General features: G+C 37.0%; 8 protein-coding genes, 1 long non-coding RNA gene and 2 pseudogenes across 9 annotated transcripts; all 11 read right to left on the bottom strand.

Moving 5' to 3' along the window:
* Positions 1-11563: 11563 nt before the first annotated feature.
* LOC131798285 (microfibril-associated glycoprotein 4-like) lies at positions 11564-13437 on the bottom strand. The gene is made up of 5 exons (XM_066163856.1): positions 13228-13437; positions 12985-13102; positions 12830-12832; positions 12287-12667; positions 11564-11829 (listed from the first exon to the last, which is right to left on the bottom strand). Exons 1-5 carry the CDS (start codon positions 13435-13437, stop codon positions 11564-11566), a joined length of 978 nt encoding a protein of 325 aa, XP_066019953.1.
* Positions 13438-20096: 6659 nt separating this feature from the next.
* LOC131794487 (microfibril-associated glycoprotein 4-like) lies at positions 20097-23173 on the bottom strand. The gene is made up of 4 exons (XM_066163623.1): positions 22961-23173; positions 22706-22826; positions 20821-21204; positions 20097-20362 (listed from the first exon to the last, which is right to left on the bottom strand). The coding sequence occupies exons 1-4, from the start codon at positions 23171-23173 to the stop codon at positions 20097-20099; spliced, it is 984 nt and encodes a 327-aa protein (XP_066019720.1).
* A 6612-nt stretch (positions 23174-29785) lies between these two features.
* On the bottom strand, positions 29786-34604 carry LOC136279763 (microfibril-associated glycoprotein 4-like). Its single transcript, XM_066163855.1, has 5 exons — positions 34552-34604; positions 32686-32942; positions 32432-32552; positions 30506-30889; positions 29786-30051 (listed from the first exon to the last, which is right to left on the bottom strand). Exons 2-5 carry the CDS (start codon positions 32896-32898, stop codon positions 29786-29788), a joined length of 984 nt encoding a protein of 327 aa, XP_066019952.1. The 5' UTR covers positions 32899-32942; positions 34552-34604.
* Positions 34605-48905: 14301 nt separating this feature from the next.
* On the bottom strand, positions 48906-50812 carry LOC131800252 (microfibril-associated glycoprotein 4-like). Its single transcript, XM_066164440.1, has 4 exons — positions 50564-50812; positions 50337-50454; positions 49641-50024; positions 48906-49171 (listed from the first exon to the last, which is right to left on the bottom strand). The coding sequence occupies exons 1-4, from the start codon at positions 50774-50776 to the stop codon at positions 48906-48908; spliced, it is 981 nt and encodes a 326-aa protein (XP_066020537.1). The 5' UTR covers positions 50777-50812.
* A 6550-nt stretch (positions 50813-57362) lies between these two features.
* On the bottom strand, positions 57363-59423 carry LOC131773867 (microfibril-associated glycoprotein 4-like). The gene is made up of 5 exons (XM_066164203.1): positions 59211-59423; positions 58968-59085; positions 58813-58815; positions 58266-58649; positions 57363-57927 (listed from the first exon to the last, which is right to left on the bottom strand). Exons 1-5 carry the CDS (start codon positions 59421-59423, stop codon positions 57662-57664), a joined length of 984 nt encoding a protein of 327 aa, XP_066020300.1. The 3' UTR covers positions 57363-57661.
* Positions 59424-77845: 18422 nt separating this feature from the next.
* Positions 77846-79773, bottom strand: LOC131782994 (microfibril-associated glycoprotein 4-like; annotated as a pseudogene).
* Positions 79774-86030: 6257 nt separating this feature from the next.
* On the bottom strand, positions 86031-90766 carry LOC131782997 (microfibril-associated glycoprotein 4-like). The gene is made up of 5 exons (XM_059099737.2): positions 90731-90766; positions 89647-89903; positions 89391-89511; positions 87464-87847; positions 86031-87027 (listed from the first exon to the last, which is right to left on the bottom strand). Exons 1-5 carry the CDS (start codon positions 90735-90737, stop codon positions 86762-86764), a joined length of 1035 nt encoding a protein of 344 aa, XP_058955720.2. The 5' UTR covers positions 90738-90766; the 3' UTR covers positions 86031-86761.
* A 5985-nt stretch (positions 90767-96751) lies between these two features.
* On the bottom strand, positions 96752-98898 carry LOC136279686 (ficolin-2-like). Its single transcript, XM_066163622.1, has 4 exons — positions 98886-98898; positions 98672-98722; positions 98339-98590; positions 96752-97890 (listed from the first exon to the last, which is right to left on the bottom strand). Exons 1-4 carry the CDS (start codon positions 98896-98898, stop codon positions 97625-97627), a joined length of 582 nt encoding a protein of 193 aa, XP_066019719.1. The 3' UTR covers positions 96752-97624.
* Positions 98899-100271: 1373 nt separating this feature from the next.
* On the bottom strand, positions 100272-102663 carry LOC131782995 (uncharacterized). The gene is made up of 3 exons (XR_010717085.1): positions 102453-102663; positions 101305-101394; positions 100272-100768 (listed from the first exon to the last, which is right to left on the bottom strand). It is a non-coding gene; the product is annotated as an uncharacterized lncRNA (long non-coding RNA).
* A 4973-nt stretch (positions 102664-107636) lies between these two features.
* On the bottom strand, positions 107637-115661 carry LOC131782998 (ficolin-2 pseudogene; annotated as a pseudogene).
* A 4547-nt stretch (positions 115662-120208) lies between these two features.
* Positions 120209-123046, bottom strand: LOC136279852 (microfibril-associated glycoprotein 4-like). The gene is made up of 5 exons (XM_066164201.1): positions 122979-123046; positions 122186-122442; positions 121943-122060; positions 120931-121314; positions 120209-120474 (listed from the first exon to the last, which is right to left on the bottom strand). Exons 2-5 carry the CDS (start codon positions 122396-122398, stop codon positions 120209-120211), a joined length of 981 nt encoding a protein of 326 aa, XP_066020298.1. The 5' UTR covers positions 122399-122442; positions 122979-123046.
* Positions 123047-141105: the final 18059 nt, after the last annotated feature.

Genomic DNA, 141105 nt, shown 5'->3' with positions numbered 1-141105 from the left:
GGACTAAATTTTTTATGGCTCGTTTTGCTCATGGTAGTTGAACAGGGTAGTTAGCATTAAACATCACCCAAACATCATTATCTTAGTTAGACAGGTCACAAGCACTCTATGACTTTCGGATGGTATTTGAGAACTTCAACCTAAAAACTTTTAAATTTGTAACAACTTTAACCAGAAGGGTGTGACAGAATGTGAAATATCGTGAGGCTGAATTGACAGAATTTAACACAAAATTTTTCTCGATCATTTCTGAAATCAACGTAATTGGTCTGAACAAGACAGGCTTCGTCTAGGAAATATGGATAAGTAGCTCACAAAGATATGCTTCTTACCCTCTGAGCGAAAAAAGTGTTTTTTGCACTTGATTTTGTTCTTGGGGGTATCAATAGAAAAAACTTTATGGTGTCGTGCTTTCCTTTAATTAATAGACCTGTTTGAACCTCTGTAACTATGGATACAAAACAAAACCTCTGTTTTATACGCCACAGTCCTTCGTCCTGTCCAGCTGTTCTAATTGTTGTTAGTCATCAGGTCAAAGCTTTTGTGTTTAAACCTAAATGAATGCGGAGTCTCATCTTAGTACCACTGGATATGACAGCCAATTAATATTTCTATGAAAATCCAGTATGTTTTGAAAAACATATATCGCAAGTCTAACTCTTAAACAAAGCTGTAAATTACTTGGTTAAAACACTATCAGCGGGACATGTAAGAAGTCTTAGAATTATACAACGTGGTCCTATTTTCCTTGGTGATATGTGTTATGAGAGGTTCACGTTTTTTAAATAAAAAATTTATGAAAATATGAATTTTTAGAACTACACAACGTGTCGCATTTTCCTCCGGAGATAACCACAGTATTATATATAAGGTTATGGTTTTCCGATTTAGAAAGTATCTTGCAAAAAAGGTTCTCCTCAAAATTACTCTTATTTTCCTGGGCAACCAGGATTAAGAAATAATATCATGAAACTAAGATCCGAAACTAAAACCAAAAACAGCAAAATGATAGGAAATAAGCGACATGCAAAACCACCGAAATGACCAACACAAAAAGATTGAAACGAAATGGACCTAACGACCAAAACGAAACGACCGAAACGACCAAAATGGTAGACAAAAAAAATTGATAAAAATAAATGAATCCCAGGGGTGTCAGGCTTCAGTTGTCATATTCATCTCATTTAGATTATGATCTACTCCTAATCTGCCTCACGGGAGTTATCTCTCTATTACCATCAGCTTGGCGTGAGGCGTCGAGGAAACCATATTGAGAAAAAAAATCAATAAAAAACTCACGTACATAGATGTTGTCAATGAATACCGTTATCTGTTTTTTCTTCTCCTTATGCTTTGGTATTCAATTTGGCCGGCGTTTCGTCCTAAAAACTACAAAAAAAACTAAAGTGTTTCGTCCTAAAAACTAAAGTGTCTAATTTAGTTTTAGCTGCTCGCGTGGTGGAGAAAACATAAAGTTTCGTGAGACGGCCATAATAATTTAAAAGCCTTAAATGCGAAAGAATATCTGAAGTGAAATCTACATTTTCTGCGGTCGTTTCGTTTTGGTCGTTTTGCTTATTTCGTTTTGGTCGTTTCGTTTTGGTGTTTCGGGTCTAAGTTCATGCCGAAATTGTAAACGATATCACCATAAATTAAGCATTTTGACTCAATATCTCTCCCCTGACAAGAGTGATCTTACTCGAAAGTGCCTAGAAACTCAGGAAAAATGGCGATAAAATTCAAGGGGTACATGTCGGCTCTAATTTAATATTTTTTTCACCCAGGAAGCCATGGGCCTAAGTAATGATAAAATATACAATGTTAAAGAGGATGTGATATACTGTTACAAGTAAGCGTTGTACGATACTGTACTTCTCATCATGCGCGAAAATCCTTTTTGTGGTAGGGTACTCTTGTTAAAAGAGGCTGTTATTAACGACAAGGTAACTTAGGTCTATCAGCTTAGTTGATAATGCAAATGTCCCCGTTAAGGGTTCCTAACGCTACCATTTCGAACGCCCCTCAACAGAGCTTTATTAATAACATTATTTTCATCGTCGCTCGACATAATTCCTGTGAATACCTTGACCCTCGTGCAAAAAATGGAAAGTAGCTTACAAATATATTTTCTTACCTTCTGACTGACAAAATGTTTGTTGTACTTGATATTGTGTTTGTGTGTGTCAGAAGTGAAAGTCGTGTCTTGTTACCCTCTAAAGAAGTGTTTAAAGTGCTGTAACTATGGTTACAAAACAAAACGGTTTAATGAGAGGTGAAAATAAACGCCACAGACCTTCTTCCTGTTCAGCTGTTCTACTTATTTGTAGTCATCAGATCGTTTCTTTAGTGTTAACTGTGAGTGACTGATTTTCTATATGTAGCATTGGACAAGTATAATAGTCAATGAAATACCTCAATAAAAGTCCAGCAGATGAGTTTTGAAAAAGTCAGCAAATCTAACTCTAAAACAAAGCTGCAAATGATGAAATGTGATCAGCAATTGTAGGAACCTAAACACAGTGAGACAAAGTCTCGAGCGAAATTTGAAACAAGCCTATAACGTCATAGTCAACTCATTAATTTTCACGTAATTACATTGGCTACTTTACAAAAAACATTCTTTTTGTAAAGTCTGGTAAAATATTAAAAGGTGGTCGCAACTGCGCATCCGCATCAGATAAGTATTTGCTTTTTACGAGCGGTTTCGCGTGATATGAAAATTAAGAGGAGGGTATGTTACAAAATAAATAAACCCCTTTCTGACTTGTTGGTATTTCGGCTGATAAGGCTTAAAGACTGTCCTAAAAACTTCACATTTTCCCTCGAAGTTTTGCTTCTGGGCCAAATGTTTCTAATTTTTGGACAACATTTCAGCGGTGGACATCATGAGCCGATTTACCAGCCGCCCGAATGCGTTTATTTACAAATCAATTGTATCTCAAAACAAGCGGAATGTCAGAGCCGTTCAAAAATCTTCAAACGATTATAGTTGTATAGAAATCGGCTATCAAAGGATACGGTCATGTTCTAAACATTTAAACCACAAAAAATACCATATAAGGGGTCTTTCTTTTTCTAATAGATTAAAGTGAGGGTTTTAAATACCCCTGAAAATATCAATGGCTAAAAAAGTGGTGTCGTGCCATCGTTAATAAAACTATTTTAAGTGCTGTAACCATGGTTACAAAACAGAAAACGTTTAATAAGCGATGAACAGAAGCGCTTTAGTTTTTCTTCCTAATCAGTCATTCAAATTGTTGTTATTCATCAGCTCATGGTTTCGGTCTTTTAAATAGTGCCGGAAAGTCAAACTTTATGAAAAAGCCACAACTGATTAGATTTGGATGATAATTGTTGAAACACAAACACAGTAGAATTGACAATAGAAAACCTTAATATATTCAGTTCAAGATCGTGCTTGCTTAGAATTTTTTAGCTTTTTTAGCAGTTGGCTTGCATCGAAGTATTTGAGGAATTTTCAAAAATTTACCTTCGATTGGTTTTTCAAATTGATCGTGGAAGTACAATTAAGAGAATATTGATATTCTCTTGTAGAAGTATTATGAATAGTAGTGGTAGAAGTAGTAATTAATGGTATTAGTACAGGTAGTATCTCAAAAAGTCTTATTTGAACAACTAAAAAAAAAATGATCTTATGGTGGACAGCAGTACAATTACATCCACCCACGCTCCTTCATACAAAGACAGACAAAAATTTGAAATTCAAATTCTAATCCCCTGCCAAATTTTTGATCAACGGTGTGGTTGACTAAAGTGCAAAAATGAAAATAATTATGAAAAGTTTTCAGATTCTTGGTAAGTAATCTTGCAAGTAGCTTTATATATTTCCTTGGACGAGAGCAGGGTAGTTAGCATTAAACATCACCCGATTTTATCTTAGTTAGACTGGTCGCAAGCATTCTATGATTTTCGAATGGCAATTGAGAACTTCAAATTAGAAAAAAAAGTTTGTAACAACTCTGAGCAGAAGGATGTGACAAAATGTGAAATATTGTGCGGCTTCATTTCTGCAATCAGCGCCATTGGTCTGGTCTAGCTGCCTAACATTTCCTTGTAAATTAGTTGTAAGAATTTGGTGTTAGATCAAGATAAAAACTTCTACCTGATACAACTGAATATTCTCATTACCTGTTTTCTGGATAGTAAATGGATATTGTAGGGAGAAATTACATGTGAATCACTTCCGTGAGTTAAAGGGTTAAGTCCTCTGGTTTGTATGTTACGTAATATGCAGGTTTTTATCATTTCCTTGTTGTTGCATATTATGTTCAGAAGGGAGGTGAAACCCCAACCAATTGACACACCTATTTGTTTGTTTGAGGTTTTGCAGAGGTTTTTTTTTTCAGCCTTTTTGAACTGTATATTTTTTCTTCTTTTATTGCACACTGAAGAAGGACTTTTTGTTTAAAGTGCTATAGATACACTTTCATTTCTGTTATCAGTAGGTAAAGCACTGGTCAGAGAAACTCGGTTGGTATAATGAGTTACTGGTATAAATTTTGACTCTATATTATTAATAACTGTAGTTTGTCATGATTTTATAATCATATATTGGTAACACATTCTAAATAATAATAATGAAATAAAAAATTGTTACGGCTTTTTTTCAAATCATTCAGTTGTGTACTTGACATAACTGTTAATAGCTGAAAATTTCCTATCTAAATTATCCATTTCTTTTTAGCAAACCGTTTTCTTGCTTATTTTTTTCAACATTTTCTAATAAAGTATAATAATAAGAAAATATTTTGATAATCTATCATAAAATGACGTCACTTCCGACGTGAACCATGACATAGCAGCTGCATGAAGCAATTCTTGTTCAGGTGAGGAATTTGGAAGCAGGCTGGTAACAGAACACCAGAGGAAGAGTATTGCAGTATTCTGGTTCATAAGGAAACCAGTTTACTGTCTGGGCTTCATCAACTGAATAAGACTAGCAGTACGCGGTCAAAAAAATTGTGATTCGCATCAGATGTGACAACATCCTGTGATAAACAGATATTTTGTTATCAACATTGAAGCATCAAAATTTTGCAAGACTTTTACTTCACAGGTCAGCCAATTTTTTTTTGTTTTTTTTAAACTGATGTATATGACTTTCTCATTGAACAACAGCATTTTAAAAACAGACTGAGGAAAAAGAAATTTTCAACTTTCAATTCCTGCCGGATACTCTTTATTTTACTGATTTTTATATCATAAAAGGGCAATACCTTAATACCCAACCCGACTGTCACATCAAGAGAATGGAGCAGGAGCCTTGCACTTACCCCATGCCCATTCTGATTTCCTTAGCTTTTTTAATTGGCTATTAAAATAAAGACTGATAAGGGACCTTTTTTCCAGCTGGGTCCAGAAAAACCCTCAAATCTGTAAATATTAAAGCTGAAAAATTTTCTTGCTACACCATGTTAGAATAATAGATATTTCAGAACTTTAATTTTCAACTGAATAAATATTTATATTATTTTCTTTACGCTGCGGTGCCAATCTATGTAAAGTCTTCTTCCCAGCTATTCTTTAAGATGTCACGCGAGGCTCCCTGGGTGTTGCATGACATTCCAAACCACTGCAAAGGAGATTAACCCAGACATGAACTAAGGTGCCTCTTCACTTCCTTCAAAAAATGCACCTAACACTGAGAATCTCTTGCAAGTGCAAGCACCTTGCAAGTGCAAGCACCTCCTGCAAGTGTAAGCAGCGGTGAAAGTCTTCTCCACATCTTCATCATTCAAATCCTCATTACTTTCATAATTCAGTTCTTGGGAATTTTCTATTAGCATATCTCTAGTTCTAAATAATTCTTCAGGTATATATGTCAGTCTTAAAGGTGAGCTACAATGAATTTCTCCAATATCAATTGGATGAGCTTCTGTGTTGAATATGTAACCTGCAGAGCCAGGATTACATGAAGGTGATTGTTTTGCTTTGATTTGTTGATCCACAGAGCCATTGCTCTGGTGAATGAAATTGTGTTCATCAAATAAAAGATATAAGTAATTGGTTGTCTCAGCTAAGAAAAAAGACTCCACTCTCTCCTCTTGCTCAAGCGTTTTCACATCTTTTATCTAAAAAAATTAGTATGAAACCCAATTAGCAGGGAGAAATCCTTTGATAAAGTATCCTCTTTAACACTTTACACATAAAAATCACTGTAGCCATACTCTATAATTCCTTCCATTTTTCCTGGAAGTAAAATAAAATTCTCAAAAATATTATATTATACCTAGTATATGCTAATAAGTAAAACCTAAACTATCTTTGAAATGTAGCCCTTAAGAACGTCAAACTCTTGCACAAAATTGCAAATAACTTAGCTTGGTAATTGGGCGATCAAAACATCACAACGCGTGAGCAACTGTTTAAGCGAAATATGTAATGTCCAATTAACTACAAATAGTTGCATCTTTAAACACAGAGTTGAGAGAAACAAAATAAGAATACTATTTGATTATTTTCTGTTCGAATATACTCATTCTTACATTTTGTATATTAACGAAGTAATATAGCATAATGCACTATATGAGCCCTTTTGTCTACTTAAGTGACGTTTAGTATTCATGAATAACAGAGCGATACGTAATCGTAGGTAATCATATAATACGCAGAAATTATACAACATTGATTGCAAATGAGGGGAAGTCTTCGAAGCTACAGAGCCTTTGGGGGGGATAGACAAATTCAAAATCCTTTGATCCCTCCCTCCTGCGATAAATAATGACGACCCCTTACTCTTCTTAAAGTCTTCTTGAAAGAATAACAGCTGTGTACTAACTAAATCGTTTAGTGTTTCGTGAAGCTGGTGAAAATATAAAACAAATCTTTCAAAGACTAAAATTTTATTTTTTAGGTGTATAGCAAGGGGGATTCATCCATGCCTCAATATAAAAAAATATACAAGATAAAAATCCCATCGAAACAAAAAGAGAACAATCTACACAGCCTTAGAAAGTTCAACTAACGTTCACTAAGCCGGCAAACCCATCAATGTTTATTTTAGCGCGGAACAAGCTTGATCAAGTCATTAGTTTTTGCTAAGTAGGTACTTAATCACAATTGTGACATAAATATGACAGTTCAGAACTCCATAATCTTTCTAGCCTTTCCAGTTTACACCATCAGCATAGGAGGACTGATTGCTGTGACGATACCATCCATTGAGATTTGACGCATGACACGCGCTGTACCACCAGGCTCCTTTGAACATTTCTGTGATGACCATTATCATGATCTCTAGTGGTGACTGGCCGATCATGAGGGAGAGAGGAACTAGTGTTTCCTAAAAAACAAACTTGGAATTAACGGTAATAAAAATAATAATAAATTTAAATTCTCTTAACCCTTATCAAATCATTTGCCGAGATATTTATCGCACTTGAATTGTTCCGTCGGGCTAACAGGACAAGATCCGTCGGCGAACACTTTCAGATTTAATCAATGTCTAGTCTGCGCTGTCTAAGGTTATTGTATTTCGGTAGGCTTAGCTTATCATTTTTTTTTTCCATCTTTGGAACCTATTGCTGTAAAAGAATTGAAGCTTCTTTACTTTAATTTACGCTCTCCTTCCCCGTAATAATAAAAAGGAAAAGTACCGTTATCAGCCTGCACTTGTCATTCTCACTCTTGACATCAAACGTGTTATACTCAGCATAAGCTGTGTTCTCTTCAAAGTCTTCCAAATCCACACGCAGCATGTTCTTACTTTCTGAGATCACTCGATGATTCTTGTCCAGTCTCAACCAAAATTCACTTTTCAGGTCATCGAAGCCAAAAGCTACTTATGGAAGCTACAGCAAAGAATGGTTTACCATCTGCAGCAGGAATCATTGAATTCAAGGTCACTGCTACTAAACTAAGGTAAGTCTCCTTTAAACTTAATAGGTAAATATAGTAAGGAGATAGGTGATGAGGAAAAAGAAGATTCTGTTATTTATTTTAATCAATCGGTAAGAGACACAATGGCATAAATTATTTTTACCCTGGACTCTGGATCAAAAGGACAGTGGCCTAATCAAGTCAGTGCGCTGGACTCCAGTGAACTGATCGCATGACTTTATAGTGTTATGACCGGTTTTAATGTCTTTCAAATTAAAATTTCATGAAAATATGAATTTTTGAACGACGCAATGTGTCGCATTTTTCCTCCGGAGTTAGCAACGGTGATATATATAAGGTTATGGCTTTCCATTTTAGAATGTATCATGCAAAAAATGTTCCCCGCAAAATTACTCAATAAGTTAGACAGAAGCACAGGAATGTAAAATAATTTTTCCCTGAAGATTTCGAGCGGCTTTTCGCAGTGTTGAAAAGGGTCATTTCATTCACGCTGAATTTTGAGGCCGGAAACCTTTTTTTCTCTAGGAACACTGCGTGAAATAATCCGAATACGGTCCCTTATGTAGTTCTTATACAGTCAGTACACAAAGTCGGGTACGGAATCTATAAGGAGGTGTCGTGATGAATAAGGTACTGTTTAAGGATCAGTATACGTCAGGCTATGCCAAGAAAATAGCAGGATCTTATACACTTGTAGCAGGATTTCTTATACGCTAGTACTCGTTTCAGTATACATGTTGTATACTGAAGGAGTTATGAGGTATACTGATGTTGTGTGGAACCCGTTCTTTTCGTAGATCTTTCTTATTTTTCAATTTTATTTCATCCGTTATTTTTCCAAGGGCAGTCCTCCGTAAGTGCTCGTGATACTTTTTGGCAGTTCCTGAACAAAACAAAAAAGGCTTTAATTTCAAAATTGCGTGATTGGGGCCTGATTATCTGTTATGGACAATAAATCTTGCTTGCAGTGGTGTCCTCTAGTTTTAAATTGCTCATATAGTAAAGTTACGTTGTACAGCAGCTTTATCAAATCCACCTCGGTGGCCTTGGCGGCAAAGTTCATCAACAATCAGCTGAGTTACCTTTGTGTTGTGAGGGCTGGTGACCCTGATATTTGTTAATTCACGCAGTGGAAAGCAGTTTCTAGGCTCTGTCTCCATCGTGGACTGCATTACCTCTCGTCTTTACTGTGTTACCTGAAAACCTCATTTCTCTCAGGCAACCAGGATGAAGAAATGATACAGCAAAACGAAACGAAACGTGCGAAACTACCGAAATGAGAAAGCAAAACGATCGAAACAAAACGAACCTAACGACCAAAACGAACGACCGATATGACCCAAAAATATACATAAAATAACACGGGGGCGGATCTAGGGGAGGCCACATAAAGAACAGTAGTCTATGGTCAAAGGTGAAGACAATCTTTGAATCGTACGTCCTCGATGTGAGAATAACGTAATTTTGTTTTCCAAATAACTGGCAAATTCTTCCCAGTGCTATCACCTGGGGTAAGATTTCTTGTCGTTCTCATCATATAATACATAGAATTTTTGTGCTTCGCAGAACGAGTTTTATTTAATGGGTAGTCCGCCAGTTCGAACGACATTTCAACCTTCCCTGTCCTTAAAGTGTTCTGACTTCCGGCTCTCTATTACGACTCTACTTCCAGTTATAGTACTTCCAATTTTGGATGATACTGCTACATCACGTCCAACCATACGTTTTACGACTGGCATCTGATAGTTTTTAAACAAACTCAAACAAAAGAGCCAGCTCTTAGGCTAAACAAACAGTAGTAAGAGGTCTTATACGCGAAGAGACGCCGCCGCCAAGCGGCTTTCACTGAATCCGTGCTGACACTTAAGAATGACAACCATTTCATTTCTCCTTACATTTTTATCCCTGAATCAAACATTAAAGTCATGAGAAGAAAGGAAATGACTACCAGCTGAAGAAGCTCTTGATCGTAAAACAAATTCTCCCTGCCATCAGCATAGGAAATGTTTCGAGAGCAGTATGGGGAATAATCATCCTCATGTTAGGGTGTAAAGGGTGAAACGAAGGTGAATCGTTTGAGCCTGCCACTGACAAATTTCAAGTTGTTTTCACCAGAGACATGAATTTCAGAGAGTGAATGATGGAAACCCACCTGCAGATTCCTCAGTAGTTGGGGCGTGCACGTAAAGATATGGACTAACTAACGTCTAAGTTAAAAACTTTACACGAGTTGGGCGCCATAGCCGCAGAGTGAGGCAAAAGAACGGTTTCGGTTTCTTGATTTCGTTTCCCCAGCGCATTGAAATTGTGAAAAACCGAAAACTTTTATGTATCATAGATTTTAATCATTTATAAGTAAACAAAGCTGTAAGGAGTCCTCCTTCAGCCTGCAAACCAATGATCACAAGCGATCCAATGGGCCACTTTCGATACATCAAAATTCTAAAATGGCTCCGAGGCTCGGGGGAATAGAACAAAACAAATTTAACCTACTCATCCTTACATTTGGTATTCCTACAAACTCAGTTTGTTACATAATCACCTGATGAGCCATATCTTTGGCGTGACAATGTGTTCTTATGATTAAAAGTGCAATATGTTTATCAATAGCAGTGCAGGGTATTTACTCTAACAAAAGCTAACAAAATACAAATAAAAGCAATAAACAAAGCATTTTAGACGTGAATGAAAGTGATCCTCGCAGCGGTATCGCAGAGGTCATGGGTTCAAATCCCGTACAGGCCTGAATTTTTTTCAGGCCTTATTTTCACTACTGCCTAAGTAGTGCACATCACTGCGAGGATCACTTTTATTCACGTCTTTATCCGCAGTTCAAATATATGACTTTCATATATTCTTAACCGTCCAAAGCATTTTAGAATCATCCACATTACGTTACCGCATTCCAGTGTACACTAGAGCTTGAAATATTTGTTTTCCTGATAGCATTCTTCAGAGTCAAAACATTGGGTATTTGTTTGGGATTTCGTTACAGAAATCAAAGAGAACTAGAACTGAATTAGCGACTGGGTTTGCTCTTCTAATCTTGGCTTGGAAAAAATGAATGCTGGGTGATAGCTTTGTGTTCCGTCAACTGAAAATACGAGTCAAAAATTTAAACAATCAAAACTTGTATAACCCAGATTGTAGGAGCATAGGAAGCGTGATGGCCATGATCATACAAGCCATTGAGATTCGAGGATGACTCTTGTGAGTACCTCAGACCCACCTAAAATTTATGGAGACAGGGTCTTTTCAGCCGCTGCCCCCAGGCTATAAAATGTCTCACCCATAAACATTCAATTGAGTCCATTAGTTTAAGTTTTTTGAGAAAAGATTAAAGACGCATTTTTTCAGAGCTATTTATGATTAACTGTCAATTTCCAACTATGAAAAGGAGCTTTTACATGTATCATTATGTAGATTAAGTCATTATTACTATTATGATTATGATAATGATTATGATTGTGATTATTATTATTATTATTATTATTATAATTATCGGTTAACTGGCCGATTCTACAGAATCAACTATTCCTATTTTCAAAAACACGTAGAAAGATTAAGCAAGAAAAACCTGAACAACATTTCGCTAAGCTTCAATTTAAGAGTGATTATTACATGCTGAATAGACTTGATCGAGACACTGGTGTTTTTTATTAAAGTTGGTACTGTATCACTGTTGTGCCATAAACATGACAGTTCAGAAATCTACTGGTCTTATTTTCATCTCGGTTCTCTTGAGGGAGTAATAATATCCTTTCCAGTGAAACCAGTTCACTCCATTAGCAAAGGAGGAGTGATTGCCACGAAGATATAAACCATTGAGATTTGATCGGTGACAATCATCGTACCACCAGGCTCCTTCGTACTGAATGGCACAGTTGTGATCTCCCTTATTGTCATTATCTTGATCTTTAGTGGTGAATGGCATACCGCGATGATAAGCAAGAGAGCCACCAGAATTTCCTGACAAAACGAGCCGCTTTATGAGTAATACGTTTGACCAACAACGAGCTGTTCGTAATTCAAAAGAAATCTTGAAATATCGGATAAGTATAATTCGACAATAACAAAATGGAGTAAAAGTATTCTTAGTAATATCTATGATTCATGTCGAAGATTCTAGGGATTGAATCGCTAACTGTGATAATGCTAATAAATATTTTACCGAGGCATTCATCAGAGTTAAACTTGTCCGTCAGGTTAACTGCGCATGATCCACCGGCGAATACCTTTGGACTTATCAACGTCCGGTTTGCGCTGTCCAGGATCGCACATCGATGAGCTGAGCTTACGCACTCTTTCGTTCTCCAAAATAAAAAATACGCTAAGCATATTTACATTACTCAGCACTCTCCTCCCCCTCCCCCCACCCCCCCCTCTTAGAATGACTAGAATAGAAGCGACGGAATAACAGTTCTACCTGAATAAGAACCAAGGAGCAGTTTGTACTTGTCTTTCTCACTCATAACACCAAACATGTTATACTCAGCATATCGAGTGTTCCCTTCAAAGTCTTCCAAGTCCACACGCAGCATGCTGTTATTATCTGAGATCAGCCGGTGAATCTTGTCTAGTCCCAACCAAAATTCACTTTTCAGGTCACCAAAACCACGTTTGTAGTCATTCCAGTAGCGGTAGAAATCAACCGAGCCGTTCAGTCTTTTCTGGAACACCGCCCACCCACCACCGGCTGTTGTTTGGTCACAGAATACATCAAAGGCAGGCAAATTATCAGGTTTGATGGTGTACACGCCGTCCCTTCGTTTACCCGAATTGTAGATTTCTGCACAGTTCCTTTTGACTAAAAATCAGAAAATAGAAATAAACAAAAAAACAAACAAAACGCCCACTTCAAATTGATTGGATGTTGAGTGCTTTTTGTTGCTTTCCTGACTGTTGCTCTGACTGATAAAACTTAATTCTGTACATTAACTAGTACCATTTCTTTTTCCTTAATATTTACCAGCTACATTAATGTAAAGTAACAATAATAGGATTTTCTTTTTTAGCTTTACTTCAGAGGTTAATATTTTGTTCATGAAGTCAAGTTTGGGGCTCAAGTGAGTAACTCCTCGCGTACTAAACGAGAGACTAGCCTACACAATCCAGCAATTTCACCTTCAACTTGGCAGGTTTCTCCAGTGAATCTTTCCCGAAAGACACAATGAAAACCTTTGTAGGTGAATCCAGCTTGACAGGTGCCACTGTTTACGCATGGGCTGCTGCTGCATGGATTCTGTTGACAAAACAAGGTAAACTATTGTGCAGATCTTCCTTATGTCAAGAATAAGATCACTTTAGCCTGATAAAATGAAACAATCTCTTCTACCACCTAAAATTCGTAAGAATGTGAAATGTTACCTCGATTGCAAGATATGTGTAACTCAGATTGTTCACGAGAAGAAATGGAGCATTTTCCTCCGTGGCGTTATTCAACTCGCATTTTTGGTTTCCTCCTACAACAGGTCCAACATTGATGGACACACAATTAGGCTCCATCAAACATATTATTTTGCAGCTCCCTTCGTTTGGCACCTCTGAAATTTTGATCGCGTGATTTTTCATGGCCATATTCGGTATTGGGTCCTTGAATTTGATGTGTCGCCTATTGTCGTCTGTGGTAGGCAAAACAAATACATCATTTAGTTTCCACTCACTCCAGATAATTTCTTATTTTCATCGATGAAAAAGGCACATTAAACAACTTTATTTCAAAACTTTACAGCATGAGAACCCTGACGAGTTTTCCCTAAAAGTGATTCTCATCTCTTGAAAATTCAACGTAACTGGGAGGCTTTCATTACCAAAAATTAATCTTTGATTGTGAATTCATGAGCGGAAAGAAAATGTTAAAAAAATATGAAGAATAATTTCATAGCGTTCATTAACGCACCACTATATCTATGAATTGTTTGTTCTAATTCATCATTTGAGCCTTTTTTAAGAATTTTACTTTTTTGTATCTCTATTCCATATTAAAATAAAGTTCGGATATAACGCGCGCTGTCATTGGTTAAAAGAGTGTGCTCTATGAGAGTATAGAGCATAGAGCTGAGCTTAAGCTGTCGCACCATCTGCCAAATTGGACAATGTCCGACCTTTTCCAGGACTTTTCTCTAGCCTTTTTTTTTTTGTTAACTGAAAGTGATATTTCGAAACAAGCGAGCCGGCATGTAGCAACAGAACAAACAAACAAAGGTTTATAAACATGTTAGGCGCCGTAATTGACGTTATTATAACGTGAGCAGAGACGAAAATCCTCAAAGTGAAAACGAAATGAACAGTCCGAGTTTTGAAGGTTTTCACACTTAGTTAGATTGCAAGCGAATAGTAATAAAAATCAAACACAGCTAACACTCGTATAGTATATAAAGTTCGAGTTTAAAAGCAAAACAGAACAAAACAGGAATGATAAAAAATATAACCAAAGTGGCATAACTGTTATAATTCATACCGTAGTAATCATGACGGTGTCAGAGAGACTGCGAGCGAGCGACTGCGCTAACGTGGCTAGCTCGGAGATCGCAAGTGAAGCAAGCCTCAGAAATTACATCGACCGCCCTTCGCGTTAACAGTGAGCTTGCTCTGACGTCCTTTCCGGTGTGTTGAGTGGTGAAGGCCACATCAGTCACTGCAACCGAGTTTTGCGGCTCAGTCGATCATCTCGAGCAATCTTCCAGTTCCGGTGAATTCGTCTCTCGTTCATTCATAAAATTCGCCAGTTTGTTTACTATTTATCATGTGAAAAAACGTGCGTGTTTTTGTGAGCCACAATTCAGCCGGATTTCACGGAACATTTCACCTCCACTTAGAGACTAAAACACTTCTGGCAAAAGTGTGAGATTCGACCTGCCAAACTATTTAAGTTTGTAAACAATTGTAGAATGTGAACTTTGATGGTTTGACATTTCTGACAGCTTTAGTCTTGTACAGCCAATCAGATATTTGAACTGTTATAACAACGATTCTAATTGGTTTATTGTACTACGTCTCGTGTTTCTCCCTACACTTCTTTTTCGTGCTCGAACCGCTTCGTGTGTGCTTTACAACAGAACAGGGCACAGAAAAGGCAAACATGCGAAACATGCAAAACCACCAGAGTGACCAAAACAGAACGATCGAATTGAAGCGAACCTAACGACCAAAACGAAACGACCGAAACGACCAAAGTAGTATACAAAAAAAAATAATAAAACTAAAATGAATGCCCAGGGGTTTCAGGCGTCAGGCGCCATATTCATCTCGTTTAGATTATGGTCTACTCCTAATCTATCTCACGGGGAAATTCAGTTATCTCTCTATTACCATCAGCTGGGCGTGAGGCGTCGAGAAAACCATATTGAAAAAAAAATCACCAAAAAAACTCAAGTACATAGATGTTGTCATTGAAACCGTTATCTGTTTCTTCCTCTCCTTATGCTTTGGTATTCAATTTGGCCGGCGTTTCTTCCTGAAAACTACATATAAGTGTCAAATTTTATTTTCAGCTGCTCGTGTGGTGGAGAAAAAAATAAAGTTTCGTGAGACGGCCATAACATTTAAAATTATTACATGCGAGAGATTATCCGAAGTAAAATCTACATTTTCTACGGTCGTTTCGTTTCACTTGTTTCGTTTTGGTCGTTTCGTTTCACTTGTTTCGTTTTGGTCGTTTCGTTTTGCAGTTTCGGGTCTCAGTACATGCCGAAATTATAAACGATATTACCACAAATTAAACATTTTTACTTAATATCTGTCCGCTGACAAAACTGGTCTTACTAGAAAGTGCCCAGAAACTTAGGAAAAATGGCGATAAAATGCAATGGTTACATGTCGACTTTGAGGTTTTTTTTACCCAGTAAGCCATAGGCCTGCGTAATGAGAAAATGTACAATGTTACAGAGAATGTGATATACTGTTACAAGTAAGTGTTGTACGATACTTCTCATCGTGCGCAAAAACCTTTTATAACATAGCTAGTAAATTTGTGTAATCAAATTCAATTGCGCGAGCGTGCTTCATATTCCTATTGTGCACGCTCATGACGTCAGCAAAAAAACCCTCGCGGAAAAAAAATTTTCCATCGGGTTGAAAATGTTATAAAACAATTGGTTCATACATCAGCTGTGCGTTCATCGAGATATGAAGCACTTGGGAAGTTTGGAGAGCACGAAAGATGCGTAAGATTTGCTCGAGGCGTAGCCGAGAGCAACTCTAGCTTCTTGAGCCAATTGAACTAATTGTTAAATTTGCAATAGGGTACTCTTGTTAAAAGGAGTTGTTATTAACCACAAGATAACTTAGTTCTACTAACTGAGTTGACTAAGGCTAACGTTTCGAACACCCCTCAACAGAGCTTTATAAATAACATTATTTTCATCGACGCTCGACTTAAATCCTGTGAATACTTTGACTCTCGTGCAAACAATGGAAAGTAGCTTACAAATATATTTTCTTACCTTCTGACTGACAAAATGTTTGTCGTACTTGATATTGTGTTTGGGTGTGTCAGAAGGGAAAGTCGTGTCTTGTTGCCCTCTAGAGAAGTATTTGAAGTGCTGTAACTATGGTTGCAAAACAGAACGGTTTAATGAGTGGTGAACATAAACACCACAGACCTTCTTCCTGTTCAGCTGTTCTTCTTATTTGTAGTCATCAGATCATTGCTTTTGTGTTAACTGTGGGTGACTGGTTTTCTCCAAGTAATATTGGACAAGTATAATAGTCAATGAAATACCTCAATAAAAGTCCAGCATAGGACTTTTGAAAACTGAGTCAGCAAGTCTAACTCTAAAACAAAGCTGCAAATGATGAAATGTGATCAGAAATTGGAAGAACCCGAACACAATGAGACAAAGTCTCGAGCAAAAATTATAAACAAGCCTATAACGTTATACTCAACCCATTAAGTGGCGATCTCTGTAAGAGCGGTCCAAGGTATTTCGCATCGGAAAAAAGTTTTCCCTCAAACTTTGCCTGATAAACTATCTTTGGTTGCAGGTAAATAAAACCACAGCAGTTTCTGGAAATACGTCAAAATAAAATTTTTAGAGCTCTAAAAAGTCAAAGCTGCTAAAGGCCCTTTTTTGACCTCTTGCGACATCGAAAATTTCAAAAGTTGAATACCCTGGTCTTCGTATCACACGCCATGCAGCAAAAAATGTTTTGTATTTTTAAACTGTGTGATATTTTACGTGAATAAAAAGTATATCAATTTTGATATTTGTTTATTCAGGGTTCGTCATAATTACTGGGATACCTGTGGTAGCCCAGTCATAAAATGCCTTTGTTTTTTTATCGTCTTTTTTTTTTGTTTTTTTTTGTTTTTTGTTTTTTTCCTCCGCCACAAAATGGAAAAATTGCGCAATAGTACCCAGAGGTCATTGGGCCCTCAACACTATGACAACTAACTGTGATCCAATGAGGTGTTCACATGCTGATCACGCGTGCTATCTTGATGATGATTGACGTTGTCATTCACGGACAGGGCCGGGTCACATGACGAACACGAGATTTTTGCCCATAAAACTATTTTGTCAGTCGTTTTGTATTTCAACGTAATTGGATTACGATCATCTGGAGCATTATGGGGCAAACGCTCAAAATACTTATAGACGCATACACAAGTCGTATTGTTCGCGGCCAATCCACACAAAAAGATGTTATTGAGCGGTAATTTTGGATCGGACAGAATCGCGAACGCTTGAAAGCCATGAAAGTATTGAATGCCTTGTATGTCTTGTATGCCAAGTACGCCAATGTCTTCGTTGAAAACGTAAACTCGTTGTAAAAAGCAAAATCTGAAATCTGAAATCTGAAACCAAACTGCATATACTCTATGCAATCTATTGAATAACACTACTACCGTGAGACTAAAGAACAAAATTCAAATGGATGCAAACTGCTAGTGAAGAAAGACGCCATGTTGGATTCACTTGATGCCAGGGAACGAAGCTACGATAACGTTGCGAATGGTATTAATTTCACGATCAGAAAGGTGAATCTTATGTTTGTTTTTATTGTAGTTGTATGGATATTCTTTTTTAATAAATACATGATCCAAAATCCCGTGTTTTTTGTGTATAATGTTATTATGTCAACTATTGTTTACGCAATTGTCTTGTCACAGGCGACCCAAGGTCACGTCTCGAGAAAGAGCCAACGATTAATTCACGAACGCGTTACGCGTTGTGTGACTCAGAGTAAGTTATGCTAGGAAACGTTGAAAATTTGAACACGTTATTAGGAATAGTATAGGGAACGAAATATGGTCGATTTACAACGATAAATATTTCGAAATGTGAAGATTTTTCTCGAAAAATCAATAAAACTTACTCATACCCTGTGTGTCCGTTGTAGTTTCTGGCGATTGTTGCCCTTTTAAGCTTGCTTTACCATCACTATCATTCACGTCATCTACTTTTATTACATTGGTAAAATCTGTACAGACATCACACCAACCATGTTGAAGGCTTGAAATTATATTACGATCGATTTTCATCAAGAAATGGGCCAGGAATTTTCCACAATAGTGCAAATAATCGTGAAGGCTGATCGCGGAAAAGCGATTACGTGACGCTCGGTAAGCTGTAAGATGACATGTTATTATATACCAGACGTAAAAACTCTTCAGATTCTCAGTCTGCATTTTTTACCCACTCTGCAGTCTATATTTTGTATCCGGTCTGCAGTCTGCTGTCTACATTTTGTACTAACAGGTATCCGTGGCACCAATACAGTTTATCTTTGGTTACATTTATTCGCACAACACACATAATCTACCACAAAATACCTGTGTGTGAGGTAATTCGACATTTTCATTCTTTCCCGAGTTAATAATCTTCTTTCCTTTTGTAAGAATGTAGACCACTTACAATGTTTCAAGTAATCCACCCACCCTACAAAAAATTACTCTTGCATGCATAGCATGCCTATGTTTTGAGACAGGTGTATGCCCTTGGCCAGACTTGAGCTCACTATTTCAGTATACTAGTCCGACACGCGTAGTATCACTACACTTGATTCCAAGGATCCAGTACCATCCAGGTATCCCAGTTACCCTGCTCACAGGGTCTAGTTTATTTAAAAACACTCGTTAGACAGCTTTCTGAAATTGGTCAAAAGTACTCTTTCCTTCTTGGTTGATATTGCTCAAGTCCAGACCAGACCATTGAAAACTCCGCTTGATTTCTTCTAATAAGATGTTTGGCTGCAGAAAAATATAAAAAAATCTTGCACTTATTAATTTTGTTCGCTGCGGTGACATCAAACTTTCAGCGATTTTGCTAGCGTGACAGCCGATTATGCAAATTATTTCATTGAACAAACTCCAACCGTTTTATATAAGTAGCTCAATAAATCTTAGATTTTAACCATTTTAAGTTGAAAAGATAGTAGGACAGAGCTTTTAGACTACACCGATTGATACTCTACACATTTCAGAAGGCCAGAATTTGACAAATTTTACCCTTTCGTGACGAAAGACGTCAACAACAATGCATCGAATATCATAATTTGATTAGCGCTCGCTTAACATTTTAATGGTAAACTCTTTCTTAAAAATTTGGCTTTCTGACAGCTTACGCTATTCAAACCTGTATGCATATTTCAGAACCAAACAACAGGATTCTATTTAGTGTAACCGGCGATAACAGCACACACTGCAATACACCTTGATAGTTTAAGATAGTTTATTGGTCAAAGTTTGAGGGGAAACTTTTTTCCGATGAAATAAATGATCAAAACTTGTATAACCGAGATTGTAGGAGCATAGGAGGCGTGATGGCCATGATGATACAAGCCATTGAGATTCGAGCATAACTTTTGCTAATACCTCAGACCCACCTAAAATTTTATGGAGACAGGGTCTTTTCAGCCTCTGCCCCCAGGATATAGAATGTCTCACCCATAAACCTTAAACTGAGGTTTTTACTTTCCGTTTTCTGAGGAAATATTAAAGACGCATTTTTAAGAGCTACTTATGATTAGCTGTCAATTTCCTACTACGATAAGGAGCTTTTTGAATGTACCGCTACATAGATTAATAGATTAAGTCATTATTATTATGATTATTATTATCACTGTTTAATTGGCTGATTCTACAGGATCAACTATTCTTCTCTAAGCAAGAAAAACCTGAAGAACATTTCGCTTAGCTCCAGTTTTAGAGTGACTATTACATGCTAAATCAAGACACTCGTTTCCTTTGTTAAGTTGGTACTGTATCATTGTTGTGCCATAAACATGACGGTTCAGAAATCCACTGGTCTTATTTTCATCTCGGTTCTCTTGAGGGAGCAATTATATCCTTTCCAGTGAAACCAGTTTACTCCATCAGCATAGGAGGGGTGATTGCCACGATGATATAAACCATTAAGATTTGAGTAGTGACACCTCTCGTACCACCAGGCTCCTTTGAACCTAATGGCGCAGTTGACACCTCCATAAATGTCATTATCTTGATCTTTAGTGGTGAACGGCATACCGCCATGCAGAGCAAGAGAGTCACCAGAATTTCCTGAAAAAAACGATCCGCACTATGAGCATTACGTTCGACCGACAATGAGCAGTTCGTAATTCAAAAGAAACCTTGAAATATCAGGTAAGTATAATTTAACAATAATGATATGGAATAAAAGTATTGTTAGTAATATCTATGATTCATGTCGAAGACTCTAGGGATTGAATCACTCAATATGATAATGCAGATGAATGTGTTTGCCGAGGCACTCATAAGAGTTGGATTAGTTCGTCAGGTTAGCTGCATATGATCCACCGGCAAATACCTTTGGACTAATCAACGTCCAGTATGCGCTGTTCAGGATTGCATATCGATGAGCTGACATTACTTTTCTGTCTTTCAAAGCTATTGATGTAAAAGATGTTAACCATATTTACATTACTCAGCACTCTCCTCCCCCCCCCCCTCCCCCTCCTAGAATGGCAAGAATAGAAGCGACGAAATGACAGTTCTACCTGAATAGGAACCAAGGATCAGCTTGTACTTGTCTTTCTCACTCATAACACCAAACAAGTTATACTCGGCATAAGCTGTGTTCCCTTCAAAGTCCTCCAAGTCCACACGCAGCATGCCGTTATTATCTGAGGTCAGCCGGTGAATCTTGTCCAGTCCCAACCAAAACTCACTTTTCAGGTCACCAAAGCCATGTTTGTAGTCGTTCCAGGAGCGGTAGAAATCAACCGAGCCGTTCAGTCTTTTCTGGAACACTATCCAACTACCACCGGCTGTTGTTTGGTCACAGAATACATCAAAAGCAGGCAAATTATCAGGTTTAATGGTGTACACACCGTCAGCTGGTTTACCTGCGGACTTGTAGATTTCTGCGCAGTTTCTTTTGACTGAAAATCAGTAAAAACAAACAAAAGTCAAAATAACACAAAACGCCCACTTTAAATGGTTTGGATGTTGGCTGCTTTTTGTTTGCTACCTGACTACTGCTCTGGCTGATAAAACGTAATTCTGAACATTAACTAGTACCATTTCTTTTTCCTTAATGTCTACCAGCTATATTCACGTAAAGTTACAGTAATAGACTTTTCCTTTTTAACTCGTGAATTGCGTGCATGCGCAAGAGCGAGTTGTAGATATGAAGTGGAGAATGGCACTCGCTCGCTCGCTCGATTGGTCGATTCCCGTAAACATTTTTTCAATTTCAGGCTTTTGAGTGCATTTGATAGTATTTGGCAAATAATAAACAAACGAAATGGCGACCTTTGTTGCTAAGAGTAGTGGTGGGGTGAGAAAGAAGCCAATGATAATCTTGAAAGAGTTTATTTTTTTTCGTTTAAGTTTCAACAAGCGGCGCCAGAGACTGGCAGGCGTGCGAGGATTCACACTGAAATAAGAGAACAACCTTCGTTTATAAAATTGTAATTTACAATCCTTGAACTTGAGAACAATCCGAAGATTCATTAAAAATATCACTTACTCCGAAGCGGAGTTTACAGGTGTTCAAAAGCTTTTTCTGTTATGGCGTGAGATTGGGGACAAAATCGATCATTACATTTCGTATCGTGTGCTTTTTCTGCGACTGACGAAATTACAGACTCAAATAACACCTAAAGAAACAATTTTAGCTACCGATTTTCAGCAAATTTTTAAAGAACGATTTTCTTTTAAGTTTCAAGACAATTTGAAGATTCAAAACAAATATTACGCACTAAAATGCGAAAGTTATACACCACAAAATCGATAAATAGGCCTGAAATGGAATTCTATCTTGTTTTTGATTATACGTTGCCTAGCACGTGACCAAAATCTACCCAGGCGGAAATCCAAAATGACGGTGGCAGTCTGGGCTTAGTTATACCACTCAAAACTCGTTCCTGTATGTCTCATTTGATAAAGAGGGAATCATTAATGTTTTCATTAAGGCAGAGTTGCCTTGATTTTCCAATATTTACAATGATAGACAATAAATTTCACTTTTCACCCTCATTCACTTCCAACCTTTTCTTTTGAACCAGAAACAAAAATGATATATATTTAAAACACGTGACATCATCCACCCTTCTCAAATGTAATAGCATGATCATTTCAATTGTAATGCCTCCTTATCCCAACGTTACTTTGTTTCTTTGCTACATTAGCGAACACTGAACTACTGCTCGTACTCTCAATATGACAATCAACCACAAAATTCCCAAAACCAGATAACATTAAACATAATCCAAAAAATCATGCAAGTCATCTGTCAATTCACGAGTTTGCTCACGGACCACTTTGATTAGCTTTACTTCAGTGGTTACTATTTTGTTCTTGAATTCAAGTTTGGGACTGAAGTGAGTAACTCCTCTCGTACTAAACGAGAGACTTGCCCACACAATCCTCTCATTTCACCTTCACTGATTTGGCAGGTTTCTCCAGTGAATCTTTCCCAACAGACACAACGAAAACCTTTATAGGTGAATCCAGCCTGACAGGTGCCACTGTTTAAGCATGGGCTGCTGCTGCATGGATTCTGTTAAAAAAAAACAAAATTAACTTTTGACTTTGGAACTAATCTTCCTTATGTCAAGAATAAGATCACTTTAGCCTAAGAAAATTAAACAATCTCTTCAACCATCTCAGTTTCGTAAGAATGTGAAATGTTACCTCGATTGCAAGATAAGCGTAGCCTGGATTGTTCACGAGAAGAAATGAAGCATGGTTTTCCTCCGTGGCGTTATTCAAATCGCATTTTTGGCTTCCTCCTGTAACAGGTCCAACATTGATGGACACACAATTAGGCTCCATATAACACATTACTCTGCAGCTCCCCTCGTTTGGCACCTCTACACTTTTGATCAAGTGATTTTTCAAGGCCATGTTCGGTATTGGGTCTTTGAACTTGATGTGTCGACTGTCGTCGTCTGTGGTAGGCAAAATAAATACATCATTTAGTTTCCACTTACTCGAGATAATTTCTTATTTTCATCGATGAAAAAGACATATTAAACAACTTTATTTCAAAACTGTACAGCATGAGAACCCTGACGAGTTTTCCCTAAAGGTGATTCTCATCTCTTGGAAATTCAACGTAAATGGGAGGCTTTCATTATCAAAAATTAATTTTTGATTGTGAATTAATAAGCGGAAATAAAATATTAAAAAAACATCAAGAATATTTTCATAGCGTTCATCAACGCACCACCATATCTGTGAATCGTTTGTTTTAATTCATCATTTTGAGCCTTTTTTAAAAATTTACTTTTTTTTGTATCTCTATTCCATATTAAAATAAAGTTCGGATATAACGCGCGCTGTCATTGGTTAAAAGAGCGTGCTCTATGAGAGTATAGAGCATAGAGCTGAGCTTAAGCTGTCGCACCATCTGCCAAATTGGATTATGTCCGATCTTTTCCAGGACTTTTCTTTAGCCTTTTTTTTTTAATTGAAAGTGATATTTCGAAACAAGTGAGCCGGCATGTAGCAACAGAACAAACAAACAAAGGTTTATAAACATGTTAGGCGCCGTAATTGACGTTATTATAACGTGAGCAGAGACGAAAATCCTCAAAGTGAAAACGAAATGAACAGTCCGAGTTTTGAAGGTTTTCACGCTTAGTTAGATTGCAAGCGAATAGTAATAAAAATCAAACACAGCTAACACTCGTATAGTATATAAAGTTCGAGTTCAAAAGCAAAACAGAACAAAACAGGAATGATAAAAAAATAAAGCCAAAGTGGCATAACTGTTATAATTCATACTAATCATGACGGTGTCAGAGCGACTGCGAGCGAGCGACTGCGCTAACGTGGCTAGCTCGGAGATCGCAAGTGAAGCAAGCCTCAGAAATTACATCGACCGCCCTTCGCGTTAACGGTGAGCTTGCTCTGACGTCCTTTCCGATGTGTTGAGTGGTGAAGGCCACATCAGTCACTGCAACCGAGTTTTGCGGCTCAGTCATCTCGAGCAATCTTCCAGTTCCGGTGAATTCGTCTCTCGTTCATTCATGAAATTCGCCTTGAGCAGTTTGTTTACTATTTATCATGTGAAAAAACGTGCGTGTTTTTGTGAGCCACAATTCGGCCGGATTTCACGGAACATTTCACTTCCACTTAGAGACTAATAAAATTCTGGCAAAAGTGTGAGATTTGACCTGCCAAACTATTTAAGTTTGTAAACAATTGCAGAATGTGAACTTTGATGGCTTGACATTTCTGACAGCTTTACTCTTGTACAGCCAATCAGATATTTGAACTGTTATAACAACGATTCTGATTGACTTATTGTACTACGTCTCGTATTTCTCCCTACACTTCTTTCGTGCTCGAACCGTCTCGTGCGTGCTTTACAACAGAACAGGGCACAGTCAAGGCTTCTGTATTTGTTAAATAGAAGACATTTTGAGTTAGATAAAGCGGATTGTCTGCTTTAAGGTTGTTTACTTTGATCAGCAGATAGCGTATGTAGTTCGTGTGATTGTTTTGAGGAAGCGACACCAGAAAGAGGAAACGCAAAAATTTAAAAAGGGATTTATACTCACCGGTGCAACAGAAGCATGATGGGAGAATAATTCCAAGGCAGATATAGAGAATACTAATGATCGGTTGAAGAGAAAACTTGAACTGCATCGCTATAAATAAATAATTAAATTCAAGGTAATCGGTATAATAGTGAGCGTCCCAAAATATAACCTTCCTGTTTTCCTGTAAATTTGAATGTTGTCAAATGTTAGGCAGCTGTCTGCACTGGAGTATTTTTAAATTCTTACTCTATCTTGTAAATTTCATCTTATTCTTATAAGACCTAATATTTTATAAAGCTTCGAAGAAGAACGAAATGGAGCACATCACCCTTATCGGAGGTGACAGGAGTTTATCAATATGACTATTTTCAGCCTGTTTAACTTTGAGCTTGCGGCAGTTAAGTTAAAAGCAAGAAACAAATTTTTGCGGACTTCCTACCGACAAAGATGTCAGATCACCTCTGAAAATACAAAATGTGAACAATTTATCCTGATGACTTGCGGCAATCAAGTTAAGAGCAAGAAACAAATTTTTGTAGACTTGCTACCGACAAAGATTTCAGATCACTTCTGAAATACAAAATGTTAACAATTTATCCTTTTTTATCTCAAAATGTTCTTCACTACGATAGAACAGCATTGCACATTATTAACATGAAGATTAACTTTGAAGCAACTTTAAATTGAACAATGCGATAGAATGTATGTAAAGTACAGAGGCCTAAGTTTTTTATGTCTCGTTTTGTTCATGGTAGTTGAACAGGGTAGTTAGCATTAAACATCACCCGATTTTATCTTGGTTAGACAGGTCGCAAGCATTCTATGACTTTCGGATGATATTTGAGAACTTCAACCTAAAAACTTTCAAATTTGCAACAACTTTGACCAGAAGGGTGTGACAGAATGTGAAATATCGTGTGGCTGAATTGACAGAAATTTACTCAAAATTTTTCTTAATCAATTCTGCAATCAACGCAATTGGTCTGAGCAAGAAAGGCTTGGTCTAAGAAATGTAGATAAGTAGCTCACAGATCTCTTACCTTCTGAGCGAAAAAGTGTTTTTCCGTACTTAGTTTTGTTCTTGAGGGTATCAATAATGAAAACTTTATGGTGTCGTGCTTTTCTTCAATTTATAGAACTGTTTGAACTTCTGTAACTATGGTAACAAAACAAAACCTCTGTTTTATACGCCACAGTCCTTCTTCCTGTTCAGCTGTTCTAATTGCTGTTAATAATCAGGTCAAAGCTTTTGCGTTTTAATCTAAATTACTGCGGAGTCTCATCTTAGTACCACTGGATATGACAGTCATTGAAATATTTCTATGAAAATCCAGTAGTATGTTCCGAAATACATATATAGCAAGTCTAACTCTTAAACAAAGCTGCAAATTATTTGGTCAAGACACTTTCAGCGAGACATGTAAGAATATTTAGAATTACACAACGTGGTCCTATTTTCCTTAGTGATATGTGTTATGACAGGTTATGACAGGTTATGACAGGTCTACGTTTTTCAAGTTAAAATTTATGAAAATATGTCGGAATTTTTAGAACTACACAACGTGTCGCATTTTCCTCACTAAAAAACTCACGTACGTAGATGTTGTCAATGGAACCGTTATCTGTTTCTTCCACTCCTTACGCTTTGGTATTCAATTTGGCTGGCGTTTCGTCCTGAAAACTGTATATGAGTGTCAAATTTAAGTTTCAGCTGCTCGTGTGGTGGAGAAAAAATAAAGTTTCGTGAGACGGCCATAATATTTAAAAGCATTATATGCGAGAGATTATCTGAAGTGAAATCTACATTATCTGGGGTCGTTACGTTTCAGTCGTTTCACTTGTTTCGTTTAGGTCGTTTCGTTTCGTTTTGCTGTTTCGGGTCTTGGTACATGCCGAAATTATAAACGATATCACCACAAACTAAACATTTCGACTTAATATCTGTCTGCTGAAAAAACTGATGTTACTAGAAAGTGCCCAGAAACTTGGAAAAAATGGCGATAAAATGCAAGGGGTACATGACGCCTTTGAGGTTTCTTTTTTTCACCCAGGAAGCCATAGGCCTGCTTAATGATAAAATATACAGTGTTACAGAGAATGTGATATACTGTTACAAGTAAGCGTTGTACGATACTGTAATTCTCATCGTGCGCGAAAACCTTATTTGCACTAGGGTACTCTTGTTAAAAGAGGTTGTTATTGACCACAAGGTAACTTAGTTCTGATAACTGAGTTGACAATGCAAATGATCTCCATAAAGGGTTTCTAAGGCTACCATTTCGAACGCCCCTCAACAGAGCTTTATTAATAACATCATTTTCATCGTAGCTCGACATAATTCCTGTGAATACGTTGACCCTCGTGCAAAAAATGGAAAGTAGCTTACAAATATATTTCTTACCTTCTGACTGACAAAATGTTTGTTGTACTTGATATTGTGTTTGGGTATGTTATGAGTGGTGAACATAAACGCCACAGGCCTTGTAAATGCTAGGTGTCCTGTGCACTAGGCCCAGTCTGCGCCGAGGTGTTGTCATTCGACACTAGGTCAAACCTCGGCATATATGTGCTTTTATCGCTTGTTATTTTCGCCTTTATTTCTCGGATAAGGATCGTTTAACTAGTCTCACATCGAAGGAATAGAACATTACGGAAGCATTACGGATATTTCAGCAGTTTTCAAGGTTACGGATAGAGACAATTGCTTGTTTGTAAGGATTTCTTGTACGGTATTGTATTCGAACGGTGTGCTGAGCGTAGTTGATCGGATCGAATAAAACGTGGAATTGACATCGAATTGACGGCTGTTACAGGCCTTCTTCCTTTTCAGCTGTTCTACTTATTTGTAGTCATCAGATCACTGCTTTTGTGTTAACTGTGGGTGACTGGTTTTCTCTAAATAACATTGTAGAAGTATAATACTCAATGAAATACCTCAATAAGAGTCCTGCAAACAAAGCTACAAATGATGAGATGAGATCAATAATTGTAGGAACCCAAACACAGTGAGACAAAGTCTCGAGGGAAATTTGAAACAAGCCTAGGACGTTATAATCAACCATTAATTTTCGCGCCCATATACTGGCTACTTTACAAAAAACACTCTTTTTGTAGAGTCTAGTAAAATATTAAAAAGCTGGTCGCAACTGCGCATCCGCATCAGATAAGCACTTGTTTTTTACGAGCGGTCTCGCGTGATATGAGAATTAAGAGGAGGGTACGTTTTAAAATAGATAAACCTCCTTCTGGCTTGCGGGTATTTCGGCTGATATTGTCCTTGGCTGAAAGATTGTCATAAAAACGTCACATTTTCCCTCGAAGCTTTGCTACTCGGCCAAATATTTTTTAAAATTTTTGGACAATATCTCAGCCGTGGACATTATCAGCCGATTTACCAGCCGCCCGAATGGCTTTATTTACGGCCGTCAAAGGATACGGTCATTGTTCCAAACATTTAAACCACGAAAATACCGTAGAAGGGGTCTTTCTTTTTCTATTAGATTAAAGTGAGGGTCTTAAATACCCCAGAGAATATCAATCGCTAAAAAAGTGGTGTCGTGCCATCGTTAATAAAACTATTTTAAGTGCTGTAATCATGGTTACAAAACAAAATATGTTTAATAAGCGATGAACGGACGCGCTTTAGTTTTTATTCCTAATCATATGTTCTAATTGTAGGTATTCATCAGTTCATGGTTTTGGTCTTTTATATTTTTGATAATCCAGTACAAGGTTTTTGAAAAGTGCCGGAAAGTCAAATTCTATGAAAAAGCCGCAAATGATTAGATGTGAATGATAATTGTTGGAACACAAACGCAGTAGAATTGACAATAAAAAACATAAATATTTCTAGTTTAAGATCGTGTTTGCCTAAAATCTTTTGCTTTTTTAGCTGGTGGCTTTCTCTCAGGCAACCAGGATGAAGAAATGATACAGCAAAACGAAACGAAACGTGCGAAACCACCGAAATGACCAAAGCAAAACGATCGAAACAAAACGAACCTAGCGACCAAAACGAACGACCGATATGACCCAAAAATATACATAAAATAACACGGGGTGGATCTAGGGGAGGCCACATAAAGCACAGTAGTCTATGGTCAAAGGTAGGGACCATCTTTGCATCGTACGTCCTCGACGTCAGAATAGGGTAATTCTGTTTTCCAAATAAGTGAGAAGTTCTTCTCAGTGCTTTAGCAAAAGCTAAGAAAATTCAAATAAAAGCAACATATGAAGCATTTTCGAATCATCGACATTACAGTGCTGCATTCCAGTGTACACTAGAGCTTGAAATATTTGTTTTTCTGATAGCGTTCTTTAGATTCAAATTATTGGGTAATTGTTTGGAGTTTCGTTATAGAAATCAAAGGGAACTAGAACTGAATTAGCAACTGGGTTTATTCTTCTGATCTTGACTTTAAAAAAATGAAGGCTGTGTGATAACTTTGCGTCCCGTCAACTGAAAATACGAGTCAAAATTGTAAAGAATCAAAACTTGTAGAACCGAGATAGAAGGAGCGTAGGAAGCCTGATGGCTATGATGATACAAGCCATTTAGATTCGAGGATGACTCTTGTGAATACCTCAGACCCGCCTAAAATTTTGTGAAGGCAGGGTCTATTCAGCCGCTGCCCCTAGGCTATAGAATGTCTCACGCATAAACCTTAAATTGAGTCCATTAGTTTCTGTTTTTTGAGAACAAATTAAAGACGCATTTTTCCACAGCTACTGATGATGAACTGTCAATTTACAACTATGATCAGGAGCTTTTTGCATCTACTGCTATACAGATTAAGTTATTATTGCTATTATGATGATTATTATTATCGGGAAGTAAGAAAAACCTGAACAACATTTCGCTAAGCTCCAATTTAAGAGTGATTATTACATGCTGAATAGACTTGATCGAGACACTCGTTTTTTTGGTTAAGTTGGTACTGTATCATTGTTGTGCCATAAACATGACAGTTCAGAAATCCACTGGTCTTATTTTCATCTCGGTTCTCTTGAGGGAGTAATAATATCCTTTCCAGTCTTTCCAGTTCACTCCATTAGCATAGGAGGAGTGATTGCCACTAAGATATAAACCATTGAGATTTGATTGGTGACAATTCTTGTACCACCAGGCTCCTTTGAACTTATTGGCGCAGTTTTTACCTCCATGATGGTCATTATCTTGATCTTTAGTGGTGAATGGCATACCGCGATGTATAGCAAGAGAGTCACCAGAAGTTCCTAACAAAACGAGCAGCAATATGAGTGTTACGTTTCACCAACAACGAGCCGTTCGTAATTCAAAAGAAATCATGAAATATCAGATAAGTATAATTTAACCATGATGAAATGGAGTAAAAGTATTTTATTAATATCTATGATTTATGTCAAAGATTCTTGAGATTAATCACTCAATATGGTAATGCCAATAAATATGTTTACCGAGACACTCATCATAGTTGGATTAGATTGTCAGGTTAACTGCGCATGATCCACCGGCGAATACATTTGGACTAATCAATGTCTGGTATTCACTGTTCAGGATTTCATATCGATGAGATTACTTTTTTTGTCTTCCAAAGCTATCAGTGTAAAATATGTTAAGCATATTTACATTACTCAGCACTCTCCTCCCCAACCCCCCCCCCCCCCTCTTAGAATGACTAGAATAGAAGCGACGAAATAACAGTTCTACCTGAATAGGAACCAAGGATCAGCTTGTACTTGTCTTTCTCACTCATAACACCAAACAAGTTATACTCGGCATATGCTGTGTTCCCTTCAAAGTCCTCCAAGTCCACACGCAACATGCTGTTATTATCTGAGGTCAGCCGGTGAATCTTGTCCAGTCCCAACCAAAACTCACTTTTCAGGTCACCAAAGCCACGTTTGTAGTCGTTCCAGTAGCGGTAGAAATTAACCGAGTTGTCCAGTCTCTTCTGGAACACTGTCCAACCACCACCGGCTGTTGTTTGGTCACAGAATACATCAAAGGCAGGCAAATTATCAGGTTTAATGGTGTACACACCGTCAGTTGGTTTACCTGCGGACTTGTAGATTTCTGAGCAGTTTCTTTTGACTGAAAATCAGTAAAAACAAACAAAAAACAAAATAAAACAAAAGGCCCACTTTAAATGGTTTGGATGCTGACTGGTTTTTGTTTGCTTCCTGACTACTGCTCTGGCTGATAAAACGTAATTCTGAACATTAACTAGTACCATTTCCTTTTCCTTAATATCTACCAGCTATATTCATGCAAAGTTACAGTAATAGGCTTTTCCTTTTTAACTCATCAATTGCATGCATGCGCAAGAGCGAGTTGTAGATATGATGTGGAGAATGGCACTCGCTCGCTCGCTCGCTCGATTGGTCGATTCCTGTAAACTTTTTTTCAATTTTAGGCTTTTGAGTGCATTTGATAGTATTTGGCGAGTAATGAACAAAAGAAATGGCGACCTTTGTTCCTAAGAATAGTGGTGGGGTGAAAAAGAAGCCAATGATAATCTTAAAAGAGTTTTTTTTTTTTCGTTTAAGTTTCAACGAGCGGCGCCAGCGACTGGCACGCGTGCCAGGATTCACACTGAAATAATAGAACAACCTTCGTTTGTCATAAAATTGTAATTTACAATCCTTGAACTTAAAAACAATCCGAAGATTCATTAAAAATATCACTTACTCCGAAGCGGAGTTTACAGGTGTTCAAAAGCTTTTTCTGTTATGGCGTGAGATTGGGGACAAAATCGATCATTACATTACGTATCGTGTGTTTTTTCTGTGTGAAGCAACAAAAGGTGCCGGCGACTGACGAAATTACAGGTTAACACGAAACTCAGATAACACCTAAACAAACAATTTTAGCAACCGATTTTCCGCGAATTTTTAAAGAACGATTTTCTTTTAAGTTTCAAGACAATTTGAAGATTCAAAACAAATATTACGTACTAAAATGCGAAAGTTATACACCACAAAATTGATAAATAGGCCTGAAATGAAATTCTATCTTGTTTTTGATTATACGTTGCCTAGCACGTGACCAAAATCTACCCAGGCTGAAATCCAAAACGACGGTGGCAGTCTGGGCTTAGTTATATCACTCAAAACTCGTTCATGTATGTCTCATTTGATAAAGAGGGAATCATTCGTGTTTTCATTAAGGCAGTATTGCCTTGATTTTCCAATATTTACAATGATAGACAATAAATTTCACTTTTCACCTACATTTACCTCTAACCTTTTCTTTTGAACCAGAAACAAAAATTATATATATTTAAAACACATGACATCATTCACCCTTGTCAAATGTAATAGCATGATCATTTCAATTGCAATGCCTTCTTATCCCAACGTTACCTTTGTTTCTTTGCTACATTAGCGAACACTGAACTACTGCTCTTACTCTAAATATGACAATCAACCACAAAATCCCTAAACCAGATAACATTAAACATAATCGAAAAAATTATGAAAATCATCTGTCAATTCACGAGTTTGCTCACAGACCACTTTGATTAGCTTAACTTCAGTGGTTACTATTTTGTTCTTGAATTCAAGTTTGGGACTGAAGTGAGTAACTCCTCTCGTACTAAACGAGAGACTTGCCCACACAATCCTCTCATTTCACCTTCACTGATTTGGCAGGTTTCTCCAGTGAATCTTTCCCAACAGACACAACGAAAACCTTTATAGGTGAATCCAGCCTGACAGGTGCCACTGTTTAAGCATGGGCTGCTGCTGCATGGATTCTGTTAAAAAAAACAAAATTAACTTTTGACTTTGGAACTAATTTTCCTTATGTCAAGAATAAGATCACTTTAGCCTAAGAAAATCAAACAATCTCTTCAACCATCTCAGTTTCGTAAGAATGTGAAATGTTACCTCGATTGCAAGATAAGCGTAGCCTGGATTGTTCACGAGAAGAAATGAAGCATGGTTTTCCTCCGTGGCGTTATTCAAATCGCATTTTTGGCTTCCTCCTGTAACAGGTCCAACATTGATGGACACACAATTAGGCTCCATATAACACATTACTCTGCAGCTCCCCTCGTTTGGCACCTCTACACTTTTGATCACGTGATTTTTCATGGCCATGTTCGGTATTGGGTCTTTGAATTTGATGTGTCGACTGTCGTCGTCTGTGGTAGGCAAAATAAATACATCATTTAGTTTCCACTCACTCGAGATAATTTCTTATTTTCATCGATGAAAAAGGCACATTAAACAACTTTATTTCAAAACTTTACAGCATGAGAACCCTGACGAGTTTTCCCTAAAGGTGATTCTCATCTCTTGAAAATTCAACGTAAATGGGAGGCTTTCATCACCAAAAATTAATCTTTGATTGTGAATTAATAAGCGGAAAGAAAATATCAAAAAAAACATCAAGAATATTTTCATAGCGTTCATCAACGCACCACCATATCTGTGAATCGTTTGTTTTAATTCGTCATTTTGAGCCTTTTTTAAAAATTTTACTTTTTTTGTATCTTTATTTCATATCAAAATAAAGTTCGGATATAACGCGCGCTGTCATTGGTTAAAAGAGCGTGCTCTATGAGAGTATAGAGCATAGAGCTGAGCTTAACTGTCGCACCATCTGCCAAATTGGATTATGTCCGATCTTTTCAAGGACTTTTCTTTAGCCTTTTTTTTTTAATTGAAAGTGATATTTCGAAACAAGTGAGCCGGCATGTAGCAACAGAACAACCAAACAAAGGTTTATAAACATGTTAGGCGCCGTAATTGACGTTCTTATAACGTGAGCAGAGACGAAAATCCTCAAAGTGAAAACGAAATGAACAGTCCGAGTTTTGAAGGTTTTCACGCTTAGTTAGATTGCAAGCGAATAGTAATAGAAATCAAACACCCGTATAGTATATAAAGTTCGAGTTCAAAAGCAAAACAGAACAAAACAGGAATGATAAAAAATAAAGCCAAAGTGGCATAACTGTTATAATTCATACTAATCATGACGGTGTCAGAGCGACTGCGAGCGAGCGACTGCGCTAACGTGGCTAGCTCGGAGATCGCCAGTGAAGCAAGCCTCAGAAATTACATCGACCGCCCTTCGTGTTAACAGTGAGCTTGCTCTGACGTCCTTTCCGATGTGCTGAGTGGTGAAGGCCACATCAGTCACTGCAACCGAGTTTTGCGGCTCAGTCATCTCGAGCAATCTTCCAGTTCTGGTGAATTCGTCTCTCGTTCATTCATGAAATTCGCCTTGAGCAGTTTGTTTACTATTTATCATGTGAAAAAACGTGCGTGTTTTTGTGAGCCACAATTCGGCCGGATCTCACGGAACATTTCACTTCCACTTAGAGACTAATAAAATTCTGGCAAAAGTGTGAGATTCGACCTGCCAAACTATTTAAGTTTGTAAACAATTGCAGAATGTGAACTTTGATGGCTTGACATTTCTGACAGCTTTACTCTTGTACAGCCAATCAGATATTTGAACTGTTATAACTACGATTCTGATTGGCTTATTGTACTACGTCTCGTGTTTCTCCTTACACTTCTTTTTCGTGCTCGAACCGCTTCGTGCGTGCTTTACAACAGAACAGGGCACAGTCAAGGCTTCTGTATTTGTTAAATAGAAGAAATTTTGAGTTAGATAGAGCGGATTGTCTGCTTTAAGGTTATTTACTTTGATCAGCAGGTAGCATATGTAGTTCATGTTATTGTTTTGAGGAAGCGACACCAGAAAGAGGAAACACAAAAATTTAAAAAGGGATTTATACTCACCGGTGCAACAGAAGCATGGTGGGAGAATAATTCCAAGGAAGATATAGAGAATACTAATGATCGCTTGAAGAGAAAACTTGAACTGCATCGCTATAAATAAATAATTGTAAATTCAAGGTAATCAGTATAATAGTGAGCGTCCCAAAATATAACCTTCCTGTTTTCCTGTAAATTTGAATGTTGACAAATGTTAGGCAGCTGTCTGCACTGGAGTATTTTTAAATTCTTACTCTATCTTGTAAATTTCATCTTATTCTTATAAGACCTAATATTTTATAAAGCTTCGAAGAAGAACGAAATGGAGCACATCACCCTTATCGGAGGTGACAGGAGTTTATCAATATGTTTATTTTCAGCCTGTTTAACTTTGAGCTTGCGGCAGTTAAGTTAAGAGCAAGAAACAAATTTTTGCAGACTTGCTACCGACAAAGATGTCAGATCACTTCTGAAAATACAAAATGTGAACGATTTATCCTGATGACTTACGGCAATCAAGTTAAGAGCAAGAAACAAATTTTTGTAGACTTGCTACCGACAAAGATGTCAGATCACTTCTGAAATACAAAATGTTAACAATTTATCCTTATAACTTGCGGCAATCAAGTTAAGAGCAAGAAACAAATTTTTGTAGACTTGCTACCGACAAAGATTTCAGATCACTTCTGAAATACAAAATGTTAACAATTTATCCTTTTTTATCTCAAAATGTTCTTCACTACGATAGAACAGCATTGCACATTATTAATATGAAGATTAACCTTGTAGCAACTTTAAATTGAACAATGCGATAGAATGTATGTAAAGTACAGAGGCCTAAGTTTTTTGTGTCTCGTTTTGCTCATGGTAGTTAAACATGGTAGTTAGAGAAGAAGGATGAGACAGAATGTGAAATATCGTGTGGCTGAATTGACAGAATTTAACACAAAATGTTTCTGGATCATGTCTGAAATCAGCGCAATTGGTCTGAGCAAGGAAGGCTTGGTCTAAGAAATATGGATAACTAGCTAACAGAGATATGCTTCTTACCTTTTGAGCGAAAAAGTGTTTTTCGTACTTGGTTTTGTTCTTGTGGGATATCAATAGTGAAAACTTTATGGTGTCGTGCTTTCCATTAATTAATAGACCTGTTTGAACCTCTGTAACTATGGTTACAAAACAAAACCTCCGTTTTATACGCCACAGTCCTTCTTCCTGTCCAGCTGTTCTAGTTGGTGTTACTCATCAGGTTAAAGCTTTTGTGTTTAAATCTAAATGACTGCGGAGTCTCATCTTAGTACCACAGGATATGACAGTCAATTAATATTTCTATGAAAATCCAGTAGAATGTTTTGAAAAACATATATCGCTAGTCTAACTCTTAAACAAAGCTGCAAACTTCTTGGTTAAAACACTATCAGCGGGACATGTGAGAAGTTTTAGAGTTACACAACGTGGTCCTATTTTCCTTTGTGACATGTGTTATGACAGGTTCACGTTTTTCAAATTGAAAATTTATGAAAATATGAATTTTTAGAACTATACAACATGTCGTATTTTCCCCCGGAGTTAACCACAGTGTTACATAGAAGGTTCTGATTTTCCAATTTAGAAAGTATCTTGCAAAAAATGTTCTCGTCAAAATTACTCTTATTTTCCTAGGCAACCAGGATGAAGAAATAATATCATAAAACTAAGGCCCGAAACTAAAACTAAACTAAAACCCAAAACAGCATAACAATACGAAATAAGTGAAACATGCAAAACCACCGAAATGACCAAAACAAAAAGATTGAAACGAAACGACCGAAACGACCAGAATAGTATACAAAAAAAATTGATAAAAATAAAATGAATGCCCAAGGGTGTCAGGCGTCAGTCGTCATATTCATCTCGTTTAGATTATGGTCTACTCCTAATCTATCTCACGGGGAAATTCAGTTATCTCTCTATTAACATCAGCTTGGCGTGAGGCGTCGAGGAAACCATATTGAAAAAAAAAATCACTAGAAAACTTACGTACATAGATGTTTTCATTGAATACCGTTATCTGTTTCTTCCTCTCCTTGCGTTTTGGTATTCAATTTGGCTGGCGTTTCGTCCTGAAACTGTATACAAGTGTCTAATTTAGTTTTAGCTGCTCGCGTGGTGGAGAAAAAATAAAGTTTCGTGAGACGGCCATAATAATTTAAAAGCCTTAAATGCGAGAGAATGTCTGAAGTGAAATTTACATTTTCTGCGGTCGTTTCGTTTTGGTCTTTTCGCTTGTTTCGTTTTGGTGTTTCGGGTCTTAGTACATGCCGAAATTATAAACGATATCGCCACAAGTTAAACACTTTGACTCAATATCTGTCTGCTGAAAAAAGTGATCTTATTCGGAAGTGCCTAGAAACTCAGGAAAAATGGCGATAAAATGCAAGGGGTACATGTCGACTCTAATTTTTTTTTCACCCTGGAAGCCATAGGCCTAAGTACTGATAAAATATACAATGTTAAAAAGAATGTGATATACTGTTACAAGTAAGCGTTGTATGATACTGTACCTCTCATCGTGCGCGAAAATCTTAGTTGTGGTAGGGTACTCTTGTTCAAAGAGGCTGTTATTAGCGACAAGGTAACTTACATCTATCAGCTGAGTTGATAATGCAAATGGTCCCCGTAAAGGGTTCCTAAGGCTACCATTTCGAATGCCCCTCAACGGAGCTTTATTAATAACATCATTTTCACCGTCGCTTGACATAATTCCTGTGACTACGTTGACCCTCGTGCAAAAAATGGAAAGAAGCTTACAAATATATTTTCTTACCTTCTGACTGACAAAATGTTTGTCGCACTTGATATTGTGTCTGGGTGTGTCAGAAGTGAAAGTCGTGTCTTGTTACCCTTTAGAGAAGTGTTTGAAGTGCTGTAACTATGGTTACAAAACAGAACGGTTTAATGAGTGGTGAACATAAACGCCACAGACCTTCTTCCTGTTCAGCTGTTCTACTTATTTGTGGTCATCAGATCATTGCTTTTGTGTTAACTGTGAGTGACTGGTTTTCTCTATGTAGCATTGGATAAGTATAATCACGGTCAATGATATACCTCAATAAAAGTCCAGCAGATGAGTTTTGAAAAAGTCAGAAAATCTAACTCTAAAACAAAGCTGCAAATGATGAAAATGTGATCAGAAATTGTAGGAACCTAAACACAGTGAGACAAAGACTCGAACGAAATTTGAAACAAGCCTATAACGTCATAATCAACCCATTAATTTTCGCGTAATTATATTGGCTACTTTACAAAAAACATTCTTTTTTTAGAGTCTAGTAAAATATTAAAAGGTGGTCGCAACTGCGCATCCGCATCCGCATCCGCATCAGATAAGTATTTGTTTTTTACGAGCGGTTTCGCGTGATATGAAAATTAAGAGGAGGGTACGTTACAAAATAGATAAACCCTTTTTCTGACTTGTAGGTATTTCGGCTGATAAGGTCCTTGGCTTATAGACTGTCCTAAAAACTTCATATTTTCTCTCGAAGTTTTGCTTCTGGGTCAAATGTTTCTAATTTTTGGACAATATTTCAGCGGTGGACATCATGAGCCGATTTACCAGCCGCCCGAATGCGTTTATTTACAAATCAGTTGTATCTCAAAACAAGCAGAATGTCAGTGTCGTCGAAAAATCTTCAAACGATTACAGTCGTATAGAAATCGGCTATCAAAGGATACGGTCACGTTCCAAACATTTAAACCACAAAAATACCATATAAGGGGTCTTTCTTTTTCTAATAGATTAAAGTGAGGGTTTTAAATACCCCTGAAAATATCAATGGCTAAAAAAGTGGTGTCGTGCCATGGTTAATAAAACTATTTTAAGTGCTGTAACCATGGTTACAAAACAGAAAACGTTTAATAAGCGATGAACAGAAGTGCTTTAGCTTTTCTTCCTAATCAGTCATTCAAATTGTTGTTATTCATCAGCTTATGGTTTCGGTCTTTTAAATAGTGCCGGAAAGTCAAACTTTATGAAAAAGCCACAACTGATTAGATTTGGATGATAATTGTTGAAACACAAACACAGTAGAATTGAAAATAAAAAACGTTAATATTTTCAGTTCAAGATCGTGCTTGCCTAGAATTTTTTTGCTTTTTTAGCAGTTGGCTTGCATCGAAGTATTTGAGGAATTTTCAAAAGTTTACCTTCGATTGGTTTTTCAAATTGATCGTGGAAGTACAATTAAGAGAATATTGATATTCTCTTGTAGAAGTATTATAAATAGTAGTGGTAGAAGTAGTAATTAATGGTATTAGTACAGGTAGTATCTCAAAAAGTCTGATTTGAACAACTAAAAAAAAAATGATCTCATGGTGGACAGCAGTACAATTACATCCACCCACGCTCCTTCATACAAAGACAGACAATAATTTGAAATTCTAATTCTAATCCCCTGCCAAATTTTTGATCAACGGTGTGGTTGACTAAAGTGCAAAAATGAAAATAATTATGAAAGGTTTTCAGATTCTTGGTAAGTAATCTTGCAAGTAGCTCTATATATTTCCTTGGACGAGAGCATGGTAGTTAGCATTAAACATCACCCGATTTTATCTTAGTTAGACTGGTCGCAAGCATTCTATGACTTTCGGATGGCAATTGAGAACTTCAAATTAGAAAAAAAAGTTTGTAACAACTCTGAGCAGAAGGATGTGACAAAATATGAAATATTGTGCGGCTTTATTTCTGCAATCAGCGCCATTGGTCTGGTCTAGCTGCCTAACATTTCCTTGTAAATTAGTTGTAAGAAGTTGGTGTTAGATCAAGATAAAAACTTCTACCTGATACAACTGAATATTCTCATTACCTGTTTGCTGGATAGTAAATGGATATTGTAGGGAGAAATTACATGTGAATCACTTCCGTGAGTTAAAGGGTTAAGTCCTCTGGTTTGTATGTTAAGTAATATGCAGGTTTTTATCATTTCCTTGTTGTTGCATATTATGTTCAGAAGGGAGGTGAAACCCCAACCAATTGACACACCTATTTGTTTGTTTGAGGTTTTGCAGAGGTTTTTTTTTTTCAGCCTTTTTGAACTGTATATTTTTTCTTCTTTTATTGCACACTGAAGAAGGTACTTTTTGTTTAAAGTGCTATAGATACACTTTCATTTCTGTTATCAGTAGGTAAAGCACTGGTCAGAGAAACTCGGTTGGTATAATGAGTTACTGGTATAAATTTTGACTCTATATTATTAATAACTGTAGTTTGTCATGATTTTATAATCATATATTGGTAACACATTCTAAATAATAATAATGAAATAAAAAATTGTTACGGCTTTTTTTCAAATCATTCAGTTCTGTACTTCACATAACTGTTAATAGCTGAAAATTTCCTATCTAAATTATCCATTTCTTTTTAGCAAACCGTTTTCTTGCTTATTTTTTTCAACATTTTCTAATAAAGTATAATAATAAGAAAATATTTTGATAATATATCATAAAATGACGTCACTTCCGACGTGAACCATGACATAGCAGCTGCATGAAGCAATTCTTGTTCAGGTGAGGAATTTGGAAGCAGGCTGGTAACAGAACACCAGATGAAGAGTATTGCAGTATTCTGGTTCATAAGGAAACCAGTTTACTGTCTGGGCTTCATCAACTGAATAAGACTAGCAGTACGCGGTCAAAAAAATTGTGATTCGCATCAGATGTGACAACATCCTGAGATAAACAATAATATTTTGTTATCAACATTGAAGCATCAAAATTTTGCAAGACTTTTACTTCACAGGTCAGCCAATTTTTTTTTGTTTTTTTGAAACTGATGTTTATGACTTTCTCATTGCACAACAGCATTTTAAAAACAGACTGAGGAAAAAGAAATTCTCAACTTTCAATTCCTGCCGGATACTCTTTATTTTACTGATTTTTATATCATAAAAGGGCAATACCTTAATACCCAACCCGACTGTCACATCAAGAGAATGGAGCAGGAGCCTTGCACTTACCCCATGCCCATTCTGATTTCCTTAGCTTTTTTAATTGGCTATTAAAGTAAAGACTGATAAGGGACCTTTTTTCCAGCTGGGTCCAGAAAAACCCTCAAATCTGTAAATATTAAAGCTGAAATTTTTTCTTCCTACACTATGTTAGAAAAATAGATATTTCAGAACTTTAATTTTCAACTGAATAAATATTTATATTATTTTCTTTACGCTGTGGTGCCAATCTATGTAAAGTCTTCTTCCCAGCTATTCTTTAAGATGTCACGCGAGGCTCCCTGGGTGTTGCATGACATTCCAAAACCACTGCAAAGGAGATTAACCCAGACATGAACTAAGGTGCCTCTTCACTTCCTTCAAAAAATTCACCTAACACTGAGAATCACTTGCAAGTGCAAGCACCTTGCAAGTGCAAGCACCTCTTGCAAGTGTCAGCAGCGGTGAAAGTCTTCTCCACATCTTCATCATTCAAATCCTCATTACTTTCATAATTCAGTTCTTGGGAATTTTCTATTAGCATATCTCTAGTTCTAAATAATTCTTCAGGTATATATGTCAGTCTCAAAGGTGAGCTACAATGAATTTCTCCAATATCAATTGGATGAGCTTCTGTGTTGAATGTGTAACCTGCAGAGCCAGGATTACATGAAGGTGATTGTGTTGCTTTGATTTGTTGATCCACAGAGCCATTGCTCTGGTGAATGAAATTGTATTCATCAAATAAAAGATATAAGTAATTGGTTGTCTCAGCTAAGAAAAAAGACTCCACTCTCTCCTCTTGCTCAAGCGTTTTCACATCTTTTATCTAAAAAAATTAGTATGAAACCCAATTAGCAGGGAGAAATCCTTTGATAAAGTATCCTCTTTAACACTTTACACATAAAAATCACTGTAGCCATATTCTATAATTCCTTCAATTTTTCCTGGAAGTAAAATAAAATTCTCAAAAATATTATATTATACCTAGTATATGCTAATAAGTAAAAGCTAAACTATCTTTGAAATGTAGCCCTTAAGAAGAGAGAACGTCGCACAAGGGGCCTTTGAAAAACGTGGAACGTCAAACTCTTTCACAAAATTGCAAATAACTTAGCTTGGTAATTGGGCGATCAAAACATCACAACGCGTGAGCAACTGTTTAAGCGAAATATGTAATGTCCAATTAACTACAAATAGTTGCATCTTTAAACACAGAGTTGAGAGAAACAAAATAAGAATACCTTTTGATTATTTTCTGTTCGAATATACTCATTCTTACATTATGTATATTAACGAAGTAATGTAGCATAATGCACTACGCAAGTGACGTTTAGTATTCATGAATAACAGAGCGATACGTAATCGTGGGTAATCATATAATACGCAGAAATTATACAACATTGATTGCAAATGAGGGGAAGTCTTCGAAGCTACAGAGCCTTTGGGGGGGATAGACAAATTCAAAATCCTTTGATCCCTCCCTCCTGCGATAAATAATGACGACCCCTTACTCTTCTTAAGTCTTCTTGAAAGAATAATAGCGGTGTACTAACTAAATCGTTTGGTGTTTCGTGAAGCTTGTGAAAATATAAAACAAATCTTTCAAAGACTAAAATTTTATTTTTTAGGTGTATAGCAAGGGGGATTCATCCATGCCTCGATATCAAAAAATATACAAGATAAAAATCCCATCGAAACAAAAAGAGAACAATCTACACAGCCTTAGAAAGTTCAACGAACGTTCACTAAGCCGGCAAACCCATCAATGTTTATTTTAGCGCGGAACAAGCTTGATCAAGTCATTAGTTTTTGTTAAGTAGGTACTTAATCACAATTGTGACATAAATATGACAATTCAGAAATCCACTGGTCTTATTTTCATCTCGGCGCTTGAGGGGGTAGCGATAATCTTTCCAGCCTTTCCAGTTTACACCATCAGCATAGGAGGACTGATTGCCGTGACGATACCATCCATTAAGATTTGACGCATGACACGCGCTGTACCACCAGGCTCCTTTGAACGTTTCTGTGATGACCATTATCATGATCTCTAGTGGTGACTGGCCGATCATGAGGGAGAGAGGAACTAATGTTTCCTAAAAAAACAAACTTGGAATTAACGGTAATAAAAATAATAATAAATTAAAATTCTCATAACCCTTATCAAATCATTTGCCGAGATATTTATCACACTTGAATTGTTCCGTCGGGCTAACAGGACAAGATCCGTCGGCGAACACTTTCAGATTTAATCAATGTCTAGTCTGCGCTGTCTAAGATTATTGTATTTCGGTAGGCTTAGCTTATCATTTTTTTTTCCATCTTTGGAACCTATTGCTGTAAAAGAATTGAAGCTTCTTTACTTTAATTTACGCTCTCCTTCCCCGTAATAATAAAAAGGAAAAGTACCGTTACACCTCAATAGGAATCACGAATCAGCCTGCATTTGTCATTCTCACTCTTGACATCAAAAGTGTTATACTCAGCATAAGCTGTGTTCCCTTCAAAGTCTTCCAAATCCACACGCAGCATGTTCTTACTTTCTGAGATCACTCGATGATTCTTGTCCAGTCTCAACCAAAATTCACTTTTCAGGTCATCGAAGCCAAAAGCTACTTATGGAAGCTACAGCAAAGAATGGTTTACCATCTGCAGCAGTAATCATTGAATTCAAGGTCACTGCTACTAAACTAAGGTAAGTCTCCTTTAAATTTAATAGGTAAATATAGTAAGGAGATAGGTAATGAGGAAAAAGAAGATTTTGTTATTTATTTTAAACAATCTGTAAGAGACACAGTGACATAAATTATTTTTACCCTGGACTCTGGATCAAAAGCACAGGAGACACAGTGGCCTTATCAAGTCAGTGCGCTGGACTCCAGTGAACTGACTTTATAGTGTTATGCTTTCCTTTAGAGAACTGTTTGAACTTCTGTAACTCTTGTTACAAAACAAAACTACTGTTTTATACGCCACAGTCCTTCTTCCTGTCCAGCTGTTTTAATTTTTCTAAGTCATCAGATCATAGCTTTTGTGTTTAAATCTAAAGGACTGATCTCATCTTGGTACCACTGAATATGAACGTCAATAAAATACTTGATCAATGAAAATCCAGTAGAATGGTTTGAAAAAGTTATGTAGCAAGTCTAACTCTAAAACAAAGCTGCAAGATATTTGGCCAAAACACTTCAGCGGGACATATAAAAAGTTTTAGACCTAAACAGTGTTGCTCTATTTTCCCTGGAGATAATCAAAGTGTTATGACCGGTTTTAATGTCTTTCAAATTAAAATTTCATGAAAATAAGAATTTTTGAACGACGCAATGTGTCACATTTTTCCTCCGGAGTTAGCAACGGTGATATATATATATAAGGTTATGGCTTTCCAGTTTAGAATGTATCATGCAAGAAATGTTCTCCACAAAATTACTCGATAAGTTAGACAGAAGCAACAGAAATGTAAAATAATTTTTCCCTGAAGATTTCGAGCGGCTTTTCGCAGTGTTGAAAAGGGTCATTTCATTCACGCTGAATTTTGAAGCTAGAAAACTTTCACTGCGTGAAATAATCCGAATACGGTCCCTTATGTAGGTCTTATACAGTCAGTACACAAAGTCGGGTACGGAATCTATAAGGAGGTGTCGTGATGAATAAGGTACTGTTTAAGGATCAGTATACGTCAGGCTACGCCAAGAAAATAGCATGATCTTATACACTTGTAGCAGGATTTCTTATACGCTAGTACTCGTTTCAGTATACATGTTGTATACTGAAGGAGTTATGAGGTATACTGATGTTGTGTGGAAGGCACGTATACAGTCGTTGCAGGATTTCTTATTCATTATTACACAAGTCCGTATATATGATGTGTACTGCATGAAGCAGGAAGGGTACTTATATGTTCCGAAGAAGTATAGATTCTTACACTCGTGAAAGAATTACCTTTATGTCATTACAGAGGTCTGTATACTTCACGTATATTGTAGGAAGTATGAGATATAGATACTACTGTTGTTTCAAGGTAGGTATACGGATTCTCATTAGATTCATGACCATATTTCAGGCCAAATACCAGTGTACACATTAATACTGTATAAAGACAGTTGTGTGCGTATTGTGGGGGCTTTAACGAGCCTTTTTTGAGCAATCTTAATGATAAAATTCACCATTCTCGAGTATTCTACAAATAGCTGTTAATTTATTTCAGTATTTCCTCAGTCACGTGTTGTTTTTTCGCAGTACATATACATGAAAAACTTAATCTAACATTTGTGTTTCTCAAAAATAGTATTGCTAATAATAATGCGAAGAATGAAAGTTGAAAGCCTAATTCACGAAAAGGTATAATCCAATGATTAAAAGTTGTAATTTATGTACAAACACACTATTCCTTTAACACACACACCCACACAGAAAAACTAACTATTCGTTCTCAAAATCGCAATCGTTACCTGAGGAGCTGTCATTATCACTTTCTTCTCCTTCTCTTTCTTCCGTTCTGGTTTCGTCAGTGGTCTCTTCATCCTCAAAGTTCTCTCTTGAACCAAAAAAATGTTAGGTAAACAATGTAACCACATTGCATAAAGGAAACAAGCATATTACCAAATTTTTCATAGCATGCAATATATAGAGACAGTGAATTTTACACCGGTTTACATAGTTTGCATATTGTTCTGTGCTTCACTTTCATAGTTGTTAAACTAAAAGTAAAAGCGACAGCATCCAATAAGGAATGTAAAGGTTAAGCAGTATTCTTACATTTCCGTTTGTTCCTGCTCTCTCCTTTGCATGATTTCCCTCCATTCATCGGACAGCGCCCATTTAGGAGAACCTGTGGGTGGCTCTCTTTCTACAGGCTCCCCTTTACGAGCCTTTGTTCGTTTCCACCTTTTGTTTGTTGCGTTTTCTGTCTTTTCGCTGCGCTTCTCAAGCCTAAGACAATAACAATATGATAATATTGTTAATAAATAACAATATGCCGTTGACTTGATTGAAACCGTTAGGTAAATCCAACCCTTAAAAAAATCGGGCAAAAAAGCGCTAATAGGTGGCTAACAAATAAACTGACTTTAAAGCCTACCTGACATTTACAGTCCATCATTGCCAATAACAAGGAACAGCCTGGCAATACTGGACAGTAATATTGGCAGTTTTTAAGGATAAAATCATTTCCATCTTTTTTGCTATTAAAAATATCAGTAAAGAACTAAGCCTTTAGTATACTTCTTACTTGTTTATGAAAGCTTCAAGAGTTTTGCTCCTGTATTTTGGGGGCCTAGACACCCATCCTCCTTCGCCTTCATCAGTATCTGTGTCATCATCGTCACTACACATGTGCTCTTTACTAAACTTTGCGAAGGCACGGGACTCAGTCTCATCCTTGACATGAGCTTTTCTTCTCTCGTATTTCTATGGGATAAAGAAAAATTTTCTTTTTAGTACTTTTCAACTAACTTTCATTGTATCATTCAAAATGTATCATTTAAGTTATTTTAACACATATTAACTGTATACTTACCCGTTCTTTTCGAAGATCTTTCTTATTTTTCAATTTTATTTCATCCGTTATTTTTCCAAGGGCAGTCCTCCGTAAGTGCTCATGACACTTTTTGGCAGTTCCTGAACAAAACAAAAAAGGCTTTAATTTCAAAATTGCGTGATTGGGGCCTGATTATCTATTATGGACAATAAATCTTGCTTGCAGTGGTGTCCTCTAGTTTTAAATTGCTCAAATAGTAAAGTTACGTTGTACGTTGTGGCGGCAAAGTTCATCAACAATCAGCCGAGTTACCTTTGTGTTGTGAGGGCTGGTTACCCTGATATTTGTTAATTCACGCAGTGGAAAGCAGTTTCTAGGCTCTGTCTCCATCGTGGACTGCATTACCTCTCGTCTTTACTGTGTTACCTGAAAACCTCATTTCTCTCAGGCAACCAGGATGAAGAAATGATACAGCAAAACGAAACGAAACGTGCGAAACTACCGAAATGAGAAAGCAAAACGATCGAAACAAAACGAACCTAACTACCAAAACAAACGACCGATATGACCCAAAAATATACATAAAATAACACGGGGGCGGATCTAGGGGAGGCCACATAAAGAACAGTAGTCTATGGTCAAAGGTGAAGTGAACAATCTTTGAATCGTACGTCCTCGATGTGAGAATAACGTAATTTTGTTTTCCAAATAAGTGGCAAATTCTTCCCAGTGCTATCACCTGGGGTAAGATTTCTTGTCGTTCTCATCATATAATACATAGAATTTTTTTGCTTCGCAGAACGAGTTTTATTTAATGGGTAGTCCGCCAGTTCGAACGACATTTCAACCTTCCCTGTCCTTAAAGTGTTCTGACTTCCGGCTCTCTGTTACGACTCTACTTCCAGTTATAGTACTTCCAATTTTGGATGATACTGCTACATCACGTCCAACCATACGTTTTACGACTGGCATCTGATAGTCTTTAAACAAACTCAAACAAAAGAGCCGGCTCTTAGGCTAAACAAACAGTAGTAAGAGGTCTTATACGCGAAGAGACACCGCCGCCAATCGGCTTTCATTGAATCCGTGCTGACACTTAAGGATGACAACCATTTCATTTCTTCTTACATTATTATCCCTGAATCAAACATTAAAGTCATGAGAAGAAAGGAAATGACTACCAGCTGAAGAAGCTCTTGATCGTAAAACAAATTCTCCCTGCCATCAGTATAGGAAATGTTTAGAGAGCAGTATGGGGAATAATCATCCTGATGTTAGGGTGTAAAGGGTGAAACGAAGGTGAATCGTTTGAGCCTGCCACTGACAAATTTCAGTTGTTTTCACCAGAGACATGAATTTCAGAGAGTGAATGGTGGAAACCCACCTGCAGATTCCTCAGTAGTTGGGGCGTTCACGAAAAGATATGGACTAACTAACGCCTAAGTTAAAAACTTTACACGAGTTGGGCGCCATAGCCGCAGAGTGAGCCAAAAGAACGGTCTCGGTTTCTTGATTTCATTTCCCCAGCGCATTGAAATTGTGAAAAACCGAAAACTTTTATGTATCATAGATTTTAATCATTTATAAGTAAACAAAGCTTGAAGGAGTCCTCCTTCAGCCTGCAAACCAATGATCACAAGCGATCCAATGCGCCACTTTCGATATATTAAAATTCTAAAATGGCTCCGAGGCTCGGGGGAATAGAACAAAACAAATTTAACCTACTCATCCTTACATTTGGTATTCCTACAAACTCAGTTTGTTACATAATCACCTGATGAGCCATATCTTTGGCGTGACAATGTGTTCTTATGATTAAAAGTGCAATATGTTTATCAATAGCAATGCAGGGTATTTACTCTAACAAAAGCTAACAAAATACAAATAAAAGCAATAAACAAAGCATTTTAGACGTGAATGAAAGTGATCCTCGCAGCGGTATCGCAGAGGTCATGGGTTCAAATCCCGTACAGGCCTGAATTTTTTTCAGGCCTTATTTTCACTACTGCCTAAGTAGTGCACATCACTGCGAGGATCACTTTTATTCACGTCTTTATCCGCAGTTCAAATATATGACTTTCATATATTCTTAACCGTCCAAAGCATTTTAGAATCATCCACATTACGTTACCGCATTCCAGTGTACACTAGAGCTTGAAATATTTGTTTTCCTGATAGCATTCTTCAGAGTCAAAACATTGGGTATTTGTTTGGGATTTCGTTACAGAAATCAAAGGGAACTAGAACTGAATTAGCGACTGGGTTTGCTCTTCTAATCTTGGCTTGGAAAAAATGAATGCTGGGTGATAGCTTTGTGTTCCGTCAACTGAAAATACGAGTCAAAAATTTAAACAATCAAAACTTGTATAACCCAGATTGTAGGAGCGTAGGAAGCGTGATGGCCATGATCATACAAGCCATTGAGATTCGAGGATGACTCTTGTGAGTACCTCAGACCCACCTAAAATTTATGGAGACAGGGTCTTTTCAGCCGCTGCCCCCAGGCTATAGAATGTCTCACCCATAAAAATTCAATTGAGTCTATTAGTTTAAGTTTTTTGAGAAAATATTAAAGACACATTTTTTCAGAGCTATTTATGATTAACTGTCAATTTCCAACTATGAAAAGGAGCTTTTACATGTATCATTATGTAGATTAAGTCATTATTACTATTATGATTATGATAATGATTATGATTGTGATTATTATTATTATTATTATTATAATTATCGGTTAACTGGTCGATTCTACAGAATCAACTATTCCTATTTTGAAAAACACGTAGAAAGATTAAGCATGAAAAACCTGAACAACATTTCGCTAAGCTTCAATTTAAGAGTGATTATTACATGCTGAATAGACTTGATCCAGACACTGGTGTTTTTTTATTAAAGTTGGTGCTGTATCATTGTTGTGCCATAAACATGACAGTTCAGAAATCCACTGGTCTTATTTTCATCTCAGTTCTCTTTAGAGAGTAACGATATCCTTTCCAGTCAATCCAGTGCACTCCAGAAGAATCGGAGGCGTGACTGCCGGGAAAATAAAAACCATTGAGATTCGCTTTGTGACAAGTGTTGTACCACCAGGCTCCTTTGAACTGAATGGCGCAGTTTTGACCTCCCTTATTGTCATTATCTTGATCTCTAGTGGTGAATGGCAAACCGCGATGATAAGCAAGAGAGTCACCAGAATTTCCTGAAAAAACGAGCCGCTTTATGAGTATTACGTTTGACCAACAATGAGCCGTTTGTAATTCAAAAGAAATCTTGAAATATCGGATAAGTATAATTCAACAATAACAAAATAAAGTAAAAGTATTCTTAGTAATATCTATGATTCATGCCGAAGATTCTAGGGATTGAATCGCTAACTGTGATAACGCTAATAAATATTTTACCGAGGCATTCATCAGAGTTAAACTAGTCCGTCAGGTTAACTGCGCATGATCCACCGGCGAATACCTTTGGACTTATCAACGTCCGGTATGCCCTGTCCAGGATCGCACATCGATGAGCTGAGCTTACGCACTCTTTTGTTCTCCAAAGCTATTGATTTAAAATACGCTAAGCATATTTACATTACTCAGCACTCTCCTCCTCCCCCTCCCCCTTCCCTTCTCCCTCTTAGAATGACTAGAATAGAAGCGACGGAATGACAGTTCTACCTGAATAAGAACCAAGGAGCAGCTTGTACTTGTCTTTCTCACTCATAACACCAAACATGTTATATTCAGCATATCGAGTATTCCCTTCAAAGTCTTCCAAGTCCACACGCAGCATGCTGTTATTATCTGAGGTCAGCCGGTGAATCTTGTCCAGTCCCAACCAAAATTCACTTTTCAGGTCACCAAAGCCATGTTTGTAGTCATTCCAGTAGCGGTAGAAATCAACCGAGCCGTTCAGTCTTTTCTGGAACACTGCCCACCCACCACCGGCTGTTGTTTGGTCACAGAATACATCAAAGGCAGGCAGATTATCAGGTTTGATGGTGTACACGCCGTCAATTGGTTTACCCGCGGATTTGTAGATTTCTGCGCAGTTCCTTTTGACTAAAAATCAGAAAATAGAAATAAACAAAAAAACAAACAAAACGCACACTTCAAATTGATTAGATGTTGAGTGCTTTTTGTTGCTTTCCTGACTGTTGCTCTGACTGATAAAATTCTGTACATTAACTAGTACCGTTTCTTTTTCCTTAATATCTACCAGTTATATTCATGTAAAGTTACAATAATAGGATTTTCTTTTTTAGCTTTACTTAAGAGGTTAATATTTTGTTCTTGAAGTCAAGTTTGGGGCTCAAGTGAGTAACTCCTCGCGTACTAAACGAGAGACTAGCCCACACAATCCAGCCATTTCACCTTCAACTTGGCAGGTTTCTCCGGTGAATCTTTCCCGACAGACACAACGGAAACCTTTGTAGGTGAATCCAGCTTGACAGGTGCCACTGTTTAAGCATGGGCTGCTGCTGCATGGATTCTGTTGACAAAACAAGGTAAATTATGATGCAGATCTTCCTTATGTCAAAAATAAGATCACTTTAGCCTAAGAAAATGAGCCAATCTCTTCTACCACCTAAAATTCGTACCTCGATTGCAAGATATGTGTAACTCAGATTGTTCACGAGAAGAAATGGAGCATGGTTTTCCTCCGTGGCGTTATTCAACTCGCATTTTTGGTTTCCTCCTACAACAGGTCCAACATTGATGGACACACAATTAGGCTCCATCAAACACATTGTTTTGCAGCTCCCTTCGTTTGGCACCTCTGCAATTTTGATCGCGTGATTTTTCATGGCCATGTTCGGTATTGGGTCCTTGAATTTGATGAGTCGCCTATCATCGTCTGTGGCAGGCAAAACAAATACATCATTTAGTTTCCACTTACTCGAGATAATTTCTTATTTTCATCGATGAAAAAGGCACATTAAACAACTTTATTTCAAAACTTTACAGCATGAGAACCCTGACGAATTTTCCCTAAAGGTGATTCTCATCTCTTGAAAATTCAACGTAACTGGGAGGCTTTCATTACCAAAAATTAATCTTTGATTGTGAATTCATGAGCCAAAAGAAAATATTAAAAAAATATCAAGAATATTTTCATAGCGTTCATTAACGCACCGCTATATCTGTGAATCGTTTGTTTTAATTCATCATTTTAAGCTTTTTTTAAAAATTTTACCTTTTTTTGTATCTCTATTCCATACTATAATAAAGTTCGGATATAACGCGCGCTGTCATTGGTTGAAAGAGTGTGCTCTATGAGAGTATAGAGCATAGAGCTGAGCTTAAGCTGTCGCGCCATCTGCGAAATTGGACTATGTCCGACCTTTTTCAGGACTTTTCCTTAGCTTTTTTTTTTTTTTTGTTAATTAAAAGCGATATTTTGAAACAAGCGAGCCGGCAAGTAGCAACAGAACAACCAAACAAAGGTTTATAAACATGCCAGGCGCCGTAATTGACGTTTTTGTAAGGTGAGCAGAGACGAAAATCCTCAAAGAGAAAACGAAATGGACAGTCCGAGTTTTGAAGGTTTTCACGCTCAGTTAGATTGCAAGCGAATAGTAATAAAAATCAAACACAGCTAACACTCGTATAGTATATAAAGTTCGAGTTCAAAAGCAAAACGGAACAAAACAGGAATGATTAAAAATATAGCCAAAGTGGCATAACTGTTATAATTCATGCTAATCATGACGGTGTCAGAGCGACTGCGATTATGCTAAGGTCCAACGTGGCTAGCTCGGAGATCGCCAGTGAAGCAAGCCTCAGAAATTACATCGACCGCTCTGACGTCCTTTCCGATGTGTTGAGTGGTGAAGGCCACATTAGTTACTGCAACCGAGTTTTGCGGCTCAGTCATCTCGAGCAATCTTCCAGTTCCGGTGAATTCGTCTCTCATTCATTCATGAAATTCGCCTTGAGCAGTTTGTTTACTATTTATCATGTGAAAAAACGTGCGTGTTTTTGTGAGCCACAATTCGGCCAGATTTCACGGAACATTTCACCTCCACTTAGAGACTAAAAAACTTCTGGCAAAAGTGTGAGATTCGACCTGCCAAACTATTTAAGTTTGTAAACAATTGCAGAATGTGAACTTTGATGGTTTGACATTTCTGAAAGCTTTAGTCTTGTACAGCCAATCAGATATTTGAACTGTTATAACAACGATTCTGATTGACTTATTGTACTACGTCTCGTGTTTCTCCCTACACTTCTTTCGTGCTCGAACCGCTTCGTGCGTGCTTTACAACAGAACAGAAAATACAGTCAAGTCTTCTGTATTTGTTAAATAGAAGAAATTTTGAGTTAGATAAAGCGGATTGTCTGCTTTAAGGTTATTTACTTTGATCAGCAGGTAGCATATGTAGTTCATGTAATTGTTTTGAGGAAACAACACCAGAAAGATGAGACACAAGAAATTTAAAAAGGGATTTATACTCACCGGTGCAACAGAAGCATGGTGGGAGAATAATTTCAAGGAAGATATAGAGAATAACAATGATCTGCTGAAGAGAAATCTTGAACTGCATCGCTATAAATAAATAATTGTAAATTCAAGGTAATCAGTATAATAGTGAGCGTCCCAAAATATAACCTTCCTGTTTTCCTGTAAATTTGAATGTTGACAAATGTTACGCAGTTGTCTGCACTAGAGTATTTTTAAATTCTTACTCTATCTTGTAAATTTCATCTTATTCTTATAGGACCTAATATTTCATAAAGCTTCGAAGATGAATGAGCTTGCGGCAGTTAAGTTAAGAGCAAGAAACAAATTTTTGCAGACTTGCTACCGACAAAGATGTCAGATCACTTCTGAAAATACAAAATGTGAACAATTTATTATGATAACTTGCGGCAATCAAGTTAAGAGCAAGAAACAAATTTTTGTAGACTTGCTACCGACAAAGATGTCAGATCACTTCTGAAATACAAAATGTCAACAATTTATCCTTTTTTATCTCAAAATGTTCTTCACTACGATAGAACAGCATTGCACATTATTAATATGAAGATTAACTTTGACCAGAAGGGTGTGACAGAATGTGAAATATCGTGTGGCTGAATTGACAGAAATTTACTCAAAATTTTTCTTAATCAATTCTACAATCAACGCATTTGGTCTGAGCAAGAAAGGCTTGGTCTAAGAAATATAGACAAGTAGCTCATTGAGATGTTTCTTACCTTCTGAGCGAAAAAGTATTTTTCCGTACTTGGTTTTGTTCTTGAGGGTATCAATAATGAAAACTTTATGGTGTCGTGCTTTTCTTCAATTTATAGAACTGTTTGAACCTCTGTAACTATGGTTACAAAACAAAACCGCTGTTTTAGTGATATGTGTTATTACAGGTTATGACAGGTCTACGTTTTTCAGTTAAAAATTTATGAAAATATGTCAGAATTTTTAGAACTACACAACGTGTGGCATTTTCCTCACAAAAAACTCACGTACATAGATGTTGTCAGTGGAACCGTTATCTGTTTCTTCCTCTCCCTACGCTTTGGTATTCAATTTGGCTGGCGTTTCGTCCTGAAAACTGCATATGAGTGTCAAATTTAAGTTTCAGCTGCTCGTGTGGCGGAGAAAAAATAAAGTTTCGTAAGACGGCCATAATATTTAAAAGCAATATATGCGATAGATTATCTGAAGTGAAAGTCTACATTTTCTGGGGTCGTTTCGTTTCAGTCGTTTTACTTGTTTCGTTTAGGTCGTTTCGTTTTGCTGTTTCGGGTCTTGGTACATGCCGAAATTATAAACGATATCACCACAAACTAAACATTTCGACTTAATATCTGTCTGCTGAAAAAACTGATCTTACTAGAAAGTGCCCAGAAACTTAGGAAAAAATGGCGATAAAATGCAAGGGGTACATGACGACTTTGAGGTTTCTTTTTTTCACTCAAGAAGCCATAGGCCTGCTTAACGATAAAATATACAGTGTTACAGAGAATGTGATATACTGTTACAAGTAAGCGTTGTACGATACTGTAATTCTCATCGTGCGCGAAAACCTCATTTGCAGTAGGGGACTCTTGTTAAAAGAGGTTGTTATTAACCACAAGGTACCTTAGTTCTAATAACTGAGTTGACAATGCAAATGATCTCCATAAAGGGTTTCTAAGGCTACCATTTCGAACGCCCCTCAACAGAGCTTTATTAATAACATCATTTTCATCGTCGCTCGACATAATTCCTGTGAATACGTTGACCCTCGTGCAAAAAATGGAAAGTAGCTAACAAATATATTTCTTACCTTCTGACTGACAAAATGTTTGTTGTACTTGATATTGTGTTTGGGTATGTCATGAGTGGTGAACATAAACGCCACAGGCCTTCTTCCTGTTCAGCTGTTCTACTTATTTGTAGTCATCAGATCACTGCTTTTGTGTTAACTGTGGATGACTGGTTTTCTCTAAATAACATTGTAGAAGTATAATACTCAATGAAATACCTCAATAAGAGTCCTGCAAACAAAGCTACAAATGATGAGATGAGATCAATAATTGTAGGAACCCAAACACAGTGAGACAAAGTCTCGAAGGAAATCTGAAAGAAGACGTTGACGTTGGCTGCTTTACAAAAAACACTCTTTTTGTAGAGTCTAGTAAAATATTAAAAAAGGGGTCGCAATTGCGCATCTGCATCAGATAAGCACTCGTTTTTTACGAGCGGTCTCGCGTGATATGAGAATTAAGAGGAGGGTACGTTTTAAAATAGATAAACCTCCTTCTGGCTTGCTGGTATTTCGGCTGATATTGTCCTTGGCTGAAAGACTGTCATAAAAACGTCACATTTTCCCTCGAAGCTTTGCTTCTCGGCCAAATATTTTTTTTAATTTTTGGACAATATATCAGCCGTGGACATTATCAGCCGATTTACCAGCCGCCCGAATGGGTTTATTTACTAATTACTTGTATCTCAAAAACAAGCAGAATGTTAAGGCCGTCGGAAAAATCTTCAAACGGCCGTCAAAGGATACGGTCATTGTTCCAAACATTTAAACCACGAAAATACCGTATAAGGGGTCTTTCTTTTTCTATTAAATTAAAGTGAGGGTCTAAAATACCCCAGAAAATATCAGTGGCTAAAAAAGTGGTGTCGTGCCATCGTTAATAAAACTATTTTAAGTGCTGTAATCATGGTTACAAAACAAAATATGTTTAATAAGCGATGAACGGAAGCGCTTTAGTTTTTCTTCCTAATCATACGTTCCAAGTGTAGGCATTCATCAGTTCATGGTTTTCGTCTTTTATATTTTTGATAATCCAGCACAAGGTTTTTGAAAAGTGCCCGAAAGTCAAATCCTATGAAAAAGCCGTAAATGATTAGATGTGAATGATAATTGTTGGAACACAAACGCAGTAGAATTGACAATAGGAAACATAAATATTTCTAGTTTAAGATCGTGTTTGCCTAAAATCTTTTGCTTTTTTAGCTGGTGGCTTTCTCTCAGGCAACCAGGATGAAGAAATGATACAGCAAAACGAAACATGCGAAACCACCCGAAATGACCAAAGCAAAACGATCGAAACAAAACGAACCTAACGACCAAAACGAACGACCGATATGACCCAAAAATATACATAAAATAACACGGGGGGGGGATCTAGGGAAGGCCACATAAAGCACAGTAGTCTATGGTCAAAGGTAGGGACCATCTTTGAATTGTACGTCCTCGATGTCAGAATAGGGTAATTTTGTTTTCCAAATAAGTGAGAAGTTCTTCTCAGTGCCATCGCCTGAGATAATATTTCTTGTCGTTCTCATCATATATTCCATGTAGAATTTTTGTGCTTCTCAGAACAAGTTTTATTGCGTGGGGAGCCCGCCAGTTCGAACGACATTTCAACCTTACCTGTTCTTAAAGTGTTCTGACTTCCGGTTCTCTGTTACGACTCTACTTCCGGTTATTATACTTTCAATTATCGGATGATACTCCAACATCACGTCTGACCATACGTTTTATGACTGGCATCCTATTTTATACAAACCCAAACACAAGAGCCAGCTCGTAGGCTAAACAGACGGCGGTAAGAGGTCTTATATCCTGAGAGACACCGCCGGTAATCGGCTTTCATTGAATCCGTGCTGACCCTTAAGAATGACTACTACTTAATTTCTCCTTACATTGTTACCCCTGAATCAAACATTAAGGTCATGAGAAAAAAAGAAATGACCAACAACTAAAGAAGCTCTTGATCGTTAAACAAATTCTCCCTGTCATCAGCTGAGGAAATGTATAGAGCGCAGTATGGAGAATATGCATCCTGATGTTAGGGTGTAAAGGGTGAAACGGGGGTGAATCGTTTGAAAAATTTCTTGCTTTCACCAGAGACATGAATTTCAGAGCGTGGATGGTGGCAACCTACCTGCAGATTCCTCGGTACTTGGGACGTGCACCTAAAGATGTGGACAAACTCACGTCTAAATTCAAAACTTTACACGAGTTGGACGCCATAGCCGCAGAACGAGCCAAAAGAACGGTCTCCGTTTCTTGATTACGTTCCCCATCGCATTGAAATTGTCAAAAAGCGAAAACTTTTATGTATCATAGATTTTAATCATTTATACGTAAACAAAGCTGTAAGGAGTTCTCCTTCAGCCTGCAAACCAATGATCACAAGCGATCCAATGGGCTCGATATATTAAAATTCTAAAATGGCTTCGAGGCTAGGGGGAATAAAACAAAACATATTTCACCTACTCATCCTTACATTTATTATTTCTACAAACTCACTTTGTAACATAATCACCTGATGAGCCGTATCTACAAACTGGACCTTGGGCGTGACAATGTGTACTTATGATTAAAATTGCAATATGTTTATCAATAGCAGTGCAAGGTATTTACTTTAACAAAAGCTAAGGAAATACAAATAAAAGCAATATATGAAGCAATTTAGAATCATCGACATTACGTTACTGCATTCCAGTGTACACTAGAACTTGAAATATTTGTTTTTCTGATAGCGTTCTTCAGAGTCAAAACATTGGGTAATTGTTTGGAGTTTCGTTATAGAAATCAAAGGGAACTAGAACTGAATCAGCGACTGGGTTTATTCTTGATATTGACTTTGAAAAATGAAGGCTGTGTGATCGCTTTGTGTTCCGTTAAGTGAAAAGACGAGTAAAAAATTTAAAGAATCAAAACTTGTATAACCGAGATTGTAGGAGCATAGCAGGCGTGATGGCCATGATGATACAAGCCATTGAGATTCGAGCATAACTCTTGAGAATACCTCAGACCCACCTAATATTTTATGGAGACAGGGTCTTTGCAGCCGCTGCCTCCAGGCTATAGAATGTCTCACCCATAAACCTTAAACTGAGTCTATCAGTTTCTGTTTTTTGAAGAAGAATTGAAGACGCATTTTTTTCTGAGCTACTTATGATTCACTGTCAATTTCCAACTATGATAAGGAGCTTTTTGCATGTTCCGTTATATAGATCAAGTCATTATTACTATTATGATTATTATTATCATCGATTAACTGGCCAATTTTACAGAATCAGCTATTCCTATTTTAAAAAACACGCACAAAGAAGCAAGAAAAACCTGAACAGCATTTCGCTAAGCTCCAATTTAAGAGTGATTATTAAATGCTAAATAGACTTGATCGAGACACTGGTGTCTTTTGTTAAAGTTGGTGCTGTATCATTGCTGTGCCATAAACATGACAGTTCAAAAATCTGCTGGTCTTATTTTCATCTCGGTTTTCTTTAGAGAGTAATGATATCCTTTCCAGTGATACCAGTTCACTCCATCAGCAAAGGAGGAGTGATTGCCACGAAGATATAAACCATTGAGATTTGAGTAGTGACAATGCTCGTACCACCAGGCTCCTTTGAACTTAATGGCGCAGTTGTATTCTCCCTGATTGTCATTATCTTCATCTTTAGTGGTGAACGGCCAACCGCGTTGCCTAGCAAGAGAGTCACCAGAATTTCCTGACAAAATGAGCCGCACTATGAGTATTACGTTTGACCAACATGCAGCAATGAGTAGTTCGTAATTCAAAAGAAATCTTGAAATATCAGATAAGTATAATTTAACGATAATGATACCACTAAACGTGATAATGCTAATAAATATGTTTGCCGAGACAAAGCGACGAAATGACAGTTCTTATCAACGTCCGGAATGCATTATTCAGGATTGCATATCGATGAGCTGAGATTATTGACGTAAAAGACGTTAACCATATTTACATTACTCAGCACTCTCCTCCCCCCCCCCCCCCCATCTTTGAATGACTAGAATAGAAGGGACGAAACGACAGTTCTACCTGAATAAGAACCAAGGATCAGCTTGTATTTGTCTTTCTCACTCATAACACCAAACAAGTTATACTCGGCATAAGCTGTGTTCCCTTCAAAGTCCTCCAAGTCCACACGCAGCATGCTGTTATTATCTGAGGTCAGCCGGTGAATCTTGTCCAGTCCCAACCAAAATTCACTTTTCAGGTCACCAAAGCCATGTTTGTAGTCGTTCCAGTAGCGGTAGAAATCAACTGAGCCGTTCAGTCTTTTCTGGAACACTGTCCAACCACCACCGGCTGTTGTTTGGTCACAGAATACATCAAAGGCAGGCAAATTATCAGGTTTAATGGTGTACGCACCGTCAGTTGGTTTACCCGCGGATTTGTAGATTTCTGCGCAATTCCTTTTGACTGAAAATCAGAAAAAACAAACAAACAAAAAAATAAACAAAACGCCCACTTTAAATGCTTTGGATGTTGAGTGCTTTTTGTTTGCTTTTCTGACTGTTGCTCTGACTGATAAAACTTGATTCTAAACATTAACTAGGACCATTTCTTTTTCCTTAATATCTACCAGCTATATTCATGTAAAGTTACAGTAATAGGCTTTTCCTTTTTAGCTTTACTTCAATGGTTAATATTTTGTTCTTGAAGTCAATTTTAGGACTTGAGTGAGCAACTCCTCGCGTACTACACGCGTGAGTGGCCCACACAATCCACTCATTTCACCTTCAACTTGGCAGGTTTCTCCAGTGAATCTTTCCCGACAGACACAACGAAAACCTTTATAGGTGAATCCAGCTTGACAGATGCCTTTGTTTAAGCATGGGCTACTGCTGCATGGATTCTGTTGACAAAACAAAGAAAGCTTTTTTTCAGACCTTCCTTATGTCAAGAATAAGATCGCTTTAGCCTTAGAAAATGAAACAATCTCTTCTACCATCTTAGTTTCGTGAGAATGTGAAATGTTACCTCGATTGCAAGATATGTGTAACTCGGAGTTTTCACGAGAAGAAATGGAGCATAGTTTTCCTCCGTGGCGTTATTCAACTCGCATTTTTGGTTCCCTCCTTCAACAGATCCAATATTGATGGATACACAATTAGGCTCCATCAAACACATTACTTTGCAGCTCCCTTCGTTTGGCACCTCTGCAATTTTGATCGCGTGACTTTTCATGGCCATGTTCGGTATTGGGTCCTTGAATTTGATGTGTCGACTATCGTCGTCTGTGGTTGGCAAAACAAATACATCATTTAGTTTCCGCTTACTCAAGATGATTTCCTTTTTCCACGAATGAAAAGGCACATTAATCCCCTTTATTTTAAAAATTTACGGCATGAGAACCCTGACGAGTTTTCCCTAAAGGTGATTCCCATCTCTTGAAATTCAACGCAACTGACATGGGAGGCTTTCATTACCAAAAATTAATCTTTGATTTTGAATTCATGAGCGGAAAGAAAATATTTTAAAAAATATCTAGAATATTTTCATAGCTTTCATTACCACACCATCGTTGTGAACCATTGATGCGTATGTGGTGAGGTCTTTTTTTAATTTGACTTTTTTGTATCTTTTATTCCATAATAGAAGACATTTTGAGTTAGATAAAGCGGATTGTCTGCTGAAAGATTATTTGCTTTGATCAGCAGGTAGCATATGTAGTTCGTGTAATGGTTTTGAGGAAACGACATCAGAAAGACGAAACGAAAGAAATTTAAAAAGGGATTTATACTCACCGGTGCAACAGAAACATGGTGGGAGAATAATTCCAAGGAAGATATAGAGAATACTAATGATCGGTTGAAGAGAAAACTTGAACTGTATCGCTATAAATAAATGATTGTAAATTCATGGTAAAAAATTTAATGGTGAGCGTCCCAAAATATACACCTACCTGTTTTCCTGTAAATTTGAATGTTGTTGACAAATGTTAGGCAGGTGCTCGGCATTATTTGCTAGCTTTGTCTACTTAAAGGGACTCTTAATTAGCATAACATTTCGAAGGCAAATACTTCGTTCGGTTTTGTCATTGGTCTAAAACACGTTGTAATGCTAACAGACTTGTGTCATTCCTTGCACACAAAAAAAAAGCATAGTATGAGTTACTTCATATTACATATTCATTTTCGAAAGTGAGTGACAGCTGCAAAAGGCGAAAAAAGAGGAAAATAATAGACCGTTGTTGTTTGTCTGCATTGGAGTATTTTTAAAATTTTTACTCCACCTTGTAAATTTCATCTTATTCTGATAAGCCATAATATTCTACAAAGTTTCGGGAAGAACGAAATAGAGCACATCATCCTTACCGGAGGTAACAGGAGGTTATCAATATGTTTATTTTCAGCCTGTTTAACTTTGAACTTGCGAAAGTTAAGTTAAGAGCAAGAAACAAATTTTTGCAGAATTGCTACCGACAAAGATGTCAGATCACTTCTGAAATACAAAATTTTAGCAATTTATCTTTTTTTTATCTCAAACAATTCTCCAGCACGATAGAACAGCATTGCACATTATTAACATGAAGATTAACTTTGTAGCAATTTTAAATCGAAGAATGCGATAAAATGTATGTAAAGTACAGAGGCCTAAGTTTTTTATGGCTCGTTTTGCTCGTGGTAGTTGAGCATGGTGATTAGCACTAAACATCACCCGATATTATCTTAGTAAGACAGGTCGCAAGTATTCTATGACTTACGGATGGCATTTGAGAAGTTCAACCTAATAAATTTCAAATTTGTAACAACTTTGACTAGAAGAATATGACAGAATGTGAAATATCGTGTGGCTGAATTGACAGAACTTTACACAAAATTTTTCTCGATCATTTCTGGAATCAGCGCAATTGGTCTGAGCAAGAAAGGCTTGGTCTAAGAAATATAGATAAGTAGCTCACAGAGATATTTCTTACCTTCTGAGCGAAAAAGCGTTTTTCGTATTTGGTTTTGTTCCTGGGGATATCAATAGTGAAAACTTTATGGTGTCGAGCTTTCCTTTAATTTATAGAACTGTTTGAACTTCTGTGACCATGGTTAAAAAAGAAAACCGCTGTTTTATACGCCACAGTCCTTGTTCCTGTTCAGCTGTTCTTATTGTTGTTAGTCATCTGGTCAAAGCTTTTGTGTTTAAATCTAAATGACCGCGGAGTCTCATCTTACTACAACTTGATATGTCAGTCAATGAATTACTTCAATGAAAATCCAGTAGAATGTTTTGAAAAACTTATATGGCAAGTCTAACTCTTAAACAAAGCTACAAATTATTTGGTCAAAACACCTTCGGCGGGACATGTAAGAAGTTTTAGAACTACACAATGTTTTCCTATTTTCCCTGGAGATGATTAAAGTGCTATGACCGGTTTTGTGTCTTTCAAATTGAAAATTTATGAAAATATGAATTTTTAGAATTACACAACGTGTCGCATTTTCCTCCGGAGTTAACCACGGTGTTACATATAAGGTTATGATTTTCCAATTCAGAATGCATCTTGCTTAAAATGCTCTCGTCGAAATTACTCTTATTTTCCCAAGCAACCAGGATGAAGAAATGATATCATGAAAATTAATGACATTTACTAAAACCCGAAACAGCGAAACGAAACGAAACGAAACGAGCGAAACATGCAAAACCACCGAAATGACCAAAACAGAACGATCGAATTGAAGCGAACCTAACGACCAAAACGAAACGACCGAAACGACCAAAATAGTAAAAAAAAAAATTAATAAAAATAAAATGAATGCCCAGAGGTTTCAGGCGTCAGTCGTCATATTCATCTCGTTTAGATTATGGTCTACTCCTGATCTACCTCACGGAACAATTAAGTTATCTCTCTATTACCATCAGCTTGACGTGTGGCGTTGAGGGAACCTGTTGTTCTCCAAAAGCGAGTATTACGTCTAATCTACTTTGTTGATAGAAAAGAACATGCAATCCCCTTATCTGTAAAAGCGAAAATTCTGCCTATCACCTACTTATATTATGAGCTGCTCGATGTTCATAACGACAGTGAACCTTCTAACATCAAGAGACTTTTTACGAGAACTTCAAACATCCCTACATATACTACTCGCTCATCAACGTCACAACTCTTTCGCGTTAAGCACTCTAAGCTTAAAATGCAAAAAAAAGCCTTTTCGCGTGTTGGTGTCAAAGTCTGAAATAAGATGCCTAATGAATACAAAAATTTGTCAAAGAAATCCTTCGAAAAGGAAACAAAAAGAGTTCTTCTCAATATTCTAGATTCTTAGAAGATTCTTATGTGGAGCCTGATGAGATAATGCTAAAATTCAAACAGCAAAATTGAATCAAATTGAACCAGTTCTACAATATTTTTCGTGCACTTAAAAACGCTAAGACTTTTTCTACTTTACAATGAACATCTGCCATTTTCCTTTTTTTCTTTTTTTGCGTATCTTTTCGTCCTTTTATGTTATATTTCTTCATTTCCGTTTTATTTCCAGTGTGATTAAATTAAGTCAGTAAAGAAAATAATTAATTAATCAATAAATAACCAAATTTGACCCGCCTCGATTAGCATTTGCTATCTGCGGGTCAAAGGAATATCTTGTAAAGATGAAAGAAAATGAAAAATAAAAGTGAAGTGAAGTGAAGTGAAGTGAAGTGAACCTTCTTGAAAAAAAAATCAATAAAAAGGTCACGTACAAAGATGTTGTCAATGAAACTGTTATCTGTTTCTTCCTCTCCTCACGCTTTGGTATTCAATTTGGCTGACGTTTCGTCCTGAAAACTACATATAAATGTCAGATTTTACTTTCAGCTACTCGCGTGGTGGATAATATTACGGCCATAATATTTAAAAACCTTAAATGCGAGAGAATATCTGAAGTGAAATCTACATTTTCTACGGTCGTTTTAGTTTTGCTGTTTGGGGTCTTAGTACATGCCGAAATTATCAACGATATCAGTCACAAACCAAACATTTTGACTCAATATCTGTCCGCTGACAAAACTGATGTCACTAGAAAGTGCCCAGAAACTGAGGAAAAATGGCGATAAAGTGCAAAGGGTACATGTCGACCTTGAGGTTTTTTTTTCCCAGGAAGCCATAGGCCTTAGTAATGATAAAATATACAGCGCTGTACGATACTGTACTTCTCATCTTGCGCGAAAACCTTATTTGTAGTAGGGTACTCTTCTTAAAAGAGGCTGTTATTAACCACAAGATAAATTAGTTCTAATAACTGAGTTGAAAACGCAAATGATCCCCATAAAGGGTTTCTAAGGCTACCATTTCGAACGCCCCTCAACAGAGCTTTATTAATAACATCATTTTCATCGTCGCTCGACATAATTCCTGTGAATACATTGACCCTCGTGCAAAAAATGGAAAGTAGCTTACAAATATATTTTCTTACCTTCTGACTGACAATATGTTTGTTGCACTTGATATTGTGTTTGGGTGTGTCAGAAGTGAAAGTCGTGTCTTGTTACCCTCCAGAGAAGTGTTTGAAGTGCTGTAACTATAGTTACAAAACAGAATGATTTAATGAGTGTTGAACATAAATGCTACAGACCTTCTTCCTGTTTAGCTGTTCTACTTATTTGTAGTCATCAGATCACTGCTTTTGTGTTAACTGTGGGTGACTGGTTTTTCTCTAAGTAACACTGGACAAGTATAATAGTCAATGAAATTCATCAATAAGAGTCCTGCAGAGTAGTTTTGAAAAAAGCCGGCAAGTCTAACTCTAAAACAAAGCTGCAAATTATGAAATGAGATCAGTAATTGTAGGAACCCAAACACAGTGGGACAAAGTCTCGAGCGAAATTTGAAACAAGCCTATGACGTTATAATCAACCATTAATTTTCGCGCCAGTATATTGGCTACTTTACAAAAAACACTCTTTTTGCAGAGTCTAGTAAAATATTAAAAAGCTGGTCGCAACCACGCATCCGCATCAGATAAGCACTTGTTTTTTTACAAGCGGTCTCGCATGATATGAGAATTAAGAGGAAGGTACGTTTTAAAATAGATAAACCCCTTTCTGGCTTGCTGGTATTTCGGCTGATAAGGTCCTTGGCTGAAAGATTGTCATAAAAACTTCACATTTTCCCCCGAAGCTTTGCTTCTCGGCCAAATATTTTTTTAAATTTTTGGACAATATCTCAGCCGTGGACATTATCAGCCGATTTACCAGCCGCCCGAATGGGTTTATTTACTTATTAGTTGTATCTCAAAACAAGCAGATGTTAAGGCCGTCGGAAAAATCTTCAAACGGCTGTCAAAGGATATGGTCATTGTTCCAAACATTTAAAGCACGAAGATACCATATAAGGGGTCTTTCCTTTTCTATTAGATTAAAGTGAGGGTCTTAAATACCCCAGAAAATATCGGTGGCTAAAAAAGTGGTGTCGTGCCATCGTTAATAAAACTATTTGAAGTGTTATAACCATGGTTACAAAACAAAATATGTTTAATAAGCGATGATTGGGTGGTTGTATAACTGCTATTTTAGATTTGACACATAAATAAAGGTTGTTGTTGTTGAACAGAAGCGCTTTAGTTTTTCTTCCTAATCATACGTTCCAATTGTAGGTATTCATCACTTCATGGTTTTGATCTTTTATATTTTTGATAATCCAATACAAGGTTTTTGAAAAGTGCCCGAAAGTCAAATTCTATGAAAAAGCCGCAAATGATTAGATGTGAATGATAATTGTTGGAACACAAACGCAGTAGAATTGACAATAGAAAACATAAATATTTCTAGTTTAAGATCGTGTTTGCCTAAAATCTTTTGCTTTTTTAGCTGGTGGCTTGCATCGGAGTATTTGTGGCATTTGCGAAAATTTACCTTTGATTGGTTTTTTTCAAATCGATCGTGGAAGTACAAGAGCATATTGATATTCTCTTGTAGAAGTAGTGGTAGAAGTAGTAATTAATGGTATTAGTACTGGTAGTACCTATAAAAGTCTGATTTGAACAATTTAAAAAAAAATTGATCTTATGGTGGACAGCAGTACAATTACATCCTGTTACGCTCCTTTATACAAAGACAGACAAAGTAAATGGATATTGTAGGGAGAAGTTACATGTGAATCACTTCCGGGAGTTAAAGGGTTAAGTCCTCTGGTTTGTATGTTAAGTAATATGCAGGTTTATATCATTTCCTTGTTGTTGTTTATTATGTTCAGAAGGGAGGTGAAACCCCAAGCAATTGACGCACTTAGCCCTACATTGCACCTTGTTTGCAGAGGTTTTTTTTTTCAGCCTTTTTGAACTGCATATTTTTTCTTCTTTTACTGCACACTAAAGAAGGACTTTTTGTTTAAAGTGCTATAGATACACCTTTATTTCTGTTATCAGTAGGTAAAACACTGGTCAGAGAAACTCGGTTGGTATAATGAGTGACTGGTAAAATTTTGACTCTATTTTATTTATAACTATAGTTTGTCATGATTACATAATCATATATTGCTAACATATTCTAAATAATAATAATGAAATAAAAACTGTCACGACTTTTTTTCAAATCATTCAGTTGTGTACTTCACATAACTGTTAATAGCTGAAAATTTCCTATCTAAATCATCCATTTCTTTTCAGCAAACCGTTTTCTTGCTAAGTTTTTTCAACTTTTTCTAATTAAGTATAATAATAAGAAAATATTTTGATAATCTGTCATAAAAAAACGTCACTTCCGATGTCAACCACGACATAGCAGCTGCATGTAGCAATTCTTGTTCAGGTGAGGAATTTGCAAGCAGGCTAATAACAGAACACCAGATGAAGAGTATTGCAGTACCGTGGTTTGTAAGGAAACCAGTTTACTGTCTGGGCTTCATCATCTGAACAAGACTAGCAGTATGCAGTCAAAACATTGTGATTCGCATCAGATGTGACTGCATCCTGATATAAACAATAATATTTTGTTATTAACATTGAAGCATCAAAATTTTGCAAGACTTTTACTTCACAGGTCAGCCAATTTTTTTCGTTTTGGTAAGCTGATGGTTAAGATTTTCTCATCGAGCAACAGTACTTTAACGACAGACTGAGGAAACAGAAATTTTCAACTTTCAATTCCTGCAGGATACTCTCTATATCAGGCCATTTTACTTATTTTTTTTATCATAAAAGGGCAATACCTTAATGCCCAAAAGGACTGTCACACCAAGAGAATGGAGCAAGGGCCTTGCACTTACCCCATGCCCATTCCGATCTCCTTAGTTCTTTTAATGGACTGTTAAGGTAAAGACTGATAAGGGACCTATTTTCCAGCTGGGTCCAAAAAAACCCTCAAATCTGTAAATATTAAAGCTGAAAAATTTTCATGCTACACCATGTTAGAAAAATAGATATTTTAGAACTTTAATTTTCAACTGAATAAATATTTATATTATTTTCTTTACGCTGTGGAGCCAATCTATGTAAATTCCTCTTCCCAGCCATTCTTTAAGATGTCACGCAAGGCTCCCTGAGTGTTGCATGACATTCCAAAACCACTGCAAAGGAGATTGAACCAGACATAAACTAAGGTGCCTCTTCACTTCCTTCCAAAAATGTACCTAACGCTGAGAATCTCTCGTGGAAAGGCCTTTCCTTGCAAGTGTTAGCACCTTTTTTTCAACATTTTCTAATAAAGTATAATAATAAGAAAATGTTTTGATAATCTATCATAAAATGACGTCACTTCCGACGTGAACCATGACATAGCAGCTGCATGAAGCAATTCTTGTTCAGGTGAGGAATTTGGAAGCAGGCTGGTAACAGAACACCAGATGAAGAGTATTGCAGTATTCTGGTTCATAAGGAAACCAGTTTACTGTCTGGGCTTCATCAACTGAATAAGACTAGCAGTACGCGGTCAAAAAAATTGTGATTCGCATTAGATGTGACCACATCTGATAATAATATTTTGTTATCAACATTGAAGCATCAAAATTTTGCAAGACTTTTACTTCACAGGTCAGCCAATTTTTTTTTTGTTTTTTTTAAACTGATGTTTATTACTTTCTCATTGAACAACAGCATTTTAAAAACAGACTGAGGAAAAATAAATTTTCAACTTTCAATTCCTGCCGGATACTCTTTATTTTACTGATTTTTTATATCATAAAAGGGCAATACCTTAATACCCAACCCGACTGTCACATCAAGAGAATGGAGCAGGAGCCTTGCACTTACCCCATGCCCATTCTGATTTCCTTAGCTTTTTTAATGGGCTATTAAAGTAAAGACTAATAAGGGACCTTTTTTTCCAGCTGGTTCCAGAAAAACCCTCAAATCTGTAAATATTAAAGCTGAAAAATTTTCTTGCTACACCATGTTAGAAAAATAGATATTTTAGAACTTTAATTTTCAACTGAATAAATATTTATATTATTTTCTTTACACTGTGGTGCCAATCTATGTAAAGTCTTCTTCCCAGCTATTCTTTAAGATGTCACGCGAGGCTCCCTGAGTGTTGCATGACATTCCAAAACCACTGCAAAGGAGATTAACCCAGACATGAACTAAGGTGCCTCTTCACTTCCTTCAAAAAATGCACCTAACACTGAGAATCTCTAGCAAGTGCAAGCACCTCTTCCAAGTGTAAGCAGCGGTGAAAGTCTTCTCCACATCTTCTTCATCATTCAAATCCTCATTACTTTCATAATTCAGTTCTTGGGAGTTTTCTATTAGCATATCTCTAGTTCTAAATAATTCTTCAGGTATATATGTCAGTATTAAAGGTGAGCAACAATGAATTTCTCCAATATCAATTGGATGAGCTTCTGTGTTGAATATGTAACCTGCAGAGCCAGGATTACATGAAGGTGATTGTGTTGCTTTGATTTGTTGATCCACAGAGCCATTGCTCTGGTGAATGTAATTGTGTTCATCAAATAAAAGATATAAGTAATTGGTTGTCTCAGCTAAGAAAAAAGACTCCACTCTCTCCTCTTGCTCATGCGTTTTCACATCTTTTATCTAAAAAAATTAGTATGAAACCCAATTAGCAGGGAGAAATCCTTTTGATAAAGTATCCTCTTTAACACTTTACACATAAAAATCACTGTAGCCATATTCTATAATTCCTTCAATTTTTCCTGGAAGTAAAATAAAATTCTCAAAAATATTATATTATACCTAATATATGCTAATAAGTAAAAGCTAAACTATCTTTTAAATGTAGCCCTTAAGAAGAGAGAACGTCGCACAAGGGCCCTTTGAAAAACGTGGAACGTCAAACTCTTTCACAAAATTGCAAATAACTTAGCTTGGTAATTGGACGATCAAAAAATCACAGCGCGTGAGCAATTGTTTAAGCGAAATATGTAATGTCCAACTAACTACAAATAGTTGCATCTTTAAACACAGAGTTGAGAGAAACAAAATAAGAATACCATTGGATTATTTTCTGTTCGAATATACTCATTCTTACATTTTGTATATTAACGAAGTAATGTAGCATAATGCACTATATGAGCCCTTTTGTCTACTTAAGTGACGTTTAGTATTCATGAATAACAGAGCGATACGTAATCGTAGGTAATCATATAATACGCAGAAATTATACAACATTGATTGCAAATGAGGGGAAGTCTTCGAAGCTACAGAGCCTTTGGGGGGGATAGACAAATTCAAAATCCTTTGATCCTGCGATAAATAATGACGACCCCTGACTCTTCTTAAAGTCTTCTTGAAAGAATAACAGCGGTGTACTAACTAAATCGTTTAGTGTTTCGTGAAGCTGGTGAAAATATAAAACAAATCTTTCAAAGACTAAAATTTTATTTTTTAGGTGTATAGCAAGGGGGATTCATCCATGCCTCAATATAAAAAAATATGCAAGATAAAAATCCCATCGAAACAAAAATAGAACAATCTACACAGCCTTAGAAAGTTCAACGAACGTTCACCAAGCCGACAAACCAATCAATGTTTATTTTAGCGCGGAACAAGCTTGATCAAGTCATTAGTTTTTGCTAAGTAGGTACTTAATCACAATTATGACATAAAAATGACAGTTCAGAAATCCATAATCTTTCTAGCCTTTCCAGTTTACACAATCAGCATAGGAGGACTGATTGCTGTGACGATACTATCCATTGAGATTTAACGCATGACACGCGCTGTACCACCAGGCTCCTTTGAACGTTTCTGTGATGACCATTATCATGATCTCTAGTGGTGACTGGCCGATCATGAGGAAGAGAGGAACTAGTGTTTCCTAAGAAAACAAACTTGGAATTAACGGTAATAAAAATAATAATGAATTAAAATTCTCATAACCCTTATCAAATCATTTGCCGAGATATTTATCTCACTTGAATTGTTCCGTCGGGCTAACAGGACAAGATCCGTCGGCGAACACTTTCAGATTTAATCAACATCTAGTCTGCTCTGTCTAAGATTATTGTATTTCGGTAGGCTTAGCTTATCATTTTTTTTCCATCTTTGGAACCTATTGCTGTAAAAGAATTGAAGCTTCTTTACTTTAATTTACGCTCTCCTTCCCCGTAATAATAAAAAGGAAAAGTACCGTTATACCTCAATAGGAATCACGAATCAGCCTGCACTTCTCATTCTCACTCTTGACATCAAACGTGTTATACTCAGCATAAGCTGTGTTCTCTTCAAAGTCTTCCAAATCCACACGCAGCATGTTCTTACTTTCTGAGATCACTCGAGGATTCTTGTCCAGTCTCAACCAAAATTCACTTTTCAGGTCATCGAAGCCAAAAGCTATTTATGGAAGCTACAGCAAAGAATGGTTTACCATCTGCAGCAGTAATCATTGAATTCAAGGTCACTGCTACTAAACTAAGGTAAGTCTCCTTTAAACTTAATTGGTAAATATAGTAAGGAGATAGGTAATAAGGAAAAAGAAGATTTTGTTATTTATTTTAAACAATCGGTAAGAGACACAGTGGCATAAATTATTTTTACCCTGGACTCTGGATCAAAAGCACAGGAGACACAGTGGCCTTATCAAGTCAGTGCGCTGGACTCCAGTGAACTGATCTGACTTTATAGTGTTATGCTTTCCTTTAGAGAACTGTTTGAACTTCTGTAACTCTGGTTACAAAACAAAACCACTGTTTTATACGCCACAGTCCTTCTTCCTATCCAGCTGTTTTAATTTTTCTAAGTCATCAGATCATAGCTTTTGTGTTTAAATCTAAAGGACTGATCTCATCTTGGTACCACTGAATATGAACGTCAATAAAATACTTGATCAATGAAAATCCAGTAGAATGGTTTGAAAAAGTTATGTAGCAAGTCTAACTCTAAAACAAAGCTGCAAGATATTTGGTCAAAACACTTCAGCGGGACATGTAAAACGTTTTAGACCTAAACAGTGTTGCTCTATTTGCCCTGGAGATAATCAAAGTGTTATGACCGGTTTTAATGTCTTTCAAATTAAAATTTCATGAAAATATGAATTTTTAGAACGACGCAATGTGTCGCATTTTTCCTCCGGAGTTAGCAACGGTGATATATATATATATGTTATTTGCCGGCTGGGAGGTCCGTATGGTGAAAAACTGTGACCGAGGTCTTGAAAATGCTGCCCGAGGCCGTAGGCCGAGGGCAGCATTTTCAAGGCCGAGGTCACAGTTTTTCACCATACGGACCGACCCTTAGCCGGTAAATAACATATTTATTGTTTTTAAACTTGACAAAATTCTTTCCGAAAGAACCCGAATGATTTATGGCCGTAAATACGGCAAGATCTTCCATAGACTGAACAATTTTTGAGTGAGTAAATGGTAGTTAAAATACAGGTGATGCAAATTTAAGAGAGATGCCTCAGCGAAACATTTTCATTTCCGTAACGATAAAGGTGATTTAAAAGGCTTCCAAACAAACTTTGAAACATTATTTTTACAAGTATCTGTCACAATCTGACACCTGTCAATTAGAGAGCGCGCAAGAAAAAAAAAAGCGAAGGAACATTTGAAAACAAACAGAACTAGTTTGGCAAGGACTGTCACGACAATGTTTTCTTCAAAATCAGTTAATGATCTAACGGAAAGTATTATTCACTCTCATCGACCATTCATTCATGTACGAAGATTTACCTCTGTTCATTAAGTAAACGGCGAGGAAAGTAATTGTGAGCAAATTCAATTTTTTTATTTTGAAGTTGTGAGAGTTTGCTCGTTTGTTTGCTGTAATGGCGTGTTTAACTCTGATCTTTCCTTCACAAAAACTTAATTCGAACGGCACACTCCAACGAGACACAAGGGAATGTAATGCGGCCTTTTCTCAAAAAATTCCTTCAATTTCTGTTGTGCAATTTAAGGTACAAATTTCCAAATTGAACGGAATTGGAAAGACTCACCAGGAGCGTATATTTGTTGTAGAACTTAAATTAAAACTTCGCTCGCTCTTTCACTATGAACAAATTGCTCGAGAAAATTCAGATATTAAATGAATGAAAGTTCCATCGTTCAGTTTAACTGTAACCAAATACCTCACGTTCCAACTTTCTGGGTACTTTTTGTGAACGATTAAAATTAATTGCAGAAGGTTTTTAGGCCGCTTATCAACCAACGTAATTACACTATTGTTTATACAAATTCATTCTGAAACCAATATTTTTCTGTCAACCAAAGTGATTTGATAGAGAGAAAAGAGAGGATTCATAAGTTATTTATCGGCTTGAGGTAGTGACCGACGTGTTTGCTTAAAAATACTGCCCAGCCGGAAAACGAGGTATATTTATGAAGAATGACAACGAAAGTTGGGATGTCTCGGCGACTCACGAAAGCGTTACCGTGGCCCGTGGGCAGAGATAGGAAAATACTGACCGGGTAAAGAACCAATCAGATTGCAAGATTCGTTACCGTGCCCTCTAAAAAAACAATAAATATATGTTATTTGCCGGCTGGGAGGTCCGTATGGTGAAAAACTGTGACCGAGGTCTTGAAAATACTGCCCGAGGCCGTAGGCCGAGGGCAGCATTTTCAAGACCGAGGTCACAGTTTTTCACCATACGGACCGACCCTTAGCCGGTAAATAACATATTTATTGTTTTTAAACTTGACGAAATTCTTTCCGAAAGAACCCGAATGATTTATGGCCGTAAATACGGCAAGATCTTCCATAAACTGAACAATTTTTGAGTGGGTAAATGGTAGTTAAAATAGAGGTGATGCAAATTTAAGAGAGATGCCTCAGCGAAACATTTTCATTTCCGTAACGATAAAGGTGATTTAAAAGGCTTCCAAACAAACTTTGAAACATTATTTTTACAAGTATCTGTCACAATCTGACACCTGTCAATTAGAGAGCGCGCAAGAAAAAAAAAAGCGAAGGAACATTTGAAAACCAACAGAACTAGTTTGGCAAGGACTGTCACGACAGTGTTTTCTTCAAAATCAGTTAATGATCTAACGGAAAGTATTATTCACTCTCATCGACGATTCATTCATGTGAGAAGATTTACCTCTGTTCATTAAGTAAACGGCGAGGAAAGTAATTGTGAGTAAATTCAATCTTTTTATTTTGAAGTTGTGAGAGTTTGCTCGTTTGTTTGCTGTAATGGCGTGTTTAACTCTGATCTTTCCTTCACAAAAACTAAATTCGAACGGCATACTCCAACGAGACACAAGGGAATGTAATGCGGCCTTTTCTCAAAAAATTCCTTCAATTTCTGTTGTGCAATTTAAGGTACAAATGTCCAAATTGAACGGAATTGAAAAGACTCACCAGGAGCGTATATTTGTTGGAGAACTTAAATTAAAACTTCGCTCGCTCTTTCACTATGAACAAATTGCTCGAGAAAATTCAGATATTAAATGAATGAAAGTTCCATCGTTCAGTTTAACTGTAACCAAATACCTCACGTTCCAACTTTCTGGGTACTTTTTGTGAACGATTAAAATTAATTGCAGAAGGTTTTTAGGCCGCTTGTCAACCAACGTAATGACACTATTGTTTATACAAATTCATTCTGAAACCAATATTTTTCTGTCAACCAAAGTGATTTGATAGAGAGAAAAGAGAGGATTCATAAGTTATTTATCGGCTTGAGGTAGTGACCGACGTGTTTGCTTAAAAATACTGCCCAGCCGGAAAACGAGGTATATTTATGAAAAATGACAACGAAAGTTGGGATGTACTCGGCGACTCACGAAAGCGTTACCGTGGCCCGTGGGCAGAGATAGGAAAATACTGACTGGGTAAAGAACCAATCAGATTGCAAGATTCGTTACCGTGCCCTCTAAAAAAACAATAAATAAGGTTATGGCTTTCCAGTTTAGAATGTATCATGCAAGAAATGTTCTCATCCAGAAATGGTATACTGATGTTGTGTGGAAGGCACGTATACAGTCGTTGCAAGATTTCTTATTCATTATTACACGAGTCCGTATATATGATGTATACTGCATGAAGCAGGAAGGGTACTGATATGTTCCGTAGAAGGTTCGTGTATAGATTCTTACACTCGTGAAAGAATTATCTTTATGTCATTACAGAGGTCTGTATACTTCCTGTATATTGTAGGAAGTATGAGATGTAGATACTACTGTTGTTTCAAGGTAGGTATACGGATTCTCATTAGATTCATGACGAGATTTCAGGCCAAATACCAGTGTACACATGAATACTGTATGAAGACAGTTGTGTGCGTATTGTGGGGGCCTTAACGAGCCTTTTTTGAGCAATCTTAATGGGAAAATTCACCATTCTCGAGTATTCCTACGGGGTACGTTCAGCGTTAAAGATTTTTGCATTGATTAGGTGTGATCTAGGTGGAATCATAAAATCGTGAATTATCTCATGCTTCAATTACAAATAGCTGTTAATTCATTTCAGTATTTCCTCAGTCACGTGTTGTTTTTTCGCAGTACATGTACATGAAAAAAAACTTAATCTAACATTTGTGTTTCTCAAAAACAGTATTGCTAATAATAATGCGAAGAATGAAAGTTGAAATTCTAATTCACGAAAAGGTATAATCCAATGATTAAAAGTTGTGATTTATGTACAATTACACTATTCCTTTAACAGACACACCCACACAGAAAAGCAAACTATTCGTTCTCAAAATCACAATCGCTTCCTGAGGAGCTGTCATTATCACTTTCTTCTCCTTCTCTTTCTTCCGCTCTGGTTTCGTCAGTGGTCTCTTCATCCTCAAGTTCTCTGTTGAACCAAAAAAATGTTAGGTAAACAATGTAACAACCTTGTATAAAGGAAACAAGCATATTACGAAATTCTTCATAGCATGCAATATATAGAGACAGTGAATTTTTACACCGGTTTACATAGTTTGTACATTGTTCCGTGCTTCACTTTCATAGTTGGTACACTAAAAGTAAAAGCGACAGCATCCAATAAGGAATGTAAAGGCTAAGCAGTATTCTTACATTTCCGGAGAACCTGTGGGTGGCTCTCTTTCTACAGGCTCCCTTTTACGAGCCTTTGTTCGTTTCCACCTTTTGTTTGTTGCGTTTTCTGTCTTTTCGCTGCGCTTGTCAAGCCTAAGACAATAACAATATTATAATTAGAAAATGCCGTTGACTTGATTGAAACCGTGAAGTAAATCCAACCCTTAAAAAAAATCGGGCAAAAAAGCGCTAATAGGTGGCTAACAAATAAACTGACTTTAAAGCCTACCTGACATTTACAGTCCATCATTGCCAATAACAAGGAACAGTCTGACAATACTGGACAGTAATATTGGCAATTTGTAAGGATAAAATCATTTCCATCTTTTTTGCTATTAAAAATATCAGTAAAGAACTAAGCCTTTAGTATACTTCTTACTTGTTTATGAAAGCTTCAAGAGTTTTGCTCCTGTATTTTGGGGGCCTAGACACCCATCCTCCTTCGCCTTCATCAGTATCTGTGTCATCATCGTCACTACACATGTGCTCTTTACTAAACTTTGCGAAGGCACGGGACCCAGTCTCATCCTTCACATGAGCTTTTCTTCTCTCATATTTCTATGAGATAAAGAAAAATTTTCTTTTTAGTACTTTTCAACTAACTTTCATTGCATCATTCAAAATGTATCATTTAAGTTATTTTAACGCATATTAACTGTATACTTACCCGTTCTTTTCCAAGATCTTTCTTATTTTTCAATAAATCCTCCGTTAGTGCTCATGATACTTTTTGGCAGTTCCTGAACAAAACAAAAAAGGCTTTAATTTCAAAATTGCGCGATTGGGGCCTGATTATCTATTATGGACAATAAATCTTGCTTGCAGTGGTGTCCTCTAGTTTTAAATTGCTCATATAGTAAAGTTACGTTGTACAGCAGCTTTATCAAATCCACCTCGGTGGCCTTGGTTCATCAACAATCAGCTGAGTTACCTTTGTGTTGTGAGGGCTGGTGACCCTGATATTTGTTAATTCACGCAGTGGAAAGCAGTTTCTAGGCTCTGTCTCCATCGTGGACTGCATTACCTCTCGTCTTTACTGTGTTACCTGAAAACCTCATTTCTCTCAGGCAACCAGGATGAAGAAATGATACAGCAAAACGAAACGAAACGTGCGAAACCACAGAAATGAGAAAGCAAAACGATCGAAACAAAACGAACCTAAGGACCAAAACGAACGACCGATAAGACCCAAAAATATACATAAAATAACACGGGGGCGGATCTAGGGGAGGCCACATAAAGAATAGTAGTCTATGGTCAAAGGTGAAGTGAACAATCTTTGAATCATACGTCCTCGATGTGAGAATAACGTAATTTTGTTTTCCAAATAACTGGCAAATTCTTCCCAGTGCTATCACCTGGGGTAAGATTTCTTGTCGTTCTCATCATATAATACATAGAATTTTTGTGCTTCGCAGAACGAGTTTTATTTAATGGGTAGTCCGCCAGTTCGAACGACATTTCAACCTTCCCTGTCCTTAAAGTGTTCTGTCTTCCGGCTCTCTGTTACGACTCTACTTCCAGTTATAGTACTTCCAATTTTGGATGATACTGCTACATCACGTCCAAACATACGTTTTACGACTGGCATCTGATAGTTTTTAAACAAAATCAAACAAAAGAGCCAGCTCTTAGGCTAAACAAACAGTAGTAAGAGGTCTTATACGCGAAGAGACACCGCTGCCAATCGGCTTTCATTGAATCCGTGCTGACACTTCAGAATGACTACCATTTCATTTCTCCTTACATTATTATCCCTGAATCAAACATTAAAGTCATGAGAAGAAAGGAAATGACTACCAGCTGAAGAAGCTCTTGATCGTAAAACAAATTCTCCCTGCCATCAGCATAGGAAATGTTTAGAGAGCAGTATGGGGAATAATCATCCTGATGTTAGGGTGTAAAGGGTGAAACGAAGGTGAATCGTTTGAGCCTGCCACTGACAAATTTCAAGTTGTTTTCACCAGAGACATGAATTTCAGAGAGTGAAGTAAAGATATGGACTAACTAACGCCTAAGTTAAAAACTTTACACGAGTTGGGCGCCATAGCCGCAGAGTGAGCCAAAAGAACGGTCTCGGTTTCTTGATTTCGTTTCCCCAGCGCATTGAAATTGTGAAAAACCGAAAACTTTTATGTATCATAGATTTTAATCATTTATAAGTAAACAAAGCTGTAAGGAGTCCTCCTTCAGCCTGCAAACCAATGATCACAAGCGATCCAATGGGCCACTTTCGATATATCAAAATTCTAAAATGGCTCCGAGGCTCGGGGAAATAGAACAAAACAAATTTAACCTACTCATCCTTACATTTGGTATTCCTACAAACTCACTTTGTAACATAATCACCTGATGAGCCATATCTTTGGCGTGACAATGTGTTCTTATGATTAAAAGTGCAATATGTTTATCAATAGCAGTGCAGGGTATTTACTCTAACAAAAGCTGACAAAATACAAATAAAAGCAATAAACAAAGCATTTTAGAATCATCCACATTACGTTACCGCATTCCAGTGTACACTAGAGCTTGAAATATTTGTTTTCCTGATAGCATTCTTCAGAGTCAAAATATTGGGTAATTGCTTGGGGTTTCGTTATAGAAATCAAAGGGAACTAGAACTGAATTAGCGACTGGGTTTGCTCTTCTAATCTTGGCTTGGAAAAAATGAATGCTGGGTGATAGCTTTGTGTTCCGTCAACTGAAAATACGAGTCAAAAATTTAAACAATCAATACTTGTATGACCCAGATTGTAGGAGCGTAGGAAGCGTGATGGCCATGATCATACAAGCCATTGAGATTCGAGGATGACTCTTGTGAGTACCTCAGACCCACCTAAAATTTATGGAGACAGGGTCTTTTCAGCCGCTGCCCCCAGGCTATAGAATGTCTCACCCATAAACATTCAATTGAGTCCATTAGTTTAAGTTTTTTGAGAAAAGATTAAAGACGCATTTTTTCAGAGCTATTTATGATTAACTGTCAATTTCCAACTATGATAAGGAGCTTTTTCATGTATCGCTATGTAGATAAGTCATTATTACTATTATGATTATGATTATGATTATGATTATGATTATTATTACTATTATAATTATCGGTTAACTGGCCAATTCTACAGAATCAACTATTCCTATTTTCAAAAACACGTACAAAGATTAAGCTAGAAAAACCTGAACAACATTTCGCCAAGCTTCAATTTAAGAGTGATTATTACATGCTGAATAGACTTGATCGAGACACTGATGTTTTTTATTAAAGTTGGTACTGTATCACTGTTGTGCCATAAAAATGACAGTTCAGAAATCCACTGGTCTTATTTTCATCTCGGTTCTCTTTAGAGAGTAATGATATCCTTTACAGTGAAACCAGTTCACTCCATCAGCATGGGAGGAGTGATGGCCACGATGATATAAACCATTGAGATTCGCTTTGTGACAAGTGTTGTACCACCAGGCTCCTCTGTACTGAATGGCGCAGTTGTGACCTCCCCAATTGTCATTATCTTGATCTCTAGTGGTGAATGGCAAACCGCGATGATAAGCAAGAGAGTCACCAGAAGTTCCTGACAAAACGAGCAGCAATATGAGTATTACGTTTCACCAACAACGAGCCGTTCGTAATTCAAAAGAAATCATGAAATATCAGATAAGTATAATTCAACAATAACAAAATGGAGTAAAAGTATTCTTAGTAATATCTATGATTCATGTCGAAGATTCTAGGGATTGAATCGCTAACTGTGATAATGCTAATAAATATGTTTGCCGAGGCATTCATCAGAGTTAAACTAGTCCGTCAGGTTAACTGCGCATGATCCACCGGCGAATACCTTTGGACTTATCAACGTCCGGTTTGCCCTGTCCAGGATCGCACATCGATGAGCTGAGCTTACGCACTCTTTTGTTCTCCAAAACTATGGATTTAAAATACGCTAAGCATATTTACACTACTCAGCACTCTCCTCCTCCCCCTCCCCCCCCTTCTCCCTCTTAGAATGACTAGAATAGAAGCGACGGAATGACAGTTCTACCTGAATAGGAACCAAGGAGCAGCTTGTATTTGTCTTTCTCACTCATAACACCAAACATGTTATATTCAGCATATCTAGTGTTCCCTTCAAAGTCTTCCAAGTCCACACGCAGCATGCTGTTATTATCTGAGGTCAGCCGGTGAATCTTGTCCAGTCCCAACCAAAATTCACTTTTCAGGTCACCAAAACCATGTTTGTAGTCATTCCAGTAGCGGTAGAAATCAACTGAGCCGTTCAGTCTTTTCTGGAACACTGCCCACCCACCACCGGCTGTTGTTTGGTCACAGAATACATCAAAGGCAGGCAAATTATCAGGTTGATGGTGTACACGCCGTCAATTCGTTTACCCGATTTGTAGATTTCTGCGCAGTTCCTTCTGACTAACAATCAGAAAATAGAAATAAACAAAAAAACAAACAAAACGCCCACTTCAAATTGATTAGATGTTGAGTGCTTTTTGTTGCTTTCCTGACTGTTGCTCTGACTGATAAAACTTAATTCTATACATTAACTAGTACCATTTCTTTTTCCTTAATATCTACCAGCTATATTCATGTAAAGTTACAATAATAGGATTTTCTTTTTTAGCTTTACTTCAGAGGTTAATATTTTGTTCTTGAAGTCAAGTTTGGGGCTCAAGTGAGTAACTCCTCGCGTACTAAATGAGAGACTAGCCCACACAATCCAGCCATTTCACCTTCAACTTGGCAGGTTTCTCCAGTGAATCTTTCCCGACAGACACAACGAAAACCTTTATAGGTGAATCCAGCTTGACAGGTGCCACTGTTTAAGCATGGGCTGCTGCTGCATGGATTCTGTTGACAAAACAAGGTAAACTATGGTGCAGATCTTCCTTATGTCAAGAATAAGATCACTTTAGCCTAAGAAAATGAACCAATCTCTTCTACCACCTAAAATTCGTAAGAATGTGAAATGTTACCTCGATTGCAAGATATGTGTAACTCAGATTGTTCACGAGAAGAAATGGAGCATTTTCCTCCGTGGCGTTATTCAACTCGCATTTTTGGTTTCCTCCTACAACAGGTCCAACATTGATGGACACACAATTAGGCTCCATCAAACACATTACTTTGCAGCTCCCTTCGTTCGGCACCTCTGCAATTTTGATCACATGACTTTTCATGGCCATGTTCGGTATTGGGTCCTTGAATTTGATGTGTCGACTATCGTCGTCTGTGGTAGTCAAAACAAATACATCATTTAGTTTCCACTCACTCCAGATAATTTCTTATTTTCATCGATGAAAAAGGCACATTAAACAACTTTATTTCAAAACTTTACAGCAGGAGAACCCTGACGAATTTTCCCTAAAAGTGATTCTCATCTCTCTTTCATTACCAAACATTAATCTTTGATTGTGAATTCATGAGCGGAAAGAAAATGTTAAAAAAATATGAAGAATAATTTCATAGCGTTCATTAACGCACCACTAGTTCGAGTTTAAAAGCAAAACAGAACAAAACAGGAATGATAAAAAATATAGCCAAAGTGGCATAACTGTTATAATTCATCCTAATCATGACGGTGTCAGAGCGACTGCGAGCGAGCGACTGAGCTAACTTGGCTAGCTCGGAGATCGCCAGTGAAGCAAGCCTCAGAAATTACATCGACCGCCCTTCGCGTTAACAGTGAGCTTGCTCTGACGTCCTTTCCGATGTGTTGAGTGGTGAAGGCCACATCAGTCACTGCAACCGAGTTTTGCGGCTCAGTCGATCATCTCGAGTAATCTTCCAGTTCCGGTGAATTCGTCTCTCGTTCATTCATAAAATTCGCCTTGAGCAGTTTGTTTACTATTTATCATGTGAAAAAACGTGCGTGTTTTTGTGAGCCACAATTCAGCCGGATTTCACGGAACATTTCACCTCCACTTAGAGACTAAAAAACTTCTGGCAAAAGTGTGAGATTCGACCTGCCAAACTATTTAAGTTTGTAAACAATTGCAGAATGTGACCTTTGATGATTTGACATTTCTGACAGCTTTAGTCTTGTACAGCCAATCAGATATTTGAACTGTTATAAAAACGATTCGGATTGGCTTATTGTACTACGTCTCGCGTTTCTCCCTACACTTCTTTCGTGCTCGAACCGCTTCGTGCGTGCGTGCTTTACAACAGAACAGGGCACAGTCAAGGCTTCTGTATTTGTTAAATAGAAGAAATTTTGAGTTAGATAAAGCGGATTGTCTGCTTTAAGGTTATTTACTTTGATCAGCAGGTAGCATATGTAGTTCGTGTAATTGTTTTGAGGAAACGACACCAAAAAGAGGAAACACAAAAAATTTAAAAAGGGATTTATACTCACCAGTGCAACAGAAGCATGATGGGAGAATAATTCCAAGGAAGATATAGAGAATACTAATGATCGCTTGAAGAGAAAACTTGAACTGCATCGCTATAAATAAATAACTGTAAATTCAGGGTAATCAGTATGATAGTGCATGAGCGTTCCAAAATATAAAACTTCCTGTTTTCCTATAAATTTGAATGTTGACAAATGTTAGGCAGTTGTCTGTACTGGAGTATTTTTAAATTCTTACTCTATCTTGTAAATTACATCTTATTCTTATAAGACGTAATATTTTATAAAGCTTCGAAGAAGAACGAAATGGAGCACATCACCGTTATCGGAGGTGACAGGAGTTTATCAATATGTTTATTTTCAGCCTGTTTAACTTTGAGCTTGCGGCAGTTAAGTTAAGAGCAAGAAACAAATTTTTGCAGACTTGCTACCGACAAAGATGTCAGATCACTTCTGAAAATACAAAATGTGAACAATTTATCCTGATGACTTGCGGCAATCAAGTTAAGAGCAAGAAACAAATTTTTGTAGACTTGCTACCGACAAAGATGTCAGATCACTTCTGAAATACAAAATGTTAACAATTTATCCTTTTTTATCTCAAAATGTTCTTCACTTCGATAGAACAGCATTGCACATTATTAACATGAAGATTAACTTTGAAGCAACTTTATATTGAACAATGCGATAGAATGTATGTAAAGTACAGAGGCCTAAGTTTTTTATGTCTCGTTTTGCTCATGGTAGTTGAACATGGCAGTTAGCATTGAACATCACCCGATTTTATCTTAGTTAGACAGGTCGCAAGCATTCTATGACTTTCGGATGATATTTGAGAACTTCAACCTAAAAACTTTCAAATTTGTAACAACTTTGATCAGAAGGGTGTGACAGAATGTGAAATATTGTGTGGCTGAATTGACAGAAATTTACTCAAAATTTTTCGTAATCAATTCTGCAATCAACGCAATTGGTCTGAGCAAGAAAGGCTTGGTCTAAGAAATATAGATAAGTAGCTCACAGATCTCTTACCTTCTGAGCGAAAAAGTGTTTTTCCGTACTTGGTTTTGTTCATGAGGGTATCAATAATGAAAACTTTATGGTGTCGTGCTTTTCTTCAATTTATAGAACTGTTTGAACTTCTGTAACTATGGTTACAAAACAAAACCTCTGTTTTATACGCCACACTCCTTCGTCCTGTCGAGCTGTTCTAATTGTTGTTAGTCATCAGGTCAAAGCTTTTGCGTTTTAATCTAAATGACTGCGGAGTCTCATCTTAGTACCACTGGATATGACAGTCAATGAAATATTTCTATGAAAATCCAGTAGTATGTTCCGAAATACATATATCGCAAGTCTAACTCTTAAACAAAGCTGCAAATTATTTGGTCAAGACACTTTCAGCGAGACATGTAAGAAGTTTTAGAATTACACAACGTGGTCCTGTTTTCCTTGGTGATATGTGTTATGACAGGTTATGACAGGTCTACGTTTTTCAGTTAAAAATTTATGAAAATATGTCGGAATTTTTAGAACTACACAACGAGTGGCATTTTCCTCACTAAAAACTCACGTACATAGATGTTGTCAGTGGAACCGTTATCTGTTTCTTCCTCTCCCCACGCTTTGGTATTCAATTTGGCTGGTGTTTCGTCCTGAAAACTGCATATGAGTGTCAAATTTAAGTTTCAGCTGCTCGTGTGGCGGAGAAAAAATAAAGTTTCGTGAGACGGCCATAATATTTAAAAGCAATATATGCGAGAGATTATCTGAAGTGAAAGTCTACATTTTCTGGGGTCGTTTCGTTTCAGTCGTTTTACTTGTTTCGTTTAGGTCGTTTCGTTTTGCTGTTTCGGGTCTTGGTACATGCCGAAATTATAAACGATATCACCACAAACTAAACATTTCGACTTAATATCTGTCTGCTGAAAAAACTGATCTTACTAGAAAGTGCCCAGAAACTTGGAAAAAATGGCAATAAAATGCAAGGGGTACATGACGACCTTGAGGTTTCTTTTTTTCACTCAAGAAGCCATAGGCCTGCTTAATGATAAAATATACAGTGTTACAGAGAATGTGATATACTGTTACAAGTAAGCGTTGTACGATACTGTAATTCTCATTGTGCGCGAAAACCTCATTTGCAGTAGGGTACTCTTGTTAAAAGAGGTTGTTATTAACCACAAGGTAACTTAGTTCTAATAACTGAGTTGACAATGCAAATGATCTCCATAAAGGGTTTCTAAGGCTACCATTTCGAACGCCCCTCAACAGAGCTTTATTAATAACATCATTTTCATCGTAGCTCGACATAATTCCTGTGAATACGTTGACCCTCGTGCAAAAAATGGAAAGTAGCTTACAAATATATTTCTTACCTTCTGACTGACAAAATGTTTGTTGTACTTGATATTGTGTTTGGGTATGTTATGAGTGGTGAACATAAACGCCACAGGCCTTCTTCCTGTTCAGCTGTTCTACTTATTTGTAGTCATCAGATCACTGCTTTTGTGTTAACTGTGGGTGACTGGTTTTCTCTAAATAACATTGTAGAAGTATAATACTCAATGAAATACCTCAATAAGAGTCCTGCAAACAAAGCTTCAAATGATGAAATGAGATCAATAGTTGTAGGAACCCAAACACAGTGAGACAAAGTCTCGAAGGAAATCTGAAAGAAGCCGTTGACGTTGGCTTCTTTACAAAAAACACTCTTTTTGTAGAGTCTAGTAAAATATTAAAAAAGGGGTCGCAACTGCGCATCCGCATCAGATAAGCACTCGTTTTTTACGAGCGGTCTCGCGTGATATGAGAATTAAGAGGAGGGTGCGTTTTAAAATAGATAAACCTCCTTCTGGCTTGCTGGTATTTCGGCTGATATTGTCCTTGGCTGAAAGACTGTCATAAAAACGTCACATTTTCCCTCGAAGCTTTGCTTCTCGGCCAAATATTTTTTTTAATTTTTGGACAATATATCAGCCGTGGACATTATCAGCCGATTTACCAGCCGCCCGAATGGGTTTATTTACTAATTACTTGTATCTCAAAAACAAGCAGAATGTTAAGGCCGTCGGAAAAATCTTCAAACAGCCGTCAAAGGATACGGTCATTGTTCCAAACATTTAAACCACGAAAATACCGTATAAGGGGTCTTTCTTTTTCTATTAAATTAAAGTGAGGGTCTAAAATACCCCAGAAAATATCAGTGGCTAAAAAAGTGGTGTTGTGCCATCGTTAATAAAACTATTTTAAGTGCTGTAATCATGGTTACAAAACAAAATATGTTTAATAAGCGATGAACGGAAGCGCTTTAGTTTTTCTTCCTAATCATACGTTCCAAGTGTAGGCATTCATCAGTTCATGGTTTTCGTCTTTTATATTTTTGATAATCCAGCACAAGGTTTTTGAAAAGTGCCCGAAAGTCAAATTCTATGAAAAAGCCGCAAATGATTAGATGTGAATGATAATTGTTGGAACACAAACGTAGTAGAATTGACAACAGAAAACATAAATATTTCTAGTTTAAGATCGTGTTTGCCTAAAATCTTTTGCTTTTTTTAGCTGGTGGCTTTCTCTCAGGCAACCAGGATGAAGAAATGATACAGCAAAACGAAACATGCGAAACCACAGAAATGACCAAAGCAAAACGATCGAAACAAAACGAACCTAACGACCAAAACGAACGACCGATATGACCCAAAAATTTACATAAAATAACACGGGGGCGGATCTAGGGAAGGCCAAATAAAGCACAGTAGTATATGGTTAAAGGTAGGGACCATCTTTGAATCGTACGTCCTCGATGTCAGAATAGGGTAATTCTGTTTTCCAAATAAGTGAGAAGTTCTTCTCAGTGCCATCGCCTGAGATAAGATTTCTTGTCGTTCTCATCATATATTCCATGTAGAATTTTTGTGCTTCTCAGAACAAGTTTTATTGCGTGGGGAGCCCGCCAGTTCGAACGACATTTCAACCTTACCTGTTCTTAAAGTGTTCTGACTTCCGGTTCTCTGTTACGACTCTACTTCCGGTTATTGTACTTTCAATTATCGGATGATACTCCAACATCACGTCTGACCATACGTTTTATGACTTGCATCCTATTTTATACAAACCCAAACACAAGAGCCAGCTCGTAGGCTAAACAGACGGCGGTAAGAGGTCTTATATCCTGAGAGACACCGCCGGTAATCGGCTTTCATTGAATCCGTGCTGACCCTTAAGAATGACTACTACTTAATTTCTCCTTACATTGTTACCCCTGAATCAAACATTAAGGTCATGAGAAAAAAAGAAATGACCAACAACTGAAGAAGCTCTTGATCGTTAAACAAATTCTCCCTGTCATCAGCTGAGAAAATGTATAGAGCGCAGTATGGAGAATATGCATCCTGATGTTAGGGTGTAAAGGGTGAAACGTGGGTGAATCGTTTGAGCCTGCCACTAACAAATTTCTTGTTTTCACCAGAGACATGAATTTCAGAGCGTGGATGGTGGAAACCTTCCTGCAGATTCCTCGGTACCTGGGACGTGCACCTAAAGATGTGGACAAACTCACGTTTAAATTCAAAACTTTACACGAGTTGGACGCCATAGCCGCAGAACGAGCTGAAAGAAAGGTCTCCGTTTCTTGATTTCGTTCACCATCGCATTGAAATTGTGAAAAACAGAAAACTTTTGTGTATCATAGATTTTAATCATTTATAAGTAACTAAAGCTGTAAGGAGTCCTCTTTCAGCCTGCAAAGATCACAATCGATCCAATAGGCCACTTTCGATACATCAAAATTCTAAAGTGGCTCCGAGGCTAGGGGGAATAAAACAAAACATATTTCACCTACTCATCCTTACATTTGTTATTTCTACAAACTCACTTTGTAACATAATCACCTGATGAGCCGTATCTACAAAATGGACCTTGTGCGTGACAATGTGTTCTTATGATTAAAATTGCAATATGTTTATCAATAGGAGTGCAAGGTATTTACTTTAGCAAAAGCTAAGAAAATTCAAATAAAAGCAACATATGAAGCATTTTAGAATCATCGACATTATAGTACTGCATTCCAGTGTACACAAGAACTTGAAATATTTGTTTTTTTGATAGCGTTCTTTAGATTCAAATTATTGGGTGATTGTTTGGAGTTTCGTTATAGAAATCAAAGGGAACTAGAACTGAATTAGCGACTGGGTTTATTCTTCTGATCTTGACTTTAAAAAAACGAAGGCTGTGTGATTGCTTTGCGTCCCGTCAACTGAAAATACGAGTCAAAATTGTAAAGAATCAAAACTTGTAGAACCGAGATAGAAGGAGCGTAGGACGCCTGATGGCTATGATGATACAAGCCATTTAGATTCGAGGATGACTCTTGTGAATACCTCAGACCCGCCTAAAATTTTATGAAGACAGGGTCTTTTCAGCCGCTGCCCCCAGGCTATAGAATGTCTCACCCATAAACCTTAAATTGAGTCCATTAGTTTCTGTTTTTTGAGAACAAATTAAAGACGCATTTTTCCACAGCTACTGATGATGAACTGTCAATTTACAACTATGATCAGGAGCTTTTTGCATCTACTGCTATATAGATTAAGTTATTATTGCTATTATGATGATTATTATTATCGGTTAACTGGCCCATTCTACAGAATCAACTATTCCTATTTTGAAAAACACGCACAAAGAAGCAAGAAAAACCTGAACAACATTTCGCTAAGCTCCAATTTAAGAGTGATTATTAAATGCTAAATAGACTTGATCGAGACACTCGTTTTTTTGGTGAAGTTGGTACTGTATCACTGTTGTGCCATAAACATGACAGTTCAGAAATCCACTGGTCTTATTTTCATCTCGGTTCTCTTTAGAGAGTAATAATGTCCTTTCCATTCTTTCCAGTTCACTCCATTAGCATAGGAGGAGTGATTGCCACGAAGATATAAACCATTAAGATTTGAGGAGTGACAACTCCTGTACCACCAGGCTCCTTTGTACATAATGGCGCAGTTTTTACCTCCCCTATTGTCATTATCTTGATCTCTAGTGGTGAACGGCATACCGCGATGATAAGCAAGAGAGTCACCAGAATTTCCTGACAAAATGAGCCGCAGTATGAGTGTTACGTTTGACCAACTATTAGCCGTTCGTAATTCAAAAGAAATCTTGAAATATCATATAAGTATAATTTAACCATGATGAAATGGAGTAAAAGTATTTTATTAATATCTATGATTTATGTCAAAGATTCTTGAGATTAATCATTCAATATGATAATGCCAATAAATATGTTTACCGAGACACTCATCATAGGTTAACTGCGCATGATCCACCGGCGAATACATTTGGACTAATTAATGTCTGGTATTCACTGTTCAGGATTGCATATCGATGAGATTACTTTTTTTGTCTTCCGAAGCTATCAGTGTAAAATATGTTAAGCATATTTACATCACTCAGCACTCTCCTCCCCCCCCCCCCTCCCCCCTCTTAGAATGATTAGAATAGAAGCGACGAAATGACAGTTCTACCTGAATAAGAACCAAGGATCAGCTTGTATTTGTCTTTCTCACTCATAACACCAAACAAGTAATACTCGGCATATGCTGTGTTCCCTTCAAAGTCCTCCAAGTCCACACGCAACATGTTGTTATTATCTGAGGTCAGCCGGTGAATCTTGTCCAGTCCCAACCAAAACTCACTTTTCAGGTCACCAAAGCCATGTTTGTAGTCGTTCCAGTAGCGGTAGAAATCAACTGAGCCGTTCAGTCTTTTCTGGAACACTGTCCAGCCACCACCGGCTGTTGTTTGGTCACAGAATACATCAAAGGCAGGCAAATTATCAGGTTTAATGGTGTACACACCGTCAGTTGGTTTACCTGCGGACTTGTAGATTTCTGAGCAGTTTCTTTTGACTGAAAATCAGTAAAAACAAATAAAAAACAAAATAAAACAAAACGCCCACTTTAAATGGTTTGGATGTTGACTGGTTTTTGTTTGCTTCCTGACTACTGCTCTGGCTGATAAAACGTAATTCTGAACATTAACTAGTACCATTTCCTTTTCCTTAATATCTACCAGCTATATTCATGTAAAGTTACAGTAATAGGCTTTTCCTTTTTAACTCGTGTATTGCATGCATGCGCAAGAGCGAGTTGTAGATATGTGGAGAGTGGCACTCGCTCGCTCGCTCGCTCGCTCGATTGGTCGATTCCTGTAAACTTTTTTTCAATTTTAGGCTTTTGAGTGCATTTGATAGTATTTGGCGAGTAATGAACGAACGAAATGGCGACCTTTGTTCCTAAGAATTTTGGTGGGGTGAAAAAGAAGCCAATGATAATCTTAAAAGAGTTTATCTTTTTTCGTTTAAGTTTCAACAAGCGGCGCCAGCGACTGGCACGCGTGCCAGGATTCACACTGAAATAATAGAACAACCTTCGTTTGTCATAAAATTGTAATTTACAATCCTTGAACTTAAAAACAATCCGAAGATTCATTAAAAATATCACTTACTCCGAAGCGGAGTTTACAGGTGTTCAAAAGCTTTTTCTGTTATGGCGTGAGATTGGGGACAAAATCGATCATTACATTACGTATCGTGTGTTTTTTCTGTGTGAAGCAACAAAAGGTGCCGGCGACTGACGAAATTACAGGTTAACACGAAACTCAGATAACACCTAAACAAACAATTTTAGCTACTGATTTTCAGCGAATTTTTAAAGAACGATTTTCTTTTAAGTTTCAAGACAATTTGAAGATTCAAAACAAATATTACGTACTAAAATGCGAAAGTTATACACCACAAAATTGATAAATAGGCCTGAAATGAAATTCTATCTTGTTTTTGATTATACGTTGCCTAGCACGTGACCAAAATCTACCCAGGCTGAAATCCAAAACGACGGTGGCAGTCTGGGCTTAGTTATATCACTCAAAACTCGTTCCTGTATGTCTCATTTGATAAAGAGGGAATCATTCGTGTTTTCATTAAGGCAGTATTGCCTTGATTTTCCAATATTTACAATGATAGACAATAAATTTCACTTTTCACCTACATTTACTTCCAACCTTTTCTTTTGAACCAGAAACAAAAATTATATATATTTAAAACACATGACATCATTCACCCTTGTCAAATGTAATAGCATGATCATTTCAATTGTAATGCCTTCTTATCCCAACGTTACTTTGTTTCTTTGCTACATTAGCGAACACTGAACTACTGCTCTTACTCTAAATATGACAATCAACCACAAAATTCCCTAAACCAGATAACATTAAACATAATCCAAAAAATCATGCAAGTCATCTGTCAATTCACGAGTTTGCTCACAGACCACTTTGATTAGCTTTACTTCAGTGGTTACTATTTTGTTCTTGAATTCAAGTTTGGGACTGAAGTGAGTAACTCCTCTCGTACTAAACGAGAGACTTGCCCACACAATCCTCTCATTTCACCTTCACTGATTTGGCAGGTTTCTCCAGTGAATCTTTCCCAACAGACACAACGAAAACCTTTATAGGTGAATCCAGCCTGACAGGTGCCACTGTTTAAGCATGGGCTGCTGCTGCATGGATTCTGTTTAAAAAAAAACAAAATTAACTTTTGGCTTTGAAACTAATCTTCCTTATGTCAAGAATAAGATCACTTTAGCCTAAGAAAATTAAACAATCTCTTCAACCATCTCAGTTTCGTAAGAATGTGAAATGTTACCTCGATTGCAAGATAAACGTAGCCTGGATTGTTCACGAGAAGAAATGAAGCATGCTTTTCCTCCGTGGCGTTATTCAAATCGCATTTTTGGCTTCCTCCTGTAACAGGTCCAACATTGATGGACACACAATTAGGCTCCATATAACACATTACTCTGCAGCTCCCCTCGTTTGGCACCTCTACACTTTTGATCACGTGATTTTTCATGGCCATGTTCGGTATTGGGTCTTTGAATTTGATGTGTCGACTGTCGTCGTCTGTGGTAGGCAAAATAAATACATCATTTAGTTTCCACTCACTCGAGATAATTTCTTATTTTCATCGATGAAAAAGGCACATTAAACAACTTTACTTCAAAACTTTACAGCATGAGAACCCTGACGAGTTTTCCCTAAAGGTGATTCTCATCTCTTGAAAATTCAACGTAAATGGGAGGCTTTCATTACCAAAAATTAATCTTTGATTGTGAATTAATAAGCGGAAAGAAAATATTAAAAAAACATCAAGAATATTTTCATAGCGTTCATCAACGCACCACCATACCTGTGAATCGTTTGTTTTAATTCATCATTTTGAGCCTTTTTTAAAAATTTTACTTTTTTTGTATCTCTATTCCATATTAAAATAAAGTTCGGATATAACACGCGCTGTCATTGGTTAAAAGAGCGTGCTCTATGAGAGTATAGAGCATAGAGCTGAGCTTAAGCTGTCGCACCATCTGCCAAATTGGATTATGTCCGATCTTTTCCAGGACTTTTCTTTAGCCTTTTTTTTTTAATTGAAAGTGATATTTCGAAACAAGTGAGCCGGCATGTAGCAACAGAACAACCAAGCAAAGGTTTATAAACATGTTAGGCGCCGTAATTGACGTTATTATAACGTGAGCAGAGACGAAAATCCTCAAAGTGAAAACGAAATGAACAGTCCGAGTTTTGAAGGTTTTCACGCTTAGTTAGATTGCAAGCGAATAGTAATAAAAATCAAACACAGCTAACACTCGTATAGTATATAAAGTTCGAGTTCAAAAGCAAAACAGGAATGATAAAAAATATAGCCAAAGTGGCATAATTGTTATAATTCATACTAATCATGACGGTGTCAGAGCGACTGCGAGCGAGCGACTGCACTAACGTGGCTAGCTCGGAGATCGCCAGTGAAGCAAGCCTCAGAAATCACATCGACCGCCCTTCGCGTTAACAGTGAGCTTGCTCTGACGTCCTTTCCGATGTGTTGAGTGGTGAAGGCCACATCAGTCACTGCAACCGAGTTTTGCGGCTCAGTCGATCATCTCGAGCAATCTTCCAGTTCCGGTGAATTCGTCTCTCGTTCATTCATAAAATTCGCCTTGAGCAGTTTGTTTACTATTTATCATGTGAAAAAACGTGCGTGTTTTTGTGAGCCACAATTCAGCCGGATTTCACGGAACATTTCACCTCCACTTAGAGACTAAAAAAATTCTGGCAAAAGTGTGAGATTCGACCTGCCAAACTATTTAAGTTTGTAAACAATTGCAGAATGTGACCTTCGATGGTTTGACATTTCTGACAGCTTTAGTCTTGTACAGCCAATCAGATATTTGAACTGTTATAACAACGATTCTGATCGGCTTATTGTACTACGTCTCGTGTTTCTCCCTACACTTCTTTTTCGTGTTCGAACCGCTTCGTGTGTGCTTTACAACAGAACAGGGCACAGTCAAGGCTTCTGTATTTGTTAAATAGAAGAAATTTTGAGTTAGATAAAGCGGATTGTCTGTTTTAAGGTTATTTACTTTGATCAGCAGGTAGCATATGTAGTTCGTGTAATTGTTTTGAGGAAACGACACCAAAAAGAGGAAACACAAAAAATTTAAAAAGGGATTTATACTCACCAGTGCAACAGAAGCATAATGAGAGAATAATTCCAAGGAAGATATAGAGAATACTAATGATCGCTTGAAGAGAAAACTTGAACTGCATCGCTATAAATAAATAACTGTAAATTCAAGGTAATCAGTATGATAGTGCATGAGCGTTCCAAAATATAAAACTTCCTGTTTTCCTGTAAATTTGAATGTTGACAAATGTTAGGCAGCTGTCTGCACTGGAGTATTTTTAAATTCTTACTCTATCTTGTAAATTTCATCTTATTTTGATAAGTCATAATATTTTATAAAGCTTCGAAGAAGAACGAAATAGAGAACATCACCGTTATCGGAGGTGACAGGAGTTTATCAATATGTTTATTTTCAGCCTGTTTAACTTTGAGCTTGCGGCAGTTAAGTTAAGAGCAAGAAATGAATTTTTGCAGACTTGCTACCGACAAAGATGTCAGATCACTTCTGAAATACAAAATGTGAACAATTTATCCTGATGACTTGCGGCAATCAAATTAAGAGCAAGAAACAAATTTTTGATTTGACTTGCTGCCGACAAAGATGTCAGATCACTTCTGAAATACAAAATGTTAACAATTTATCCTTTTTTATCTCAAAATGTTCTTCACCACGATAGAACAGCATTGCACATTATTAACATGAAGATAAATTTTGTAGCAACTTTAAATTGAACAATGCAATAAATGTATGTAAAGTACAAAGGCCTAAGTTTTTAATGTTTCGTTTTGCTCATGGTAGTTGAACAGGGTAGTTAGCATTAAACATCACCCAAACATCATTATCTTAGACAGGTCGCACGCATTCTATGACTTTCGGATGATATTTGAGAACTTCAACCTAAAAACTTTCAAATTTGTAACAACTTTGACCAGAAGGGTGTGACAGAATGTGAAATATCGTGTGGCTGAATTGACAGAAATTTACTCAAAATTTTTCTTGATCATTTCTGCAATCAACGCAATTGGTCTGAGCAAGAAAGGCTTGGTCTAAGAAATATAGATGAGTAACCCACAGATCTCTTACCTTCTGAGCGAAAAAGTGTTTTTCGTACTTGGTTTTGTTCTTGAGGGTATCAATAATGAAAACTTTATGGTGTCGTGCTTTTCTTCAATTTATAGAACTGTTTGAACTTCTGTAACTATGGTTACAAAACAAAACCGCTGTTTTATACGCCACAGTCCTTCTTCCTGTTCAGCTGTTCTAATTTCTAAAGGGGTAAGTTTCTAAAGAAACTGTGGTGCTGCGTCAGTGGGAGAGTAGAGCAGGTAATTTAGTGTTAACAACTGGGTTGAAAACGTAAATTAGCCACCGTAAAGGGTAAAAAAGCTGACGTTTCGAGCGTTAGCCCTTCGTCAGAGCGATTGACGAAGGGCTAACGCTCGAAACGTCAGCTTTTTTACCCTTTACGGTGGCTAATTTACGTTTTCAACCCAGTTGTTAACACTAAATTACCTGCTGTTCTAATTTTTGTTAATCATCAGGTCAAAGCTTTTGCGTTTTAATCTAAATGACTGCGGAGTCTCATCTTAGTACCACTGGATATGACAGTCAATGAAATATTTCTATGAAAATCTAGTAGTATGTTCCGAAATACATATATCGCAAGTCTAACTCTTAAACAAAGCTGCAAATTATTTGGTCAAGACACTTTCAGCGAGACATGTAAGAAGTTTTAGAATTACACAACGTGGTCCTATTTTCCTTGGTGATATGTGTTATGACAGGTTATGACAGGTCTTCAAGTTAAAAATTTATGAAAATATGTCGGAATTTTTAGAACTACACAACGTGTCGCATTTTCCTCACTAAAAAACTCACGTACATAGATGTTGTCAATGGAACCGTTATCTGTTTCTTCCTCTCCCTACGCTTTGGTATTCAATTTGGCTGGCGTTTCGTCCTGAAAACTGCATATGAGTGTCAAATTTAAGTTTCAGCTGCTCGTGTGGTGGAGAAAAAATAAAGTCTCGTGAGACGGCCATAATATTTAAAAGCATTATATGCGAGAGATTATCTGAAGTGAAATCTACATTTTCTGGGTCGTTCCGCTTCAGTCGTTTCACTTGATTCGTTTTGGTCGTTTCGTTTTGCTGTTTCGGGTCTTGGTACATGCCGAAATTATAAACGATATCACCACAAACTAAACATTTCGACTTAATATCTGCCCGCTGCAAAAACTAATCTTACTAGAAAGTGCCCAGAAACTTGGAAAAAATGGCGATGAAATGCAAGGGGTACATGACGACTTTGAGGTTTCTTTTTTTTTTTCACCCAGGAAGCCATAGGCCTGCTTAATGATAAAATATACAGTGTTACAGAGAATGTGATATACTGTTACAAGTAAGCGTTGTACGATACTGTACTTCTCATCGTGCGCGAAAACCTTATTTGCACTAGGGTACTCTTGTTAAAAGAGGTTGTTATTGACCACAAGGTAACTTAGTTCTAATAACTGAGTTGACAATGCAAATGGTCCCCATAAAGGGTTTCTAAGGCTACCATTTCGAACGCCCCTCAACAGAGCTTTATTAATAACATCATTTTCATCGTCGCTCGACATAATTCCTGTGAATACGTTGACCCTCGTGCAAAAAATGGAAAGTAGCTTACAAATATATTTCTTACCTTCTGACTGACAAAATGTTTGTTGTACTTGATATTGTGTTTGGGTATGTTATGAGTGGTGAACATAAACGCCACAGGCCTTCTTCCTGTTCAGCTGTTCTACTTATTTGTAGTCATCAGATCACTGCTTTTGTGTAAACTGTGGGTGACTGGTTTTCTCTAAATAACATTGTAGAAGTATAATACTCAATGAAATACCTCAATAAGAGTCCTGCAAACAAAGCTACAAATGATGAGATGAGATCAATAATTGTAGGAACCCAAACACAGTGAGACAAAGTCTCGAGGGAAATTTGAAACAAGCCTAGGACGTTATAATTAACCATTAATTTTCGCGCCCATATACTGGCTACTTTACAAAAAACACTCTTTTTGCAGAGTCTAGTAAACTATCAAAAAGCTGGTCGCAACTGCGCATCCGCATCAGATAAGCAGTTGTTTTTTACGAGCGGTCTCGGATGATATGAGAATTAAGAGGAGAGTACGTTTTAAAATAGATAAACCTCCTTCTGGCTTGCTGGTATTTCAGCTGATAATGTCCTTGGCTGAAAGACTGTCATAAAAACGTCACATTTTCCCTCGAAGCTTTGCTACTCGGCAAAATATTTTTTTAAAATTTTTGGACAATATCCCAGCCGTGGACATTATCAGCCGATTTACCAGCCGCCCAAATGGATTTATTTACTAATTAGTTGTATCTCAAAAACAAGCAGAATGTTAAGGCCGTCGGAAAAATCTTCAAACGGCCGTCAAAAGATACGGTCATTGTTCCAAATATTTAAACCACGAAAATATCGTATAAGGGGTCTTTCTTTTTCTATTAGATTAAAGTGAGGGTCTTAAATACCCCAAAGAATATCAATCGCTAAAAAAGTGGTGTCGTGCCATCGTTAATAAAACTATTTTTAGTGCTGTAATCATGGTTACAAAACAAAATATGTTTAATAAGCGATGAACGGACGCGCTTTAGTTTTTCTTCCTAATCATACGTTCCAATTGTAGGTATTCATCAGTTCATGGTTTTGGTCTTTTATATTTTTGATAATCCAGTACAAGGTTTTTGAAAAGTGCCGGAAAGTCAAATTCTATAAAAAAGCCGCAAATGATTAGATGTGAATGATAATTGTTGGAACACAAACGCAGTAGAATTGACAATAGAAAGCATAAATATTTCTAGTTTAAGATCGTGTTTGCCTAAAATCTTTTGCTTTTTTTAGCTGGTGGCTTTCTCTCAGGCAACCAGGATGAAGAAATGATACAGCAAAACGAAACATGCGAAACCACCGAAATAACCAAAGCAAAACGATCGAAACAAATTAAAACGAACCTAGCGACCAAAACGAACGACCGATATGACCCAAAAATATACATAAAATAACACGGGGGCAGATCTAGGGGAGGCCACATAAAGCACAGTAGTCTATGGTCAAAGGTAGGGACCATCTTTGAATCGTACGTCCTCGACGTCAGAATAGGGTAATTCTGTTTTCCAATTATGTGAGAAGTTCTTCTCAGCACCATCGCCTGAGATAAGATTTCTTGTCGTTCTCATTATATATTCCATGTAGAATTTTTGTGCTTCTCAGAACGAGTTTTATTGCGTGGGGAGCCCGCCAGTTCGAACGACATTTCAACCTTAACTGTCCTTTAAGTGTTCTGACTTCCGGTTCTCTGTTACGACTCTACTTCCGTTTATTGTACTTTCAATTATCGAATGATACTTCTACATCACGTCTGACAATACGTTTTACGACTGGCATCCTATTTTATACAAACCCAAACACAAGAGCCAGCTCGTAGGCTAAACAGACGGCGGTAAGAGGTCTTACATCCTGAGAGACACCGCCGGTAATCGGCTTTCATTGAATCCGTGCTGACCCTCAGGAATGACTACCACTTAATTTCTCCTTACATTGTTACCCCTGAATCAAACATTAAGGTCATGAGAAAAAAAGAAATGACCAACTACTGAAGAAGCTCTTGATCGTTAAACAAATTCTCCCTGTCATCAGCTGAGGAAATGTATAGAGAGCAGTATGGAGAATATGCATCCTGATGTTAGGGAGTAAAGGGTGAAACGAAGGTGAATCGTTTGAGCCTGCCACTAACAAATTTCTTTCTTTCACCAGAGACATGAATTTCAGAGAGTGGAAGGTGGAAACCTACCTGCAGATTCTTCGGTACCTGGGACGCGCACCTAAAGATGTAGACAAACTCACGTCTAAATTTAAAACTTTATACGAATTGGACGCCATAGCCGCAGAACGAGCTGAAAGAAAGGTCTCCGTTTCTTGATTTCGTTCCCCATCGCATTCAAATTGTGAAAAACCGAAAACTTTTATGTATCAGAGATTTTAATCATTTATAAGTAACTAAAGCTGTAAGGAGTCCTCTTTCAGCCTGCAAAGATCACAATCGATCCAATAGGCCACTTTCGATACATCAAAATTCTAGAGTGGCTCCGAGACTAGAATAAAACAAAACATATTTCACCTACTCATCCTTACATTTGTTATTTCTACAAACTCACGTTGTAACATAATCACCTGATGAGCCATATCTACAAAATGGACCTTGTGCGTGACAATGTGTTCTTATGATTAAAATTGCAATATGTTTATCAATAGCAGTGCAAGGTATTTACTTTAACAAAAGCTAAGAAAATTGAATCAAAAGCAACATATGAAGCATTTTAGAATCATCGACATTACAGTACTGCATTCCAGTGTACACTAGAGCTTGAAATATTTGTTTTTCTGATAGCGTTCTTTAGATTCAAATTATTGGGTAATTGTTTGGAGTTTCGTTATAGAAATCAAAGGGAACTAGAACTGAATTAGCGACTGGGTTTATTCTTCTGATCTTGACTTTAAAAAAATGAAGGCTGTGTGATCGCTTTGCGTCCCGTCAACTGAAAATACGAGTCAAAATTGTAAAGAATCAAAACTTGTAGAACCGAGATAGAAGGAGCGTAGGAAGCCTGGTGGCTATGATGATACAAGCCATTTAGATTCGAGGATAACTCTTGTGAATACCTCAGACCCGCCTAAAAATTTTATGAAGACAGGGTCTTTTCAGCCGCTGCCCCCAGGCTATAGAATGTCTCACCCATAAACCTTAAATTGAGTCCATTAGTTTCTGTTTTTTGAGAACAAATTAAAGACGCATTTTTCCACAGCTACTGATGATGAACTGTCAATTTACAACTATGTTCAGGAGCTTTTTGCATCTACTGCTATATAGATTAAGTTATTATTGCTATTATGATGATTATTATTATCGCTTAACTGGCCCATTCTACAGAATCAACTATTCCTATTTTGAAAAACACGCACAAAGAAGCAAGAAAAACCTGAACAACATTTCGCTAAGCTCCAATTTAAGAGTGATTATTACATGCTGAATAGACTTGATCGAGACAGTCGTTTTTTTGGTTAAGTTGGTACTGTATCATTGTTGTGCCATAAACATGACAGTTCAGAAATCCACTGGTCTTATTTTCATCTCGGTTCTCTTGAGGGAGTACTGATATCCTTTCCATTTTTTCCAGTTCACTCCATCAGCATAGGAGGAGTGATTGCCACGAAGATATAAACCATTAAGATTTGAGGAGTGACAATGCTTGTACCACCAGGCTCCTTTGAACGTAGTGGCGCAGTTGTGACCTCCCCTATTGTCATTATCTTGATCTCTAGTGGTGAACGGCATACCGCGATGATAAGCAAGAGATTCACCAGAATTTCCTGACAAAATGAGCCGCAGTATGAGTGTTACGTTTGACCAACTATTAGCCGTTCGTAATTCAAAAGAAATCTTGAAATATCAGATAAGTATAATTTAACCATGATGAAATGGAGTAAAAGTATTTTATTAATATCTATGATTTATGTCAAAGATTCTTGAGATTAATCATTCAATATGATAATGCCAATAAATATGTTTACCGAGACACTCATCATAGTTGGATTAGTTCGTCAGTTAACTGCGCATGATCCACCGGCGAATACATTTGGACTAATCAATGTCTGGTATTCACTGTTCAGGATTGCATATCGATGAGATTACTTTTTTTGTCTTCCGAAGCTATCAGTGTAAAATATGTTAAGCATATTTACATCACTCAGCACTCTCCTCCCCCCCCTCCCCCCTCTTAGAATGACTAGAATAGAAGCGACGAAATGACAGTTCTACCTGAATAAGAACCAAGGATCAGCTTGTATTTGTCTTTCTCACTCATAACACCAAACAAGTTATACTCGGCATATGCTGTGTTCCCTTCAAAGTCCTCCAAGTCCACACGCAACATGCTGTTATAATCTGAGGTCAGCCGGTGAATCTTGTCCAGTCCCAACCAAAACTCACTTTTCAGGTCACCAAAGCCATGTTTGTAGTCGTTCCAGTAGCGGTAGAAATCAACCGAGCCGTTCAGTCTTTTCTGGAACACTGTCTAGCCACCACTGGCTGTTGTTTGGTCACAGAATACATCAAAGGCAGGCAAATTATCAGGTTTAATGGTGTACACACCGTCAATTGGTTTACCTGCGGACTTGTAGATTTCTGAGCAGTTTCTTTTGACTGAAAATCAGTAAAAACAAACAAAAAACAAAATAAAACAAAACGCCCACTTTAAATGGTTTGGATGTTGACTGATTTTTGTTTGCTTCCTGACTACTGCTCTGGCTGATAAAACGTAATTCTGAACATTAACTAGTACCATTTCCTTTTCCTTAATATCTACCAGCTATATTCATGTAAAGTTACAGTAATAGGCTTTTCCTTTTTAACTCGTGTATTGCATGCATGCGCAAGAGCGAGTTGTAGATATGTGGAGAGTGGCACTCGCTCGCTCGCTCGCTCGCTCGATTGGTCGATTCCTGTAAACTTTTTTTCAATTTTAGGCTTTTGAGTGCATTTGATAGTATTTAGCGAGTAATGAACAAACGAAATGGCGACCTTTGTTCCTAAGAATTTTGGTGGGGTGAAAAAGAAGCCAATGATAATCTTAAAAGAGTTTATCTTTTTTCGTTTAAGTTTCAACAAGCGGCGCCAGCGACTGGCACGCGTGCCAGGATTCACATTGAAATAATAGAACAACCTTCGTTTGTCATAAAATTGTAATTTACAATCCTTGAACTTAAAAACAATCCAAAGATTCATTAAAAATATCACTTACTCCGAAGCGGAGTTTACAGGTGTTCAAAAGCTTTTTCTGTTATGGCGTGAGATTGGGGACAAAATCGATCATTACATTACGTATCGTGTGTTTTTTCTGTGTGAAGCAACAAAAGGTGCCGGCGACTGACGAAATTACAGGTTAACACGAAACTCAGATAACACCTAAACAAACAATTTTAGCTACTGATTTTCCGCGAATTTTTAAAGAACGATTTTCTTTTAAGTTTCAAGACAATTTGAAGATTCAAAACAAATATTACGTACTAAAATGCGAAAGTTATACACCACAAAATTGATAAATAGGCCTGAAATGAAATTCTATCTTGTTTTTGATTATACGTTGCCTAGCACGTGACCAAAATCTACCCAGGCTGAAATCCAAAACGACGGTGGCAGTCTGGGCTTAGTTATATCACTCAAAACTCGTTCCTGTATGTCTCATTTGATAAAGAGGGAATCATTCGTGTTTTCATTAAGGCAGTATTGCCTTGATTTTCCAATATTTACAATGATAGACAATAAATTTCACTTTTCACCTACATTTACTTCCAACCTTTTCTTTTGAACCAGAAACAAAAATTATATATATTTAAAACACATGACATCATTCACCCTTGTCAAATGTAATAGCATGATCCTTTCAATTGTAATGCTTTCTTATCCCAACGTTACTTTGTTTCTTTGCTACATTAGCGAACACTGAACTACTGTTCTTACTCTAAATATGACAAACAACCACAAAATTCCCTAAACCAGATAACATTAAACATAATCCAAAAAATCATGCAAGTCATCTGTCAATTCACGAGTTTGCTCACAGACCACTTTGATTAGCTTTACTTCAGTGGTTACTATTTTGTTCTTGAATTCAAGTTTGGGACTGAAGTGAGTAACTCCTCTCGTACTAAACGAGAGACTTGCCCACACAATCCTCTCATTTCACCTTCACTGATTTGGCAGGTTTCTCCAGTGAATCTTTCCCAACAGACACAACGAAAACCTTTATAGGTGAATCCAGCCTGACAGGTGCCACTGTTTAAGCACGGGCTGCTGCTGCATGGATTCTGTTGACAAAACGAAGTAAACTTTTGTGCAGATCTTCCTTATGCCAAGAATAATATTGCTTCTGCCTAAGAAAATGAAACAATCTCTTCTACCATCTTAGTTTCTTAAGAATGTAAAATGTTACCTCGATTGCAAGATATGTGTAACCCGGATTGTTCACGAGAAGGAATGTAGCATGGTTTTCCTCCGTGGCGTTGTTCAACTCGCATTTTTGGTTTCCTCCTGCAACAGGTCCAACATTGATGGACACACAATTAGGCTCCATCAAACACATTACTTTGCAGCTCCCTTCGTTTGACACCTCTGCACTTTTGATCGCGTGATTTTTCATGGCCATGTTCGGTATTGCGTCCTTGAATTTGATGTGTCGACTAGCGTCGTCTATGGTAGGCAAAACAAATATATGGTCTAGTTTTCACTCACATGAGAAAATTTCTTATTTTCACTGATGAAAAAGGCACATTAAACCACTTTATTTCAAAACTTTACTGCATGAGAACCCTGACGAGTTTTCCCTAAAGGTGATTCTCATCTCTTGAAAATTCAACGTAACTGGGAGGCTTTCATTACCAAAAATTGATCTTTGACTGTGAATTAATGAGCGGAAGAAAACATTTAAAACTATATCAAGAATATTCTCATAGCGTTCATTACCTTACCTCGATATCTGTGAATCCTTTGTTTTAGTTCATCATTTTGAGCCATTTATGTGCATGTGGTGAGGTCTTTTTGAAATTGGACTTTTTTTGTATCTTTTATTCCATGATAGAAGACATTTTGAGTTAGATAAAGCGGATTGTCTGCTTAAAGATTATTTGCTTCGATCAGCAGGTAGCATGTGCAGTTCGTGTCATGGTTTTGAGGAAACGACACCAGAAAGAGGAAACACAAAAATTTAAAAAGGGATCTATACTCACCGGTGCAACAGAAACATGGCGGGAGAATAATTCCAAGGCAGATATAGAGAATGATAATGCTCGGTTGAAGAGAAAACTTGAACTGCATCGCTATAAATAAATAATTGTAAATTCAAGGTAAAAAATATGATAGTTAGCGTCCCCAAATAGAAACCATCCTATTTTCCTTTAAATTTGAATGTTGACAATAGTTAGACAGATGTTCGGCATTATTTGCTAGCTTTGTCTACTTAAAGGGACTCTTAATTAGCACAACATTTCGGAGGCAAATACTTCGGTGAGTTATGTTATTGGTCTATAACACGTTGTTATGCTAACAGGCTTGTGTCATCCCTTGCGCAAAAAAGTGTGAATTTCTTCATATTAAATATTTATTTTCGACGGTGAATTAACCACTGCAAAAGGCGCAAAAAGACGAAAATAATAGACCGTTGTTGTTTGTCTACATTGGAGAATTTTTAAATTCTTACTTTACCTTGTAAATTTCATCTTATTCTGATAAGCCATAATATTTCATAAAGCTTCGGAGAAGAACGAAATAGATCACATCATCCTTATCGGAGGTGAAAGGAGTTTATCGACATGTTTATTTTCAGCCTGTTTAACTTTGAACTTGCGGCAGTAAAGTTAAGAGCAAGAAACAAATTTTTGCAGACTTGCTACCGACAAAGGTGTTAGATCACTTCTGAAATGCAAAATGTTAACAATTTATCCTTTTTTATCTCAAAATATTATTTAGTACGATAGAACAACATTGCACATTTTTAACATGAAGATTACCTTTGTAGCAACTTTAAACTGAACAATGCGATAAAATGCATGTAAAGTACTGAGGCCTAAGTTTTTTATGGCTCGTTTTGCTCATAGTAGTTAGCATTAAACATCACCCGATTTTATCTTACTTAGACTGGTCGCAAGCATTCTATGACTTTCGGATGGTATTTGAGAACTTCAACCTCGAAACTTTCAAATTTGTAACAATTTTGACCAATAGGGTGTGACAGAATGTGAAATATCGTGTGGCTTAATTTACAGAATTTAACACAAAATTTTCCTCGATCATTTCTGAATTCAGCGCAATTGGTCTCGGTAAGAAAGGCTTGGTCTAAGAAATATGGATAACTAGCTCACAGAGATATGCTTCTTACCTTCTGAGCCAAAGTGTTTTCCGTACTTGGTTCTGCTCTTGGGGGATATCAATAGTAAAAATTTTATGGCGTCGTGCCTTCCTTTAATGTATAGAACTGTTTGAACCTCTGTAACTATGGTTACAAAACAAAACCGCTGTTTTATACGCCACACTCCTTCTTCCTGTCCAGCTGTTCTACTTGTTGTAAGTCATCAGGTCAAAGCTTTTGTGTTTAAATCTAAATGACTGCGGAGTCTCATCTTGCTTCCACTGGATATGACAGTCAATTAATATTTCTATGAAAATCCAATAGAATGTTTTGAAAAACATATATCGCAAGTCTAACTCTTAAACAAAGCTGCAAATTTCTTGGTTAAAACACTATCAGCGGGACATGTAAGAAGTTTTAGAGTTACATAACGTGGTCCTATTTTCCTTGGTGATATGTGTTATGACAGGTTATGACAAGTTCACGTTTTTCAAATTAAAAATTTATGAAAATATGAATTTTTATAACTACACAACGTGTCGCATTTTCCTCCGGAGTTAACCACAGTATTATATATAAGGTTATGGTTTTCCGATTTAGAAAGTATCTTGCAAAAAAAGTTCTCCTCAAAATTATTCTTATTTTCCTGGGCAACCAGGATTAAGAAATAATATCATGAAACTAAGATCCGAAACTAAAACCAAAAACAGCAAAATGATAGGAAATAAGCGACATGCAAAACCACCGAAATGACCAACACAAAAAGATTGAAACGAAATGGACCTAACGACCAAAACGAAACGACCGAAACGACCAAAATGGTAGACAAAAAAAATTGATAAAAATAAATGAATGCCCAGGGGTGTCAGGCTTCAGTTGTCATATTCATCTCATTTAGATTATGATCTACTCCTAATCTGCCTCACGGGAGTTATCTCTCTATTAACATCAGCTTGACGTGAGGCGTCGAGGAAACCATATTGAAAAAAAAAATCAATAAAAAACTCACGTACATAGATGTTGTCAATGAATACCGTTATCTGTTTTTTCTTCTCCTTATGCTTTGGAATCAATTTGGCCGGCGTTTCGTCCTAAAAACTACAAAAAAAACTAAAGTGTTTCGTCCTAAAAAACTAAAGTGTCTAATTTAGTTTTAGCTGCTCGCGTGGTGGAGAAAACATAAAGTTTCGTGAGACGGCCATAATAATTTAAAAGCCTTAAATGCGAGAGAATATCTGAAGTGAAATCTACATTTTCTGCGGTCGTTTCGTTTTGGTCGTTTTGCTTATTTCGTTTTGGACGTTTCGTTTTGGTGTTTCGGGTCTAAGTTCATGCCGAAATTGTAAACGATATCACCACAAATTAAGCATTTTGACTCAATATCTGTCCGCTGACAAGAGTGATCTTACTCGAAAGTGCCTAGAAACTCAGGAAAAATGGCGATAAAATTCAAGGGGTACATGTCAGCTTTAATTTTTTTTCACCCAGGAAGCCATGGGCCTAAGTAATGATAAAATATACAATGTTAAAGAGGATGTGATATACTGTTACAAGTAAGCGTTGTACGATACTGTACTTCTAATCGTGCGCGAAAATCTTGTTTGTGGTAGGGTACTCTTGTTCAAAGAGGCTGTTATTAACGACAAGGTAACTTAGGTCTATCAGCTAAGTTGATTATGCAAATGTCCCCGTTAAGGGTTCCTAACGCTACCATTTCGAACGCCCCTCAACAGAACTTTATTAATAACATTATTTTCATCGTCGCTCGACATAATTCCTGTGAATACCTTGACCCTCGCGCAAAAAATGGAAAGTAGCTTACAAATATATTTTCTTACCTTCTGACTGACAAAATGTTTGTTGTACTTGATATCGTGTTTGTGTGTGTCAGAAGTGAAAGTCGTGTCTTGTTACCCTCTAGAGAAGTGTTTAAAGTGCTGTAACTATGGTTACAAAACAAAACGGTTTAATGAGAGGTGAAAATAAACGCCACAGACCTTCATCCTGTTCAGCTGTTCTACTTATTTGTAGTCCTCAGATCGTTGCTTTGGTGTTAACTGTGAGTGACTGGTTTTCTCTATGTAGCATTGGACAAGTATAATAGTCAGTGAAATACCTCAATAAAAGTCCAGCAGATGAGTTTTGAAGAAGTCAGCAAATCTAACTCTAAAACAAAGCTGCAAATGATGAAATGTGATCAGAAATTGTAGGAACCTAAACACAGTGAGACAAAGTCTCGAGCGAAATTTGAAACAAGCCTATAACGTCATAGTCAACCCATTAATTTTCACGTAATTATATTGGCTACTTTACAAAAAACATTCTTTTTGTAGAGTCTAATAAAATATTAAAAGGTGGTCGCAACTGCGCATCTGCATCAGATAAGTACTTGTTTTTTACGAGCGGTTTCGCGTGATATGAAAATTAAGAGGAGGGTACGTCACAAAATAAATAAACCCCCTTCTGACTTATTGGTATTTCGGCTGATAAGGTCCTTGGCTGAAAGACTCTCCTATAAAACTTCACATTTTCCCTTGAAGTTTTGCTTCTGGGCCAAATATTTCTAATTTTTGAACAATATTTCAGCGGAGGACATCATGAGCCGATTTACCAGCCGCCCGAATGGGTTTATTTACCAATCAGTTGTATCTCAAAACAAGCGGAATGTCAGAGCCGTCGAAAAATCTTCAAACGATTACAGTTGTATAGAAATCGGCTATCAAAGGATACGGTCATTGTTCCAAACATTTAAACTACAAAAATACCATATAAGTAGTCTTTCTTTTTCTATTAGATTAAAGTGAGAGTCTTAAATACCCCTGAAAATATCAATGGCTAAAAAATTGGTGTCGTGCCATCGTTATTAAAACAATTTGAAGTGCTGTAACCATGGTTACAAAACAGAAAACGTTTAATAAGCGATGAACAGAAGCGCTTTAGTTCTTCTTCCTAATCAGTCATTCAAATTGTTGTTATTCATCAGCTCATGGTTTCGGTCTTTTAAAAAGTGCCGAAAAGTCAAACTCTATGAAAAAGCCACAAATGATTAGATGTGGGTGACAATTATTGGAACACAAACGCAGTAGAATTGAAAATAGAAAACATAAATATTTCTAACTTAAGATCGTGCTTGCCTAGAATTTTTTTGCTTTTTTAGCTGGTGGCTTGCATCGAAGTATTTGAAGGTTTTGCAAAAATTTACCTTTGATTGGTTTTTCAAATTGATCGTGGAAGTACAATTAAGAGAACATTGATATTCTCTTGTAGAAGTATTTATAGTAGTGGTAGAAGTAGTAATTAATGGTATTAGTACAGGTAGTATCTCCAAAAGTCTGATTTGAACAACCAAAAAACATTGATCTTATGGTGGACAGCAGTACAATTACATCCTGTTACGCTCCTTTATACAAAGACAGACAAAGTAAATGGATATTGTAGGGAGAAATTACATGTGAATCACTTCCGTGAGTTAAAGGGTTAAGTCCTCTGGTTTGTATGTCAAGTAATATGCAGGTTTTTATCATTTCCTTGTTATTGTTTATTATGTTCAGAAGGGAGAGTCCTATTCATTTTAGTTATCAGGAAGTCGAGAGCGCAAATTCAAATTCCAATCCTCTGCCAAATTGTGGATCAACAGTGTGGTTGACTACAGTGAAAAATGAAAATATCTATGAAAGGCTCTTTAGATTCTTGGAAAGTAATCTTGCAAGTAGCTCTATATATTTCCTTGGACGAGAGCAGGGTAGTTAGCATTAAACATCACCCGATTTTATCTTAGTTAGACTGGTCGCAAGCATTCTATGACTTTCGGATGGCAATTGAAAACTTCAAACTAGAAAAAAAAAGTTTGTAACAACTCTGAGCAGAAGGATGTGACAAAACGTGAAATACCGTGTGGCTGAATTGACAAAATTCTATACAAAATTGTTCTTGATCATTTCTGCAATCAGCACCACTGGTCTGCTCTAGCTGTCTAACATTTCCTTGCAAATTAGTTGCAAGAATTTGGTGTTAGATCAAAACAAAAACTTCTACCTGATACAACTGAATATTCTCATTACCTGTTTGCTGGATAATAAATGGATATTGTAGGGAGAAATTACATGTGAATCACTTCCGTGAGTTAAAGGGTTAAGTCCTCTGGTTTGTATGTTAAGTAATATGCAGGTTTTTATCATTTCCTTGCTGTTGTTTATTATGTTCAGAAGGGAGGTGAAACCCCAACCAATTGACACACCTAGCCCTACATTGCACCTTGTTTGCAGAGGTTTTTTTTTTCAGCCATTTTGAACTGTATATTTTTTCTTCTTTTTCAATGATCACAAGCGATCCAATGGGCCACTTTCGATATATCAAAATTCTAAAGCGGCTCCGAGGCTAGGGGGAATAAAACAAAATATATTTCACCTACTCATCCTTACATTAGGTATTCCTACAAACTTACTTTGTAACATAATCACCTGATGAGCCATATCTACAAAATGGACCTTGGGCGTGACAGTGTGTTCTTATGATCAAAAGTGCAATATGATTGTCAATGACAGTACAAGGTATTTACTTTAACAAGGGCTAAGAAAATACAAATAAAATCAACATATGAAGCATTTTAGAATCATCGACATTACGTTATTGTATTCCAGTGTACACTAGAACTTCAAATATTTGTTTTTCTGATAGCTTTCTTTAGAGTCAAAACATTGGGTATTTGTTTGGGGTTTCGTTAGATAGGAGGAGCAGAGGAGGCATGCTGGCCATGATAATACAAGCCACTGAGATTCGAGGATAACTCGTGTGAATATTTCAGACCCACCTAAAACTTTAGGAAGACAGGGTTTTTTCAGCCGCTGCCCCCAGGCTATAAAATGTCTCACCAGTAAACCTTTAATTGAGTCCATAAGTTTCTTTTTTTTGAGAACAAAGACGCATTTTTCCACAGCTGCTTATGGTTAACTGTCAATTTACAACTATGATGAGGAGCTTTTTGCATGTTCTGCTTTATAGATTGAGTTATTATTGCTATTATGATGATTATTATTATCGGTTAACTGGCCGATTCTACACAACCAACTATTCCTATTTTGAAAAACACGCACAAAGAAGCAAGAAAAACCTGAACAATATTTCGCTAAGCTCCAATTTAAGAGTGATTATTACATGCTGAATAGACTTGATCGAGAAACTCGTTTTTTCGGTTGAGGTGGTAAAGATGACAGTTCAGAAATCTGCTGGTCTTATTTTCATCTCGGTTCTCTTGAGGGAGTAATAATGTCCTTTCCAGTCTTTCCAGTTCACTGCATTAGCAAAGGAGGAGTGCTGGCCACGAAGATATAAACCGTTGAGATTCGATTTTTGACACCACTTGTACCACCAGGCTCCTTTGAACGTATTGGCGCAGTTGTATTCTTCATTGTCATTTTCTTGATCTCTAGTGGTGAACGGCATACCACGATGATAAGCAAGAGAGTCACTTGAATTTCCTGACAAAACGAGCCGCACTATAAGTATTACGTTTGACCAACAATGAGCCGTTCGTAATTCGAAAGAAATCTTGAAATATCACATAAGTTATTTAGCAATAATGATGTGGAGTAAAAGTATTGTCAGTAATATATCTATGATTCATGTCAAAGATTCTAGGGATTGAATCACTCAATATGCTATATATTGCCAATAAATAAGTTTGCCGAGGCATTCACCAGAGTTGGATTAGTTCGTTAGCTTAACTGCGCATGATCCACTGGCGAATACCTTTGGACTAATCAACGTCCAGTATGCGCTGTTCAGGATTGCATATCGATGAGATTACTTTTTTGTCTTCCAAAGCTATCGATGTAAAAGGTGTTAAGCATATTTACATTACACAGCACTCACCTCCCCTCCCCCCCCCTTACCTCTAAGAATGACTAGAATAGAAGCGACGAAAGGATAGTTCTACCTGAATAAGAACCAAGGATCAGCTTGTACTTGTCTTTCTCACTCATAACACCAGACAAGTTATACTCGGCATAAGCTGTGTTCCCTTCAAAGTCCTCCAAGTCCACACGCAGCATGCTGTTATTATCTGAGGTCAGCCGGTGAATCTTGTTCAGTCCCAACCAAAACTCCCTTTTCAGGTCACCAAAGCCATGTTTATAGTCGTTCCAGTGGCGGTAGAAATCAACCGAGCCGTTCAGTCTTTTCTGGAACACTGTCCAACCACCACCGGCTATTGTTTGGTCACAGAATACATCAAAGGCAGGCAAATTATCAAGTTTAATGGTGTTACACCGTCAGTTAGTTTACCTGCGGACTTGTAGATTTCTCCGCAGTTTCTTTTGACTGAAAATCAGTAAAAACAAACAAAAAACTTGAGTGGGACTTGAGTGAGTAACTCCTCGCGTTCTACGAGACACTGGCCCACACAATTCAGTTATTTCACCTTCAACTTGGCAGGTTTGTCCACTGAATCTTTCCCGACAGACACAACGAAAACCTTTATAGGTGAATCCAGCTTGACAGGTGCCTCTGTTTAAGCATGGGCTGCTGCTGCATGGATTCTGTTAATTAGGCTCCATATAACACATTACTCTGCAGCTCCCTTCGTTTGGCACCTCTACACTTTTGATCGCGTGATTTTTCATGGCCATGTTCGGTATTGGGTCCTTGAATTTGATTTGTCGACAATCGTCGTCTGTGGTAGGCAAAACAAATATATCAGTTATTTTCCACTCACTCGGGATGATTCATTTATTATTTTCACTGATGAAAAAGGCACAGTAAACCACTTTATTTCGAAACTTTACTGCATGAGAACCCTAACGAGTTTTCCCTAAAGTTGATTCTCATCTTTTGATATTCAACGTAACTGACATGGGAGGCTTTCATTACCAAAAATTAATCTTTGATTGTGAATTCATGAGCGGAAAGAAAATATTAAAAAAATATCAAGAATATTTTCATAGCGTTCATTACCACACCACGATATCTGTGAATCGTTTGTTTTAATTCATCATTTTGAGCCATTGATGTGCATGTGGTGAGGTCTTTTTTAATTTGACTTTTTTGTATCTTTTATTCTATAATAAAAGACATTTTGAGTTAGATAACGCGGATTGTCTGCTGAAAGAACGAAAGAAATTTAAAAAAGGGATTTATACTCACCGGTGCAACAGAAGGATGGTGGGAGAATAATTCCGAGGAAGATGTAGAGAATAATAATGATCGGTTGAAGAGAAAACTTGAACTGCATCGCTGTAAATAAATGATTCTAAATTCATGGTAAAAAATATGATAGTGAGTGTCCAAGTAATATGGATAACTAGCTAAGAGAGATATGCTTCTTACCTTTTGAGCGAAAAAGTGTTTTTCGTACTTGGTTTTGTTATTGGGGGATATCAATAGTGAAAACTTTATGGTGTGGTGCTTTCCTTTAATTAATAGACCTGTTGGAACCTCTGTAACTATGGTTACAAAACAAAACCTCTGTTTTATACGCCACAGTCTTTCTTTCTGTCCAGCTGTTCTAATTGTTGTTACTCATCAGGTCAAAGCTTTTGTGTTTAAATCTAAATGACTGCGGAGTCTCATCCTAGTACCACTGGATATGACAGTCAATTAATATTTCTGTGAAAATCCAGTAGAATGTTTTGAAAAACATTTATCGCAAGTCTAACTCTTAAACAAAGCTGCAAACTTCTTGGTTAAAACACTATCAGCGAGACATGTAAGAAGTTTTAGAATTACACAACGTGGTCCTATTTTCCTTGGTGATATGTGTTATGACAGGTTATGACAGGTTCACGTTTTTCAAATTGAAATTTATGAAAACATGAATTTTTAGAACTACACAACATGTCGTATTTTCCTCCGGAGTTAACCACAGTGTTACATATAAGGTTCTGATTTTCCAATTTAGAAAGTATCTTGCAAAAAATGTTCTCGTCAAAATTACTCTTATTTTCCTAGGCAACCAGGATGAAGAAATAATATCATAAAACTAAGGCCCGAAACTAAAACTAAACTAAAACCCAAAACAGCAAAACAATACGAAATAAGTGAAACATGCAAAACCACCGAAATGACCAAAACAAAAAAGATTGAAACGAAACGAACCTAACGACCAAAACGAAACGACCGAAACGACCAAAATAGTATACAAAAAAAATTTATAAAAATAAAATGAATGCCCAAGGGTGTCAGGCGTCAGTCGTCGTATTCAACTCGTTTAGATTATGGTCGACTCCTAACCTATCTCACGGGGAAATTCAGTTATCTCTGTATTAACATCAGCTTGGCGTGAGGCGTCGAGGAAACCATATTGAAAAAAAAAATCACTAAAAAACTTACGTACATAGATGTTTTCATTGAATACCGTTATCTGTTTCTTCCTCTCCTTACGTTTTGGTATTCGTCCTGAAACTGCATACAAGTGTCTAATTTAGTTTTAGCTGCTCGCGTGGTGGAGAAAAAATAAAGTTTCGTGAGACAGCCATAATAATTTAAAAGCCTTAAATGCGAGAGAATGTCTGAAGTGAAATTTACATTTTCTGCGGTCGTTTCGTTTTGGTCTTTTCGCTTGTTTCGTTTTGGTGTTTCGGGTCTTAGTACATGCCGAAATTATAAATGATATCACCACAAGTTAAACATTTTGACTCAATATCTGTCCGCTGAAAAAAGTGATCTTATTCGGAAGTGCCTAGAAACTCTGGAAAAATGGCGATAAAATGCAAGGGGTACATGTCGACTCTAATTTTTTTTTCACCCTGGAAGCCATAGACCTAAGTACTGATAAAATATACAATGTTAAAGAGAATGTGATATACTGTTACAACTAAGCGTTGTATGATACTGTACCTCTCATCGTGCGCGAAAATCTTAGTTGTGGTAAGGTACTCTTGTTCAAAGAGGCTGTTATTAGCGACAAGGTAACTTAGGTCTATCAGCTGAGTTGATAATGCAAATGGTCCCCGTAAAGGGTTCCTAAGGCTACCATTTCGAATGCCCCTCAACAGAGCTTTATTAATAACATCATTTTCACCGTCGCTTGACATAATTCCTGTGACTACGTTAACCCTCGTGCAAAAAATGGAAAGAAGCTTACAAATATATTTTCTTACCTTCTGACTGACAAAATGTTTGTCGCACTTGATATTGTGTTTGGGTGTGTCAGAAGTGAAAGTCGTGTCTTGTTACCCTTTAGAGAAGTGTTTGAAGTGCTGTAACTATGGTTACAAAACAGAACGGTTTAATGAGTGGTGAACATAAACGCCACAGACCTTCTTCCTGTTCAGCTGTTCTACTTATTTGTGGTCATCAGATCATTGCTTTTGTGTTAACTGTGAGTGACTGGTTTTCTCTATGTAGCATTGGATAAGTATAATAGTCAATGATATACCTCAATAATAGTCCAGCAGATGAGTTTTGAAAAAGTCAGCAAATCTAACTCTAAAACAAAGCTGCAAATGATGAAAATGTGATCAGAAATTGTAGGAACCTAAACACAGTGAGACAAAGACTCGAACGAAATTTGAAACAAGCCTATAACGTCATAATCAACCCATTAATTTTCGCGTAATTATATTGGCTACTTTACAAAAAATATTCTTTTTTTAGAGTCTAGTAAAATACTAAAAGGTGGTCGCAACTGCGCATCCGCATCTGCATCCGCATCAGATAAGTATTTGTTTTTTACGAGCGGTTTCGCGTGATATGAAAATTAAGAATTGGGTACGTTACAAAATAAATAAACCCCTTTCTGACTTGTTGGTATTTCGGCTGATAAAGTCTTTGGCTTAAAGACTGTCCTAAAAACTTCATATTTTCCCTCGAAATTTTGCTTTAAATTTTTTGATTTACCAGCCGCCCGAATGCGTTTATTTACAAATCAGTTGTATCTCAAAACAAGCGGAATGTCAGAGCCGTCCAAAAATCTTCAAACGATTACAGTTGTATAGAAATCGGCTATCAAAGGATACGGTCATGTTCCAAATATTTGAACCACAAAAATACCATATAAGGGGTCTTTCTTTTTCTAATAGATTAAATTGAGGGTTTTAAATACCCCTGAAAATATTAATGGCTAAAAAAGTGGTGTCGTGCCTTGGTTAATAAAACTTTTTTTAAGTGCTATAACCATGGTTACAAAACAGAAAACGTTTAATAAGCGATGAACAGAAGCGCTTTAGTTTTTCTTCCTAATCAGTCATTCAAATTGTTGTTATTCATCAGCTCATGGTTTCGGTCTTTTAAATAGTGCCGGAAAGTCAAACTTTATGAAAAAGCCACAACTGATAAGATTTGGATGATAATTGTTGAAACACAAACACAGTAGAATCGACAATAGAAAACCTTAATATATTCAGTTCAAGATCGTGCTTGCCTAGATTTTATTTGCTTTTTTAGCAGTTGGCTTGCATCGAAGTATTTGAGGAATTTTCAAAAATTTACCTTCGATTGGTTTTTCAAATTGATCGTGGAAGTACAATTAAGAGAATATTGATATTCTCTTGTAGAAGTATTATAAATAGTAGTGGTAGAAGTAGTAATTAATGGTATTAGTACAGGTAGTATCTCAAAAAGTCTGATTTGAACTACTAAAAAAAAAATTATCTTATGGTGGACAGCAGTACAATTACATCCACCCACGCTCCTTCATACAAAGACAGACAAAAATTTGAAATTCAAATTCTAATCCCCTGCCAAATTTTTGATCAACGGTGTGGTTGACTAAAGTGCAAAAATGAAAATAATTATGAAAGGTTTTCAGATTCTTGGTAAGTAATCTTGCAAGTAGCTCTATGTATTTCCTTGGACGAGAGCATGGTAGTTAGCATTAAACATCACCCGATTTTATCTTAGTTAGACTGATCGCAAGCATTCTATGACTTTCGGATGGCAACTGAGAACTTCAAATTAGAAAAAAAAAGTTTGTAACAACTCCGAGCAGAAGGATGTGACAAAATATGAAATATTGTGCGGCTTTATTTCTGCAATCAGCGCCATTGGTCTGGTCTAGCTGCCTAACATTTCCTTGTAAATTAGTTGTAAGAATTTGGTGTTAGATCAAGATAAAAACTTCTACCTGATACAACTGAATATTCTCATTACCTGTTTTCTGGATAGAAAATGAATATTGTGGGGAGAAGTTACATGTGAATCACTTCCGTGAGTTAAAGGGTTAAGTCCTCTGGTTTGTATGTTAAGTAATATGCAGGTTTTTATCATTTCCTTGTTGTTGCATATTATGTTCAGAAGGGAGGTGAAACCCCAACCAATTGACACACCTATTTGTTTGTTTGAGGTTTTGCAGAGGTTTTTTTTTCAGCCTTTTTGAACTGTATATTTTTTCTTCTTTTATTGCACACTGAAGAAGGACTTTTTGTTTAAAGTGATATAGATACACTTTCATTTCTGTTATCAGTAGGTAAAACACTGGTCAGAGAAACTCGGTTGGTATAATGAGTTACTGGTATAAATTTGGACTCTATATTATTAATAACTGTAGTTTGTCATGATTTTGTAATCATATATTGGTAACACATTCTAAATAATAATAATGAAATAAAAAATTGTTACGGCTTTTTTTCAAATCATTCAGTTTTGTACTTCACATAACTGTTAATAGCTGAAAATTTCCTATCTAAATTATCCATTTCTTTTTAGCAAACCGTTTTCTTGCTAATTTTTTTCAATATTTTCTAATAAAGTATAATAATAAGAAAATATTTTGATAATCTATCATAAAATGACGTCACTTCCGACGTGAACCATGACATAGCAGCTGCATGAAGCAATTCTTGTACGCAGCATACAACATTATACAACATTGATTGCAAATGAGGGGAAGTCTTCGAAGCTACAGAGCCTTTGGGGGGATAGACAAATTCAAAATCCTTTGATCCCTCCCTCCTGCGATAAATAATGACGACCCCTTACTCTTCTTAAAGTCTTCTTGAAAGAATAACAGCTGCACTAATTAAATCGTTTAGTGTTTCGTGAAGCTGGTGAAAATATAAAACAAATCTTTCAAAGACTAAAATTTTATTTTTAAGGTGTATAGCAAGGGGGATTCATCCATGCCTCGATATAAAAAAATATACACGATAAAAATCCCATCGAAACAAAAAGAGAACAATCTACACAGCCTTAGAAAGTTCAACGAACGTTCACCAAGCCGGCAAACCCATCAATGTTTATTTCAGCGCGGAACAAGCTTGATCAAGTCATTAGTTTTTGCTAAGTAGGTACTTAATCACAATTATGACATAAATATGACAGTTCAGAAATCCATAATCTTTCTAGCCTTTCCAGTTTACACCATCAGCATAGGAGGACTGATTGCTGTGACGATACCATCCATTGAGATTTGACGCATGACACGCGCTGTACCACCAGGCTCCTTTGAACGTTTCTGTGATGACCATTATCATGATCTCTAGTGGTGACTGGCCGATCATGAGGGAGAGAGGAATTAGTGTTTCCCAAAAAAACAAACTTGGAATTAACGGTAATAAAAATAATAATAAATTAAAATTCTCATAACCCTTATCAAATCATTTGCCGAGATATTTATCACACTTGAATTGTTCCGTCGGGCTAACAGGACAAGACCCATCGGCGAACACTTCCAGATTTAATCAACGTCTGGTCTGCGCTGTCTAAGATTATTGTATTTCGGCAGGTTTGACCTATCTTTTTTTCCATCTTTAGAACCTTTTGCTGTAAAAGAATTGAAGTTTCTTTGTTTCAATTTACGCTCTCCTCCCCGTTATAATAAAAAGGAAAAATACCGCTCTACCTGATTAACAAATAGATTCCAAGTTGCCGTGCGTCTGTTCAGTAATAGATCACAGAGGACGTCAAAATGTGGTAAGAACATCAGTGACACACTCGGCTGCGCCGAGTGTGTCACTGATGTTCTTAACACATTTCATCACTAATGATCACACATCATCACTGATGTTCTTACCACATTTTGACGTCCTCTGTGATATATTACTGAACAGACGCACGGCAACTTGGAATCTATTTGTTTTATATAACAAAGAATTTTAAAAAGTTTTAATGATGACGTCATCTATACGTCTGTCCTCCAATAGATCATAAGTGAGAACCAATCAAAACGCGTGCATAACTGAGCTTATTATATAAAAAGGAATCGCGAATCAGCCTGTACTTGTCACTCTCACTATTGATATCAAACGCGTTATAATCGGCATAAGCTGTGTTCTCTTCAAAGTCTTCCAAATCCGCACGCAGCATGTTGTTACTTTCTGAGGTCAGGCGGTGAATCTTGTCCAGCCCCAACCAAAATTTACTTTTCAGGCCACCAAAGCCGAAAGCTACTCATGGAAGCTGCAACAAAGCATGGTTTACCATCTGAAGCAGGAATCACTGAATTCAAGGTCATTCAAGGTCATTCACTGGACTCCAGGTCAAGCGGTCTTAGTTTGAGACCTGGCCAGTCATTGTGTTGTGTTCTTGAACAAAACACTTTATTCTCACAGTGCCTCTCTCAACCCAGGAGTATAAATGAGTACTGATGTATTTTCAGGGAAACCTGATGAAATACAGGAGGGGGGGTGGGGGGTTACCTGGTAATGGACTGGCATCCTATCCAGAGGGAAGTAGTAATATTCCTTATTACTTCATGTTACAGTAACTGGGATAAGCTGTGTCTCAATGGGTCACTTAGCTCAAGGCAAACCTTTACTTACCTTCAGTTGCAAGACTTGGGTGGGTCATTGTGTTACAATCTTGGACACTTAACTTTTCTCCACCCACTCCATGTCCAAGATCAGCTTTAGCCTATTGTCTTGTAAGCTGCTTTATTCACCTGATTCATGTGGCAAAAAAAGAGTGTTAGTGCACAGTCAAAGTATGTCTGTCTCTGTGGTAGATGTTATAGCCCTCTAGCCGCTATAGGAGCAGATAGATCAGTGGAACATCACTGCTCCCTGTTTAGATTTGATGTCACAAATCTCAATACGGTTTATTCCACAGATCTAAGCAAAGCTCTTGTTATCACGGAACTGGGATCCTCAAGGAATCCTGAAGTCATAGATGTTGTGATGTCAAATCTCAGAAGGCTTGCAGAGAAACCTATTGCAGTTCACAGGTAAAGATTAATATGAAGACATCTAGACATAAAAGTAAATCACTTAAATTAATTGATTATCTATTTTTATTTTATCCAGCATCAGACTACAGGGATCGGCTGCCCTTAACATGTGCTCTGTGGCCAGAGGTGAGGCAGAACTGTTTTATGAATGTGGTATCTAGGTCTGAGATATTGCAGCAGCAGGAATAATTGTGGAAGAAGCTGGAGTTACACTAGATCCTTCAGGTTTCCCAGTATTTCGATAGCATTGAGCTGTCTAGAGACTAAGATATTTTTTAAAATTGGTATTTATTACTGAAAATGTAAATTGCGCCTTAAAAAAAGTGAAAAAAAAAGCTGAAACTTTTAATGTCATGTACATGCACTACTCACTGACGAGTTATCATTTCAGTCTGAAATCTCCTGGAAATTACAGAGAGTATATCTTGGTCATGGGAATTAAATCATTAATAGAAAAGAGAAAATGGTGTCTTATATTATTATTTCTGAGGATACAGCTTTGGAAGAGTTGTATGCATTTGATGTTCTTAAATTTATGTGCCTGCATACTGCGACACTGTAAATTAAATCTCTACAATAGAAAAACTATTTAACAAAGTTGATAATATAAAACAAATTGGTGACTAAAACAAATTCATTAACTTTTAACTCCTGATTTGTTACTTTTCCATATGTAGCTAATGCACCCCTTGCTTCTCTGGTTCTTTAGTTACTCCCCCTGCCCCTAACATCCTGCTACCTTTGTTACCCCTGCTCCATTTCCCGAGGGAAAAGTTCAACACTAGACCCAGGTGTCTAAAAATCAGAGGAGGTGTCCGAAATAAGATGAGAGAGTTGGAAAATTGGATGGAGACGTCTGTTGCAGAGGTTAAAGTATTAAAGAGTAAAATAATTTTTTCTGGAAGATGCTACCTTTTCCGCTATGACCAGGCATTGCATGAGAACTTCAGATAACGCATGCATGAAGAGAAAAGCTTGGTTTTTATTAGCAATGCAAGCACGAAATGAATCACTAACCCAAGTATAACAACTCTTATTTCACTATGAAGACAGCTTCAACACGCTCATAAACACAAGCTTAAGCACTTTCTTTCCCTTTCCCTATACTTGCATTAAGGTGAATCAAGAGCTGTTACGCTTGTATCTGTACTTAAGTCAGCAGCGAAAATCAGTCCTAACCCTTTAACTCCCAAGATCTGATCGTTAATTTTCCCGGTAAGAAAGGCTTGGTCTGAGAAATATAGACAAGTAGCTCACAGAGACATTTCTTACCTCCTGAGCGAAAAATTGTTTTTCGTATTTGGTTTTGTTCTCGGAGGTATCCTGATAGTGAAAAAATTATGTTGTGCTTTCCTTCAGAGAACTGTTTGAACTTCTGTAACTATGGTTACAAAACAAAACCGCTGTTTTATACGCCACAGTCCTTCTTCCTGTCTAACTGATTTAATTTTTGTTAGTCATCAGATCATAGCTTTTGTGTTTAAATCTTAATGACTGATCTCATCTTAGTAACACTGGATATGACAGTCAATAAAATACTACGATGAAAATCCAGTAGAATGTTTTGAAAGCGTTATGCAGATAGTCTAACTGTTAAACAAAGCTGCAAATTATTCGGTCAAAACACTTTCAGCGGGACATGTAAGAAGTTTTAGAACTACACAGTGTTGTCCTATTTTCCCGGGAGATAATCTGAGTGTTATATCTTTTAAATCGGTGAAAGTTTATGAAAATATGAATTTTTAGAACTATACAATGTGTCGCGTTTTCCTCCGAAGTTTGCTAAGGTGATATATGTAAGGTTATAGTTTTCCAATTTAGAACGCGTCTTGCAAAAAATGCTCTTGACAAAATTACTCGAGAAGTTAGACAGAAGCAACAGTTCTGTAAAATAATTAAATAAAAGCAGGTTTCCTACCCTCTGTTTGCACTGCATTACTTCTCTTCTTTACTCTGTTACCTGAAAACTTCATTTCTCTTAGACAACCAGGATGAAGAAATGATATCATGGAAATTATTGACATTAACTGAAACCCAAGACAGCAAAACGAAAAGAAACATGTGAAACCACCGAAATAACCGAAGCAAAACCATCGTAACAAAACGAACCTATCGACCAAAACGAAACGACCGATATGACCCAAAAATATGCAAAAAATAACAGTCAATAATGATAAAATGAATGCCTAGGGGTGTAATATGTCTCATTTAGAAAATCTCAAAATTTTTCACTATAACGACTGGTTCAGACATGAATTTTTTTACCTTTACTTGCAGTGCCATCGCGGGAAGTCACGGCCAAATAAAGCACAGTAGTCCATGCTCAAATGTGAAGACAATCTTCAGGTAGTTTTGTATTCCAAATAAGTGGGAAGTTCTTCCCAGTGAGGTAAGATCTTCTGTCGTTCTCATCATATGGACAAAGTCACGTCTAAATTCAAAACTTTACACGAGTTGGATGCCATAGCCGCAGAACGAGCCAAGAGAATGGTCTCGGTTTCTTGATTTCGTTTCCCCATCGCGTTGAAATTGTGAAAAACCGAAAACTTTTATGTCTCGTAGATTTTAATCATTTATAAGCAAATAAAGCTGTAAGGAGTCCTCCTTCAGCCTGCAAAGCAATGATCACAAGCGATCCAGTGGGCCACTTTCGATATATCAAAATTCTAAAATGACTGCGAGGCTAGGGGGAATAAAACAAAACATATTTCACCTACTCATCCTTATATTTGTTATTTCTACAGACTCACTTTGTAACATAATCACCTGATGAGCCATATCTACAAAATGGACCTTAGGCGTGACAATGTGTTCTTATCATTAAAAGTACAATATGATTATCAATAACAGCGCAAGGTATTTACTTCAACCAATGCTAAGAAAATACAAATAAAAACAATATATGAAGCATTTTAGAATTATCGACATTATGTTACTGCATTCCAGTGTGCACTAGAACTTGAAATATTTGTTTTTCTGATAGCGTTCTTAAGAGTCAAAACATTGGGTAATTGTTTGGAATTTCGTTATAGAAATGAAAGGGAACTAGAACTGAATTAGCGACTCGGTTTGCTCTTCTGATATTGACTTAGAAAAAATGAAGACTGTGTGATCGCTTTGTGTTCCGTTAAGTGATAAGACGAGTCAAAATTTAAAGAATCAAAATTTATATAACCAAGATTGTAGGAGCATAGGAGGCGTGATGGCCATGATGATACAAGCCATTGAGATTCGAGCATAACTCTTGTGAATACCTCAGACCCACCTTAAATTTTATGGAGACAGGGTCTTTTCAGCCTCTGCCCCCAGGATATAGAATGTCTCACCCATAAACCTTAAACTGAGTTTTTTACTTTCTGTTTTCTGAGGAAAGATTAAAGACGCATTTTTCAGAGCTACTTATGATTAACTGTCAATTTCCAACTACAATAAGGAGCTTTTTGAATGTACCGCTACATAGATTGTCATTATTATTATGATTATTATTATCACTGTTTAACTGGCTGATTCTACAGAATCAACTATTCTTGTTTTGAAAAAAACACGCACAAAGAAGATTAAGCAAGAAAAACCTGAAGAACATTTCGCTTAGCTCCAGTTTTAGAGTGACTATTACATGCTGAATCAAGACACTCGTTTCCTTTGTTAAGTTGGTACTGTATCATTGTTGTGCCATAAACATGACGGTTCAGAAATCCACTGGTCTTATTTTCATCTCGGTTCTCTTTAGAGAGTAATGATATCCTTTCCAGTGTTGCCAGTTCACTCCATCAGCGTGGGAGGAGTGATTGCCACGATGATATAAACCATTAAGATTTGAGTTGTGACAATTCGCGTACCACCAGGCTCCTTTGAACCTAATGGCGCAGTTGCGATTTCCACGATTGTCATTATCTTGATCTTTAGTGGTGAACGGCATACCGCTATGCCAAGCAAGAGAGTCACCAGAATTTCCTGAAAAAAACGATCCGCACTATGAGCATTACGTTTGACCGACAATGAGCAGTTCGTAATTCAAAAGAGACCTTGAAATATCAGGTAAGTATAATTTAACAATAATGATATGGAATAAAAGTATTGTTAGTAATATCTATGATTCATGTCGAAGACTCTAGAGATTGATTCACTCATTATGATAATGCAGATGAATATGTTTGCCGAGGCACTCATCAGAGTTGGATTAGTTCGTCAGGTTAGCTGCATATGATCCACCGGCAAATACCTTTGGACTAATCAACGTCCGGTATGCGTTGTTCAGGATTGCATATCGATGAGCTGACATTACTTTTCTGTCTTTCAAAGCTATTGATGTAAAAGATGTTAACCATATTTACATTACTCAGCACTCTTCTCCCCCCCCCTCCCCCTCCTAGAATGACAAGAATAGAAGCGACGAAATGACAGTTCTACCTGAATAGGAACCAAGGATCAGCTTGTACTTGTCTTTCTCACTCATAACACCAAACAAGTTATACTCGGCATAAGTTGTGTTCCCTTCAAAGTCCTCCAAGTCCACACGGAGCATGCTGTTATTATCTGAGGTCAGCCGGTGAATCTTGTCCAGTCCCAACCAAAACTCACTTTTCAGGTCACCAAAGCCATGTTTGTAGTCGTTCCAGGAGCGGTAGAAATCAACCGAGCCGTTGAGTCTTTTCTGGAACACTATCCAACCACCACCGGCTGTTGTTTGGTCACAGAATACATCAAAAGCAGGCAAATTATCAGGTTGTATGGTGTACACACCGTCAGCTGGTTTACCTGCGGACTTGTAGATTTCTGCGCAGTTTCTTTTGACTGAAAATCAGTAAAAACAAAAAACAAAAACAAAATAACACAAAACGCCCACTTTAAATGGTTTGGATGTTGGCTGCTTTTTGTTTGCTTAGTTATACCACTCAAAACTCGTTCCTGTATGTCTCATTTGATAAAGAGGGAATCATTAATGTTTTCATTAAGGCAGTATTGCCTTGATTTCCAATATTTACAATGATAGACAATAAATTTCACTTTTCACCCACATTCACTTCCAACCTTTTCTTTTGAACCAGAAACAAAAATGATATATATTTAAAACACATGACATCATTCACCCTTGTCAAATGTAATGGCATGATCATTTCAATTGTAATGCCTCTTTATCCCAACGTTACCTTTGTTTCTTTGCTACATTAGCGAACACTGAACTACTGCTAGTACTCTAAATATGACAATCAACCACAAAATTCCCTAAACCAGATAACATTAAACATAATCCGAAAAATCATGTAAGTCATCTGTCAATTCACGAGTTTGCTCACAGACCACTTTAATTAGCTTTACTTCAGTGGTTACTATTTTGTTCTTGAAGTCAAGTTTGGGACTGAAGTGAGTAACTCCTCACGTACTAAACGAGAGACTAGCCTACACAATTCAGCCATTTCACCTTCAACTTGGCAGATTTCTCCAGTGAATCTTTCCCGACAGACACAACGAAAACCTTTATAGGTGAATCCAGCTTGACAGATGCCACCGTGTAAGCATGGGCTGCTGCTCCATGGATTCTGTTGAAAAAACAAAGTTAACTATTCTGCAGATCTTCCTTATGTCAAGAATAAGATCACTTTAGTCTAAGAAAATGAAACAATCTCTTCTACCATCTTAGTTTCTTAAGAATGTAAAATGTTACCTCGATTGCAAGATATGTGTAACCCGGATTGTTCACGAGAAGGAATGTAGCATGGTTTTCCTCCGTGGCGTTATTCAACTCGCATTTTTGGTTTCCTCCAGCAACAGGTCCAACATTGATGGACACACAATTAGGCTCCATCAAACACATTACTTTGCAGCTCCCTTCGTTTGACACCTCTGCACTTTTGATCGCGTGATTTTTCATAGCCATGTTCGGTATTGCATCCTTGAATTTGATGTGTCGACTAGCGTCGTCTATGGTAGGCAAAACAAATATATGGTCTAGTTTTCACTCACATGAGAAAATTTCTTATTTTCACTGATGAAAAAGGCACATTAAACCACTTTATTTCAAAACTATACTTCATTAGGACCCTGACGAGTTTTCCCTAAAGGTGATTCTCATCTCTTGAAAATTCAACGTAACTGGGAGGCTTTCATTACCAAAAATTGATCTTTGACTGTGAATTAACGAGCGGAAGAAAACATTTAAAAATATATCAAGAATATTCTCATAGCGTTCATCACCTTACCTCGATATCTGTGAATCCTTTGTTTTAGTTCATCATTTTGAGCCATTTATGTGCATGTGGTGAGGTCTTTTTGAAATTGGACTTTTTTTGTATCTTTTATTCCATGATAGAAGACATTTTGAGTTAGATAAAGCGGATTGTCTGCTTAAAGATTATTTGCTTCGATCAGCAGGTAGCATGTGCAGTTCGTGTCATGGTTTTGAGGAAACGACACCAGAAAGAGGAAACACAAAAATTTAAAAAGGGATCTATACTCACCGGTGCAACAGAAACATGGCGGGAGAATAATTCCAAGGCAGATATAGAGAATGATAATGCTCGGTTGAAGAGAAAACTTGAACTGCATCGCTATAAATAAATAATTGTAAATTCAAGGTAAAAAATTTGATAGTTAGCGTCCCCAAATAGAAACCATCCTATTTTCCTTTAAATTTGAGTGTTGACAATAGTTAGACAGATGTTCGGCATTATTTGCCAGCTTTGTCTACTTAAAGGGACTCTTAATTAGCACAACATTTCGAAGGCAAATACTTCGGTGAGTTATGTTATTGGTCTAAAACACGTTGTTATGCTAACAGGCTTGTGTCATCCCTTGCGCAAAAAAGTGTGAATTTCTTCATATTAAATATTTATTTTCGACGGTGAATTAACCACTGCAAAAGGCGCAAAAAGACGAAAATAATAGACCGTTGTTGTTTGTCTGCATTGGAGAATTTTTAAATTCTTACTTTACCTTGTAAATTTCATCTTATTCTGATAAGCCATAATATTTCATAAAGCTTCGGAGAAGAACGAAATAGATCACATCATCCTTATCGGAGGTGAAAGGAGTTTATCGATATGTTTATTTTCAGCATGTTTAACTTTGAACTTGCGGCAGTAAAGTTAAGAGCAAGAAACAAATTTTTGCAGACTTGCTACCGACAAAGGCGTTAGATCACTTCTGAAATGCAAAATTTTAACAGTTTATCCTTTTTTATCTCAAAATGTTAGTCAGTACGATAGAACAGCATTGCACATTCTTAACATGAAGATTAACTTTGTAGCAACTTTAAACTGAACAATGCGATAAAATGTATGTAAAGTACAGAGGCCTAAGTAATGGCTCGTTTTGCTCATAGTAGTTAGCATTAAACATCACCCGATTTTATCTTACTTAGACTGATCGCAAGCATTCTATGACTTTCGGATGGTATTTGAGAACTTCAACCTCGAAACTTTCAAATTTGTAACAACTTTGACCAGAAGGGTGTGACAGAATGTGAAATATCGTGTGGCTTAATTTACAGAATTTAAGACAAAATTTTCCTCGATCATTTCTGAAATCATCGCAATTGGTCTCGGTAAGAAAGGCTTGGTCTAAGAAATATGGATAACTAGCTAACAGAGATATGCTTCTTACCTTCTGAGCCAAAGTGTTTTCCGTACTTGGTTTTGCTCTTGGGGGATATCAATAGTGAAAATTTTATGGCGTCGTGCCTTCCTTTAATGTATAGAACTGTTTGAACCTTTGTAACTATGGTTACAAAACAAAACCGCTGTTTTATACGTCACAGTCCTTCTTCCTGTTCAGCTGTTCTTATTGTTGTTAGTCATCAGGTCAAAGCTTTTGTGTTTAAACCTAAATGACTGCGGAGTCTCATCTTACTTCCACTTGATATGACAGTCAATTAATATTTCTATGAAAATCCAATAGAATGTTTTGAAAAACATATATCGCTAGTCTAACTCTTAAACAAAGCTGCAAATTTCTTGGTTAAAACACTATCAGCGAGACATGTAAGAAGTTTTAGAATTACACAACGCGGTCCTATTTTCCTTGGTGATATGTGTTATGACAGGTTATGACAAGTTCACGTTTTTCAAATTAAAAATTTATGAAAATATGAATTTTTATAACCACACAACGTGTCGCATTTTCCTCCGGAGTTAACCATAGTATTATATACAAGGTTATGGTTTTCCGATTTAGAAAGTATCTTGCAAAAAATGTTCTCCTCAAAATTATTCTTATTTTCCTGGGCAACCAGGATTAAGAAATAATATCATGAAACTAAGATCCGAAACTAAAACCAAAAACAGCAAAATGATAGGAAATGAGCGACATGCAAAACCACCGAAATGACCAACACAAAAAGATTGAAACGAAATGGACCTAACGACCAAAACGAAACGACCGAAACGACCAAAATGGTAGACAAAAAAAATTGATAAAAATAAATGAATGCCCAGGGGTGTCAGGCTCCAGTTGTCATATTCATCTCATTTAGATTATGATCTACTCCTAATCTGCCTCACGGGAGTTATCTCTCTATTACCATCAGCTTGGCGTGAGGCGTCGAGGAAACCATATTGAAAAAAAAAATCAATAAAAAACTCACGTACATAGATGTTGTCAATGAATACCGTTATCTGTTTTTTCTTCTCCTTATGCTTTTGTATTCAATTTGGCCGGCGTTTCGTCCTAAAAACTACAAGAAAAACTAAAGTGTTTCGTCCTAAAAACTAAAGTGTCTAATTTAGTTTTAGCTGCTCGCGTGGTGGAGAAAACATAAAGTTTCGTGAGACGGCCATAATAATTTAAAAGCCTTAAATGCGAGAGAATATCTGAAGTGAAATCTACATTTTCTGCGGTCGTTTCGTTTTGGTCGTTTTGCTTATTTCTTTTTGGTCGTTTCGTTTTGGTGTTTCGGGTCTAAGTTCATGCCGAAATTGTAAACGATATCACCATAAATTAGGAATTTTGACTCAATATCTGTCCGCTGACAAGAGTGATCTTACTCGAAAGTGCCTTGAAACTCAGGAAAAATGGCGATAAAATTCAAGGGGTACATGTCGGCTTTAATTTAATAATTTTTTTTTCACCCAGGAAGCCATGGGCCTAAGTAATGAAAAAATATACAATGTTAAAGAGGATGTGATATACTGTTACAAGTAAGCGTTGTACGATACTGTACTTCTCATCGTGCGCGAAAATCGTTTTTGTGGTAGGGTACTCTTCTTCAAATAGGCTGTTATTAACGACAAGGTAACTTAGGTCTATCAGCTTAGTTGATAATGCAAATGTCCCCGTTAAGGGTTCCTAACGCTACCATTTCGAACGCCCCTCAACAGAGCTTTATTAATAACATTATTTTCATCGTCGCTCGACATAATTCCTGTGAATACCTTGACCCTCGTGCAAAAAATGGAAAGTAGCTTACAAATATATTTTCTTACCTTATGACTGACAAAATGTTTCTTGTACTTGATATTGTGTTTGGGTGTGTCAGAAGTGAAAGTCGTGTCTTGTTACCCTCTAGAGAAGTGTTTGAAGTGCTGTAACTATGGTTACAAAACAAAACGGTTTAATGAGAGGTGAAAATAAACGCCACAGACCTTCTTCCTGTTCAGCTGTTCTACTTATTTGTAGTCATCAGATCGTTGCTTTGGTGTTAACTGTGAGTGATTGGTTTTCTATATGTAGCATTGGACAAGTATAATAGTCAATGAAATACCTCAATAAAAGTCCAGCAGATGAGTTTTGAAAAAGTCAGCAAATCTAACTCTAAAAACAAAGCTGCAAATGATGAAATGTGATCAGCAATTGTAGGAACCTAAACACAGTGAGACAAAGTCTCGAGCGAAATTTGAAACAAGCCTATAACGTCATAGTCAACCCATTAATTTTCACGTAATTATATTGGCTACTTTACAAAAAACATTCTTTTTGTAAAGTCTGGTAAAATATTAAAAGGTGGTCGCAACTGCGCCTCCGCATCAGATAAGTATTTGCTTTTTACGAGCGGTTTCGCGTGATATGAAAATTAAGAGGAGGGTATGTTACAAAATAAATAAACCCCTTTCTGACTTGTTGGTATTTAGGCTGATAAGGTCCTTGGCTTAAAGACTGTCCTAAAAACTTCACATTTTCCCTCGAAGTTTTGCCTCTGGGCCAAATGTTTCTAATTTTTGGACAACATTTCAGCGGTGAACATCATGAGCCGATTTACCAGCCGCCCGAATGCGTTTATTTACAAATCAGTTGTATCTCAAAACAAGCGGAATGTCAGAGCCGTCCAAAAATCTTCAAACGATTACAGTTGTATAGAAATCAGCTATCAAAGGATACGGTCATGTTCCTAACATTTAAACCACAAAAATACCATATAAGGGGTCTTTCTTTTTCTAATAGATAAAAGTGAGGGTTTTAAATACCCCTGAAAATATCAATGGCTAAAAAAGTGGTGTCGTGCCATCGTTAATAAAACTATTTTAAGTGCTGTAACCATGGTTACAAAACAGAAAACGTTTAATAAGCGATGAACAGAAGCGCTTTAGTTTTTCCTTGCTAATCAGTCATTCAAATTGTTGTTATTCATCAGCTCATGGTTTCGGTCTTTTAAATAGTGCCGGAAAGTCAAACTTTATGAAAAAGCCACAACTGATTAGATTTGGATGATAATTGTTGAAACACAAACACAGTAGAATTGACAATAGAAAACCTTAATATATTCAGTTCAAGATCGTGCTTGCCTAGAATTTTTTAGCTTTTTTAGCAGTTGGCTTGCATCGAAGCATTTGAGGAATTTTCAAAAATTTACCTTCGATTGGTTTTTCAAATTGATCGTGGAAGTACAATTAAGAGAATATTGATATTCTCTTGTAGAAGTATTATAAATAGTAGTGGTAGAAGTAGTAATTAATGGTATTAGTACAGGTAGTATCTCAAAAAGTCTGATTTGAACAACTAAAAAAAATGATCTTATGGTGGACAGCAGTACAATTACATCCACCCACGCTCCTTCATACAAAGACAGACAAAAACTTGAAATTCAAATTCTAATCCCCTGCCAAATTTTTGATCAACGGTGTGGTTGACTAAAGTGCAAAAATGAAAATAATTATGAAAGGTTTTCAGATTCTTGGTAAGTAATCTTGCAAGTAGCTCTATATATTTCCTTGGACGAGAGCAGGGTAGTTAGCATTAAACATCACCCGATTTTATCTTAGTTAGACTGGTCGAAAGCATTCTATGACTTTAGGATGGCAATTGAGAACTTCAAATAAGAAAAAAAAGTTTGTAACAACTCTGAGCAGAAGGATGTGACAAAATGTGAAATATTGTGCGGCTTCATTTCTGCAATCAGTGCCATTGGTCTGGTCTAGCTGCCTAACATTTCCTTGTGAATTAGTTGTAAGAATTTGGTGTTAGATCAAGATAAAAACTTCTACCTGATACAACTGAATATTCTCATTACCTGTTTGCTGGATAGTAAATGGATATTGTAGGGAGAAATTACATGTGAATCACTTCCGTGAGTTAAAGGGTTAAGTCCTCTGGTTTGTATGTTAAGTTATATGCAGGTTTTTATCATTTCCTTGTTGTTGTTTATTATGTTCAGAAAGGAGGTGAAACCCCAACCAATTGACACACCTATTTGTTTGTTTGAGGTTTTGCAGAGGGTTTTTTTTCAGCCTTTTTGAACTGTATATTTTTTCTTCTTTTATTGCACACTGAAGAAGGACTTTTTGTTTAAAGTGCTATAGATACACTTTCATTTCTGTTATCAGTAGGTAAAGCACTGGTCAGAGAAACTCGGTTGGTATAATGAGTTACTGGTATAAATTTTGACTCTATATTATTAATAACTGTAGTTTGTCATGATTTTATAATCATATATTGGTAACACATTCTAAATAATAATAATGAAATAAAAAATTGTTACGGCTTTTTTTTCAAATCATTCAGTTGTGTACTTCACATAACTCTTAATAGCTGAAAATTTCCTATCTAAATTATCCATTTCTTTTTAGAAAACCGTTTTCTTGCTTATTTTTTTCAACATTTTCTAATAAAGTATAATAATAAGAAAATATTTTGATAATCTATCATAAAATGACGTCACTTCCGACGTGAACCATGACGTAGCAGCTGCATGTAGCAATTCTTGTTCAGGTGAGGAATTTGGAAGCAGGCTGGTAACAGAACACCGGATGAAGAGTATTGCAGTATTCTGGTTCATAAGGAAACCAGTTTACTTTCTGGGCTTCATCAACTGAATAAGACTAGCAGTACGCGGTCAAAAAAATTGTGATACGCATCAGATGTGACCACATCCTGAGATAAACAATAATATTTTGTAATCAACATTGAAGCATCAAAATTTTGCAAGACTTTTACTTCACAAGTCAGCCAATTTTTTTTGGTTTTTTTTTAACTGATGTTTATGACTTTCTCATTGAACAACAGCATTTTAAAAACAGACTGAGGAAAAAGAAATTTTCAACTTTCAATTCCTGCTGGATACTCTTTATTTTACTGATTTTTTATATCATAAAAGGGCAATACCTTAATACCCAACCCGACTGTCACATCAAGAAAATGGAGCAGGAGCCTTCCAGTTACCCCATGCCCATTTGATTTCCTTAGCTTTTTTAATGGGCTATTAAAGTAAAGACTGATAAGGGACCTTTTTACCAGCTGGGTCCAGAAAAAACCTCAAATCTGTAAATATTAAAGCTGAAAAATTTTCTTGCTACACCATGTTAGAAAAAGAGATATTTTAGAACTTTAATCTTCAACTGAATAAATATTTATATTATTTTCTTTACGCTGTGGTGCCAATCTATGTAAATTCTTCTTCCCAGCCATTCTTTAAGATGTCACGCAAGGCTCCCTGAGTGTTGCATGACATTCCAAAACCACTGCAAAGGAGATTAACCCAGACATAAACTAAGGTGCCTCTTCACTTCCTTCAAAAAATGCACCTAACACTGAGAATCTCCTGCAAGTGCAAGCACCTTGCAAGTGCAAGCACCTCTTGCAAGTGTAAGCACCGGGGAAAGTCTTCTCCACATCTTCTTCATCATTCAAATCCTCATTACTTTCATAATTCAGTTCTTGGGAGTTTTCTATTAGCATATCTCTAGTTCTAAATAATTCTGCAGGTATATATGTCAGTATTAAAGGTGAGCAACAATGAATTGCTCCAATATCAATTGGATGAGCTTCAGTGTTGAATATGTAACCTGCAGAGCCAGGATTACATGAAGGTGATTGTGTTGCTTTGATTTGTTGATCCGCTCTGGTGAATGAAATTGTGTTCATCAAATAAAAGATATAAGTAATTAGTTGTCTCAGCTAAGAAAAAAGACTCCATTCTCTCCTCTTGCTCATGCGTTTTCACATGTTTTATCTAAAAAAATTAGTATGAAACCCAATTAGCAGGGAGAAATCCTTTGATAAAGTATCCTCTTTAACACTTTACACATAAAAATCACTGTAGCCATATTCTATAATTCCTTCAATTTTTCCTGGAAGTAAAATAAAATTCTCAAAAATATTATATTATACCTAATATATGCTAATAAGTAAAAGCTAAACTATCTTTGAAATGTAGCCCTTAACAAGAGAGAACGTCGCCCAAGGGGCCTTTGAAAAACGTGGAACGTCAAACTCTTTCACAAAATTGCAAATAACTTAGCTTGGTAATTGGGCGATCAAAAAATCACAGCGCGTGAGCAATTGTTTTAGCGAAATATGTAATGTCCAATTAACTACAAATAGTTGCATCTTTAATCACAGAGTTGAGAGAAACAAAATAAGAATACCATTTGATTATTTTCTGTTCGAATATACTCATTCTTACATTTTGTATATTAACGAAGTAATGTAGCATAATGCACTATATGAGCCCTTTTGTCTACGCAAGTGACGTTTAGTATTCATGAATAACAGAGCGGTACGTAATCGTAGGTAATCATATAATACGCAGAAATTATACAACAATGATTGTAAATGAGGGGAAGTCTTCGAAGCTACAGAGCCTTTGGGGGGGATAGACAAATTCAAAATCGTTTGATCCCTCCCTCCTGCGATAAATAATGACGACCCCTTACTCTTCTTAAAGTCTTCTTGAAAGAATAACAGCTGTGTACTAACTAAATCGTTTCGTGTTTCGTGAAGCTGGTGAAAATATCAAACAAATCTTTCAAAGACTAAAATTTTATTTTTTAGGTGTAAAGCAAGGGGGATTCATCCATGCCTCAATATGAAAAAATATACAAGATAAAAATCCCATCGAAACAAAAAGAGAACAATCTACACAGCCTTAGAAACAGTAATGTAAAATAATTTTTCCCTGAAGATTTCGAGCGGCTTTTCGCAGTGATGAAAAGGGTCATTTCATTCACGCTGAATTTTGAGGCTGGAAAACTTTTTTTTTCTAGGAACACTGCGTGAAATAATCCGAATACGGTCCCTTATGTAGGTCTTATACAGTCAGTACACAAAGTCGGGTACGGAATCTATAAGGAGGTGTCGTGATGTATAAGGTACTGTTTAAGGATCAGTATACGTCAGGCTATGCCAAGAAAATAGCAGGATCTTATACACTTGTAGCAGGATTTCTTATACGCTAGTAGTCGTTTCAGTATACATGTTGTATACTGAAGGAGTTATGAGGTATACTGATGTTGTGTGGAAGGCACGTATACAGTCGTTGAAAGATTTCTTATTCATTATTACACAAGTCCGTATATATGATGTATACTGCATGAAGGGTACTGATATGTTCCGTAGAAGGTTCGTGTATAGAATTACCTTTATGTCATTACAGAGGTCTGTATACTTCACGTATATTGTAGGAAGTATGAGATATAGATACTACTGTTGTTTCAAGGTAAGTATACGGATTCTCATTAGATTCATGACGAGATTTCAGGCCAAATACCAGTGTACACATGAATACTGTATGAAGACAGTTGTGTGCGCATTGTGGGGGCTTTAACGAGCCTTTTATGAGCAATCTTAATGAGAAAATTCACCATTCTCGAGTATTCTTACGGGGTACGTTCAGCGTTAAAGATTTTTGCATTGATTAGGTGTGATCTAGGTGGAATCATAAAATCGTGAATCATCTCATGCTTCAATTACAAATAGCTGTTAATTTATTTCAGTATTTCCTCAGTCACGTGTTGTTTTTTCGCAGTACATATACATGAAAAAACTTAATCTAACATTTGTGTTTCTCAAGAATAGTACTGCTAATAATAATGCGAAGAGTGAAAGTTGAAAGCCTAATTCACGAAAAGGTATGATCCAATGATTAAAAGTTGTGATTTATGTACAATCACACTATTCCTTTAACACACACACCCACACAGAAAAACAAACTATTCGTTCCCAAAATCACAATCGTTACCTAAGGAGCTGTCATTATCACTTTCTTCTCCTTCTCTTTCTTCCGCTCTGGTTTCGTCAGTGGTCTCTTCATCCTCAAAGTTCTCTGTTGAACCAAAAAAATGTTAGGTAAACAATGTAGCCACATTGCATAAAGGAAACAAGCATATTACGAAATTCTTCAGAGCATGCAATATATAGAGACAGTGAATTTTACACCGGTTTACATAGTTTGCACATTGTTCTGTGCTTCACTTTCATAGTTGTTAAACTAAAAGTAAAAGCGACAGCATCCAATAAGGAGTGCAAAGGTTAAGCAGTGTTCTTACATTTCCCTTTGTTCCTGCTCTCTCCTTTGCATGATTTCCCTCCATTCATCGGAAAGCGCCCATTTAGGAGAACCTGTGGGTGGCTCTCTTTCTATAGGCTCCCCTTTACGAGCCTTTGTTCGTTTCCACCTTTTGTTTGTTACGTTTTCTGTCTTTTCGCTGCGCTTGTCAAGCCTTAGACAATAGCAATATCATAATTAAAAAATGCCGTTGACTTGATTGATACCGTGAAGTAAATCCAACCCTTAAAAAAAATCGGGCAAAAAAGCGCCAATAGGTGGCTAACAAATAAACTGACTTTAAAGCCTACCTGAAATTTACAGTCCATCATTGCCAATAACAAGGAACAGTCTGGCAATACTGGACAGTAATATTGGCAATTTGTAAGGATAAAAACATTTTCATCTTTTTTGCTATTAGAAATATCAGTAAAGAACTAAGCCTTTAGTATACTTCTTACTTGTTTATGAAAGCTTCAAGAGTTTTTCTCCTGTATTTTGGGGGCCTAGAAACCCATCCTCCTTCGCCTTCATCAGTATCTGTGTCATCATCGTCACTAGACATGTGCTCTTTACTAAACTTTGCGAAGGCACGGGACTCAGTCTCATCCTTGACATGAGCTTTTCTTCTCTCATATTTCTATGAGATAAAGAAAAATTTTCTTTTTAGTACTTTTCAACTAACTTTCATTGCATCATTCAAAATGTATCATTTAAGTTATTTTAACGCATATTAACTGTATACTTATCCGTTCTTTTCGAAGATCTTTCTTATCTTTCAATTTTATTTCATCCGTTATTTTTCCACGGGCAGTCCTCCGTTAGTGCTCATGATACTTTTTGGCAGTTCCTGAACAAAACAAAAAAGGCTTTAATTTCAAAATTGCGCGATTGGGGCCTGATTATCTATTATGGACAATAAATCTTGCTTGCAGTGGTGTCCTCTAGTTTTAAATTGCTCACATAGTAAAGTTACGTTGTACAGCAGCTTTATCAAATCCACCTCGGTGGCCTTGGTTCATCAACAATCAGCTGAGTTACCTTTGTGTTGTGAGGGCTGGTGACCCTGATATTTGTTAATTCACGCAGTGGAAAGCAGTTTCTAGGCTCTGTCTCCATCGTGGACTGCATTACCTCTCGTCTTTACTGTGTTACCTGAAAACCTCATTTCTCTCAGGCAACCAGGATGAAGAAATGATACAGCAAAACGAAACGAAACGTGCGAAACCACCGAAATGAGAAAGCAAAACGATCGAAACAAAACGAACTTAACGACCAAAACGAACGACCGATATGACCCAAAAATATACATAAAATAACACGGGGGCGGATCTAGGGGAGGCCACATAAAGAACAGTAGTCTATGGTCAAAGGTGAAGACAATCTTTGAATCGTACGTCCTCGATGTGAGAATAACGTAATTTTGTTTTCCAAATAAGTGGCAAATTCTTCCCAGTGCTATCACCTGGGGAAAGATTTCTTGTCGTTCTCATCATATAATACATAGAATTTTTGTGCTTCGCAGAACGAGTTTTATTTAATGGGTAGTCCGTCAGTTCGAACGACATTTCAACCTTCCCTGTCCTTAAAGTGTTCTGACTTCCGGCTCTCTGTTACGACTCTACTTCCAGTTATAGTACTTCCAATTTTGGATGATACTGCTACATCACGTCCAACCATACGTTTTACGACTGGCATCTGATAGTTTTTAAACAAACTCAAACAAAAGAGCCAGCTCTTAGGCTAAACAAACAGTAGTAAGAGGTCTTATACGCGAAGAGACACCGCCGCCAATCGGCTTTCATTGAATCGGTGCTGACACTTATGAATGACTACCATTTCATTTCTCCTTACATTATTATCCCTGAATCAAAAATTAAAGGCATGAGAAGAAAGGAAATGACTACCAGCTGAAGAAGCTCTTGATCGTAAAACAAATTCTCCCTACCATCAGCATAGGAAATGTTTAGAGAGCAGTATGGGGAATAATCATCCTGGTGTTAGGGTGTAAAGGGTGAAACGAAGGTGAATCTTTTGAGCCTGCCACTGACAAATTTCAAGTTGTTTTCACCAGAGACATGAATTTCAGAGAGTGAATGGTGGAAACCCACCCGCAGATTCCTCAGTAGTTGGGGCGTGCACGTAAAGATATGGACTAACTAACGTCTAAGTTAAAAACTTTACACGAGTTAGGCGCCATAGCCGCAGAGTGAGCCAAAAGAATGGTCTCGGTTTCTTGATTTCGTTTCTCCAGCGCATTGAAATTGTGAAAAACTGAAAACTTTTATGTATCATAGATTTTAATCATTTATAAGTAAACAAAGCTGTAAGGAATCCTCCTTCAGCCTGCAAACCAATGATCACAAGCGATCTAATGGGCCACTTTCGATACATCAAAATTCTAAAATGGCTCCGAGGCTCGGGGGAATAGAACAAAACAAATTTAACCTACTCATCCTTACATTTGGTATTCCTACAAACTCACTTTATTATATAATCACCTGATGAGCCATATCTTTGGCGTGACAATGTGTTCTTATGATTAAAAGTGCAATATGTTTATCAATAGCAGTGCAGGGTATTTACTCTAATAAAAGCTAACAAAATACAAATAAAGGCAATAAACAAAGCATTTTAGAATCATCTACATTACGTTACCGCATTCCAGTGTACACTAGAGCTTAAAATATTTGCTTTCCTGATAGCGTTCTTCAGAGTCAAAACATTGGGTATTTGTTTGGGGTTTCGTTATAAAAATCAAAGGGAACTATAACTGAATTAGCGACTGGGTTTGCTCTTCTAATCTTGGCTTGGAAAAAATGAATGCTGGGTGATAGCTTTGTGTTCCGTCAACTGAAAATACGAGTTAAAAATTTAAACAATCAAAACTTGTATAACCCAGATTGTAGGAGCGTAGGAAGCGTGATGGCCATGATGATACAAGCCATTGAGATTCGAGGATGACTCTTGTGAGTACCTCAGACCCACCTAAAATTTATGGAGACAGGGTCTTTTCAGCCGCTGCCCCCAGGCTATAGAATGTCTCACCCATAAACATTCAATTGAGTCCATTAGTTTAAGTTTTTTGAGAAAAGATTAAAGACGCATTTTTTCAGAGCTAGTTATGATTAACTGTCAATTTCCAACTATGATAAGGAGCTTTTTCATGTATCGCTATGTAGATTAAGTCATTATTAATATTATGATTATGATTATGATTATGATTATGATTATGATTATGATTATTATTATTATTATTATTATTATTATTATTATAATTATCGGTTAACTGGCCGATTCTACAGAATCAACTATTCCTATTTTCAAAAACACGTAGAAAGATCAAGCAAGAAAAACCTGAACAACATTTCGCTAAGCTTCAATTTAAGAGTGATTATTACATGCTGAATAGACTTGATCGAGACACTGGTGTTTTTTGTTAAAGTTGGTACTGTATCATTGTTGTGCCATAAACATGATAGTTCAGAAATCCACTGGTCTTATTTTCATCTCGGTTCTCTTTAGAGAGTAATGATATCCTTTCCAGTCTTTCCAGTTCACTCCATTAGCATAGGAGGAGTGATTGCCACGAAGATATAAACCATTGAGATTTGATTGGTGACATTTATTGTACCACCAGGCTCCTTTGAACTCATTGGCGCAGTTTTCACCTCTCCGATTGTTATTATTTTGATCCTTAGTGGTGAATGGCGTACGGCGATGCACAGCAAGAGAGTCACCAGAAGTTCCTGACAAAACGAGCCGCTTTATGAGTGTTACGTTTCACCAACAACGAGCCGTTCGTAATTCAAAAGAAATCATGAAATATCGGATAAGTATAATTCAACAATAACAAAATGGAGTAAAAGTATTCTTAGTAATATCTATGATTTATGTCGAAGATTCTAGGGATTGAATCGCTAACTGTGATAATGCTAATAAATATTTTGCCGAGGCATTCATCAGAGTTAAACTAGTCCGTCAGGTTAACTGCGCATGATCCACCGGCGAATACCTTTGGACTTACCAACGTCCGGTTTGCCCTGTCTAGGATCGCACATCGATGAGCTGAGCTTACGCACTCTTTTGTTCTCCAAAGCTATTGATTTAAAATACGCTAAGCATATTTACATTACTCAGCACTCTCCTCCTCCTCCTCCTCCCCCCCCCCCCTTCTCCCTCTTAGAATGACTAGAATAGAAGCGACGGAATGACAGTTCTACCTGAGTAAGAACCAAGGAGCAGCTTGTACTTGTCTTTCTCACTCATAACACCAAACATGATATACTCAGCATATCGAGTGTTCCCTTCAAAGTCTTCCAAGCTACATTCATGTAAAGTAACAATAATAGGATTTTCTTTTTTAGCTTTACTTTAGAGGTTAATATTTTGTTCATGAAGTCAAGTTTGGGGCTCAAGTGAGTAACTCCTCGCGTACTAAACGAGAGACTAGCCTACACAGCAATTTCACCTTCAACTTGGCAGGTTTCTCCAGTGAATCTTTCCCGAAAGACACAATGAAAACCTTTGTAGGTGAATCCAGCTTGACAGGTGCCACTGTTTACGCATGGGCTGCTGCTGCATGGATTCTGTTGACAAAACAAGGTAAACTATTGTGCAGATCTTCCTTATGTCAAGAATAAGATCACTTTAGCCTGATAAAATGAAACAATCTCTTCTACCACCTAAAATTCGTAAGAATGTGAAATGTTACCTCGATTGCAAGATATGTGTAACTCATATTGTTCACGAGAAGAAATGGAGCATTTTCCTCCGTGGCGTTATTCAACTCGCATTTTTGGTTTCCTCCTACAACAGGTCCAACATTGATGGACACACAATTAGGCTCCATCAAACATATTATTTTGCAGCTCCCTTCGTTTGGCACCTCTGAAATTTTGATCGCGTGATTTTTCATGGCCATGTTCGGTATTGGGTCCTTGAATTTGATGTGTCGCCTATTGTCGTCTGTGGTAGGCAAAACAAATACATCATTTAGTTTCCACTCACTCCAGATAATTTCTTATTTTCATCGATGAAAAAGGCACATTAAACAACTTTATTTCAAAACTTTACAGCATGAGAACCCTGACAAATTTTCCCTAAAAGTGATTCTCATCTCTTGAAAATTCAACGTAACTGGGAGGCTTTCATTACCAAAAATTAATCTTTGATTGTGAATTCATGAGCGGAAAGAAAATGTTAAAAAAATATGAAGAATAATTTCATAGCGTTCATTAATGCACCACTATATCTGTGAATTGTTTGTTTTAATTCCTCATTTGAGCCTTTTTTAAGAATTTTACTTTTTTGTATCTCTATTCCATATTAAAATAAAGTTCGGATATAACGCGCGCTGTCATTGGTTAAAAGAGTGTGCTCTATGAGAGTATAGAGCATAGAGCTGAGCTTAAGCTGTCGCACCATCTGCCAAATTGGACAATAACCGACCTTTTCCAGGACTTTTCTCTAGCCTTTTTTTTTTTGTTAATTGAAAGTGATATTTCGAAACAAGCGAGCCGGCATGTAGCAACAGAACAACCAAACAAAGGTTTATAAACATGTTAGGCGCCGTAATTGACGTTATTATAACGTGAGCAGAGACGAAAATCCTCAAAGTGAAAACGAAATGAACAGTCCGAGTTTTGAAGGTTTTCACACTTAGTTAGATTGCAAGCGAATAGTAATAAAAATCAAACACAGCTAACACTCGTATAGTATATAAAGTTCGAGTTTAAAAGCAAAACAGAACAAAACAGGAATGATAAAAAATATAGCCAAAGTAGCATAACTGTTATAATTCAAACTAATCATGACGGTGTCAGAGCGACTGCGAGCGAGCGACTGCGCTAACGTGGCTAGCTCGGAGATCACCAGTGAAGCAAGCCTCAGAAATTACATCGACCGCCCTTCGCGTTAACAGTGAGCTTGCTCTGACGTCCTTTCCGATGTGTTGAGTGGTGAAGGCCACATCAGTCACTGCAACCGAGTTTTGCGGCTCAGTCGATCATCTCGAGCAATCTTCCAGTTCCGGTGAATTCGTCTCTCGTTCATTCATAAAATTCGCCTTGAGCAGTTTGTTTACTATTTATCATGTGAAAAAACGTGCGTGTTTTTGTGAGCCACAATTCGGCCGGATTTCACGGAACATTTCACTTCCACTTAGAGACTAATAAAATTCTGGCAAAAGTGTGAGATTCGACCTGCCAAACTATTTAAGTTTGTAAACAATTGCAGAATGTGAACTTTGATGGTTTGACATTTCTGACAGCTTTAGTCTTGTACAGCCAATCAGATATTTGAACCGTTATAACAACGATTCTGATTGGTTTATTGTACTACGTCTCGTGTTTCTCCCTACACTTCTTTTTCGTGCTCGAACCGCTTCGTGCGTGCTTTACAACAGAACAGGGCACAGTAAAGGCAAACATGCGAAACATGCAAAACCACCAGAGTGACCAAAACAGAACGATCGAATTGAAACGAACCTAACGACCAAAACGAAACGACCGAAACGACCAAAATAGTATACAAAAAAAAAAAGTAATAAAACTAAAATGAATGCCCAGGGGTTTCAGGCGTCAGGCGCCATATTCATCTCGTTTAGATTATGGTCTACTCCTAATCTATCTGACGGGGAAATTCAGTTATCTCTCTATTACCATCAGCTGGGCGTGAGGCGTCGAGAAAACCATATTGAAAAAAAAATCACCAAAAAAACTCAAGTACATAGATGTTGTCATTGAAACCGTTATCTGTTTCTTCCTCTCCTTATGCTCTGGTATTCAATTTGGCCGGCGTTTCGTCCTGAAAACTACATATAAGTGTCAAATTTTATTTTCAGCTGCTCGTGTGGTGGAGAAAAAAATAAAGTTTCGTGAGACAGCCATAACATTTAAAATTATTACATGCGAGAGATTATCCGAAGTAAAATCTACATTTTCTACGGTCGTTTCGTTTCACTTGTTTCGTTTTGGTCGTTTCGTTTTGCTCTTTCGGGTCTCAGTACATGCCGAAATTATAAACGATATTACCACAAACTAAACATTTTTGCTTAATATCTGTCCGCTGACAAAACTGGTCTTACTAGAAAGTGCCCAGAAACTTAGGAAAAATGGCGATAAAATGCAAGGGTTACATGTCGACTTTGAGGTTTTTTTTACCCAGTAAGCCATAGGCCTGCGTAATGAGAAAATGTACAATGTTACAGAGAATGTGATATACTGTTACAAGTAAGTGTTGTACGATACTTTTTATCGTGCGCAAAAACCTTTTATAACATAGCTAGTAAATTCGTGTAATCAAATTCAATTGCGCGAGCGTGCTTCATATTCCTATTGTGCACGCTCATGACGTCAGCAAACAAACCCTCGCGGAAAAAAAATTTTCCATCGGGTTGAAAATGTTATAAAACAATTGGTTCATACATCAGCTGTGCGTTCATCGAGATATGAAGCACTTGGGAAGTTTGGAGAGCACGAAAGATGCGTAAGAGTTGCTCGAGGCGTAGCCGAGAGCAACTCTAGCTTCTTGAGCCAATTGAACTAATTGTTAAATTTGCAATAGGGTACTCTTGTTAAAAGGAGTTGTTATTAACCACAAGATAACTTAGTTCTACTAACTGAGTTGACTAAGCTAACGTTTCGAACACCCCTCAACAGAGCTTTATAAATAACATTATTTTCATCGACGCTCGACATAAATCCTGTGAATACTTTGACCCTCGTGCAAACAATGGAAAGTAGCTTACAAATATATTTTCTTACCTTCTGACTGACAAAATGTTTGTCGTACTTGATATTGTGTTTGGGTGTGTCAGAAGGGAAAGTCGTGTCTTGTTGCCCTCTAGAGAAGTATTTGAAGTGCTGTAACTATGGTTGCAAAACAGAACGGTTTAATGAGTGGTGAACATAAACGCCACAGACCTTCTTCCTGTTCAGCTGTTCTTCTTATTTGTAGTCATCAGATCATTGCTTTTGTGTTAACTGTGGGTGACTGGTTTTCTCCAAGTAATATTGGACAAGTATAATAGTCAATGAAATACCTCAATAAAAGTCCAGCATAGGACTTTTGAAAACTGAGTCAGCAAGTCTAACTCTAAAACAAAGCTGCAAACGATGAAATGTGATCAGAAATTGGAAGAACCCAAACACAATGAGACAAAGTCTCGAGCAAAAATTATAAACAAGCCTATAACGTTATACTCAACCCATTAAGTGGCGATCTCTGTAAGAGCAGTCCAAGGTATTTCGCATCGGAAAAAAGTTTTCCCTCAAACTTTGCCTGATAAACTATCTTTGGCAGGTAAATAAAACCACAGCAGTTTCTGGAAATACGTCAAAATAAAATTTTTAGAGCTCTCAAAAGTCAAAGCTGCTAAAGGCCCTTTTTTGACCTCTTGCGACATCGAAAATTTCAAAAGTTGAATACCCTGGTCCTCGTATCACACGCCATGCAGCAAAAAATCTGTGATATTTTAGGTGAATAAAAAGTATATCGATTTTGATATTTGTTTATTCAGGGTTCGTCATAATTACTGGGATACTGTGGTAACCCAGTCATAAAATGCCTTTGTTTTTTTGTCGTCTTTTTTTTTTGTTTTTTTTGTCTTTTTCCTCCGCCACAAAATGGAAAAATTGCGCAATAGTACCCAGAGGTCATTGGGCCCTCAACACTATGATAACTAACTGTGATCCAATGAGGTGTTCACATGCTGATCACGCGTGCTATCTTGATGATGATTGACGTTGTCATGCACGGACAGGGCCGGGTCACATGACGAACACGAGATTTTTGCCCATAAAACTATTTTGTCAGTCGTTTTGTATTTCAACGTAATTGGATTACGATCATCTGGAGCATTATGGGGCAAACGCTCAAAATACTTATAGACG

This window comes from Pocillopora verrucosa, chromosome 3 (genome assembly GCF_036669915.1).
Source record: "Pocillopora verrucosa isolate sample1 chromosome 3, ASM3666991v2, whole genome shotgun sequence".
In the NCBI taxonomy this organism is placed as follows: Eukaryota; Metazoa; Cnidaria; class Anthozoa; order Scleractinia; family Pocilloporidae; genus Pocillopora; species Pocillopora verrucosa.
The sequence above is the reverse complement of the archived record's forward strand: the minus strand, read 5'-3'. Positions and strand labels throughout refer to the sequence as shown.

Excerpts from the sequence above, each read along its gene's own strand:
- LOC131798285 (XM_066163856.1), bottom strand. The coding sequence starts at position 13,437 with ATGGCCATGAAAAATCACGCGATCAAAATTTCAGAGGTGCCAAACGAA. Across the intron at positions 13,103-13,227 it reads ACACATATCTTGCAATCGAG|AATCCATGCAGCAGCAGCCC; the intron begins GTAACATTTCAC and ends TTTTGTCAACAG. Across the intron at positions 11,830-12,286 it reads GCTCCTTGGTTCTTATTCAG|GAAATTCTGGTGGCTCTCTT; the intron begins GTAGAACTGTTA and ends TCGTTTTGTCAG.
- LOC131794487 (XM_066163623.1), bottom strand. The coding sequence starts at position 23,173 with ATGGCCTTGAAAAATCACTTGATCAAAAGTGTAGAGGTGCCAAACGAG. Across the intron at positions 22,827-22,960 it reads ACGCTTATCTTGCAATCGAG|AATCCATGCAGCAGCAGCCC; the intron begins GTAACATTTCAC and ends TTTTTTTAACAG. Across the intron at positions 21,205-22,705 it reads AACCTGCCAAATCAGTGAAG|TCAAAAGAAACTGCGCAGAA; the intron begins GTGAAATGAGAG and ends ACTGATTTTCAG.
- LOC136279763 (XM_066163855.1), bottom strand. The coding sequence starts at position 32,898 with ATGGCCATGAAAAATCACGTGATCAAAAGTGTAGAGGTGCCAAACGAG. Across the intron at positions 32,553-32,685 it reads ACGCTTATCTTGCAATCGAG|AATCCATGCAGCAGCAGCCC; the intron begins GTAACATTTCAC and ends TTTTTTTAACAG. Across the intron at positions 30,052-30,505 it reads GATCCTTGGTTCCTATTCAG|GAACTTCTGGTGACTCTCTT; the intron begins GTAGAACTGTTA and ends TCGTTTTGTTAG.
- LOC131800252 (XM_066164440.1), bottom strand. The coding sequence starts at position 50,776 with ATGGCCATGAAAAATCACGCGATCAAAATTGCAGAGGTGCCAAACGAA. Across the intron at positions 50,455-50,563 it reads ACACATATCTTGCAATCGAG|AATCCATGCAGCAGCAGCCC; the intron begins GTACGAATTTTA and ends TTTTGTCAACAG. Across the intron at positions 50,025-50,336 it reads AGAAACCTGCCAAGTTGAAG|TCAAAAGGAACTGCGCAGAA; the intron begins GTGAAATGGCTG and ends TCTGATTTTTAG.
- LOC131773867 (XM_066164203.1), bottom strand. The coding sequence starts at position 59,423 with ATGGCCATGAAAAGTCACGCGATCAAAATTGCAGAGGTGCCAAACGAA. Across the intron at positions 59,086-59,210 it reads ACACATATCTTGCAATCGAG|AATCCATGCAGCAGTAGCCC; the intron begins GTAACATTTCAC and ends TTTTGTCAACAG. Across the intron at positions 57,928-58,265 it reads GATCCTTGGTTCTTATTCAG|GAAATTCTGGTGACTCTCTT; the intron begins GTAGAACTGTCG and ends TCATTTTGTCAG.
- LOC131782997 (XM_059099737.2), bottom strand. Across the intron at positions 87,848-89,390 it reads AACCTGCCAAATCAGTGAAG|TCAAAAGAAACTGCTCAGAA; the intron begins GTGAAATGAGAG and ends ACTGATTTTCAG. Across the intron at positions 87,028-87,463 it reads GATCCTTGGTTCTTATTCAG|GAAATTCTGGTGACTCTCTT; the intron begins GTAGAACTGTCA and ends TCATTTTGTCAG.
- LOC136279686 (XM_066163622.1), bottom strand. Across the intron at positions 98,591-98,671 it reads CGCAGGTAAACCAATTGACG|TGTTCCAGAAAAGACTGAAC; the intron begins GTGTGTACACCA and ends GTGGCTAGACAG. Across the intron at positions 97,891-98,338 it reads GATCCTTGGTTCTTATTCAG|GAAATTCTGGTGAATCTCTT; the intron begins GTAGAACTGTCA and ends TCATTTTGTCAG.
- LOC136279852 (XM_066164201.1), bottom strand. The coding sequence starts at position 122,398 with ATGGCTATGAAAAATCACGCGATCAAAAGTGCAGAGGTGTCAAACGAA. Across the intron at positions 122,061-122,185 it reads ACACATATCTTGCAATCGAG|AATCCATGGAGCAGCAGCCC; the intron begins GTAACATTTTAC and ends TTTTTTCAACAG. Across the intron at positions 120,475-120,930 it reads GATCCTTGGTTCCTATTCAG|GAAATTCTGGTGACTCTCTT; the intron begins GTAGAACTGTCA and ends CGTTTTTTTCAG.